Source organism: Sphaerodactylus townsendi, linkage group LG06 (assembly GCF_021028975.2).
Source record: "Sphaerodactylus townsendi isolate TG3544 linkage group LG06, MPM_Stown_v2.3, whole genome shotgun sequence".
Lineage (NCBI taxonomy): Eukaryota > Metazoa > Chordata > Lepidosauria > Squamata > Sphaerodactylidae > Sphaerodactylus > Sphaerodactylus townsendi.
Window position 1 is genome coordinate 99,660,120 of NC_059430.1, and position 128,435 is coordinate 99,788,554.

The 128,435-nt window shown below is 45.9% G+C and overlaps 1 protein-coding gene across 4 annotated transcripts; it reads left to right on the forward strand.

The window, feature by feature from the left end:
* Positions 1–4,987: 4,987 nt before the first annotated feature.
* On the forward strand, positions 4,988–114,171 carry KCNQ4 (potassium voltage-gated channel subfamily Q member 4). 4 transcript variants are annotated; one of them, XM_048501443.1, is made up of 16 exons: positions 4,988–5,731; positions 75,270–75,360; positions 79,326–79,452; positions 82,142–82,317; positions 83,487–83,612; positions 84,705–84,815; positions 86,129–86,224; positions 91,131–91,219; positions 94,242–94,397; positions 95,364–95,408; positions 99,129–99,185; positions 106,093–106,313; positions 107,448–107,550; positions 108,332–108,463; positions 109,332–109,467; positions 111,603–114,171. In XM_048501443.1, the coding sequence occupies exons 1-16, from the start codon at positions 5,442–5,444 to the stop codon at positions 111,819–111,821; spliced, it is 2,175 nt and encodes a 724-aa protein (XP_048357400.1). In that variant the 5' UTR covers positions 4,988–5,441; the 3' UTR covers positions 111,822–114,171. The 4 variants fall into 4 exon arrangements, with proteins under 4 accessions (XP_048357400.1, XP_048357402.1, XP_048357403.1 ...); XM_048501447.1 differs by lacking the exon at positions 4,988–5,731 and adding an exon at positions 6,611–6,650; XM_048501445.1 differs by lacking the exon at positions 99,129–99,185.
* Positions 114,172–128,435: the final 14,264 nt, after the last annotated feature.

Below are 128,435 nucleotides of genomic sequence, written 5' to 3' on the forward strand. Positions count from 1 at the left end.
TTCAGGCTAGTAGGCTAAGTTGGAAGAAAGTCTTTTTAGCAACTGTGTTAGCTTGCTTCTCCAGTAATACAGTTTGGTCCAGAATAACCCTGAGGCTGTTGCGTCAGCAGAGATCAGTCGAGATCCATCAAAAAGGGAGAGCACAATGTCCTTCAAGATCTCTGTCTTCCCAACCAGCATTACCTCTGTCTTTTCAAGGTCTAGTTTCAACTTGTTCCCTCTTAGTCTATTTACCAAAGCAGCCTGGAAGTTATTTAGGACCTCTACTGAATCAGCAGGAGTTTTATATTCAACTGGGGTTTATCTGCATGTTGATGACATCCAACCCCCAACCTACAAATGATTTGTCCTAAGTGCTTTTCATAGAGATTTACAAACATGGGACACAGAATTGCTCCCTGTAGGACTCCACAGGATAGGAATAATTCACTTTGAGTCTCAATGACAAAGGTAGATTGCAGATGAAATAAATAAAATAGTAGTATCTGATGGGTGCAAATACCAAATATTTGTTGACAATGCATTTTTTTGGTTATATTTCATTTATGGTCACAGGTGTATGGCATCTCACAAAAGGTGATTCTCTTGCCAATATTGTTTAACCCCTTGCCAGGCTAAGGTTTGGACTTGGATGTCATCAGTTTGTTGATGACACCCAGTTGTATTTGCTAATGGACGGCCACCGGAAGTCTTGGCCAGTTGTCTGGGGACTGTGATGGGGAATGGATGAAAGAGAGTCATTTGAAGCAGAATCCAGCAAAGACAGAGGTCATGTGGCTGGATTGGAGGGGTCTGATTGGGGAGTGCTGGTTGCCAATGCTTGATGGCGTGCAGCTAAGAGCCGCATTGACTATCAAGAGCCGCATTGACTATTCCAACTCTATTGTGCTCCCGGATGTCTCTCTGATAATGGAGGGCAAAGTAGCACATACCACTAGGGTGACATTTTTCCATCTTCACTGGGCAAAGGAGCTGGCACCCTATCTTCCCCAGGCCAATTCTGCCACTGTGATCCATGCGATGGCCACCTCTAGGCTAGACTACTGCAATTTGCTCTATGCAAGGCTACCCTTGGGTCTGCTTCAGAGGTTCCAGTCAGTCCAGAATGTAGCTGTGAGGGTTCTTAGAGGATCTTTGTGGCAGATGCAAATCCACCTGTGCTCCGCCAAATTGCACTGGCTTGGGGTGGAGAACCAAATCAGATTCAAGGTTCTTGTACTTAAGTACAAAGCCCTAAGTGGTCTGGGACTAGAACTGTCCCTCTTGGTACATCCCCCAAAGATCACTTCATTCAGCAAATACCAACTTACTGGTGGTCCCTGGCCCAAAGGAAGACCAACTTTCCTCAAACAGGGCCAGGGCTTTTTTGGCCCTGGTCCCACCTGGTGGAACATTCTGTCTGAGGAGACCAGGGCCCTGTAAAACCTTATGCAGTTCTGCAGGGCCTGTAAAAAGAAGAAGAGTTTGGATTTATATCCCACCTTATTCTCCTGTAAGGAGACTCAAGGTGATTCCTTTCCCTTCCTCTCCCCACAACACACGTTGTAAGGTTGGTGGGGCTGAGAAAGTTCCGAAGAACACCCCGCAGGAATGCAGGAGTACGGAAACACATCTGGTTCACCAGATAAGCCTCTGCCACTCAGGTGGAGGAGTGAGGAATCAAACCCAGTTCTCCAGATTAGAATCCACCTGCTCTTAACCACTACACCACGCAGGCTCTCAAGACAAGAGTTGTTCCACCAGCCATATGGTTGAGTTGTTCCAATTTTCAGTCTTTGATTTCCAACTCTATTATTAAGTCTTTTGGGACCCTTTGATGTTATTGCTGCTTCTTTGAACTATAACAATTATTGCTGCTTGGATTTATATACTATTTATTATTGAGTTTTTAGATGTCTTAAATAAATACAGTAAGCCACTCTGAGCCTGGAAGGGGAGGGGTGGCATATTAAATCCCATAGACAGACAGACAGACAGACAGACAGACAGACAGACAGACAGACAGACAGACAGACAGACAGACAGAATAAGCTGCTTTTACTGAGTCAGAGACACATGTACTGAATCAGACCATAAGACAACCAAAGTCAGTATTGTCTGCTCAGACTGGTAGTGGCTCTCCAAGGTCTTAGGCAAAAGTCTTTCGCACTCTCTTTTCAACATGATGCTGGCGGGGGATGATGGGAACTGTAGTCCATAACATCTGGAGGGCCACGAGTTTGACACCTATGAACCAGGGATTGAACCGGAGACCTTCCTTCTGCATGCCAAGTCTAGGCTCTTCCACCAAGCCTCAGTCCCTCCCTACATGACTTGGTTTACTTTGCTTGGTGTTTGCCCAACCAGCTGCAGCACTGCAAAATCTCAGGCAAGCAACTTGTGCTCCTAGAGATGCAAGTGTCTTATGAAGAAGAGTTTGGACTTATATCCCATTTTTCTCTACTTTAAGGAGTCTCGAAGGGGCTTACAAGCTCCTTTCCCTTCCTCTTCCCACAACAGACCCTTTGTGAGGTAGGTGGGGCTGAGAGTGTTCGGAGAGAACTGTAACTAGCTGAAGGTCACCCAGCAGGCTTCATGTGCAGGAGTGGGTAACCAAACCTGAATCTCCAAATTAGGTCCACTGCTCATAGCCACTATACCAACCAGAGACTTCCTGTGTGCAAAATGGGGGCTCTGCCAATAAGCCACAAAGCATCCCAAGGATAATATGTTAGGTTCCACCCCTTAATCTAAAAGTCTCCCATTCCCGCCTTATGTTGACTGACAAATCACGGAGGCAACCACTATAATATGACCTTTTGGCAGATGCATTGATGATGCTTAAGAGCAGACAACAGCCAGCCAAGAGCTATGGACCTACTGGAAATGGCCTTCCATTGAGTTGGACCACTGGCCCTTCTTTTGTGTAAAGTCCCATCAAATCACAGCTGGCTTATGGTGACCCCAGCAAGGGACTATCCAGGCAAGTGAGAAGCAGCAGTGGTTTGCCATTGCCCTCCTCTACAAAGTCTTCCTCGGGGGGGGGGGGGGGGGGCTCCCTTCCAAGTACTGACTCTGGTTAACTTCCAGGATCTGGTTATGCTATCCTGCTGCACATCCCTTGGTCCTTCTTAGCCAGCATTTACTCCAAATGGCATCAGTTCCTAGAAATTTAGAGGGATTTTTATATATATATATATATACAGCCAGATCCTTTAATCTAGAAAGCCTAGAGCTGAACTTGGGAGGGGGTGTTTTTCTTACACATTTTCTAGCACTGAGGTCTTCCTTGTATTTAGCAAATCTCCCTGTCCCTGAATTTAATTGCCCACCTACCAACTTTTTTTTCATTTTTGAAGACAATAGAGTGTATTAATAGTTTTATAAAAAATATATCCACCTATTTTGTGCATTTGTTGTTTTGAAAATGGCCATTTTTTTGGTATCTTTTGTGACAGGGGTTGAATGCTGCCGGTAAGATGGTATGCAGAACTAAACTCACTTGCTAGGTGTAAATCCCACTGAAGTCAATTAGTTTCTCCTGAGTCAGACTGCATAAGGCATGAAAGAAGGGCTAGCTTTAATTTTTTTTTTAAGTTCCCTATGACAGGACCATGCCTGATCTTCTGTCCTATCTCAGAAGCTAAGCAGAGTCGGCCCCAGTTAGTATTTCGATGGGAGACCACCAAGGAATACCAGGACTGCTATGCAGAGACAAACTATGGCAAACCACCTCCGTTCATCTCATGTCTTGAAAACCATTCGACTTGACAAGGTGTTACACACACCACAAACTGTCAGGGGGGTTGTATTTAGTGATTGAGATGCATTCCTCACCTAATGTAACTGCTACAAGATATATGCAACCAGTCTGCTATATTTAATCGCTGCTATTCTGGGACATTCCTTCCTTGATCTCTGCTTTATGGCTTCACAAGGCCTGTAGATAACTAAGCTTTCCCCTGACACTTTAGTCCCATGGGAAACACATGTTTCCACTGTCCTGTGGGGGTTGGATGCCAGGTGGCTTTATTTTGTATCTATGGTAGTCCTTGGGGCACCTCTGTTCCCAACTAACTCTCACATTCCTTGGGAAAAAGGGAGTGGGGATCAGTATTGTAATAAAATGGGTAGCAAAAGCCAGGTCCCCCAGAACTAGCTTTGCCAAACTGGGTGCTTTGCTGCCGATCAGTAAACGCTGCTGTTCAACAATGGGTTTTCCGGTTTGTGTGGCCGTGGTCTGGTAGGTCTTGTTCCTAAGGTTTCACCTGCATCTGTGGCTGGCATCTTCAGAGGTGTATAACAGAGAGCAGTCGGTTGCACACTGTGCCTAGATATAGAGTCCGTTTATTGCTTCAAGGTTCGAGACTGGCACAAACATACCAGGACTAACACAGCTTAAAACATTAAGAGGACGCCACAAAGCTTCAGCCCCACATCTCAAAGAAGGGTGTTTGTGGCCCGGCCATTGAGTCCAGGTCGGAAAACTTTTTGGTTTGCCTTCCCAATGAAGCGACTGCAACTCCCGCCGCCTTTTGCATCCCCATGTCAAACTTTGCAAAAAGCTTGATCTGCAGACTCGGATAGGTCGGTTACCCCCCCCCCCCCCCCCCGGTTTATACTTAGAAAAGTTAAGCAAGATTTCTCCCTATGCAACAGCTGCGAAAAGGTACCAGACCGGGGCGGGCTGTAGGTTTGGAGTGGGTGGGCTTTATTTTTTATCTATTTATTTTAAAGTTACTCGCTCACTGCAGCCGGAGGCGAGAGATCTCCGCGCGCCTTTCTCTGTGTGTTCGTTCATTGGGGAAAGTTGCAGTTAAAAACGCCCCGGCGGTTCGTCTCGTGGCTTCCTGGGCAGGCGGGGAGAGCGGAAACCCTGCACCCAGCCAAGCGGGTCGTTGCAAGCTTCGCGACGGCACTTTGCAAAAACTCCGCGCTGGGCGTGGCGCGCGGGCGGCCTGCGAGGGTTGCGGCGCCTTTTGCAAAGGCGAGCCGGCGGAGGGGCGGAGGAAAAGCGGCCGGGAGGGGGTGCGCGCCATGTGAGTCTGCGAAGCAAAAGGCAGGTGGCAAACCGAGCAGGATGGAGAGGGACCGAGCCCGGAGTCGCAACAGCCGCCGCTTCTGTTTGCAGCCCGGCGGTGGTTTGCCTGCAAAGCGGAGCGCCCTGGAAAGCCGCAACTCTTCCAAACTTGGGCGCTAGAGAGGGGAAGGTGCAACGACGCCCCTGCCGAGGAGGCCTGCCTGGCACGCTCCAGGTGGCCCTTCTGTCCCGGATGGGCTGAAGAAGCTGCCGGGGCGCGTCTCTCCCGGACTGGGTCTCCCGCCTGCGCCCAGGGCGCATCCCGGACCGGGGAAGCCAACTCCGAGCTTCCCGCCTCGCCGCTTTCGCCCTCGGCAGGCCATGCCGGGCTGACCGCCTCCATGCCGTGAGCGCGCCTCCCCTCACCCACCGCTTGCCAGCCATGGCCGGGGACCGCGCGAGGCTCTCTCCGACGACGGTGCCCGGCGGCGGGGAGCCCCAGGAGGGGATGGAGTTTGTCGCGCTCACCGCCGTGCAGACCGAGAAGAGCGAGGCTCCCGCAGCCGGGGGCAGTCCCAGGCGCCTGGGGCTGCTGGGGACCCCCTTGCCCATGCCCCCCGGGGGGTCCGGGGCCCGATCGGCTTCGCACAAGCGATACCGGCGCCTCCAGAACTGCCTCTACAACGTGCTGGAGAGACCCCGCGGCTGGGCGTTCATCTATCACGCCTTCATGTGAGTATGACCCTCCTCCACCGATTCCTCTCCCCCCACTCTTTCCACGGTCCTGTGAATCGGGGCCCTTCCTTAAAGTCCCTTCCCCGGCTCCGCTCCAACCTGTTTTACTCCGGTTTAGCGGTAAGGGGGGCGCACGTCGAAGATGGCAAACAGATCCCTCCCCAGGTTTCTTAGTGGGCTGCGCTGCGAATCCCCGCTTAAACCCTTTGCTTTTACTTCCGAGTAAACCCGAAGATGTCCGGATTGATAAACTGGATTTTTCTGCGGTGACTTGGCCGTTTTGCCTCCGTTTTGCGGGAATCGAACCGGTGTGTGTTTGAGAGAGAAGTGCGCGATTCTCTTATTTAAGGAAAAGTGAAGTTTTTTTCCGGGGGGAGGGCAGAAGCAGTTTGGGTCTTTTTCAAAAGGGATGTTTGGAAAGATGCTTTTAAAGGCTGGGTTGCCTCGTTTGAACATGTGGGCCCTGAGAGCGTGGTTGTTGGCAAGCTATAGGAATACGTGGGTGTATGTAGGTCTCGAGAACCGCTGGGAAATACCAAAATAAGCCAAGGAGGATGCTCTTGGGGTGAAGGAACATTTTTCCATAGAGTTCAAGGGGCCTCCAATTATCCCTTAACTATGCACCTCCTCCCTCTTTCTGAGCACAAAGGAAGGGATGCTAGCAAAGCTGCCCCCAAAGCTTATTCCCCGAAAAGTGATTTGGCTCCTGCCTGCTGGGAAGATCCATGCCGCTTCCTCCATCTCAAAGATGCCTTCTGCTCAGTTAAGATCTGTGGTTCCTCTTCTTGATGCAGCCCCATCTTACCTGGGAGCCAATTCACGGATTGGCCCCTTTTCTACTTCCTCTGCACTGGCAGCTGAACCTGAGAGGCAACTTCGTGTGGAAATGCTGTATATTTGGAGGGAACCTGTAGTGGTCAGTTTGGATTGAGCTGATCGTGAATTCACATTGCTGCTCAGCCCAGGAGCACCTGGGGAGACCCTGGGCCAATTTTGTAGTCTCAGCCTGGCCTTTCTTGCAGGATTGTTGTTCAGGACACAATGAGGCCATCCTCACGTTCCCTTCCCCAAGTCCTTTGGAGACATGTGAGAAATGAATGTATAAATGATGAAAGTTCTTCCCGTGATGATCAGTTGGCACATGTGCTTAATACTCTAGGGATTCATACGTATTGTGGATCGCATGTGCAAAACCTGACATGCTTTGTTGCTAAGTCGCAGTAGTTGCCATTTGGTATGATGAAGAGTCTTGTATAGTTTGCAAACCTGCAGGTTTCTTTCCTGATGCTTTGGTGAGAGGTCTGATCTTACCCAAGTTGCTTTTATTTTTGGGGCCTGCATGGTGCTCTCTGTGTTCCGTGGCCTGTCCCTGTAACTTCCAGCCAGGCTTTGGGAGTTGCAGGGTGGAAAGACTTGGGTGTATGTTACCCCATCTTAACTGCGGGTGTATTCCAAACTGTGCTGTCCAACAAGGAGGTTAGAGGGTTCAGTCCATTCCATCTCCGTGGATTCTGGGTGGAGGAGCAATCGTAATGCCAGAAAACGTAGCCGCATTTCTCTGTTGCGATAAAAATAAAACAGGAGTCCAGTGGTGCCTTGAGGGCGACTGAGATTTATTTCAGCGTAAGTGTTCATGAGTCAGAGTTGGCATCTGACGAAGTGAGCCCTGAAATTTATGTTGGAGTAACTTTTGGTAGTCTTCAAGGTGCCACTGGACTAATGCATAATTTACAAGCCTCATGGATTGGCAGTTGCCCTGGCTTCATAGTTACAATAACCTGACTTGCAAAGGATTCAATTGTGCTTGCTTCTAGGCAACTCTGGCATGAGTTGTGAGGTCCGGCCATTGTGGGTGTTGCATGCCCTGCTCTCAAATCTCTTTTTTCCAGGGCATCACTGAATTAACTGGCTTTCAGACGGTTGATCTGGGAACCCCTGTGTTGGCAGGATGTCTCCTTCGAATTCAGCCTGGACTGTCTTCTCAGGACCCCGAGAACCTGTTTTCAGTTATACATCCAGCTTAGAAACATGTGAAGCTGTCATAAAGCAGAAGGTGCCTCTGAGCATGTACAAAGGGTTGAAATGATTAAGTTCTAGCATTGTGTCAGAAGACCTGCTTTCCGAGTCCTGACACTTTTCAGAGAACTTGTGGAAAGTGGGGCTATTTATGGCTGTTTGTAGCAGTGGCTGTATGGAACTTCCAGAGGCAGTGTATCTCTACCAGATTGTGGGGAACAATGAGTTTTTAGGGTGGAGGGGAGGGAGTAGCCACCAAAACAGAGCAGGTGTCTAGGTGAGAAATATGTTATTTCTGCAAAAGTAGTAATGGTATGTCCAGAGGCAGAGGATTTGCATGATGATTTCCTGTCACTGTGTTTCTTAGGTCGACCTCTTATGGACTCTCTCCCAGTTCCTGTCGGTGGTATCTTCAGTCAGTTCCATAGCCAGACCAAGTGTCCTGCAGCTAGAACATGTGAGCTGGCACAGAGAGCCAGCACTGGGAGGGTCATCTTGGTCCTTTCTTGGGCTCGTATCCACCCACTCCTCTTTGCTGTGAAGATATTACCAGAATAGCTTACAAGAGAAGACTCAGTTTTTCTTCTCTGTCGCTTGTTGGGTGACCAACAAGACCATCTTAGCGCTGAGTTCCTTCCAAGCCTAGCCTTTCACACCTCCCTTTTAAAGCTGTAGTATTTTACTCCAGCATTAAGTTAGACAAGAAGATTCTTCAGCTCTCCACTATTCTAGCTGGCTATGCCTATCACTCCTTTGATTTCATGCTTCTTAAAAAAGGGTTGACAAAATATTTCATCTTTGGGGATGGGTGGGACTATAGGTGGTTCTATAGAGCTGCAGTGGTTAAGAGCAGGTGCACTCTAATCTGGAGAACCGAGTTTGATTCCCCGCTCTGCCGCTTGAGCTATGGAGGCTTATCTGGGGAATTCAGATTAGCCTGTGCACTCCCACACATGCCAGCTAGTTACAGTTCTTCTGAGCTCTCTCAGCCACACCTGCCTCACAAGGTGTTTGTTGTGGGGCGGGGGGAGGAGATTGTAAACCCCATTGAGTCTCCTTACAGGAGAGAAAGGGGGGATATAAATCCAAACTCTTCTTCTTCTAGTGGTCTCTTGCTTCTGAACTATCTGTATAAAGACCATTTCCTTGAGAGCCTTCAGATGATCTTTATATTGTGAATTTTATAACTTCCAGATAACCAGTTTTTTAAACTAGCTATTGCTACTTTGCTTTATGCAGAGCAGCAGATTTCAAGAATTCCCCACGGCAAACTAGAATTCATCTCTCAGTAAAAAGTAAACTCTTGTCATAGGTGTCTGGGATTTAGACTAATTAGTGCTGGTGTTGGCATTTAGACTAATTAGTAAGACAAATTAGTAACTTATGGGGGTGAATTGTTCTGCCTTTTGCCTTTCCAAGACCCCATCTCACGAGAAGGCTTCATCTGTTGCAGGAAAGTGCCTCTCTTTGTGGAAGGGATCTGCAGGATTCTACCTTATATCGCCATATCGTGACAGGATACCTCTTTATTTGCTGTTTTTCTGGAATCCTAAAACATTGGACTCATCTGTGGTACACTGTGAGTGACTCAGTTCAGCCAGTACAGCAAACCGTAATTTACTTTAACTTTAGTGTAGAACCCGAAGTTTGGTTTAAGTTTTGAAACCACACAAATAAAACCATAGTTCAGAACTGCTGGTCAGCTTTTGTTTTCTATCTGCTTGGCACTATGGTGTTAAGTGTCTGGAAAAGATGCGACGGGCATTAACTGAGGTTTGTCAATTCAGACAGGGCACCAAGTCACACTCAGCACAAACTGTGGTTTGCAAGCCTGCTTGACCTTGAATGCAGATTTGAGTGTGCAAGCTGATATCCTGCTTTGTCAATTCAGAGACTTCCTTACTTGCAGCTTGGCATGACCCCATAATAGAACAAGTGGATTGCTACAGTTCACATTTCCCCCCATCTCACTTCTGCACCTCTTTTAAGTTCTTTGAACTTTGTCCTGACTCTGATTTCTCAGCTTCTAGAAAATTGTCTTATTACTGTCACTGTTACTATTGTTTTTTAAAACTTTTCCATATTGCGGAAACATATTTTAGATCATTCCACGCAACCTGTTTTAGTGGTGTCATTTCACACTTGATACCATAAGGATGTTGTGGTAATGTGGAACGGGGAAGATCCAAAGCAGGCCATGCATAAGGGGTTGGAAGGTGCTCTCTACAAAGAAAGCTTCTTGGTTTATAATAGAGGTAATTTCCCTAGCCACAGTAGATGTTTCTGAAATTGTGAACACTGGAAAAATCAGATTGAGGATTCTCCAGAATGTTTCTTACTCCCAAATAAGTGTGATGGAATAGCAGACTCAGTGCAGGAAGATGCACAAAACGAGGGTGAGGTAACTTCATTGAGTTCTGTCAGCTTCAATTAGCCATGATAGCTAAGCAGAACCTCCTTGTGCAGAGGCAGTATATCTGTAAAGATAAGATACTGTGCACTGAAAGCAAATGGCAGCATTTGCTTTATGTCTTACTTGCCAGTGTCTAGAACTATCTGGCTGGCCATTGTTGGAAAATAGAGCTGTAGGCTTACTGAGCTGATCCAAAAAGCACTTTAGTGTTTGTTATTTGAAGTACATATTCTGCTTCTCTTTTCTGTCACTACACCATTTGGGTTTGCATGTCAGAGGGTTGTGTTTTATCATATGCCACTATTTAAACACTTTATACATTGTTGTTGAAATATGGCTGAAAATGTTTCCTTATTTATTCCTGTGAAACAATAATGCATGTATAACACTGTTTGGAAAAAAAATGGGCGGGGAGAAGGAGATGAATTATCAAAACTTTGGTCTTTTCTGCAGTGTTATTGATGCTGCTTTTACAATATCCCTGCCTTTTCCTTTCCCTTAAAAAATGTATTCTATTCTAGATGTAAATTTCATTTGACCAGAAATCTCAGGTGAGAGTATTCCCAGTTGTCGGCTTCCAGTTGTTTCCAAGGGAGAGGTCGTGTGTGTGTCACCTGCTTTGAATTTGAAAACTATTTTGACTGTTTCAATAAGTTGATTTGACAACCGCTTCTCCTTCCCTGGGGTTGTAAAAGAGCCACAGCCAACGCAGCAGCCGCTTTTGGGCCTCCGTTCCCTCCGCATAAAAGTTTCTCTTGGCAGTGCAAGGCTGTTAAAAACAAAACAAAAATAAAGCAGGATAAACTGCGGAAGCAATTGGAAGGGAAAAGTCCACTTTAGGAGATGCTATTAATGTTAAATGTAGGCGGTGGACTTTGGAGAGCTTCTGTTTAGTTTAACTTTCATAGGAGGAGACAAAATGTTAATTGCTTTCTCGCTTCAAGGCACGACATCCGAAGGTTTCTATTAGCTGTATGTTGGATCTGGGTTTGCACAGTTCCAACCCATCTTCTGCATGTTTACTGGGAAGTATGTTGCCCTGAGTTCAGTGGGGCTTACTCTCCAAGAAGAACATTTACATCTGCCACTTAGCATAGCCCAAAGGTGGTAAAGAGTGAAATTATGTGGGATGCCGATATTGCTTGCATTGGAATGAGGAACACAAATTATAGAATGTGTCCTTTTTGAAAGGACTATTTTGTGCTTTTTGCTTTATGAAAAGCAGAACTAATACACGACAGGGGGAAATAAATGTTCTTTGCTTCTTGTGTGAAAGGGAAAGAGCAGGATGAGCAAAGATGGAATTATTTTTGGTTGTGGTGGGTTTTCCGGGCTGTGTGGCCGTGGTCTGGTGGATCTTGTTCCTAATTATTTTTGATTGAGGCTGTGTGTAGATTGTGAAACTCACCAACAATGGAATTTTTCAGTATTTTCTGAACAACTGTAAACCACCGAGGCACAGAATTCTTCCGTAGCTTCGCCGTAATGGGTAGTTATGACAGGGAGCGCGGAACTCTCTTGGTTCTGAAACGTCTGCACTTAAGACTTGATGTGGCTGCTTCAGTTGTGCAGGCTGCTCCAGTCTGAAGGCTCAGAGCCAATTAAAAAACAAGAAGACCAACTCAAAAAAAACATGCTAAAATTCAAATGAAGGTACAACTCACAGTAACCCCCCTAACCATGTAACTGCCCGAGATCTACGGTCCGACTCCTCACTGGCATATGGTACACCATGTTGGATTTATTGACTTATTTAGATGTTTATGCCTATTTTTCCCTCTTCAGTGGAGACAAGAAGCAACTTACTGCAACATCCTCTCCCCTTTTATCATCACGGTAGCTCAGTGAGGTAGGTTGGTCTGAGAGAAAGTATCTGGCTTCAAATAACCCAGTGAGCTTCCAAGGCTGAGGGAGTCTTTAGCCGTTTCCGCACATAACGGAATAATGCACTTTCAATCTACTTTCACAATTGTTTACAAGTGGATTTTGCTATTTCGCACAGTGAAATCCCGCTGCAAAGTGCATTGAAAGTGCATTGAAAATGCATTATTCTGCATGTGCAGAAATGGCCTTTGAACCTGGGTTTCCCGTCTCCTAGTTGAACACTAACACTGTACCCGTGGGTCCGTCCAACAAATGATAGTACTTCCTCCTGGCCTGAAGCGGAAGGCTAGTTTTGCCGGGGGAGGTACTGCCACTCATAGAATGGATTCATGGCATCAAACTCCTAGTTTTTCATTGTGGAATTGGGCATATTGAGAAGCTCACTTTAAAGCAAATTCTGCGGAGGGGAGTTTGTTGGTGGTCCCGGGCCCCAGGGATGTTCGGCTGCTTTCAGCACAGGCCAGGGTTTTCCTGGCCCTGACCCCGGCCTGGTGGAACGCTCTTCTGGGTGACATCTGGGCCCTGCGGAGCCTGTTTCAGTTCTGCAGGGCCTGTAAAACAGAGTTGTTGTTCTTCCGGGCCTTCTCTGCCAAGCCAGCTGGACATCCCTTTTCTTATTAAATCATCTCCAGTCCTCATTTGGTGACGGCATGTTCGTTTCTTCCTGTGCTACCTCGTTATGCTCCATTTTTACGCCATCTATTTTGTAATTGTTGTTTTTAAACTATGTCATTTACGATGTTTTGAATGTTTTATACGTTTAGTATATTTATTATGTATGCTTGTGGTGAGCCGCCTTGAGTCTTCAGAGATATGGCGGGATACAAATGTAAACAATAAATAAATGAAATAGTCCTTAAGGCAGTAAGGTGGGTGGGTGGGTGGGTGGGGGAGTGGAAAGTTTATTGCCTTTGTTCTTGTTCTCTGCTCTTGGTCTTTGATCTATGCAAACAGGCCTTCAGAATGAGTTTGCTTGTTTACAGCTGTCGCGGTTTGCCTGTACAAATGAAAAGGCTTTGTGAATCCAAGAGTCCTACAACTTTGGTCACAGTTTTGCATTTTCCTGATGTCAGCGTAGGATTTCAGCTTGTGGACATTTTTGGCTGTGGCCAAACAAGTGGGAGGCAGCCGGGGGAAAAAACCTGAATTTTGAACTGGGATGTCACAGCCTTGAATCTTCCCTTTGCGGTGAGTTTAGATAAGCGGTAATTTCTCAGCCACAGGGTACTAATACTAGCCTACCTATCAGGGTTGTTGGGAGAATGAGGTGTGCAATGCAAAGTGCTGTACCTGCCTCAAAGAGCTGTATTGACCATCCTTTAGTCTCAGTTGTGATGCAAAAGGCTTGGCTGCTTTGTATCCTTGGGGATATCACCTATTGTCCTCCTACGCTCCCGCCCCCTCCCATTATTTGCATGGATTAAAATTTATGACTTTGCCTGAGTTCAGAAGTATACCTTCCCCTTTGACCAGGGTGTTCATTATTTTGTTGGAGTCCCTTGCCTTTTCTCGGAACCTGCTTGCCTGTTCTAGGCCACACAAGTTCTGTCCATCTCTCCCTGCTTCTGAGGCCTCATGAGAATTACTCTGTAGGATCGGACCAAGCGGTTCCTCGCGAAAGTCCAGCTTCCTGCCTTCCAAGTGACCAACCAGGTACCCCAAACATCTTGCAAATAGCACTACAAATGCCACAGGCTCTTGCAGAGGGGAGGTTGCCTTTCCCTCCACCCCTCAGTTGGTACTCAAAAGCATAAATGCCACAGATCGTGGAAGTTCCATTCATCCATCATGGCTAACCACTGTTCCTTGTTAAATCTTCTAATTCCTTTAGCCACCTTTGCTCACTACCACTACAACAACCCATAGCAACAAATTCTGCAAGTTGACAGTGCAGGGTTCGAAGAAGTAATTTCTTCCATTCTGAGGCTGCCGTTTTATCGGGTGCCCCTCGGCCCAGCCCCGCCAGGCTGCTCTTTTAGCCGGCGGAGCTTACACCGGCAGAAGGAGCAGCCTGGCAGGGCAGGGCCGAGGGGAGAGGTGTGGGGGTGATTCTCCACCCCCCTTGTGACCAGTTGGCGGGTGCCCGGGGACATGTGACTCCACATGTCCCCATGAGTGCTCCGCTTCTGGGTGCCCCAGAGTTCTAGTATTCTGGGAGAAGGAGAAAAAGTTCACTGCATCTCCTTACTTTTTCCTTCATTTGTGGTTTGGCACTAACCATACCGATCTACTTTACAGAGCTGAATGCTGAGATAACCAGCACAGCTTTTGCTACGTCCTTTGTATTCTTTAAACTGGGTCATCGATGCAAAGGCTTCCTCATCCACCTCCCTTGCAAGCGAGCGCCACACACAATGCACATCTCAATTTTGTTAATTTCATTAACACCCATCCTATTCTATGCCACAGCAGACGGGAGACAGCGCAATGCATCAAACGGTGCCTTCGGAAGAGCAGCCGCCTCAGAGCGCGTGCATGTGCTGGGAAGCCTTGGAATGAAGAGCGCTTGGGTTAGTCGGAATTGTTTGCCACGAAATTGTTTTGTAAAGCTCACAAAAGCATTAATGTTCTATGAGTTAATAGCACTGGTGGCGATGTTTTCTTCAGTTCAGCAGAAAGGGTAATTATGCAGAGGGTCACCAGACTGTTCCCAGTGCAGAAGAAATGTTCATTTCTGAAAGTTGGGAGGTGCGGAGCAACTGCCATGCAAAATTGGTGACAGTTTCCCCTTGTTTTCCACTTAATTAGATCAGCTCAAAGCAAAAAAGCGAAGCATTAACAGTGAGCTTTGGAGAAAGTAGGAAGGTTATAAATCAAAGAGCAGGTGTTACGATTCCCAGAGGTCTGTTGGATCTCCACTCTTCCCTCCTAGTCTCTGTTAACTGGGCTATTTTAGACAAGATGGATTTCTGGAGTGAAATACAAAAATGCAAAATGTGACATGCAGCACTGATTGTTCCTGGTTTTCTCTCGTCGTTTTTGCATGAGCTTGTCGGCGGACCTTGATGCCTGGGGCTACAAACAGGTACCCAAGAGGCTTGAATTCCATTCGCCCCAAGTCTCTAGCCCTCATTGGCTAGCTTTGCGTAAACAATTCTTGTAAACTTTGTGTAAACTTAATCCTTTACCATTTCCTCCGGCCGAATGGGACCAACACGTGGACGGTCTCCCGTCAAATTCCACTTGGCATTTGGGACCTGTTGGAGAACTCAAGACTTAGGGAGAACAGGGTTTTCATTGTATCCCCCCTCCCCCATTTCTCATGCTTGAGGCAGGGGATGTTTGTGGGTATACACAGACTGAGATGGATTCCCTCCCTCCCCTCCTGCTTCACAGCTAGTCTCTGCAAATGTTGGGAGCTGGTATAATACACAGCTGGCTTTCCACTTGTGCTGCTCAGGTGGAAATGTGGGACAGTTTTGTGTGAAGATGCTGTGGTAGTCTTAGTGGATAGCAGCCAGAAGGCTAAAGACGTCTTTTCACACTTAAAATAGTACCCCTTAGTCACAGCTTGCCTGGAAAGGGGGAGCAGCTTTGGGGGCTGGCCTCTTCCAAGGTGGATTCTTAGAACCCTGATCTGGATCGCCTGGGTTAGTCCTCTCTCATCAGATCTCAGAAGCTAACAGGATCAGGCTTGCTGCTTAATACTTGTGCGATACTCTTGCCTTGAAAACCCTACAGAATTGCTGTGAGGTAACTGTGATTTAAAGGCACTTTCCACCACCAGGGTCTACAAGATGGACGTTTTGCAGACCCAGTTACTTGGTGCCTTCTGCTCTGTGTTGACAGCTTTGGATCAGTCACTTTCCCAACGAGGTGCTTCATCCAACCACGTTGGAAGACTTGATTTTGCAGCAGCAGCTGGCATGGTGTAATGGTTAAGAGCAGGTGGATTCTAATCTGGAGAACCGGGTTTGATTCCCCACTCCTCCACCTGAGTGGCGGAGGCTTATCTGGTGAACCAGGTATGTTTCTGCACTCCTGCATTCCTGTTGGGTGACCTTGGGCTAGTCACAGTTCTTCAGAAGTCTCTCAGCCCCACCTACCTCACAAGGTGTCTGTTGTGGGGAGAGGAAGGGGAAGGAGCTTGTAAGCCACTTTGAGTCTCCTTACAGGAGAGAGAGGTGGGGTATAAATCCAAACTCTTCTTCAGGAGCACCAGAGGTGCTGGAAATGGCTCTTAAAGACGTGCATGTGTCTCCTGGGAATGCAATGCTAAGTATTCCCTGGAGATGGGCTGCTGAATGGTGCACTGCCTTGTACTTTCTGAAGCTGCCACATTTGCTCGAAGTGTTTTGTCTTTTGAGGGAAGTGAGAGAGCACATAGAAATAGGTGCCAAAGGGGGAACTGGACATCATGCTCCTATAAGCACAAGTATTTTGATCATCTTTCCTTGGCTCAGGAAAGGGAAACGACCCTCTTGAGCCAAATATGAGTTTGTGTTTGGGTGATCCTTACCTGGTCTGTCCTCTACCTGAAGCAACAGGATAAGAGTGAAATTTGGGAGACCCAGGTTTGAATCCCCGTTCTGCCATGGAAGAAGAAATCTTAGGAAGGGCTTAACTGTGTGTGTAGAATGAGAAAGGGATTCTTTCATGTCAAAGCACCAAGAAATCTCTCTCCAGGTCTGAGGAGCAATGACAGGTGCTGGTGCCCAGCGAGAATCCTGCCTTCCTTCTATTTTTGTGGTCCTAATAACTTTGTTTTTGGGTACCTGTGAAATGGGTTGAAAAGGGTTGCAGCCCTTTAGGAAGATTCCAGTGCAAGTGGATCCAAAGCTTTATCTGCAACTTAGCTTGAAGAGTAGACATTTTCTGCCCACCGAACTTCTTTAAGAAGTTGTTGTTATACTCTGGAGTTTTCAGGGGATTGTTAGCAAAACTCTATGAGGTTCTTCTAGAACAGTGGTGGCGAACCTACGGCACTCCAGATGTTCATGAACTACAATTCCCATCAGCCCCTGTCAGCATGGCCAATTGGGAATTGTAGTTCATGAGCATCTGGAGTGCCATAGGTTCGCCACCACGGTTCTAGAACTAGGTTATAAGGAGCGAACATAGAGGCAGAGATGACAATGTGATTAATGCAAGAAATCACAAAAGACAGGTGGGGGAAATTGGTAACGATTCCTGGAGGTTTCAGGGGAGAGTTGGAGTTTTTGAAAAGGGGGAGGGGGGTCAGCAGGGTATGTAGCATCAACACCTGATAATTTAATCTAGAGTTTGTTGATTTTTATCAAGCACCATCTTTACATTGTTTTAGATGTAATGAACTGAATTCACTTGTCGTCTTACATTTGTGTTCATTTTTAGCCTCTCTGAGCCCTGCTAGGCAGAGGGAAGGTAGAATACAAGTCTAAGCTATAGTAGCAATGAGTGGAAATGGCTTGAAATTAATGTTTAGGTGCTGTTATTATTATTATTACTATTGTTGTTATTATTTTGCTATCATGTCACAGATGATTTATGGAGACCCCCGTAGGGTTTCCAGGGCAAGAGATTAGCAAAGGTGGTTTACCATTGCCTACCTCTGTGTAGTAACCCTGGACTTCCGTGGTGGTCTCCAGTCTGAGTACTAACAAGGGCCAACCTTGCTTTACTTCTGAGATTTAATGAGATCAGGCTAGCCTGGGCTATTTTCCCCAGAGAAAAGTGATACTTAACACCACAATTATGTTGCTCTTTCTGCAGCTGTTGTGCCAGGGTGGAGGGTGTGTGACCGAATGCGCCCGTCATCACATGGTAATGGAGAAGGTTGCAGCTTGACAGCAGTTAAGGAAAGGGAGCATGAGAGAACAGCCATTATTTGTATAAAAGTGGTCTGTGTTCGTAAGGAGTTAAAATTGAAGAACAGAATTAAACCCGAAGAACCGATCAAGCTAGTGGTTCTTAGTAGTGTATGAAAGAATTGTCCAGAGTAAACTTTTGGTAATTAAAAAGTTAGAAATGGATATAAGTTTTTGTGACTAAAGTAATTTGTATAATTTGACACTGTTCAATTTTTTTTTCTGTTGCCTACTAATTTTGTTTTTGTATATATTGAGGATTGTTATTTGAGGACTAACTTGGTTAAGTGGAACTTCTCATATTTATTCTCATTGTTATTTAATAATTTAAAAAAAAAGAAAACTACAAAAGATTGGTTCATACACACAAACACACACACCCTATACTTGATAACTAACTGTAAAATGTAAACAGACCCCGTAGACAGTTTTAACTTTAGAAATGTTTTGGGAAACTTGGTCTTAATGCCAGCTGATTTGAAAGGCAAAGTGCTAAATGTGAGTTAACCAGAGGGATATAAACCTTGTTTGTAGAACAGCTGTTGAACCTATTAATTTTTTTATCCTTTCAACATTAATTAGAACAGCCTGTGATATTGGGGAGAGGGGGAATGTTATTAACTTCCTGTCCTTTCTTTTTCCTCCTAGATCTGATAAGACTTCCCCTGCTTACTGTTGATCTTAGCGTTTAAACACTTACTGAAGTATATTAATGGTAAACAAATCCTTACCATTGAACTGTTTAATAATTTGGACTCCTAGTTTACCAAAATGAATATGATATGCCTTGTTTTTCTGCAAAGGAAAAAAAACCCCAAGAGAACATGTTATTAACTTGGTGCAAAGTTTTGGTGTGCTGAGATGTTAATGTATGTCACATGTATGTGACCCATAGTTGGTGGATCAAGGGTGTGCGAGGGTCTCTGCCCAACACACTGCAGATAAGTGATCCCTTTTTCTGTTTTGGAACCTCAATAACTTTGTCTCTGAGTTCTTGTGGCTAGGCAGGGATTGCATTCAGCTGGTTCCCACAGGCATGTGCACAGTATGATTTGATTAAGGCTGATAAATGGCAGTGGAAGTGTCAGACAAATGAGTGAGTTCTACATCACATCTGACTTGAAAAGCCTGATTTCTCGGCTGGTGAGTGCTACATGCAGCAGAAACCGTTGAAAACCTGCGGTAGTTTGGAGTGCTTTTGCCCAGCTTCAGATGGTGCACCAAATGTTTCCATTTTTAGGTGTGTCAGATCTACCCACAATGATCTGTGCCTTAATTCCATGCCATCTGGACTACTGCAGTGTGCTGCACTTGGGGGTGCCCTTGAAGAGTGTTCGGAGGCTACAGCTGAGTGTAGAATGCTGCAGCTGGACTTCTGTTCAGGGCCAGCTATCGGTAGTATGTGACCCTGATATTATAGCAGTTAGACTTGCTACTATCTGCTCCTGAGCCCAATTCAAGGTGTTGGCTTTGTTTTTTAATGCTTTCCATGGCTTGGGATGAGGGTATCTGAAGGACTGTCTTCTCCAATATGTTCCTACTGGGAGTCAAGATAACAGGGAGAGGCCCTCTTGACTGTCCCATCAATCAAAGAATTGGTGGGTACATGGGAAGGGACCTTTTCAGTGGCAGCCTCACAATTATGGGACAGCCTTCCCTGGGAGCTACACCTGGATCCTTCACTTTTATTTTTATTATTTTATTATTTTTAAATTTCTACCTCACCCATCCCCGAAGGGCTCAGGGTGGTGTACAATAAAAGTTAAAACCACAACAAATAAGAACTCTAAAATGCAATAGAACCCAGCATAACAGATACAAGATGGCGACTTCAACTCCAGTTCCCCCCACAGTGATGACAGCTGTTAATCCAGCTGTTAATCCAGCTGGCCTCCTGAAAAGGCCCGGCAGAAGAGCTCCGTCTTACAGGCCCTGCGGAATTGTTTCAGATCTCGCAGGGCCCTGATCTCCTTTTGATCCTTAAGAGGCAGTTGAAAATGGCTTTGGTTAGGACCACATTTGGTTCTGTTTACTAGCAATCCTGAATTGTGATTTTCAAATTTTGGTTTTTATGTTTTCAATTTATTTTAATATTTAGACTATATTGTAAGCTGACTTGGCCCTGACCTGGATATCCCGGGGTAGCCTGATCATGTGAAACCTTGAAAGGTAAGCAGGGTTGACCCGAGTTAGTCTTTGGATAGGAGATCACCAAGGAATAGCAGGGTTGTTGTGCAGAGGCAGGCAGTGGCAAACCACCTCTTGTCTTGAAAACCCTACAGGGTCATCACAAGTCAGCTGTAACTTGATAGCAAAAAAGGAGGCAGGCGAGGGTCTGGAGCTGGCTTGAGTTCTTTAAGGAAGAAAGAGTCAGCATAGTATAGTGGTTAAGAGCAGGTGGGCTCTAATCTGGGAAACTGGGTTTGATTCCCCACTCCTCCACATGAGCAGTGAACTCTAATCTGGGGAACCAGATTTGTTTCCCCACTCCTACATTCCTGCTGGGTGACCTTGGACTACTCACAGTTCTTAGAAACTCTCAACACCACTTACCTCACAGGGTGTCTGTTGTGGGGAAAGGAGTTTGTAAACTGCCTCAAGTCTCCTTCCAGGAAAGAAAGGCAGAGTATAAATCCAAACTCTTCTTCTTCTCTTCAAAGGCAGCTAATATATTTTTCCAGTAAATAAATACAATTCTCTCTAAAAGCTAAAATGACTAAATTCAGGCTATTCTAGTTTGGTCACATCATGATAAGACAGCAACGCTGGGAAAAGTTAAAGGCAGCAAGAAAAGAGGAAGGCCCAGGATGCGAGGAAGCCACGGCTCACAATTTGCAAGACCTGACCTGAGCGAGGCTGTTAACAATAGGACTCGTGGAGATCGTTAATTCCTAGTGTTGCCGTAAGTCAGAGGCAACTTGAGAATATATAACATGCGCAGTGAATATGTAAACAGACACCGCTGAAGAGTGTTGCGGAGAAGAAGGAATCAGAAAGCGCTACTTTGGATGCAATGATCACTTGTGCATGTTGTGGCTTGATGGCTGCCGCCCAGACCAGGTCCCAAGACCTTCACTTTCAAGGGGCAGGTGCAGGTCTGAAGGATCTGCTGTGGTTGTTAAAGAGGCACAGAAGCTAACTGTCCTACTTCTTACTCAGAAGTTAGAGGTGCACTTTTAGGAACTTTGTCCTAAAGCTAGCTATCAAATGCAATTGGGAGGCAAAGATTCTCGAAGTGAGTTTGCCAGATTGAATATTCCCTATCCTGTGTTTCTGAAATGAAAACAAAAACAAAGAATGAGGAGTGTTGGGTTTAAAACGTTACTAGCATTATTTTATCTTGCCGTGGTTTTCATGGATGCAACATTAGCACTAGATCAGGACCCATGGTGAATCCCACAAAGTAGCACTGCCTTTTTCTTTTCATTCTGGGATTTTTATTTTTAAAAAGAAAAGAAAAAACCAGATTGAGATAGGAGGAAAATGCATTTTTTGCATTTGGGGCTAAAATGTGAGCCCCTTATGTAAAAAAAATGTTTAAGGCAACATATATCTAATGCATCTGTTTTGGCTCTCAAGGACAGTTGCTATCCCTGGTGGATCTCTGCCTGTCCCTGTTTTTCGTGGGTCGGTGGTTAGAGAAGCATGCCTGGTTAAAATGTTATTGGTGAACTTTGCTAGCATTCTCTAGCTAGCTAGTTTTTTCCCCTCGGAGTCTGACATCCCTTCTTTGAGAAAAAATGTACCTTGTCTCTAGTGCATATAAATGTGTGCATAGATAGATAGATCAAACCTTTTTGTTTTAAAGTTCTCTTTTAATTGAGTGCTGGGTCTCTCTCCTTCCATATTTCGGTTGGTTGGTTGCAGCCTCTTGTCTAAATATTATTGTTATTGCTGCCCTAGATTTAAAATGTATTTCACGCTTTTGTTGAATTCTTTTTTAAAAAATCAATCAGGCAGATTGGATTTTATTATTTATTCTGTTGTCCCTGTTCACTTCCATAGCTGTTAACTAGCTTGGGAAGAGAGATGGTTTAGTTATTTTAAATAAATAAGAATTGGGAACTGTGATAACAGATTGTCGGACACCGATTCTCTCCTCTCAGTTTTAGCAACATTATAGAGGGCCACATTTCTGGAACGATTCCTTGTGAGTGGAAGCCCTAAGCCACCCCTTCAAGCAAAGAGATGCTGCTATGCTAATTTTCAATTTGCAGGGCTTTTTGTTGTGGTGGTTACACGAAGGAGTGTTCTTTACTGCGTGTCGTCTGGTACACACCATTCTACCACTGCAGTATTACACCATCTGATTCCCACCTCATTTTCCTGCGTTGTTCACGGGGTTTCTTCAGAGAGTCTGGCTTGTTACAAATGCCTAACAAAATCCATGCCAGCAGTGGAATTCCGAGGGTAGACATCCTGGAAACCGCAAAGTTATGAACACTTCTTATTACTCACTTCATAATGATGAACGAGCGCAACCAAACTTGGGAGCTCATTTTGAGAAGTGTTCCCACCCCAACCCCATCAACTGTTTTGGCTCGAAAACAGGAAAGTAGTATTGAAGCCTGGTCTGTCGAGCGCCTTCCATTCAGAGCTGCAGATTAAAGACTGAAGGAATTCAGTTTTCAAATTGCATGACTGCATATCCTGTGGGTTTTGGAGGCTGGAAAATACAGCCCCCTACTCCCAATTTCCTATTGTCCCAATCCATATCCACCCCTACATCACTTCTTTTCAGTGCAAAAAAACCAAAAACATTGGGAGATCCATGCTTGTAACTTCCATCGTGGAAAGGCTGAAAATTTGTCCAGCGGTTTTTGCTCTTGTTGGATTGTTCCCTCCTCTCCCGCTTCTTGAGAGAATAACAGTTAAAAGGCAAAAAAAGGGAGCAGGCTCTTTCTCTGTGTGTCTTTGTGCCAAACAAGAAGTGTGGTACTCTTGACCTGCTGTGCGGCTCTGTTCTCTTTTCCTGGGTGGCTCCCTTTCTATAAATACTGTTGCCATTTGGGAATCGATAAAGCCAGCTGACCCCCTCCTTCCACCTCCTGTTACTCCCGTTCTTTTTGATCTCTGCCTTAGATAAGTCACTTTGGGGTTTCGTCCCTGTGGACTTTTGCATGGAAGAAGTTAACATACATTGAAGACCGGGGTATCTCTGGATAATATTTAAGCAGAAAGGTTGAAAAAGATAAATGTGAGTAGAGGGGAGTTCTTTTGACTGCCTGCAATGGAGCTAGCCAGTGGACAGTGTAGCATTAGATACTCTGCTGCTTTATAACTTGGACTTATGGACTCTCCTGGAGCGAGTAATATTCTTCCCTAGGAAACCAGGCCAAGATGGTTTTCTTTGTAATAGCTGACGCCCCCCCCCCCCCTTGAAAAAATTAGGCCCAGCTGCTTAGATGGGTTCTGTATGTATCATTCTTTGACTAAGGCAGGATAATTCCAGTTTAGAATACATAATCTGCCCCAGGGTGGAGCAAGTAGGAGTTGGCACATATCACAAGTTACAGCTTACGCCACTCCGTGTTATTTGGGAAACCTCTGTTGGAGCACTGGGGGGCATGGATGTTTCAGGCTTTTTATCTGTTTTAATTTATTTAAAGCACCTTAGGTATTTTTTAAAAGTTGGGGTGGAGGGGGGAGGGTTGACAAATTCACAGAAATGAGATTCCCCAGTGCCAGCAAGCTATTGTGACTAAGAGTCTGTATGCCCTGCTTGTTGCCCTTCCACAGCCACTGCTTGGACACAGTATAAAATAGGATTCTGAACTACATGGACACTGGTCTGATTTAGCGGAGCTCTCATTCTCCCCTGAACTGGAATCCATCTTTTGGGGAGGCAGGGAATTAATTCTTTTTCCTCTTCCTTTTGGTGTAGGTAGGATCACCCCATGCTCCTCAGTTCTTTTCCTGCCTCAAGGGGAGAAGCAGCTTAGTTAAGTTACCTGAGATAGTGTATGGCTTTTTCAACCTTATTCCTTTTATTTCTCGCTTCAAATCTATGTCTAACCTTTTTAAAATCCTTCCTCAGTCTCTTGTTATTGCTTTACCTTCTTCCTTGATATATGATCCTTGGAGAGACTATGTCACCTCTAGTAGTTTTCAGGCTGCACTGGCGGAAACATCCCCAGCCTCTCAACCAGCTCCTCCTGAGGCTAGGCAAGCCTAATCGTACACAAAGGCTCTGACTACAAGAGTTTTCTCTCAGAGGATGAGATGGACTCTCCTCTGATAGCTGGGACTTCGGTAGACCCCTTTAGTCCGCCTTTGGTGTTTGCGGCAAAGATGGCAAAAGACGTGGTGAAAAGGCACAAAACAACCAGAAGACAAAATGGCCGCTGCAAATTCATGCTTCCGTTCCTGAGGACTTGCTAAACTACAAACCAGCGCAATCTCAGTTGGGGAGACTTTTGGCCCCCCACCTCCATGCCATGCAGGCATAACAGGATGAAACCCTACCGTACCTATGCCCAGACACCCCCATCTCCCAGCTGACTTTTATTCTTTCATTAGGGAAACACTATGGGAGGTGGGTAAGTCCCTCATAAGGCAAGCCATGCCAGGGCTGGATTCTACAGCCCCAAGCTGCACCTTCTCTCTATCCAGATGAGATACCAGCCCAAGTGGGAGCAGGGGGGAGGTTGCTACTGCAGTGTGGTGGCTCACCAAAATAGCTCATAAACAACTTCATACTACTTCCCTTAGGGATCCCGTACCTTCCTTGGAGTCTGAAAAGGAGGAGGCTGAAGTGATAGCGATAGCCTCCAAGTGGTCAAGGAGACCCTAATTGTCCACTCTCCAGCAATTAGCAATTCAGCAATCCTGAGAAATACCACTTCAATGGGACTTGGTGCAACAGGGACTCATCCACCACCTAGACCCAGGCAAATGGAAGCTAGCTGCCTGGTGATTGAATGGGAAGTACTGCTGAAGGCCGGCCTCACTGAACAGGTTGCGCAGACCATCCTAGCTTCTATGAGACTAGCTACCAACGACATCTACCATGTATCATGGAAAGCCTTTGTTTGCTGGGCTAAGAGGAAGAAACTCGATCAGGTACGAACCAACGTTTCGTTCATTTTGAGGTTCCTACAGGGTGGTCTGGACTTGGGCTTGTGCTCATGAACTTTGCAGAGACAAGTGATCAACTATGATCCCCAGCTAGATAGCTGGCAAATGAGTAGATATTCCTACGTCATCCATTTCCTGAAGTGTGCTAGGACCAAGGATAAACCTCAAATTCCTCAATTTTTACCATGCTGAATGCCCTAACTAAACTACCCTTTGAACCCAATAGTCAGATCCCTTTGAAATTCCCCAGAATGAAAACCACTTTCCTTGTGGCGATAACTTTAGCACGCCGAGTTTCTGAGATCTCAGCACTTGTCAGTCCATCCAGACCTTTGCACTTTCCATGAGGACAAAGTGCTTCTGCAAATGGATCCAACATTTAGACCCAAAATCGGCACAAAGTTTCATCGGATGCAGGAGTTGTTTACTGTCCTTCTGCCCAAATTTGAAACACCCAAAGTTCATAATCTCACCAACACTGTATTTTACATTCTGCAATCTTATGTTTCTTACTATCTATCAGGTAGCCTAAAAGTTTGCCATTCACAAATACCTTTTCTTGTTGTTTTTTTCCTCTTGTTCTGATTCTTATGATACAAAGCCTTAAAAATTGTTCTGACTAAAGTTACTGTTGAGTTAACATTAGATAGTTTTCACAGCTATGTGGAGGCAACCAAACTGAGGAACAGGAGGTGATCCCACACCCACAGGAAGAGGAAAAAGAATTCATTTCCTGCATCCCTGACTGGATGGTGGGAATCATCCCACAAGATGTCCTCCTATCACTCAGAGGAGAAGAACTTTTAACGGGTAAGTACCAGTCATCATTTTCTATCTCTTTCTGTTCCAGAGATATTTCATTTTCATTTCATTTATTGGACTTGTAGCCCGCTCTCCCTTGTAGGGCTCAGAGCGGCTAACAACCAAAAAAAACCCAGAATAACAGACCAATTAATTTTTTAAAAAATTTCTATACCTCCCTCCCCCGGAGGGCTCAGGGCAGTGCGCAACAGAACAGCAATAGACATAATACAGTAGTAATAACCATAACATCAGTAACAACAATAATAACAATATCACTAAATCATATAAACAATATGACATTCCATAACACGATATAATCCATATAACAGTATCACAACCCTCCATAACATTTCAATATCATAATGTCACAGTATCAGAACACCTTCACATCATAAAAGAACCTTCAAAAGCAGTAACAAACATTATAACAATTCAGATAATAGCAACATCACAACCCCCCCCCCCCATAATAATAATACAATATAGAGAAACCAAAGATGGCAACATCCTATCAAATTCACTACAACCTATAAGGACCTAGGACAAAAAAATAACCACCCTTACTAACTACCCAATACAGTTCCTACTAAATACCTACTACAGTTCCTACTAGATATCCTGGAACCCCAAGCTCTATGAACATCAAATAATATGAACATCATACAGCAAATATGAACAATAAATAAATCTGAACAGCAGCAACAACCCCAAAACTATTGTCCCAGCTCATCAATCTTCAAACGTCTCTAAACACAGCATACCAACAACATTAACATTTCTTCACGGAATAACAAATAGCAAAAACGTATTAGCACGTAGCATAAAATACAACTGCATCATATGCACAAATAATATAATAATAAGATAACAGCTTGACATCAAAACAGCAAAATATCAGCAATCATATAGCAACAGGCATGAGACAACAGCAAGATATAACCCCACAACGTAATACAACATCTCAATATTATAGTATAGTATAGTATAGTATAGTATATATTATGTTATATTATATTATATTAATACATGACCTCGAAGATGTTTGCAATGCATGTCAAAACCTGCAGTGACATTCCCCCTTGGTTTGATGCATTAAAAAGGAGTCTTTGATTGGTTTGCCCTTAGCTGTTTTGCCCTTAGCTCTCAAGCTGCCGTATACTGAATCAGACCCCGCCAGGGATTGAACTGGGGGCCTGCTGTGTGCCATGTATGCCATGGCTCTTTCTTGTCCATTTATGGATTTTACAATTTGCTCATTTCAAAAGTCTCTTGTCAACTGCTCTATTAATGACTCTGAAGCAGGGGGGGGGGGGCTGATGACTCAGCAGAATTTCCTCTGTCTTGGAGGAATTCATTAAAAGAGCCATTTGACCAGAAGCAAATTACAAAGCAGAGTTGTGCAGTCATCGTCGCCCCCCCCCCCCATTTATTTGCAATCGAATGCTCTCCCTGCCCAGCTACAGTTGGGAGGCCTGTTTGAATTCTTGTTAACTCCTCCTTTGTTCGCTGTGTCTTTGATGCATGCTTGTTTAGAAGACCTCTTGTTAAGCGCTCACCTTTTGGACTCCCAAGCTCAGAGCCTGATGGGAGGGAGCAGGCAAATTGGAGGCCGCAAGGGAATCACCGGGCTTGATTGGGGCATCTGTTATGCTGCCTAATGAAAACCGCGGCAAGCGTTGCCCGCACTCCCGCAGGGTGAAGATATTAATTCAGCCTCATGATGCAAAAAATGGTAGATTCAGCATCTTTCTCTCCATTCTGGATTTGTTTGCCAGGGGTGTGGGGGGGGGGAGGTGTTGGGCAAGGTGGTCCCCTTGCAGAGCAGATTTTGGGCAGCTGTCTGACCCATGTAGGGGTTGCCATCTGCCTGGAGAAAAAAAATTCCCCGTTCCTTTGATAAAGTCTTAATGGAATGTTCTCTCCTGGGAGATGCCATTTATCTCTATGCTGGGAAAAGCTTCAGCAGGTCATTTTCACTCGTTAAACCTCTGTTAGAATCATAGAATCATAGAATTTGAAGAGACCCCAATGGCCATCAAGTCCAACCCCCTGCCATGCAGAAACGCACAATCAAAGCACTCCTGACACATGATCATCCAACATCTGTTTAAAAACCTCCAAAGAAGGAGGCTCCACCACGCTCCGAGGCAGTGAATTCCACTGTCGAACAGCACTGACGGTCAGGAAGTTCTTCCTAATGTTTAGGTGGAATCTCTTTTCCTGCACCTTGAATCCATTACTCTGTGTCCTACCCTCTGAGGCAGCAGAAAACAAGCTTGCTCCCTCTTCGACATGACATCCCTTCAGATATTTAAACATAGCTATCATGCCCCCCCGTTAACCTTCGCTTTTCCAGATTAAACGTCCCCAACTCCCTAAGTCTCTTTTTGTAGGGCATGGACTCCAGACCTTTTACCATTTTGGTTGCCCTCCTCTGGACACATTCCAGCTTGTCAATATCTTTCTTAAATTGCAGTGCTCAGAACTGAACACAGTACTCTAGGTGGGGTCTAACCAATGCAGAGTCAAAAGGTGAAGTTTCCCTTTCAGTCATGTTCGACCCTGGGGTACCACTGCAAGCAGTGATTTTATAGGCAAGACTCTTTGTGGGGTAGTTTGCCATTGCTTTCCCCAGCTATTCTTTACCCCCTAGCTATGAGCTAGATCAGGGGTCTGCAACCTGTGGCTCTCCAGATGTTCATGGACTACAAATTCCATCAGCCCCTGCCAGCATGGCCAATTGCAGTTGCAGACCCCTGAGCTAGGTACTCATTTACCGACCAAGAAATGGATGGATGGCTGAGTTGACCTTTAGCCAGCTGCCAGGATATCTGACCCACAGGGGGCACGAACTCCTGACCGTGTCAGTGGCAGTGCAAGCACTTAACCACTACACCACGCAGCTCCTAATCAGAGTAGAATGGTACAATTGCTTCTCTCAACCTAGACACTATACTCTTATTGATTCTTCCCAGAATTGCATTGGCTTTTTGGAGTCCATATCACACTGCTGACTCATGTTCAGTTTGTGGTCTCAGATCCTTTTCACATGTACTGTTGTCAAGCTAGGTGTCACCCATCCTATATCTTTGCATTTCATTTTTTCTGCCTAAGTGTAGAATCTTACATTTATCTCTGTTGAAATTCATTTTGTTAGTTTTGGCCCAGCTCTCTAATCTGTCCAGATAATTTTGAATCCTGCCCCTGTACTCCAAGATATTAGCTACCCCTCCTAATTTGATATCATCTGCAAATTTGATTAACATGCCCTCTATTTCATTTTCCAAGTCATTGATAAAAATACTGAACCCAGGACAGAATCCTGTGGCACTCCACTATTCACTTCTCTCCAGGATGAAGATGAGCCATTGACGAGCACTCTTTGTGTTCGGCCAGTCAACCAATTACAAATCCATCTAACAGTTGCATTGTCTAGTCCACAACTTTCCAGCTTACTGGCAAGAATATCATGGGGCACCTTGTCAAAGGCCTTGCTAAAATCAAGGTATACTACATTCACAGCAATCCCTTCGTCTACCAAGTTTGTCATTCTATCAAAAAAGGAGATAAGATTGGTCTGCCATGTCTTGTTTTTGAGAAACCCATGTTGATTTTTAGTGATTACATTATTCTCTTCCAAATGCTTACAGACTGTCTACTTAATGATCTGCTCTAGAATCTTTCCTGGTATTGATGTCAGGCTGATTGGGCAGTTGTTGTTTGGGTCCTCTTTTTCCCCTTTTTGAAGGTGGGGACAACACTAGCTCTCCTTCAGTCTGCTGGGACTTCTCTTGTTCTCCAGGAGTTCTCAAATATTATAGCAAGTGGTTCTGAGATCATTTAAGGAATAGGGTGTTTTTTCTCAACCTGTTGGCAACCCTAGAATCCACTTGGGAAGGTCTTCTACACAATCCTATTTGAAATGATCTGGAGTTACCTAGGCAGAATTCCTGATTGATTGTGGCCCAGAAGGATTATTGGGAACAGAGGGGAGCTGATCCTTCAACCAGCAAAGTCCTGGGATGATCTTGGGCTAAGGAGAATGAGGCATATTTAAGTTCCATCCCACCTTTTGTTTTTAACTTGTGAATTTATCCATCCCTTACTAGATGCCAAGGGTTAGTAGTCCCTTAAGAAAAATCCAGAATTAAGCTTCTCACATAATGATGAATGTACTTTGGGTTACAGAACAACCAGTTAACACTAATGAGAGATAAGAAACTTTGGTAAAACAGTGAAGGAACAGTGCAGTGGTTAGAGTGTTTGACAATGAGTGGGGGCAGCTTGAGTTCATGTTTATTCATCGTGGAACTTACTATATAATCTTGGGCCAGTTACTCTCACTTGATTTAAGGCCTACCTTAAAGGGTTGTTGTGAAGGCAAAGGAGGAATCAAATACACCTCTCTGTGCTTGAGGGCAGGAGGGATAAAAATCTAACCATACACCAGAACTCATTAGAGAGGCCAGTTTGCAAGTGGTGCCAAGTCCTCTTGAGACTCTTTTGAGTGCAAACTTAACATCATTTGTCATGAGCAAGGAGCTTTAGACCAGAGTGTAAAGCAGTGGATTTCAGTGGGTGAATTGGTTATCATATGTGCAAGCTAATTGTAAGTACCAAACAGGAAGTGAGAATTATTCTGTGTATGTTCATGCACATATGATACCAAAGTGGTTGTGAAAATGATCTTGGTAAGTCCATAATTCTGTCCTGAGGCTTGGGAGGTAGCTGTCGAATTTCCTAGGCTGTAAAATATTTAGCTGGCTACTTTTATGTTATCGTGTGGTGGGGGGCTGTGTGATGTGGAGCTGTGTGATGTGGAGGGTTAGAATGCTGAATTTGGACAGGGAAAAAGAAGAACTTGCTTGCAAGCCTCAACTGACTCGTGACAACCTCATCCGCAGGGCATTCCAGACAAGAGATGAGCCAAAATGGGTTGTCATAATCTTCCTCTGTGTAGAAATCCCAGTCTTCCTTAGTAGTTTCCCGTCCAAGTACTGACCATGTCCAACCTTCTTATCTTCCAACCTTCTTATCTTCCAGGATAAAACTGGATTCTTTGGGCTGCTGGACTGGGAAAACCCCAGTTCAGATCCTGACTGGCAATCTGGGCCAGTCACTCTTTCACTGCCTACCTTGCAGGGTTGCTTCTAAGCCAAGGCAGAGGACAGGGCAGGTTAAAAACACACTGCAGGATTAAAATATGTGAAATGATGCTAGAATGTGGCAGAGAAGCGTTCTCCTCCTGCTGCTCCTCCTGGGCTTTGCAGTCTATAAGGATGTGCTTGGGCCTTTTATAGGCTATTTTGGAAGCGAACGATACAAAGAAGCAAAAATGTGGTCCAAATCCCCACTCCAGTGTAATTGACTGAAGGGTCTATGCTACCCTCAAGGGATTGCATCACACAAGAAGAGGCTTAGCCGGTCAGCCTCTTTAAGGATGTTGCAATATCAGAAGGGATATTGCAACCCAGCTCTTGGCTGGTATGTGGGCCTTCTGCTCCCTGTCATTGGAAAACAGGATCTTCTGTGGAACTACATGTATCCTGGAGCACGCCCTGTTCGTTGGGTCTCATGTGGCTTGTCCCAAGCGGCTTCTTGAGTTCTTCATACCATTTGGCTGGCCTCATTGATTGGGATCCGCTTGGCAAGCAGACAGGGTGAATTATCTGATATCCCTCCAGAAGAAATTCAAGCCCTTTCGTGTCTAAGGGGGCACTTTTTGCTGACAGCCACTGTTTCCTGTGGTTCTTCAAAATCTATTATTTCCTCCTTCTGCAAAAAAATCTGCACAACTCGGTTTGCGGTTGCTTACCGTTTTTGTTCAGGCAGCCTCTGTTTTTCCTTGCGGGGTCAGGAATGGCCGATTTCCCCCTTTGCATTTAAGATGTCATACAGGTTTCTTTTGATTGGGTGTAGAGCTACCTGCCCCTAACTGCAGTTCCCAGTACATGTTCCCTCCCCTTGTTCAGACAAAGATAATTGCCAGGGGTTTGGAACCATAACTTACAATGTGTGAACCCAGTTTCAGAGGTGCAACTACTTGTTATGTTTTCTAAAGTGGCTTGGCTGCTCCATACCTCACTTTCCCCTTAAGAATACTCTTAGGAATGCTGACTGCGAGATTTTGTATCTGTGTCTTGCTTTGAGACAGTGGGAGGGGGGGCGTTTGGGGGAGTGCCTGCAAGCAGGAAAGGAAAATTCTGTTGTCTAGCAGTTGCAGCTGGTCAAAGTGTCTAGCATCACGCAGGGAATGCACTGCAGGGGGTGAACCGGCCCTTGAGCATCTGTGCGCATGTCCCCAGGAAGCTAAAATAACAGCGAGCCTTGTCAGCAGAAATGCCTCCAAAATAGAGCGGCTTTCTACCTTTCTCCAGCATCCACGGGAAGGTGCCGGCAAGTGTCTGAGAAGGATGTCAGGGCGTGGAGCAGTTTTGGGGTGGGCTGGTGCATGTTATAATAATAGCACAATGCTTAATTATGAAGAAGCACCTGGCTTGCGGGGCTGCCAGGGGGAAAAAAAGATGACAAATGGGGCTTGAAACCCCTTCTGAAACAGCTATAAAAACTCTTGTTCTCTGGTCCATTGGGGAGACGTCTCGCAAATGCAATTGTCCTGTTCTGGTAACTTAATACAGATAGCAGGGAGAGGAGGGGAGGGTGTGTGTGTGTTTTGGGCAGGGGGGGGAGGAATGTAGCTCCACGGTGGAGCTCACGCTTTCCAGGTGCAAGGTCAGCAGAAAAAGGTTCTGAGCACCAGTGCTGGGAAAGACCTCCTTCTGCCCAAGACCCTGGAGAGAACCAGGGCTGCGTGGAAGAGAAGGGAATTCTGACACTGTTTTGTCTGCTGATCAGCTCAGCATTCAACTTGGTATTCCCAGGGCGCCCCAGGCCACAAAAAGAAGAAGAGTTGAATTTATATCCCCCTTTTCTCTCCTGTAAGGAGACTCAGAGAGGCTTACAAACTCCTTTTTATCTTCCCCCCCTCACAACAAACACCCTGTGAGGTAGGTGGGGCTGAGAGAGCTCAGAAGAACTGTGACTAGCCCAAGGTCACCCAGCTGGCGTGTGTGGGAGTGTACAGGCTAATCTGAATTCCCCAGATAAGCCTCCACAACTCAAGCGGCAGCTGGGAATCAAACCCGGTTCCTCCAAATTAGATACACGAGCTCTTAACCTCCTACGCCACTGCTTCTCCAAACCAGCGCAATCCTCCAGATTAGAATACACCTGCTCTTAATCATCATGCCACAAGCCCGAACAGTTTTAAAGGGGATAGGACAGATTTGCAAAGGAGAGGTCTAGCTGCTAGCCCTGCTGACTAAAGAAAACCACCACATTGGGGAGGGCGGTATACAAGATTAATAATAATAGTAATAGTAATAATAATAATAATAAACATTCAGGCAGTAAACCTGTGAATCTCTGACCTGGAAAGGCCAGGTCAGCACAATCACATTAGGAACATAAGCAGGTTTGGCCTTGGTCAGTCTTTGGATGAGAGTGCGCCAAGGAATTCCAGGGCTGTGACGATGCAGAGGCGGTTGGTGGCAAACCATCTCTGATTGCCTCTTCCCTTGAAAACCCCACCTGGAGTTGCTAGAAGTCAGCTGTCACTTGACAGTCAAAATCAAATTAGCCTCTGAAAACCAATGTCAGGAGGCAACATCAAGGAATGCCTTACCTGCTGGCCGGAGTAACTGCACTATTCTGGTGTTGACAGGCATGGGTGGATGGTGTGTGCATTACATGATGCGAAGCATTGGAATGGCACCCTCTCAGACATCTGCTAACACATTCACACACACACACACACACACACACACACACACACACACACACACACACACACACACTCTCGTGAGATTTCAGCAGGTCTTGTCTTCATGTGGTAGAGTGTTTAGAGTGCTGGCTGAGGTCTGAGATCTGAGTTCAGATGCCGGGCAGTATTTTTCACCCTGATCTACCTCAGCAGGTTACTGTGAGGGGAAAAAAATGGGAAGGCAAGAAAGTCTATTGTTTGGACTACACTGAGCTTCTTTCTTAAAAGCACAGGATTAAAAAAAATAGCAAATTTTATCCTGTCTTTCTATTATAAATAACACCTGAGATACTATCATTTAAATAAGCAAATACCTTTGTTATCAGATAGACTAGGAAGTTGCTTCGCTTACAAGAAACCAGAGATCTCATGACGCTGAATTGTGTGGCTTTTGGATGGTGTACAAACTGCTCCGGTCCTCCCCTCCCCCAGTATGCGTAATTTTACCAAGATCCTCCACCGAATTTAAATGGCACTCCTATGCCAACTCCATACTGTTTTCTGGGCACTTAAGTAAGTGATCCTGAATAGTACATGTGAGCCGAGAGAAACCCATTAGCTTCCCAACTGCCTTCTTATTTGCAAGCTGATATCATTTTGTAGCTCAAGAGATGCGTCACCTGCACACTCAAAAGTTTTGAATGTGGCTCCAGGGTATCGCCAAAGCTCTGAGAAATCAACTGCTTTCCTCATCCTTTCTGGCAGCCAGGAATGGATTGCCCCCAGAGGGACCACTGTCACAAGGGGTGGAAAGTTCCCCGTTCAAGTCCTGCTGGCTCTTGACAGTTCAGCCCTTTATTTTTAAAGAAGAGAGGCTTAGTGGCGAACGAGCAGCTCTTCCATGGGGCTAGTGATGACCTTCAGCTTCTCCATCTGCTGCTCCGTCAAGCTGGCGTTTGGCTGATCATAACTAAATTGCGTCTGCCCTTCCTCTCCTTGCTTTATGGGTCAGGCTCTTTGATGGATGGGGCAAAGGTAAAAAACGGGAGAATTGGATAGAAATGCTCACCATGAAATATTCACATCTGGATACAGCAGGGCTGGGGACCATTATTGAGTTTTCCCAGCTCGTTTCCATCCTGGTGTCAGGGAACGTCTGCTGGATGATGAATGGACAGGATGCTTCGGGACAGTGCTGAAGGGACGGGCTAAGGTCACAAGTATGACTTGAGCCCAATGTGTGTATGCGCAGATATGTTTTCAAGCCCCATCCTGATCCCTTTGTTCCAGCTGGCACACCTGTTCTGATTCTAGTCTTGATGGGGTCTTCATCTCCTGTCCCACTGTGGCCTTCGCCATCATTGTCTTCTTGGCACAAATGCCACATCATTGCCCTGCTTCAAAAAAGTTCTAGCTCTCCTTGTTCTTCAACTTGTTTGAAGGTTGTGCGTGGCCTTGCCTTGACGTTCCTTTTGCTCTTTTGAGGTAAGACTGTGATGCAGCCCTTAAAGAACCCCCCAGAATCTTCACAGGGGGCACATGATTCCTGTGGTCCACATCTCTACCACCCATGCAGTCCTGATGTGATGGTTCAATGATGCTTAAACTGTGGTCTGCAAACCATTGGTGGTACTTGACAAGCTCTCACAGAGTCCACAAGGCCAGGAGACATGCTGTAGGACTCTACTGGTGCAAATTACGATAAAACACCAATTTTTAAAAAGCTTATCATCTGCTGAGGTTACTGAATTCAAATTACAATGGTGGGAAAGGAAAGCCCAGCTAGGTAGTAGGGTGAGGTTTCCTTGTGCCTTGCTGTTTTTCATTATTGGACCTTTAATACCTGCCTTTAATGCCAGTCATTCCACTTGGGCAACCAATGCAGGATAGAAGGTAATGTGTTGGACTAGGATCTGGGAGATCCAGGTTTGAATCCTTCTCTGCTATGGAAGCCGGGTGATCTTTGGCCAATTGCACATCCCCAGCCTAGCCTACCTCCCAATATGATTGTGAGAATAAAATGGAGAAGAATCATGTAAGCTATGTGGGGTCCCCATTGGGAGAGAAATGTAGAGTACATAAATGAAACAAAACAAAAGCTTCCCTTCAGCCAGTTCCTCTCAAAGGGGTTAACATTTAAATTGACAGCTTTTTCTCCAAGAAACGGAATCTGAGCCTTTGGGTGGGCATCCACTCCGAAAGAGAGTGAGCACATGGCAGTACCTCTTTAGGAACAAGTATCCTTCGGCTCTAGCCCAGAAAGTCCCCTGCCAAACTCCCTTGCTCATTGCTTACAGTAGATCTCTCCGGGCAATCTCTCATCCATCATGGAGAAAGCAGCTCATCAATCTGTCCGCTGCCAGGCACCTGTTGCTCCACCAGTTTTGAGCAGTTCCTACAGCCTGGGAAACTCAAAAGACCCACTTACGGGCATAACAGATGTTATAAAACAAGCCACAAAGAAAGGGCTTCCTGGGCATCCAGGACTTCTCAGGTGAATCATGTGGATAGGATTGTGGGACGTCAGACTTCTAGGACAGCAGAATATCTCACCCTGTTTCAAGAAGCCGTCAAACATGGGGAGATGATGGGACCGGAAGCCTTGTGGAAGTAAATTAGCACCAGTGGGAAGGGCCAGTTTTCTAAAATGTTCATCTCTTCATTAGAAAAATGCAAGTGTCTCGACCCCCATTTTGCAGCCAAATTGGAGAAGCAACTTAGGCTGGATTCTGTCCACGTGCTCAGTTGAGAATAGGCCATCTCATAGTTCTAGCATAGTTCACATCTCATAGTTCTAACCAAGGCTGTTTGATAAAGCATTTGGCATTTGTTTCTTTAAAGTTATTCAGGCCCAAGCTGAATTTAATCGGCTAATGTGGAAATGGTGGGTGATGTGGCTTTTTAATGTTTCATGTGTCTGTCCCTGTAGAGCTGTTCTCCATCTTCTAGCTACAGACGTATACAACTTTAGCGTTGATGTCTTTTCCTTGACAGTCACAGAAAATAGGACTCTTTTAATGAAGTGTTACATGGTTGGCATTTCTGTCCTGTCATAGTTAACTAAGAAAAGGGTATATTTTTGTGAAGCTAGGCTCTTCAGGTGGGTTTGATCGGAAGGCCGAGATTCCCAGTTGAGCGGATGGTTTTAGCGGGCATGGGTTTCCTTTGGTGTTGGTGAATGCCTGGGGCCCTTACAGACGGGAAGGTGGGGAGGCCTGGAGTTTAACACAGCAGGATAAACAATGGCAGCGGCCCCTTACCATGGAGACAAGCGAAAACAAACCCTGCTCTGCAGCAGGGGTATTTATATCCTCCTGAGCAGATCAGCCTTCTCTTGCTCTCCATAAAGGTCGGCGGAGCGAGGGATGCGGGGATTTATACGATGTGCTGTTTATACAAGAGGCAGGCGCTCCGTCAAGTCTCATGTGAGCCAGCTGGGACACACACACCCCTTTTCTGGCTTGAGGATTTAAAGAAGACCGAAGGGGAACTGCAGCCGATCTGTCAGTACGCTGAAGTCGAAATATTGACAGGGTCTAGTCTTTGAAAGAATCTTCCATGGGGGAAGGAAAGGCTTCCTTGTAATGCAGTGGCAGCCCAGTCTGTCTCATCAACTCACCTGCTGAGGAATCTCTGAGCATTTCAGAGGAGTCTGGGGCTTGGGTACAAGCAATGTGTTTGGCTGATGTGGAGCTGTGGTTTGGCCTGTGGAGCTTACCTGCCGTGAACTGAATGTAGTTCATTCTTTAAATCATGCCCACTACTCTTCTGAGGCTGTGCACAGCAGAGGAACACTGGTAGCAGGGAACATACTTAGAAAGTAATTCTTGTAGCCCAGGTTGTAACCTGAAGAAGAAGAAGAAGAAGACGACGAAGACAAGTTGGATTTATATCCCCCCTTTCTCTCCTGTAAGGAGATGCAAAGGGGCTTACAAACTCCTTCCCCCCCACACACACACAACAAACACCCTATGAGGTAGGTGGGGCTGAGAGAGCTCAAAAGAACTGCGACTAGCCCAAAGTCACCCAGCTGGCTTGTGTTGGAGTGCACAGGTTGATCTGAATTCCCCAGATAAGCCTCCACAGCTCAAGGGGCTGTGTGGGGAATCAAACCTGGTTCTTCCAGATTAGAGTGCACCTGCTCTTAACCACTACGCCACTGGTGCTGTGTGACTGTTGGTAGCTCTTCTTGGACTTTTCCTCTAGGGCAAGAACTTCTGCATTGGCTTCTCAAATTTGACTTTAGGTAAACTTGGCGGTGGCAGCACTCTAAATCCACATGTTAACTAACTGCACTGATAATTTTTCTTTGCCGTATCCGGGTTGTCAAATCGGGCAGGCCCTTTTGGTGAGAGGCAGGTGATACACAGAGCACACTAGGGAATGTCACAGCAAATTGGCTCAGTAGTCAAATGCAGCTGATGGGGGGGGGATCATCTGAGAGTTAGCTGTGATCTGCTGCCCCACCAGTGAGTGGAAGGAAATAAACACATAGCATGCAACTGTCTCTCTTGATATGCTCCCCAAAGGGTTCTTAGATTGGCAAATAACTTACTGGCAGTCCCTGGTGCAAAGGATGTTTGGCTAGCCTCCACCAGGAGAAGGGCCTTTTTGGCCCTGGCCCCAGCCTGGTGGAATGCTCTGTCCAGTGAGACCAGAGCTCTGCAGGACCTTGGGTAGTTTCACAGGGCTTGCAGGACATCTGTTCCCCCATGTGTATGGTTGAGTCAGCTATGATACCATCTGGTCTTCCCCTTCCTCTCTATTCTTCCCTCTTTCCAATGTTTTACCACTATTAATCCTTATGAGGTTGAATATCTGGAAATCACCATCTTATTATTATTATTATTATTATTAGTAGTAGTAGTAGTAGTAGTATTTATTATTATTAGTATTTATTATTACTGGTTTATATTGTTTTCAGATGTTTATATTGTTTTATCATGATGTGATCCACCCTGAGCCTGAAAGGGGTGGGTGTGTTTTTGTGGCCAGCATAGAAATCCAATAAATAACAATAATAAAATAATAAAAATAATAAAGTATCAGGAAGCAGATCCCTCTTCTGTCCAACCCCGGTTTGTGGGGTAGACATAGGTCGATTCCCCACTCACAATTATATGCATGCTCGTCACTCCAAATATCCAGGTTTCCTGCAGAACTCCCCACTTCACCAGCGCCGAACAAGCATTCATCCCGTTTCTGGCGCTGTGCCCCCCCCCCCCCCCCCCGGCACGTGTTATTTTAAAACCTGGAAGAAAGTAGATCTTTTCAAAAAATGTATGGGCAATCTGGAGCAGTGGGGAAGTTGGGGGGGTGAATCCAGATTCGAACTACCCGCCCTTGCGAGTGACATGGAGCCTCCCATCCAGTCAGGATGCAGTGGGCTGTGTGCGATGCGCGTGCAGCCTTTTAAAAAAATTTCGCGGACCAGAGATCCACGTGGATACGAAGCAACATGGGGGCGGTTTTGACTGATTGACTGAGTAGAAGGCAATACAAAACAATGCTACACGTCGTATCCACGTGGATCCGACTACATGGAGGCACGCGGAAACAGGGCTCTGTTTTAATTGCACGTTTCTTCGTTTCCACGTAGAGTTGTTCTGCGCATGCTCATGCAGACGTGGATCCGTCAGTTTGAAAGTAAAAAAAATTCCCACCGCAGCACAACACAGCAGCCAGGATAGCCCCTGAGCGGATTGCGCGTTTGATCCGCTGACAGTGGGGACTCCTGCATGGCTGCTGTGTTTCTGGGAACAAGGGGGCAGAAGCTGCAGTGGGGACCATGAAACCGTGTTCAAAAGATCCTGAATCTTACCAAACCGGTGTGTATCTACTTTCATTTTTGAAGTGGGGAATCAACCATAGGAAGACTGTTGGCAAACAATGTGGAAAGATGCAGGATACTTTCTCCTGCCTTCTGCTCCTGGATGGACGTGGGTGATCTTCTGCTATGCTTGTTTGCATGCAGGGTGATGCCAATCGCGTCTGTTCTTTCCTAAGCTGGGGTGGAGGGTGAGGATGACGGGACTTATCAGCTGGTCATCTCATAATCACGCTCAATAGGAAGATGAGAAGCTGACTACTAATATTTTCCCTCATTGAGCATCTCATGTGTCTATGCGAGGCAGAGGCTTGGGGAAAAACGGAGGGGGAAGATTGGTCAGCTGGACCTTGTCTCCCCCCTTCCTCGAGGTGTTCCTTGAGTGCCTGCAAGGCAGGGTCATGGGGAGAAGTTTCTTGTTTGTGCATGATATTATGGGGGTACTGTGTTACCGACGGTTCAGGTCCTTTCTGGGGTATTAGTCTCAGAAGATAGTGTTGGGGATTCCTGCTTGCACCAAGGCCGTTGAGCCGCAAGGTATCACAGGGTTCCATCTTATCCCCCATGCTATTTGATATCTATATGAAGCTTCTGGGAGAAGTCATCAGGAGGTCTGGGCTGTGATGTTACCCAGCTTTGCCTTTTCTTGTCCCCTTGATTCCAAGGAATCTGTTGATGTTTTGAACTGCTTCTTGGAGTCTGTAATGGACTAGATGAAAGTGAACAAACTGCAGCTTAATCCTGTCGTAGAGTTTCAGCTCTCCCCTTACGTGGGGCTACACTCCCCTTGAAAAGCCAAGTCATAGCTTGGAAAAGCTGCTGGACTCTGTGGTTACCTCAGAAAACCAGGTGGATATAGTGTCTCAAAGTGTCTTTGTCCAGCTCTGACTGATGCACTAGCTACGTCTATTCCTGGGTTGGTCAGATGTAACCATAGAGATCTATGCCTTAATTACATCTAGAATGTGCATCAAACTTGGTTGGGTTCCCTTTGAAGAATGTTCAGAAGCTGTAGCTAGCAGAATACTGCGACTAGATCCGCAGGTCAGGATCCACTATTGGGGTCATACGTCCCCAGTACTACAACAATTGTACTGATTACCAATTGATCTCGTGCCTAATTCAAGGTGTTGGGTTTGTCCTTTAAATCCCTACATGGCCTGGGACCAGGGTTTTGGAAGGACCATCTTCTCCCATATGTTCCTGTTCAGGAACTAAGATCATGGGGACTGGCTCTCCCAGCTATCCCAATTAAAGACACTTGTTTGGTGAGTACACGAGATAGGACCTTTTCTGTGGCAGCCCCAGAATGATGGAACAGCCTCCCTAAGGCAGGTGCGCCTGGCCCTTTCACTTTCAGTCTTCAGAAGGCAATTGATGGCAGTTTATTCAGGACTGTGTTTTGATTGATTTAGCTTTTATCATTGGCTGTTCTAATTGGGTTTTTTAAATTGTGACGTTTATGAGTTTTATCATTGTTCTTTTTATTGTGTTTTTATAATGTTTTTGTTTATATTGTAAACCACCTTGAGTCCCACCAGGGAGAAAAGCAGCTAATAAATGTCTTGAATAAAAGAAATAATAAACACCCAAGAAACTTTTCTATCCTTCTCAAAAACACCAGGGTTCTGACCCATCTGATGATTTCAACAGCACTTTCTGGGATGTTCAGGGAAAGTGTTCACATGTACACTAACTCTTTCTATCTTCAGGGGTGTGTGATCCAAGTAGACATATTTATTTGCTTTATAGTGCATCTTTCTTGCCGAGGCTCAAGGCAGATCAAGGCAGTATATAAGGATACCATAGAAACGGCACGAGGTATAGGATAAACATTGTTGGAAGCTTCGATTACAAAGCTAGAAAACAATGTGATGGAAACAGTCTGAGAAGCGTGGCAGAAGACACTGTAAGAACTGGAGTAGGAAAACTAGAAAAACAATTCAGTCGAAACAAGAAATGCATATGCAGTAAGCTGTGCCATAAATTGCAGCCAAAGCCCTTTTTTAGAAGTGGTCTTGCTGAACAATGTAATTCTCCTAATTCTGCCCTGTAAACCTGCTAGTCAGCATTGCCAAACTATGTTGTTTTTTTCATTGTGATCCTTCTGTAATAAAAGCAACTGGGATCTATGTTCCATTGTTTGGGGTTGGTTTTATTTTAAGGAAAGGAAATGTATTATTGCTAAAATACCTTGCTTTCAGAAGTCACTTTGGGACTGGGGTATTGCTGAGTAAATTAATGTAATGTATAGCAGGCGCGGGATGGAGGGGCTAGGATTGCCAAATCCAGGTTGTGAAACTTCTGGTGATTTGGGGATGGAGTCTGGGGAGGACAAGGCCCCCAGTTCCAGCCCCTCCCAGCCTTAAGGCCCGCCTTAAGACCAGGTGCCACCGATATGATGCTGCATACTAAACTTCAAATGTTTTTAGATGTTTTAATTAATGTAGTGGGTTTTATTGCATTGTGAACTGCCTAGAGCCCTTTGTGGATTAGGCAGTCTATAAAATATTATTATTATTAGTATTATTATTATTATTATTATTATTATTATTATTATTATTATTATTATTATTAATAGTAATAGTAGTAGTAGTAGTAGTAATAATAATAATAATAATAATAATAATAATAATAATAATAATAATACTACAGTGGTATATAGCCCGCCCTCCAAAAGCATAGGTGTCAAACTCGCGGCCCTCCAGATGTTATGGACTACAGCATCATGCTGGCAGGGGATGATGAGAACTGTAGTCCATAACATCTGGAGGGCTGTGAGTTTGACACCTGTGCTCCAAAGCATTCATTTTCTTCAGGGCAACTGATCTCTGTAGTCTAGAGATGAGTTGTAATTCTGGAAGATCCCCAGGTCCCATCTGGAGCTTGGCATTCCTAGTAGAGTTAGTGGGGCATGGGGAGCAGTTCTCCTTCTTGGAAGAAAAGTGCTGCCAATATATAAAGAGGAAGAGAAGAAGAAGAGTTTGGATTCATTTCCCCCCCTTTCTCTCCTGTAAGGAGTCTCAAAGGGTCTTACAATCTCCTTTCCCTCCCCCCCCCTCAACAAACACCCTGTGAGGTGGGTGAGGTTGAGAGAGCTCCGAAGAACTGTGACTACCCCAAAGTCACCCAGCTGGCGTGTGTTGGAATGCACAAGCCAATCTGGTTCACCAGATAAACCTCTACAGCTCAAGTGGCAGAGCGGGGAATCAGACCCAGTTCTCCAGATTAGAGTGCACCTGCTCTTAACCATTATACCAAGATGCTCTTTGGGAAGGGAATGCCTATGGTGAGGGATAGAGGCGAAAAGAGAGAGAAGCCCAGAGGCTAGGAAGTGGTTTATGTGGTTGGTCTGGTCCAGGGGCCCACCTGCTATATGTTTCTTTGCACTGCTGCAAGTTTGCAGGTCTCTTATGTAACATCCTGCCTCATCTTTTGGCTCTCCTCGCTTGCACTGTGTTTTTCTTTTCCCCCTGCCTCGGAACTCCAAGTTGATGGGGCTCTTTAAAAGAGGGCTCTCTGCCAAGCTAAATATGTCACAGCTGTCTTGCTTCCAAGCACCCAACACCTTTTGGGCTTCAAAGATCTGGGCTGCCATCGAGGAGGGTCCAAGGAAGCGGCTCAGGCAATTTGAAGTCTTGAATAATGCTTTAATCCGGGTGGGAAAAGAGAAGAAATCTGCGGCGGTTGCCAGTTGGAGAAAAAGTTGCTGGAACTTTTTAAAAGGGCTTTGTGGCCAGTTCTTCCTCGTCTACCCCAATTTTTTCATTGAGTGCAAAAGCCACAGGAGAAGGTTTCATAGAATGTAAATAACTTTCAAAGGCTGTTTCCGCACGGCCCATTAATGGCGCCCTGGGGACGGGATAAATGCCGTCCCCAGGGAGCGTATCAGCTGAGCGCTGCTTACGCAACGCAGCAGCGCCGACTCCGACTCCGCTCCCTCTCCCCCAGGGCGGCGTCAAGCGCTGCGCTGAAAAAAACAACCCTTTAAAGGGTTGTTTTCCTTCTACAGCGATGTTCCCGGCGGTGCTGCGCGCAATAACAGCACCGCGGGGAACATTATTTCCCAGCTTTCCTCGTATTCCACTCACCGTGTCCCCGTTGCCGGGCCTGCTGGCCGCCGCAGCCCTCGCCCACGCTGCCCCGAGGTCGGGAGGACAGCGTGGTAGTGGCTGCGACGGCCAGCAGGCCGACAACGGGGACACGGTGAGTGGAACGGGGAAGAGGCGGCTCCGTGCGGAGCTGCCTGCCATCTGCCGGCCTCTCTGGAGGCCGCCTGCGACATGTTTGCATCGCGAGCGACTGGCCTCACGCCTCCATCGCTGGCGTGAATTCTTTGTCACAAGTGGAGGCTGCTTAATAATCAACCGTGCAGAAACGGCCTAAGTGTCTTTCTCTTGTCATCGCCCCCCCCCCACCAATATCCTGTATTTGAAAGCTTTTTTCTTTTTGTTCTCCTTTTGCCCCTTCTAGCTTTTCTCCACCCATCTTCTCTAGCTCATGGGGAAACCCTGACCCAAGCTATAGAGCCTATTTGTGTATCTCAGGGATGAGCCCAGGTTTATGTGTTCCTCAAGTAGGGCACTTTCTTTCTTGGTGGCCTGGGTTCAAATTCCTGCTGAGCCATAACATTTTGCTTGATCTACGAGAAACTTTATTTTTCAGAGCTATTGGAAGGATTACGCAGGCCCCTTCCGCACATGCAGAATAATCCACTTTCAATCCACTTTCAGTGTACTTTGCAGCTGGATTTTACTGTGCGGAATAGCAAAATCTACTTGCAAACAATTGTGAAAGTGGACTGAAAGTGCATTATTCTGCATGTGCGGAAGGGGCCTCAGCCCATTTTATTGTGAATGCATACTGCCTTTGGCTTAGATGTTAGGAAGAGAATGTTCACAAGCATTCTAGCTTGTGAGCAGGAAGGCATTGGCAAGAGATTGACGGATGCTGCTGCGAGTGAAGCGGCCCTTGGGTTTGGTAGGAAGTCAGTGTACGTGGGACTAGTATAAAAGAGGAACTTCCACTCTCTGAGACACCAGAGAGTATCACAACTAGAAGCAAGGTCTGGGGAAAGTCAGCTTGTCTTTTTGTAAGCTTTCTTCCAGGGCATGACAGAGCTGACTGTGTGTTCATGACAGAACTAGTTACTGCTGGCTTGAATCCTGGGATTCTTTTACTTATGGTGTTCTTCCCCTCCATCCTCCCATGTGTACTGTACACCCCATAGAAATTCAAAGCCTGTTTCTTTTCCCTGCTATTCAGCAACTCCCAGACGGTGTTATTTGCCCCCTGGTATGCATAGTTATTGCTGTTGGGGTCAAATTGGCGGCCACATTTAGGGGCACAGGAAGGAAGGATGCCACTTCCGCTTCAGATGGATTGTTGCCACCATTTGTATTCCCTTTTCCTGTTGACCTCTGTTGTAACTTGGCTCAATCACTGAAGCTGGGAAACACCCCTTGGCCTGAATTCTTGTTCTGCTGTCCCTTTTCCTTTGTGATGCATGTAGAGTAGAGGCATTACCTCTCAGGCCAGCCACCTGTCGTATGAGCTCAGGCAAGATGTTGTTTTCCAGCTTCAGTTCCTCAACCCAATCTGTAGCTTTATTTATGTTGCTTCGGTTCAAGGCCACTTTCAACCACTATCTAGTCCAGTTGTCAGGATGCCATTGCTGGGAGGGGGGAATTGCTGGGGAGAGCTTTAGCATTTGCAGGTGCTGCTTTATCTGTTTCCCTGGCCTTGGAGCTTGGTGGCTGGGATGAGTCTTCAGGCTGGACTTTTCATCATTTCATTTCATTGCATTTATTTGACTTGTACCCTGTTCTCCCCCATAGGGCTCAGAGTGGCTAACAATCAACAAAACAGAATAACAGAATCAAATATGAACAATAAATAAATAAATATGAACAGCAGCAAGTACCCCAAAACCATAGTCCCAGCTTATCAATCATCAAACATCACAAAACCTAGCATATCAACAATAGTAACATTTCTTAAAGGAATAGCAAATAGCAAAAAAAAAGCATATTAGCACTTAGCATGAAATATAACTGCATCATACACATAATAATATACCACTTTTCCTAACTGACCTGGTTCACATGTGAGGGTGGCGATTTGCTGCAACATATTATCAACTGCTTTGGCGCCTTTTTGCCAGAAATGTCTTCTCCTGTCTTTCTCGTGTCTTCAATAAAATCCTTGAACCCATCAAGTGAGTTGTTGCCTGAATGGGAAAATTGACAGTAATAAACAAAAACTGTGAAGAATATTAAACATCTGTTGAGAAAAATGAAGCCTGCATCCATACAGTGGCGATTTCCTGTGTCGTTTGTACCCATCTCAAATGCTGAGGCATTATCAACACCAGAGCGTCCACACACAGCCCTCTCCCTCCCTCTGCTCCCGCCAAGTGCTTCCAAAGTGGCTTTGGGCTTTTAAAAAAAATTGACCCATTGCTACATCTGAATGCTATGGTGGCATGGCAGCCACGGGAGGAGTGGCCTAGAACAATGACACTGGTGTTTATGGGACCTGCTAAAATGTTCGCTTTCCCACCAAGGCGCTTCCGCTGAAAACTCTCACCAAAGATCAGACCAATCTGGGCTTAAGTAAGATCACAGCAGAGAAACGCAAAGTGGGAGGTAAGGGGACATCATCACAACCACCACAGTGACTTGTCACCACTTCTATTTAGAAACAGGCCCAGAGTTTGCACGAAAGCTGTCTCAGTTGCCACGAGCGGAAGATGCCAGAATCCGAAGATGGCATCAGAGTAGGCCAAGGTAGGAGAGTGACTTCAGAATTAAATAGCCCAGTTGACTAGTTAAATCAAAAGTATGTTGCTGTTTAAAAAAACACAGCAGTAACAACCCTTCTCTTGATAATTTGAATATCAGCAAATCTCTCGGGGGTGAATTGGACATGGACATGGACGCTGGCTACTTCTCTGCTCTAGTGGCGGAACCTAGGGAAAGGAATCCTGGTGATAGACTCTGTCAATCAGTAGTTAGTCCTTCAGGTACCCAAGATATGCAAAATAAAACTATGAAAAACATTGCAAAATTGAAGCAAGTGGCAGCTAAAAATGACTCCAAAAAGTCACTGAAGCCCTATGACTTTTAAAATAGAGATTTTAAAATTCTAGCATCAACAAGGGCTGGAATTATTTACTTCCTTTATACCCCATTTTTCTTCCGAATGGAGACCCAAAGTGGCTTACAGACATTTTCCCTTTCTCCATTTTATCCTTACAACCATCCTGTGAAACAGGGTAGAGTGAAAGCATGTGGCTGGTCCAAGGTCATCCAGCAAGATTTGTGGAAGAATGGGGATTTGAACTGGCTCTGACAGATGCTAGTGTGACACTCTTAACCATAGATGTCAAACTTGCAGCCCTCCAGATGTTATGGACTACAGATGTCCATAACATCTGGAGGGCTGCGAGTTTGACACCTGTGCTCTTAACCATTTCCTCAAGCTAGCTCTCCATTGTATCTCTGTAAACCTTTTCTTTTTTCCTTGAAGAAAATATTTAACTTAACAGGAAAAAAAGGGGAAGAGAAGTATACATATTTTCTTACAAAGCTGCGCAGATAACACATAGTTGAATTTTTTTTTGCCTCGAATTATTCCAAAAGACACAAAAGGGATGCCAGATTTCTGTATTTCTGATCTTTCTGGTCCTCCCTGGCGCACAAGAACATAATCTGTTTATTCATGTACATGACATCCCAAAACTTCACAAGCCTTTTCCAGTTGGCCTGGAATATTTCATAATCTCCATCACCCTCCCAAACTGTTATTCCGGGGACTTTATGGAAAGTCCATGTTAGAGAAGCATGTTCTTTATCTTCAAACAACAGTTTTAAACAGTCTTTACTTAATCTTTAAACAGACCTAGAGTTATTTCTGGCAAACAAATAGATTTGGGTCACCAGTGCCTGCTTGGAATTTCTTCCATCACCTTTTCCTAACATAAACTTTTAACAGACTAACCCAAGATGTGTTAAAAAAAGAATATCAACTTCAGGTATCTGCAACCTCCAATAACAAAGAATGATAGATTTTGCTGAGCTTGGCTGGTGCAGAGGATTACCACTGAAGCAGGATTTTTAAAATGAATCTTGTATTAATGCATGTTGACACTGATACCATTGAACATTGAACACACACTGGGTTTTTTTTTTTAACTTTTCTACTTGCTGCAACTCCTGATCCTTGGAATTACAGATAGCCCCTTTGATCCAGCTCTGATTAAAAGATTGTTTAAATTCCAGAAGGCCTTTTATATTTGAATTCCTGCCCCAGTTAAGTCTTAATTTGCTGTCTATGATTGTTCTTATCTGATTTTGTATTGGAACAGCCTTGAATAGTTTACATAGAGAAGTGGCATATAAACAAATCCTTACAATAGCCCTCTAAGGTAGAATGGCGCTATTATCCCAGTATTGTAAAGGGAGCAGTGCTGAGGCCTAAACTAACTGAGTCAGTTTGTGACAGCCAGAATTTGAACTGCTGAACAGCTGTTGAGTAGCTCAGTTTCCTGAGTAAGGTTACAACTGCTTTTGGGATAGGATCTTGTCTTGCAAAAGTAAGTGGTTTTCATCCCATCTAGTTTTTATTCCATGCCTTCTTCAAGGAGCATAGGGACACCCTTTGCATGGATCTCTCCATCTCATTCTCACAACAGCCCTGTAAGGTAGGCTAGGCCGAGAGAGAATGACTGTCCCTTGGTCACAGGCTGTTACATTCCTTTCAGGTTTGCTTCTTGGTTATGCGCATGTCCCCCTCCCCCCTTCGGCATACCCTACGCTGGGTGAGATGTCTCTGCAGTTTCACAGAGGCTGCAGAGATGCGGCTTTTCCTCTCCCTTTGCAGGGAAAGCAAAGGAGATCAGCATGTGTTTAGCTTTCTTCAGGTTTTCTCACTCCTCCCCTGCCCCCACCACAACAGTTCCTCCCACTTTTCAGGCCACCATGTCAGAAGGGCGTTCGTTCTTAGTTTAGTTTCATGCTGGTGGCCTGTCTCTAGAGTAGCAGACACAGCAAAACTGGCAAGCAATTGACATTCTCTAGCAAAGTAATGCTAGACCAAAGATGTCAAGAAAAAAACACGGTGACAGGCAATCTCCCCAGATGGAGGTTGCAAGGAAACCAATGAGGAAGCTTACCCCCAGTTCCCATCTCTGGTGTAAGGAGGATGCCCACCTTGAAGGGCTGTTGGAATGGCTGTTGAGGTGATGTAACACAAAGGGCTTCAAGTTCTCAAGAAATGAATGCTTCAGTGTCATTCATATTCAGCGTCAGTGTGGGGTAGGTAGTTAGAGGTGAATTCAGACCTGGGAGATGCAAGTTCTATTCCCTTTCAGCCCTGAAGTTCGGCGGATGACCTTAGGTGAGGTGCACGTTCTTTCAGGCTAACCAACCTCACAAGGTGGTTGTCAGACAAATAGAGGAAGGAGAAACCATCTGCATTCCTCTGAGCTCCTTGGGGCAAAGGTGGAATAAAGGGGATAAGTGGGCTGTGGTATTTGTGGCACTTATTTGCAAAAGGGGATATGCAGCTTTTGCAAGGCACACCCACCTGTCAACACATCCTGTATAATTCTTGGAAATAGTTTTTGTCATCTTGTACGTGCTTTTCAGTGGTTTTTGTTGTAGCTGTTTGGTTGTTTCAGCCATGATCACCTGAACCCTGCTTCCTCTTCAGGACGCTTATCTGCAATAGCAAAGGCATTTTTACATTTGGGGACAAAACAGCTAACCTCTTGATCTCTCTGGTTTATCTTCTTGACTTCTCCTTTGCGGTTCCAGCTCTGTTGTCTCCACCTCACCCCATTTTTAAAGCCAATTTTCCACTGGTTGCCCAGAGCCTCATGTGACTTTGCTAAGTGGTTTAGACTAACTTGTTTGTGTGGGTGTGCACATTAACACAAATTTCCAGTGAAGGTTTTAGATGCTAATGCCTAGCAGGTGACCTAGTTTAGGAGCCATTGTTCTGAAAAGTTGGTCTTCATGTGACACTTTTCTTGAACTGCTAATCCTTTCGGGGGATTACCAGGCCAAAGCAGAAAGTCGGGGCAAATGGTCACAGTTGGGGGACCCGGAGGGATGTCCTATATGCTTTGTGTGAAACAAGGGTCTGCCTTGTGTGAGACTGTGGTCTTCTGGAACAATCGTGGGTAACCTCATCCCCTGTAGCACACAAGATCGCTGGGACTGCTTCTTGTGCCCTGAAATCCCGCTGTTGAAGCACTTTTGCTAAATACTTCTAGACTAGGATGTGAGAGATGCAGGTTTGAATTCCCACTCGGCCATGTAAGCTTGCTGGGTAACTTTGGGCTTGCCACATAGCTTAATCTACCTCATAGGATGTTGTAAGGATAAAATGAAAGCAAAGAGAACAATATAAGCCACCACAGCTCCCCTATGGGGACAAAAATAGGATACAAAAGAAGGAACTAAACATTTTTTTTATTCTGTTGTTCCCCTGAGGAGTTCAGAAAAGAGTGCCTGAGTCTTCCCACTTTCACAACAACCCTATGAGGTAAGTTGATCTGAGGATTACTGTCCCATGGTGACCTGAACTATCCCATGGTGGTCTGAAGTAGTAATTTGAGCCCAGTGCTTTTCCTGTTCTAGTCATGTACATGAAGCATTCCACTCAGTTGGCTCTCACAAGTACACTAGGTGTGCTTAAAACACTTTTTCAAGTCCAGTAGCACCCGAAAGACCAATGAGATTCCATGGGTAGAAGCTTTTGAGAATCAGAGCTGCCCTTATTTCTGACCAGAGGAGCTTTGACTCTCAAAAGATGCTACCTTGGAAATCTTGTTGTGGTCTCTAAAGTGCTACTGGACTTGAATGTTGCTCTTCTACCAATGATCAGCAGGACTGTTCACTTGACACCGTGTGTTCCCCCACCCCAGTTCATAAATCCAACAACACCCATTATTGGGAATATTTAGCAGAGATTTGTACTGAACCATTCATTTTTTTGTAATCCTCCCACCCTTAAGATCTACAGATTTTCAAACTCCTGGACTTCTCAAAATCCCAATTCCATTTTAATCTCTACACAGGGAAAATCCAAGCTAGGGATTTGAGAAATTTTATTCCATTTGGTCACCCATCTTTAAGTAAGGACCACTCAGTGTGGTGTTCCCCAGTCATGGAAAACAATTTTGCTCTTGTCGTTGCAGAGGAGCAGCAACTTAATTTAGAGGAACAACAATATTTACAAAGTACCAGTACCCCCCTTTTAATTTTGCATTAATTGCAGCCTTTGTCTTTGGTATCGGAGTGAGAGTCTTTGAACTAGGACGTAGCCAGGTTTCTGGATTTTTTCCTGCCTCTTCCCGTCCCTATTTTGGTACTCTGGAATTATCACTCCTATAAACAATTCATGCATCCCTTAGTGCAGATATTAAAACAATTAAGGTTCCTGCAAGCAGCCTTCAGGTGTTTTTTAGCTGTTGTAAAAGGGTCTCCTTTGTATCTAGGCCATGTGTTTTGCCTTGAGAGAGGGTTGGGCTAGGCTCTTCCTGAGTAAGTTTCATTTCCAGGCAAGTCCTTCAGTTCTCCCGCCTGTACAATTGGGGCTATGCTCAAGGCAAGGCAAATTTAATAATTGTGAAGGGCCTTGCAAATTAAACGTTACACATAAAGGATGAGCAGATCTGCTCATTGCTACGTGAAGCGTTTCATAGCCAGGCAGAGCCAAAATCTCACCCGGCTTTTGTTCTATGTAAAAACAAGACCTTGAAATGGCTGACTTGAAAAAAACGAAAGGTAATATATATATATTTTCCCCAAGGTAAAATTTGAAACATCTTAGTAAGATTTTTGCTTCCATTTAAACTCTGATTGGGTGTGATACCAAAAAAAATATACTGTCCTCCCACTGATGTTTTTGCCGTGTTGGTGGCATAACAGTCTGATTCTGCATCAAGAAAGCTGTGCTGAAAGCCTTAGTGGAGGAAGGAAGGAATGCTTTCCGAGCCTTTTAGGCAGAGCCCCTGTGGGTGCCATGGCATATGCTCACACCTTTCTGGGCACCCATCATGTGCTTTTAGAAAGTAGGTGGGACTCAGAAGAACATTTGCCCAGCAGGTCTTCTGTCTGGTTCAGTAGATTAAACAGAGGTTCTTCCTAAAACGTTGAAGAAGTATTGTTAGCATCTTACTATATACTTGAGTAGTGTGATCCTGACAACAAATCAGAAAAATCAAAGGACTCTGGGAGATGTAGTCCAGAGGGAACCGTTCTCATGTACAGAGGGGTTGGCAGGACTACAACTCCGAGACTCCTTCTCACTGAGCTGGTAACACATTTTAAAGCTCTGGGGTCCTTCCATGGCTGTCCCATTTCTTGCCTGAGCCAACTCTCAAGTAAGTCAGCAGCGAGTCTGGCACCAGCAGCTAGCATTGAACAGGTCATCCCCCAGACTGTTCGTGAGGGAGGGGAAAAGTCTCACTCCAGGAAAGCTACCAAGGATTGGGGGGGAAGAGAGAAAGAGAGAGTAAGTGTAGGGGCATAAAGAGAATAAGTGCTGGGAAGATGCAGAAAGAGAGAGCTAGAGTAGGAGGGCAGAAAGAGAGAACAGTGGCAGAGAGTTGAGGTAAGAGAGAAAGAGCTGGAATAAGTGGGCAGGCAGAGAGATTTAAAGTAAGGGTGCCGAAAGAGAGCCAACAAGGTGTAGTGGTTAAGACCAGGTGGATTCTAATCTGGAGAACTGTGTTTGATTCCCCTCTCCTCCACCTGAGTGGCAGAGGCTTATCTGGTGAACCAGATGTGTTTCCACACTCCTACATTCCTGCTGGGTGACCTTGGGCTAGGCACAGTTCTTCTGAACTCTCTCAGCCCCACCTACCTCACAAGATGTCTGTTATGGGAGAGGAAGGAAAAGGAGCTTGTAAGCCACCTTGAGTCTCTTGACAGGAGAGAAAGGTGGGGTATAAATCCAAACTCTTCTTCTTCCTTATCCTGTTACATCAATAGGCGAGGGGCTTGAGATACAGGTAGCTTTGATAAAACGGGTGCCAGTAAATTGGCTGTTGCAGCACAAGCTGGCAGTAGGAGAATCCCAAGCACAGCCCGGAAAAAAGGGGGGCTTGGCACATCTGAAATGGAACCAAACCGGCATGCCTCCATCTAAAGCCAAGAGGTGCCGAGAAAGCAGCTGTTCTGCTGCTACCTAATCAGGGCTAAACTTTACAAGAAGGGGCTCTGTTTTCGTTCACAGCTGTCACAAAGTCCAAAGAGAACGGGATCCGCTTTAGATCTAAAAGCAGAAGAGAAATACTTCCAAGAAATAATGTCTGTATATGTGCATATTATGCAAATGAGTCTTGCAGGATTTCAGCACTTGGAACAGTGACACCTTATTCAAGGAGCTCCTTTCACGCTGGTTACACAAATGCTTTCAAACATGCCCATCCAAACAACAGTAATGGATCAAATCAGCCAAGAGTAATGATATTCTGCATTTCTATAGCACTATGCTTGAAGCTGCCCTTATACTGAGTCAGTGGCCGTTTCCCCACTCGCCTTTTGTTGCGCGCTGCTCGCTCCAGTAATGCGAGGTCCAGCGGCACTCCCCACTACCGGAGCAGCGACAACGCAGCCACCCCGATTCGGCCACCCTCGCGACCCCTCAGCACGAGTCATTTCTGCCTCTGTTCAGAATGGCACCTTTTGCAAAACCCCGCGCAGAGTGCGGGCAGTGGGGAGAATGACTGCGCGTTCAGAAACACCCGCGGTTAATGAAGCCCGGTAAGCCTCGCTTTTCTTTCCAAAGTGGGGAAACGGCCAGTATCATCAGTTCAGACCCACAGCAACTCTCCAGAGCAGGGGTGTCGAACTTGCGGCCCTCCAGATGTTCATAAACTACAATTCCCATCAGTCCCTCCCAACATGAGCATTGGCTATGAGGTGGCAGGGGCTGCGATGGGGTGTCGTTCATGAATTTATCTGGAGGGCCACAATTCCACCACCTGCAATATCATAGAGCCCCAGGTGTAAAGGTCTGGTAAATAAAGCAAACAAATAAATCTGAGTGACGGATTGAAGCTGAAAACTGCAACAGGCAAAGAATGCACTCTACCTCTGAACCAGAATCCCAAGCAACTTCACTGCATATGTTCTCCTTGCGAACAGAAGGTTGTGGCATTATTGTTCTCATATTGCAAACCTGGGTGGGGGTGGGGGGCCTGACACTAAACAACTGGGTTCAGATCACGCATTTAGCTGCTCAAACACATTGGTTCCACCAACGAAAACGTGATTTACCCTTTAAAAAGCAAGGGTCTCCAAACTTTTTCGGCTTGTGGACAACTTTGAAATTCTGACACTAAATGGCTGCCACAGGAGGCAGCGGCAACCACAGGGAGTGAGGTTATATATAACTAGCAATAAGGCAAACTGTGTGCAAAAAAATACAATGGGCTCTAGAAAACTAATCCTTACAGGGAAAGAGATGTGAATGGAGCATATCCACAGGATATGGTGCCCGGCATAAACAATTAAATTGTGCTGCCCCCCCCCCCCCCCCGCCGACATCCCAGCTTTGTCAAGGAGGGAAGTAGGGTGCTTGTGAAGATGGGGAGAGTTCTCCCCATCTCCATAGGCACCCCAACCCCTGATTACAAAGCTGGATCCTGGTTTTGCAAAGGGGAGGAGCCAGCAGGGTACCTGTGAAGATGGGGAGCCCGTTGTGAGAAAAAATACAACAGGCTCTAGCAAGTGGGAATTCGCAAGTGGGGACTCAAGATTTTTTCTTCTGTTCTCCCCCTTCTTCACTGCCTCTCACTCTCCGTCCTGCAACCACATCTCTTAATCTCTTAATCTCCTTTATTTTTGCCCCACTACCCCAGTTCTCAAGCCCTCCACAGTTCCTCCATACAACACTTCTCTTAAGCCTCACCCCTCCAGAGGTTCCCAAAGCAAAGCTCTTTCTACAGGCAAGGAGGAGGTGAATCTTAAACCATGTCACAGAAGACTTTTGTCATGTTTCTTTCCAGGGCTACAACAGTGTAAAGTTGCCATACAGGGACCAGCAGATGTGCTCCATTTCTGTGCTCCTACAAAACGCTGAAAATGTTGCAGGGACCTCTGGATAGCGGGTGAGGGCCTATCACCTGCTGGCAGGACAAGCTGACTTCATTTCTAACCCAGCTTTATCACAGGAATGGGCTTTGGAGACTCTCAACTTTTCAAGCTCTCTTTTCCTTCTGGTCTCTTGAGTAACTGTTAGACAGCCTTGCCTCTTTGCATCCACTGCTGCTAAAGAGTTGTCCACCTTGCAAAGAAAAGGCATTTTGGGGCCTAGGTAGAGACACCAACTACCCTTTGCTTTTTGTTTCCTGGGTAGGCTTCCCAGTAGGGCCTTTTAGAAATCAAGATAAATCCAGTGTGAGAGTTGTGTTTGCCTGTTTCAGCAATAACAACAACCATAAAGATTATTAAGATCAAGGACAAGATGGACAATGAAAAGACCTGGCATTGGTTAACAACTGGAACTCTGAAAAAGGAAACTGAATCACTGATTTTAGCTGCTCAAGAGGAGGCAATTAGGACAAATACAATCAAGGACAGAATTGAAAAATCCTCAGATGATGCAAAGTGCAGAATGTGTAAGGAAGCTGACAAAACTGTAGATCATGTAGTGAGCTGCCACGAAAATATTGCCCAGACTAACTACAAACAGAGGCACAACTCAGTGTCCAAGATGTTCCACTGGAATTCATGCAAGAATTACAACAATAGGACCGTGAAAAACTGGTGGGAACATTGTCCAGAGAGAGTCACAGAAAATGAGCAGGTCAAGATTTTGTGGGAGTTTCAAATCCAAATGGACAAAGTGTTGGCACATAATACACCAGACATCACAGTGATCGAGGACAAGAAAGTGACTAGACAAGAAAGTGACTGTCATTGACTTAGCAATATGTGGTGACAGCAGGTTCATTCAAAAAGAACACAAGAAGGTCACTAAACACAATTTGAAAATCGAGAGACAGTGACTATGGTGCAAACTAGCTGAGGTCGTCCCAGTGGTATTCAGCATCCTGGGCACCATTCTGAAAACACTAGGGCAACACTTCAAACATCTTCAAATTGACGTCAACATCTGTCAGATTCAGAAGGCATCCCTGCTGGGATTTGCACAAATAATATGTCGATACATTACACCCTCTGGGTGGATCTCGAATTGTAATGAAAGGCCAACAACCAGCTAAAGAACTGGCAACTGTGATATTAAACAAAATTAAATAACAACAACAATAATTTTAAAAAATAGGGAGAGTTTAGCATAAGACTCTTATCTGTCAAAAGCAGAGGAAGCAGCCCAATTGACACATCTTTTGTATTTTGTTGTTTGGTGAAAGTCCATCCACCTCCCTTCCCCTTTTCTTTTTTGCTTTCTAGTTGCTGCCAATTTACAGCTACCCTGTAGGGTTTTCAGTGCAAGAGACTTTCAGAGGTGGTTTTGCCATTGCCTGCCTCAGTGTAGCAACTCTGGTGTTCCTTGCTAATCTCACAACCACATACTGCTTAGCTTCTGAGATCTGACTGGTTCTGGCTAGCTTGGACTATCCAGGGGAGGGCTGGCCCTTTCTTTCTTTCTTTCTTTCTTTCTTTCTTTCTTTCTTTCTTTCTTTCTTTCTTTCTTTCTTTCTTTCTTTCTTTCTTTCTTTCTTTCTTTCTTTCTTTCTTTCTTTCTTTCTTTCTTTCTTTCTTTCTTTCTTTCTTTCTTTCTTTCCCAGTTTAGCAGTTTGAGGTGTTACAGTATAGAAAAAAGACAGCCAAAGGCAGGATAGGAGAAGGAGGTTTGTAAAATTGTATGTGGGGTGTACACAAATACTTTTGCTTCCAAAAATTAGAGCTCTCAGATAACCTATAAAACGTTTGGACAGTAACTTCTGGACTGGCTAATGGAAGTCCTTCACCCACTGTGTAATTTGCTTATGCAATTCACTGCTATTAGATGGCGTGAGTGGCTTGAAAAGAGAACTGGCCCAGTTCATGGGGGACAAGTCTATCAGTGATATTTAGCCACGATGCCTAAATGGACACTCCATATACAGACATCTAGGGAAGAAGATCCACAGTAAGCTTGTGGGTTCCGTGGAGGAGCTTAGTTAAGCCACTGTGGGAAACAGGATATTTGATTAGCATGACCTTTTGTCTGATCCTGCAGGGCAACCCATGGAGTCTCCCAAATTCTTGGTAGTCATGTTCTCTGTTTCAGTCATTCTCCAAAATTTCCTGTGAAGTCTGACCCTTTCTTCTTGTCCTTTTCCTTGCTGACAGCAAGAAGCATTGAGCTCATCTGATTAAATTTCTGATTTCAGATTAAATCTTTTTTCCCATTTAGATTTGACTATAAATAGTAATGTCAGGTCTTATCTTTAAATTGTTTTTTTTTTTAAATCATGGCCCGTAGTTTGGAATAGCTTTAAAAGGAGATTAAAACAAATCCCCAGCTCAGTCAACAGTTCTTATTCAGGGTAGCTAAATGGAGCCTCTGTGTTTAGAGGCAGGCTATCTCTAAAATACGAGTAGAAGGGGAAGATTGTTCTGACCAATTGACAGTGAGAAGCCTAGAAACTGCAAATTGCCTTGCTGGATCAGCCAAAATGGAAGTTCCGTTTACCTGTCATTGCATGTAGCCATCTGTCTGCTATGAACTCGGTCAGGTTTTTTTTTTCTTTTTGCAAAAACCTGTCTCGGAAAGTTGTTGCCACTCTCTCTTGAGAGCCAGCGTGGTGTAGTGGTTAAGAGCAGGTGGATTCTAATCTGAAGAACCGGGTTTGATTCCCCACTCCTCCACCTGAGTGGCAGAGGCATATCTGGTGAACCAGATGTGTTCCCTCACTCCTGTGTTCCACATTGTTCAATGTGTCATGTTTAACACATTTGTTTCCAGACCGCAGCTTTGTTTCTGCAGTTCCTAGGCCTATTGTATTACTTATTGAATCTTATGTCTGATTGCATTGATTTAAATTGTATGATCAGCCTTGAGTCTGAGTGATCTGAGCAAGGTAGACTATAAATAATCTCCCTGAACATTGTGAGAGATGCACAGCTGCCAATGAAAAACAGCAACTCTGTGTCCACTTCACTTTCCCTCTCTGCTTATTGTCTGGTACCCAGACTTCTGCATTTCTTCTCTGTCACTCCACATTATTTGCTGGCAGGATGGAGAAAAACATAGTAGGCCGTGGTAAATGATAGAGGGAGAGAGTAAATGAGACACACGGCTACCTTTTTTGGCAGCATCTCTCTGTTGTAGCTTCTGGTTCCACACTATAGTTTTGAAACTTTTAAATGCCTCTCCCAATATTTCCAGTTTTTACATTTTTAGTAATCTTGTACCACTAGCTGAGTTCAAATCTACCTTGTTTCTATTGGAGGTACATTGCACCAAGTATGTTTTGGCCTCTTCTGGACCAAGTGGTTGTGTGTCTGTGCATAAATGCACAGACCCTCACGTTCATGCTCTGGATCCTGGAATTCTTACACTGCCTGGAGTGAATCCTCCACTGTTTTTTTCCTATGGGTCAGTCTCCTGGTGGTGTTCCCCCCTTCCTGTCTCCGTCTGCCAGGCTGCCTCTGGGCTTGGAAGGAGTTAAGTGCAGAAATGCTGAATGGGAAAGAAGGAAGGGGACTGCTTAATAATTCAGGAGGGGAGAGACAGTCTCTGGTTCTTCTGCATTTCTCTCCTGGAGCTTCAGCCAAACCTCTCGAAGCAATGATGAGGGGCAATTATGGCCTCCTTTTTTCCCCTCCAGAAGTTAAGGTGCTTTGTGATTGGTCTGAGTAGGCAGATATCTTTAAAAGAGTTGAAAAATGGCTTGGGAGAGACTTCGTGCCTCTTATTTCTTTGGGCCTGCTGTTAGACCAAATAGGTTTTGCAGGTACATTAAAAACTGCTTGACCAGAGGCAACAGGGAAGTTGAATGTGCACACCACAGCCTGTGATCCTTCTTTGAAAAGACTTAGTTTCTCCCCACTGGCAAGCTTGTCCTTTCCCAATGTCTCTGTATCCCATGTACATATCTGGATTGTTTAAAATGCACACTGCCTGCTCATCCCTTTCCGGACCAGCATCCTGAAGAAGGTGAGCCTCCCTCCCTCAAAACAGCTAAGTCCATGCAATTGCTGTGGCAGAGAGAATAGTGTCTGGTTTCGGTTGAAGACACCATATGCAAGAAAAGTTCTGCTGGAAAGCTCTGCATGGTCTGACATTCTGTTCGTGAGAGCCGCCTGATAGATACTCACAGTGTCTAGCTAACCACCTTCCTCAGTTGTTTACCCTTCAGCATATGTCACCCACAGATACACTGCCTCTGAAAGAAGAGGTTCCATTTAGCTGTCATGGCCATCAGGCACTTGGAGAGTGGTCCTCCTGGACTTGGCCTCATTGGACCTTCTTCACTTAAGTTCTGGGTGGAGGTAGGGGGGCAGGGGCCACTCAGCTCAGACCTGGATTGCAGATACAACATCAGTAGGTATAGACTGGCCATTATCAATGTGGCCTAAGCCTGGGCCGAGCTGAGTGACCCTTATAGAGAAGAAGAAGAGTTTGGATTTATATCCCTTCTTTCTCTCCTGTAAGGAGACTCAAAGGGGCATACAAGCTCCTTTCCCTTCCCCCATCCCCCCCCCCAACAAACACCCTGTGAGGTGGGTGGGGCTGAGAGAGTTTCAAAGAACTGTGACTAGGCCAAGGTCACTCAGCTGGCATGTGTTGGAGTTCACAAGCTAATCTAGTTCACCAGACAAGTCTCCACCGCTCAAGTGGCAGAGCGGGGAATCAAACCCGGTTCTCCAGATTAGAGTGCACCTGCTCTTAACAACCACACCATGCTGGCACTTTTGCCATCGTAGAAGACTCTTGATTTGTCTGGCTTCCTGGGTTTACTTCCCATGTCTGTCAGCCTTAGGGGCTGTTCTCTTTGAAAGCCATCTAGACCACATCCTGTGGTATGCCATAGGTTTGTTCATATCCCTGTTTTTGCTTGGGTTGGACTGCCAGGTGCCCTAAGAGAGGCCACCTGTAGGATCAGTTGGCAGCAGTTCTCATCTCAGCTGGCATTCAGTTTCTGAATCTGTCCTTGTGGTTTGTAGACAACAATAGATCCATCCTTCATAAATTTGCCCAACCCCTTTTAAGTCAGTAGCAATCACCACAAGTGGTGGCAGTGAGTTCCATAAGCCAGCTACCCATTTATTTATATATGTATTATTCAGAATTTTTCTGTGCAGCTTCTGAAACAACTCACAGTTAAAAACCACAGTATAACTCCTCCTCAGGTCATTAAACATAAGCAGCACTATCCATAAAACAAAAACAGACTATTTTAAACCTCATTAGGTAAAACCCCCAATTAAAAGCCTGGCTAAAAAGTTGTGTTTTAGCCTGACATCTCGAAGGAAGTAAAATAGGCACCAGGTGAGCATCAGGGGGGAAGGGCATTCCAAAGATGAGATGCCACCATAAAAGGTGGGAGTCCAGGTGGTAGGGCTTCAGAAGCAGAACTTAACAGTCATGCTGGATAGCATGGGAGGAAACTGTTTTCTGAGAGCCAGCCTGGTGTGGTTAAGAGCAGGTGGATTCTAATCTGGAGAACCGGGTTTGATTCCCCACTCCTCCACCTGAGTGGCAGAAGTTTATCTGGTGAACCAGATGTGCTTCCCCACTCCTACATTCCTCCTGGGTGACCTTGAGCTAGTCACAGTTCTTCAGAACTCTCTCAGCCCTACCTACCTCACAAGGTGTCCATTGTGGGGAGGAAAGGAGCTTGTAAGCCACCTTGTGTCTCCTAACAGGAGAGAAAGGTGGGACATAAATCCAATCTCTCTCTCTCTTCTCTGTCTGTGTACCTTGGCCCTGAACCCTTAAAGGCAAGAACCAGTGCTTTGAATTGCTTCCAGAAACAGATGAGTAGTCAGTGCAGATCTTTCCGCACAGGCATGACATGAGCCCTGTAACAAACTCATTGTATGAAGTGGCACTCCCTTTCGTTTGCTGTGAATCTACTGCCAGTTCATTTAGCTGTCATGTCCCACTGTGAATAGTCGATAAGAGTGTAGAACAAGTATGTTTTTCTAGCATATTTTTAGCTTAAAAACAGATGTTGCTGGACCAGACAGGCTGTGATGGAGTGGTGCCTAAAGCATGCCCCTATCTTCATCCCCAAAATGTTGGATGGTCCTGTACTGGAACAGGCGGGCATTTAGCACAGGACTGCCATTTTTGGCAGAAGTTCTGGGTTCCTTGCAAGGTTAAGTCCTTCAGGAAATTCCTCTTGGTCATGTTTGGCTGAACAATTGTTTTTTTTGGTGGTGGGCCTTGTTTCTAGGTTTCCTTGGTATGTGTATTTCTTACCTCCCCACCTCTTTGGCTGCTTCTCCCTCCTCCCACCAATCGCGCACACTTTCCCATTACCCAGAAACACCCTCACATGCTGGTGACAGACTGGGAAGACCAAAGTTGCTTCCCCACAAAGGTTTCTCTACAAGGCTTCCGAACTGAAGCACTTTGGCCCCTTCTGCACATGCAGAACAATGCACTTTCAATCCACTTTCACAATTGGTTGCAAGTGGATTTTGTTATTCCGCACATTAAAATCCAGCTGCAAAGTGCATTGAAAGTAAATTAAAAGTGCATTATTCTGCATGTGCAGAAGGGGCCCTTGTGGTGGTGGTGGGGGGGGGGGCAGAATTGTCATTTGCCTGCTGCTGGCAGGGGATGGCACTTTCTGTCCCCCACCAGCACTCATTGGGACGGCAAGGGACAGTAGCAGTGGGAAACCATGATCCTCTGACTATGGCATCACTTCCGTCTACATAGCGTTTTGTGGTCCTAGGTTTGGCAAGATTGGAGAGGACCCCAAAGACCTGGTCAGAACTTGCTTGGAAGTGCTAAGGGGGTAGAATGGCAGTACTGGATTTATTTACATTTGTAGACTTCCTTTCCCACCGAGTCTTCAGTGGGTTACATAATATAAGTCACACACAGTCAATGGCTTGGGGCATCTGATGGAAGAATACAATAGAGTTTGGATTGCAGAAATCTGGGAAGAAGCAGAAACCTGACAGAGCTGAAGCAACCTGAAACAAAGCGTAACCATTTAAACATGACACAATGCAAAAATTACACAGTAGGAGCATGGTTACCACAACAGACAGCACATACTAGGATAGTTCACAGTCCCTATTGCTTTGCCAAAGAATCTTGCAGAATCATTTTGGCTCAGTCCTGTGGCCAGCATAAACAATCCCTGAATAATTCAGTTTGGCATAGTTTATGGAGTGGAAGCCTTCCTGCCCTCCTTGGGCAGGATTCATAAAGGGGGAACCACAGCGGAGAAATCACATGTTCATGATTTGGCCCTTCCCCTGCGAGGAGAGACTTAGGGTGCTGGGTATGTTTAGTTTGGTGATGAGGTTGAGAGGTGACATGATAGCCATGTTTGAATATTTGAAGGGATGTCATGTTGGTGAGGGAGCAAGCTTGTTTTCTGCGGCTCCAGAGACTAGGACCAGGAGTATTGGGATCAAGGTGAAGGAAAAGAGATCCCACCTAAACATCAGGAAAAACTTCCTGATAGTAAGTAAGGGCTGTTGGACAGTGGAATGGACTACCTTGGAATGTGGTTGAGTCTCCTTCTTTGGAGGTTTTTAAAGAGAGGCTGGATGGTCATCTGTCAGGAATGCTTTGACTGTGTGTTCCTGCATTGCAGGGTTTGGACTTGATGACCTTTGGGGTCTCTTCCAACTCTGTGATTTACAGGGTGGCTGTTGCAGGAGGCCTGGCTCAGATAGACGAAGGTGTTGTGACAGAGCATAGGGTGGCCCTGCATTTTTGAGAGGCTTGGGCCGTGAAGGACTTTGTATGTCATAATACCTTGAGCCCGGTAACTGCTGGGCTGATAGTTGAGAAGGCTACCTTTGCTTGGCACCATGTGGCACTGGAGTCGGTGCAGATGAGCCAAGGGAAGCAGCCGCTACTCAGGGGGGTTTTCAAGCTTTGCTTTGGCTTCTGGGGATTAGTTTCAGGTCCCAAAGACTCTTGTTACAGCTGATTCAACTGTAATCCTTCAAGTCAGCAACAAAAGACGAAAAACTCAATGACAGTCATGGGGGAGATCTCTGTGGAGGGGTGGCTGCAACCCCAGCTCTCTCCCCCTCCTGGCTCTATCTTTAGCAAGCTGATTGATCCATCTTGACGGGCCTCTTTTGTTGGGAAAGCAGTTTTGGAGCTCTGTCTCACTGGCAGGCTTGGGAAAGGGTTGTGGCTTGGAGTGGTGGTAGATCGCCTTCATAAACGGCTGTTCCTGTCCAGGTTCCCTGCAAAGACAGAGGTGGAGTGGGCCTCCGGCCCTTTGTGGTTCTGCAGCCACAGCCACCATGTCAAAGACCAGGAGTGTGGGGGTGCACACCTGCCTTATAAATCCTGGGTTCTTTTTTCCAGATACTCAAAAACCACCGAGTTTTTAAAAGATTTTATTGAAAAACAGAAAATAAGAAAAAGTTCTAATACATCAATTTCTCAGCTACTGCATCGTTCCAAACATGTTTTGTTTCAGACCTGGGCCAGGAGCTGCTTTCCCCTGCCCGGCCTGGATCAGAATTCCCTCTGTTCTCTCCCCTTAGGTAAACTCTGTTTCCTGGGTCCCTTTGTGAATCAACCTCTCTGATCTACAACCGTTTGTCCACTAGTTTCCTTTGTGTAATTTATTCAAAGCATTTAGGCTTCCTATCCAGAGATCAAAGGCCCTGGTCAGGCTAGTGTGAATCTGCCTAATACTGTAACCGGAACAACCTCTTCACATCCCCGTTGCAAAAGTCTAGGTTTAAGCTGATTCTTGGCCTCAAGTCTACTTTGACCATCTTGCCCTAAGTCAGCTGCCCAATTGACCAGCTAAGTGTGTGGCGAGGGTCAGAACAAACGAAAGGGCTTCTGAACAGAAGCGTGGATGCGTTGAAAGAAATTGAAGCATGTCTTGGTGGATTTCAAGGTTCCTTTAAAAAATGACACAACGGTGCTTTCTTTTAAATGATTCTACCCACTTCCCCTTACTGCCTGGTACTCCTAGCTTAAACACCTGCATACAGCCGTCTCCCTCTCCTCAAACTCCCTTCCCTCTTCCATGCAATCTATGAAACTGAGCTTCTTCACCCTCTCCTCCTCCCTGCTTTGAGGGAGCAGCAGTGGTGTAGCGGTTAAGAGCAGGTGCATTCTAATCTGGAGGAACCGGGTTTGATTCCCCGCTCTGCCCCTTGAGCTGTGGAGGTTTATCTGGGGAATTCAGATTAGCCTGTGCACTCCCACACATGCCAGCTGGGTGACCTTGGGCTAGTCACAGCTTTTCGGAGCTCTCTCAGCCCCACCCACCTCACAGGGTGTTTGTTGTGAGGGGGGAAGGGCAAGGAGATTGTAAGCCCCTTTGAGTCTCCTGCAGGAGAGAAAGGGGGGATATAAATCCAAACTCTTCTTCTTCTTTCCATCTCTATGGTTTCCCTCTCTGGCCTCATCTTAGTCCCAATGGTAAGCTCTGAAAATAAATAGCTATAATGTTTTATCAAAGGCTAATTGAACCCTTTACACTTGTTAAAACAGGCAAATGGTTCTTTTTCCCACCCTGGACATTCCACAGGTATATATACTCCACGTGCTGTACTACCACCAGATTCTCTGAAGATGCGAGTCAATGATGCAGGCGAAACGTCCAGAGAAAATGCTACTGGAACACGGTCTTACAACCCGGAAAACCCACAACCCCCTAAATAGCTATAATCCCATCTGAATAAATTGGGGGTGTGGTGATGAGTGTATTGGACTAGTATCTGGGAGATCTCCGTTCAAGTCCCCTTACCCTTGAAGCGTACTGGGTGACCTTGGGGCAGTTCCTCGCCTTGAGCTTAAGTCTCCTCGCAGGGTTGCTGTGAGGCCAAAATGGAGGGGGAGCAGAGAACCCGCACACTTCCCTAAGCACCTTCACAGAAGGAAGGGATGAAGATGCAGCAGGCAGCAATTTTTATTTTTTGCTTATTCATTTAGAAAATGAATATTCTACCCTTCCATGAGACCTTCTTGAAGCATCTGTTGAAGTCCCCAGTAGGTGGAGAATGAAGGGCCAAAGACTGAGGGCCAAATGAGGTGTCTGGGAACCACCATGAAAATGGCAGACTCTCCCTCTGACCCAAGAACACTTGGACTGCAGCGTCTCAATGCAAGCAAAGCTCTGCCAAGCTTCTTCAAAAGGAAAGATGAACTAGGTGTGCTTTGGGGCAGTAGTTGAATATTTAACATCATAGCTCTCTTGTGGATTTTGTATCAATCCACAGTAAAGTGGCATTGTGGTACACAGGCTGGAATTCTCCTTGACATTCCCCATGTCCCAGGTTTGAGTACTGGTAAAGGATGAAAGCAGATGGAATTTCCAAATGGATGCAATATTATTTTCAGGAGAGGCCCAGTGGCATCGTGGCAAAGTGCATTTTTGTGTATTCAGAAAATCCCAGGTCCTGTTTCCAACTCCTGGGGTAGCATGGCTGGGAAAGATCCCAGCCTGAGATCTTTGGGAACAAATAAATATTTTTGTCATTAATCTACTATCCCCAAAGCCTTCTGAAACAGCAGAGAACAATTGGATGTTATACGGAGGAGGTTTCTCCCCCCACCCCTGCCCCAGGGTTTTGTCACCTGACTCTGAATTTACCTGTGCAATTCTGTAGTTGGAAACCAATTTTATTGACCTGTGTGAGCTTGAAAGCCTCTGTCTTCCCCTCCCTTCACTTTCTTGAGGAATTGAGTGTTACCAAATTGCCACAGTCACGCATACCCTCACTGTGGGTCTTGGGGCCAGCAAGCTGCCCTGAGAGATGGATGGTCTTTTTGTGTGTGCCATTATGCAAGCTCTTGTGGTCCGGCCTTTCCATGTTCCATATTTAGAATTGCTGGATCAGGGGGAAAAAATATTTTTGCACACATCTCCATTTCCTTTGTCTTCAGAAATCTTTGTTTCCCCCCTCCTTTTTATTCTTTTCTTCGCTAATTGTGCCAAAGCCTCTTCTCCCCACTCTGTTTTAAGGACACCTGGGTACGAAAAAGTAAGAAAGCCATTTGCAGTGGCTTAGTTTAACTTTCTCTCTCTCTCTTTCTTTTAATAAGCTCGTTTTGGAAGGCATAGCTGCTTGGGCGGGAGAAAAACCTTTCCTTCCAAATTGGTGAGAGAATCGACTGGGGGAGATGCAATCCTTCTTGGACAGAATTCTGTTTGTCTTTCCATATCTCTGATTACCAGCGTATCAGAATCATGTTTGCAGTGTCAGAAACTATGTTTCGCAGTGAGCCTGGAATGTTATTCCACCACAGCATACAATATGATGGTGATCTGTTGTTCAAGCAATACTGAAGGCCGCAAAGTAGGGTAGTAAGCAGCCATTCCCAAATCCAGTTGCAGAGATTTGGGGGGTGGGGGGATTCCTGGAGTTGGCAGGGTTTGGCATCTGATATTTATACCAGACCCAGCCAGTCAGGAGGTTTCCTAGTTCCTGCCAATGAAGGGCTGGTGTTTTTATGTGGAGATAGGTGCTGGGAGAAGGATGGTCTTTGGCACGCTTGCAGCGTTTCGGACAACTGTGCACAAGGGAGCAGGGTATTGAATGTTGAAATTGATCTGAACTAAGTAGACCCCAGTCTTTGGCTCTGTGAGTCTCTACTCCCTGTGCAATCCTAAGCAGAGTTACGCTCTTAAGTCTATTCAAGTCCATTGAAGTGAACTCATTTACTCCAGTTATACCCTTCCCTTTCTCCCCAATGGGGACCCAAGCAAACTTGTATTGTTCTCCTTTCCTCCATTTTATCCACGCAGCAGCCCTGTGAAGTGTGGTGTGCTGCATGTTTGTAAGTGGTCAGAGATCACCTAGTGAGCTTTGATAGCAGAGTGAGGATTTGAATCTGGATCTCCCAGATCCTAGGCCCCTTCTGCACATGCAGAATAATGCACTTTCAATCCACTTTCGCAATTGTTTGCAAGTGGATTTTGCTATTCTGCACAGTAAAATCCAGCTGCAAAGTGCATTGAAAATGCATTATTCTGCATGTGCGGAAGGGGCCCTAGTGTAACACTCAACCACTGCACTCCCTGCCTCTCAGAACAGTTCAGATGGGCGTAACTGCGCTGTTACACTTGACAAATAATCTGTGCTATCTTTTTCCGACATGGAGTTGCTTCATCTTGAGAAGCTGACGTAGACCAGCTTCAGAATAAGGCCCCTGAGACCCGGCTGTAGATTTTTCTGTTGGAAGAGATCACACAGCCTTCCTCTGAAGCTCAGATTTGGGGCTTAATCATCCCTTTCTCTCCTTTCATTTTCCGTTTTCAAAGCCGCCTCCATCAGCGGTATCGGGATCCTGCGGGTTTCCCATTTCTGACACCCACTCCTCCTGCCTCTCGGGGCTAAGCAGTTTCAAATTCTTGTGTGGTCTGTCTTTCCAGTCCAACCCAAGACTGTTCCCCAGATAGGTGAAGATGTTTGCTTTTACTCATTCCTTTTTTTAAAAAAGCATTCTAGTTTAGAGAAACCAGCCGCTGAGTGCCCCCTCCCTTCCCCTAGGTTTGGAATCCCAATGCCAACGGGATCCATCATTAAGATCTATGGTTCCCTTATACCACCGGGACCATTACCCCCTCTTGCTAAAGGGACTAGGTCTAGATAGGACGCCATCCTGATATATTGATATACTATAATTGCTGTTTTTATTATAACTTATGGACGCTTATGATGTTTTATGTGATTTTATGATGTACACCGCCCAGAGCCCTTCGGGGATTGGGCGGTATATTAAATCAAATAAATAATAATAATAATAATAATAATAATAATGAAGTTGCCCTAAGTCAGCTGTGACGTGATGTTAAAAAAAAATCCCCTCATGGGTGTCTTTTCTGATGAAGAGAACTAATGGTCAATTTAGGGCGTTTCCCCACTTACCTTTGCTGCGCGCTACTCTCAGCGCGCGGCATCTCTGGCGCGCGCCCGGGCGTCCCCACGACCCCGCGGTCTTGCCTGGGTCATCAAAAGGCGCCGTTTAGAGGAGCGCCAGGGATGCCGCGTGCTGAGGGGGCGCGAGAGCGGCAGCGTCGGGGCAGCTGCACTGTCGCTGCCCCTGTAGTGGGGAGTGCTGGAGGACCCCGCGCTACTTGAGGAGAGTAGCGCGGGGCTTAAGGTAAGTGGGGAAAGGGCCTTAGTCTGTTTGCAGAAACCTGCGGGAAAACTTTTCAGGCAGGGTTGCCTCATTTGTCCCAGGGACTTTGGTGATGGGTAAGAAATAAGTACACAGGAAATAAATAAATGTCTGCCTGAATATGGCAGCAGGGGTGGGGAGGGCAGTGATGCATGTTTAGCTGTGATATCCTAAGCAGAATTTCACCCTTCTTAACCCAGTGACTCCAGTGGATTTAGAAGGGTGTAATTGCTTAGGACCAGAAGCGTATCACCCAGGGGAACATATGGAGTCAAATGTCCCCAGGCTGGGGCCGTTTAGTCATGTGGAGGGGTCGGAAAATTGCTGTTGTTTGGTCATGGGGGGGGGGGAGGACGGCCACTCATATGGGGGAGGGCAGACGTGCACGGAAAGCTCAGATTTTGCACCGGGCTACATTTTCCCTAGATTCGCTTCTGCTTAGGACTGTTAGTCATCTCCCACGAACATTCTTTCACATAGAAAAAACAAAAGCATGAGAAAGCTAGCTCATCTTCTCCCTGACAGACTAGCTTTTTATGTTCAGGAACTTTTGCTCACAGGCACAGATTAATCCACTGGTTTCCCTCGCAGCCTGAAGTGGAACCGTTCATGAGAATTTCTGTCCCCTTCTTCTCTTCTTTCCCTACACTTGCACCAGAATAATGATTGTTGGAATTCTCTGTTGGAATAAGTAAGGGAATGTCAGTATCCCCCCCCCACCCTTTCAACAAAAACACCTGCATTTTTTCAGATTTCCAAAGGGAGAATAATCATTGGGTGAGTGCCACTGGGGTAGCTCAATCAGCATGGCAGATGGAAGATCTGGTGCAAATCTCTTGCTCAGCCGTGGAAGCTTGCTAGGTGACCTTGAACTAGTCATTCTCTAGAAGCCTAGCCTACCTGACAGGGCTGTTGTGAGGATAAAATGGGGAAGGGAGAACTGTATATGCTGCCCCATGTTTCTTGGGAGGCGGGGAGCCAGATGTACTGGGCTGATGTCACCTTTGTTTTACTTTGCTGTCCCTATAGCCCCTGAAACCTCTGTAGCACTGTGCGGTCTAATTATGATCTAATTAAGCCTGCAATACCTTCTGGTCTCCCGTTTTTAAACTACCACAAACTGCAGACTTGGGAGTTTTTCCTTGTGCCCTGACATATTCTCTCCCTGTTCCTTTATTTTGCACTGTACATTTAGCCTTATGATCGCATTACAGTTCCAGGAACTTGAACACTCATTGAATATTTTGACAACTCGATTGTCCTAATCAAAAGATATTAATGCTGCCGGCCAGTTTAGAGGTTTTTTCCCCCCCTCACACACTCACACTGGTGCCGCCAAACTAGGTCTCTTTAGAAATGAGTCATACCACTGAAATCAGGTTCTTGGCCCTGAAATTATGTCCATACATAGCAAGCTTGTGTGTTTTTGTGCTACTGTATGTTATATGACTTGGTTCCCATTCTCCCAGTTCCCGCTTATCAACTTCCTATTGTGAGCTACTTTGGGTTCCTACTGGGAAGAAAAGTGGGGTACAAATGAACTTAAATAAATAAATGCAATAACCTTGATGGAGTAGTGGTCTGATTCAAAAGAAGGCAGTTTCCTACACTTGTTCAAGAGCACCAGCACAGGAGGTGTCCCATCCACCATTTGCCATATTGTATTTATTTACTTCATTCATTCGCTGCCTTCCCTCACCCTACCCCTAACAGCATACATAATTCTCCTCTACTCCATTTTATCCTCACAACAGTCCTATGAAGGAGATTAGGCTGAGAATGAGGTCATTTCTGCACTTGTAGTCTCTTTCTCCTTGTGTATTCATTCCATAGGGGTTGGATTCTCACATATGCACGTTTCCCCCTCTCCTGAACTCACCGCACCTCAGATGAGAGAATCTCCATGGCTTCTGAAACCTCTGAAAGTATTACTTTTCTTCTCCTTTTGCAGGGAGAGTTAAGGGAATCAACATGTATGTTGTTTAATTTGGGTTTTCTCACTCCTCCTGGCTGACTGCGCCCACACAGCAACAGTTTATCCTGCTGTTCTAGGGACCTCTTCAGAAGGCTCAAAGGATCAGAAGGGTTCGGATTTCTTCCATGCTGCGGGTCTACCACTTGAGAAATAAGCCCTTGAAACTGACCTAAGAGGAAGAAAAAGAAGAGTTTGGATGCATATCCCCCATTTCTCTCTTGTAAGGAGAATCAAAGGGGCTTACGAACTCCTTTCCCTTCCCCCTCCACAACAAACACGCTGTGAGGTGGGTGGGGCTGAAAGAGCTCCAAAGAAGGGAGGGGAGATATGGAATTTGTAATTTGCTTTTGGTTTTAACTCTGTACACCAATAAAAGTATCTGTACCTGGTTTTAGCTCAAAATGTTTTTGGAAGCCGCTGTGAACCACAAGCAGAGGGATAACGTGACTTATTAAAAATAAATAATGAAATAATTAAGTGCAGTTGCTAGATTTGCAACAGGGTTTTACCACGGTGTCTGCTGGAGTGAACATCAGGAAGCATTAGGAGCTTAAGGAAAACGGGCTGGATTGGATCAAAGCTCCAGACCTTGTCTAGTGTCCTGTCTGGTAGTTCTCTGTGGAACATGAACAAGCAAGCAACAGCCCACCACCATCACCCTCTTATTATTTGTCAGTAGAATCCATTTAGAGGTAAACTGCCTCTGAACAAGTAGGTTCCATTTTGCTCTCATAGTGGACATGCACTGATGGACCACAGGTCTGTCAAAAAATCAACCTGACTAAATGGCCTAGTCATACCTTACGACTGTGAATTAGAAAGACGAACAATTCTGTAAATGCTGCAGCAGCACATAGATTAACAGAATAACACCTTTGTTGACCAAGGGGCCCAATTTATTCTGACCCCCCCCCCCCACACACACACACACACAAGTTTCACAGAGGCTCAGAAGCAGAATTGGGAGAATGGGTTCTGTGAGCTGGAGTGGGGGTGGGGGCGATAGGGGAGAGAAATCCCACCCATGAACTTTTCTCTGCTGGCAGCAGTTTGGAACTGCCATGAATTGACCACCAATCAGTTTCGCTGAATTACCCCTAAGTTGTAGTGTTAAGAGGGAATGGGGGGCAGGCATAACCTGGTATAATTTGATAATATAATAGGATTTGTTTGCCCCAAGTTGGGTTCAACTTATTTTCTCCAGATACACTGGTGCAATCTTTGCTCTCCACCTCTTTCCCCGGCCCACTAAGCAGTGAATCTTGCAAGGAAGCAGGGAAAAAGCAAATCTTACAGACTCAGAACCAGCGCGATGTAGTGGTTAAAAGTGGTGGATTCTAATCTGGAGAACCGGTTTGATTCCCCGCTCCTCCATGTGAACGGCAGATTCTGTCTTGGAGAACCAAATTAAATTATTCCCCAGTCACCCTCGTGCAGCCTGCTGGGTGACTTTGGCCCAGTCACGGTTCTCTCAGAACTCTCTCAGCACCACCAACCTCACAAGGTATCTGTGATCCGGGAAGGGGGAGAGAAGGTGATTGTAAGCCACTTTAAGACTCCTTTCAGTAGAGGAAAGTGGGGTATGAAAAACCAGTTCTTCTTTTTAATAAACAAGAGTTTAATTATGTGAATATGCATGCTTTTCCTTAGCTTGCATTATTTTTTCTGCTTCTGCTGTGTCAAGGGGAGGGGAAAGATGCTCCACTGAACACATGAAGTCTTGTTCTGTGACCATTGCAAATTCTTCTTAATCGCCTTCTGGTTTGGAAAGTTCTTTGGAAGTGTAGACGTACAGACATAAAGGCTAGAAACTTGAAGAGGAGTGGGATATGGAAGCTGTAGTTTTCAGGATTCCAAACTCTGCTGCTGAAGCCAACTTGTATGGCTTTTCTTTTCTTTTTCTTGTATGTATTTTTGCAGCCCTGAAACTGACAAAGAGCGTTCTACCCAATCATAAAATATCCCAGGAACCGCAAAGCTTGAGCCACAATCATTCAAAATAATACTACAGTTATATATTAAGTGCAGCTGTGCTTTAAAAGAGTTAACTCTTTTAAAGGGCAGTTGTACTTAACAATGAGTATACATTCGTAATATTATTTTTAACTATTGCTACCCAACCTTCCAGGTTCCTTGTCTGCAACGGGGTCCCCAATCTTTTTGAGCCTGTGGATACAGGAGAGAGAGCCAGTCACGAAGGTGGTGACTACAGGAAGTGGAGCCGTGCACACTCTATAAGCTTAAGTTCAGGGAGAAAGGGGGCAAAAAATACACTGGAAAAGAGGAGCAAGAGAGACTAAAACCAGCACAGTGGTGGCAGCTGCCACAGAAATGTTATTTTAATCTACCCAGTGAGTTGGATCCCAGTGACCAATCAGAAGTCCTGTTGGCCCCACCTACTTTCTAACAATGCTTGGTGGGTACCAGGAAAAGGGTTTGGAGGTGCCACTTTGGGGACACCCACTCTATAAGGATATTGACTCTGATTCATCACATGTATGTTGGGGATGCAGATACTAAGCTTGTCTCGTTGTGAGCTTAGGAAAGTTGTGTCATGTGATCCCACATTAAGCAAATGTGAGATTAGCTGGTCTTTGCATATTTCGTTTTGCTTTTGTTACCTCGTGGCAGAGAAGGTGCCTCGAATGTGTCGTAAAGTATCACCCAGCCTGATCACTATTCTGTCTTTCCTCCCTTACTGGGCCAGACATTTCCAGTCCCACCTCTACAGCCACAAGGGTTAGAAACATCTTTTTTAAAGGAGTCTTCAAGCATCCAATACTTAGCCTAGGTACAGAATTCAACCCTTGCACCTTGCGATCCTTTTGGTTTTTAAAAATGAAATACAGCAATGTTTTGTAGACAGGGTGGGTCTTGATTCCAGATTAAGGAATCTTTCTATCTTTTGTGGGATTTTATAGACGCTGGTTTCCTATATTGATGCGCAAGTCCCTGCTGCTGTAGCTGACTGCAAACAAACAGATTCCTTTTTGTCCACTCTTCCACTCTTCCATGAGCCTGTTCGGCCAGTTATTAAACAGTATACATGGTGTATTCAGCAGCAGTTCACGCTTTCACATTTCCACACAGCCTGTCATTACCGTCTACGGCTCTGCAGACAGTTGCTTAAACAATGTGCAAACCAGTCAGATGATTAAACACTTAAAAAAAAACAGCCTTATTGGTGGTGTTACTCCAGTCATGGTGGTGGAAAGCGCCATCCATTAGCAGCCAATTTATGATGCTCCCATAGAGTTTCAAGGCACAAGACAAAGAAAGGTGGTTTGCCATTTCCTGCCTTTGCATCTTGACCCTGGGTTTCCTTGGTGGTCTGCCATCCAAAAACTCACCAGGACCAATCCAGCTGTTTCCAACATTTGATGAGATCAGGCTAGTGTGGTGTTCCTAATATTATCAGTTGGTCGCCTTGCACAATCTTAGGCGAGTCACAGTCTTCCCCTTCTGGATGTCTTAGTCTTCCCCCACCCTGACCTGAACGACCTAAATCTTGTTAGATCTCAGAAGCTAAGCAGGGTCATCCCTGGCGAGAAAGTGGATGGGAGACCGGAGGAAATCCAGTGTTGCTATGCAGAGATGGGCAACGGCAAGCCCCCTCTGTTTGTCTCTCGCCTCGGAAGCCCTCTGAAATTGCCTTAAGTCAGCTATGACTTGATAGCAAAAAAGTCCGCTAATGGGTGTCATTTAATTATCTGACTCTAATCATGCCTGGCCCTGGTAGAGAATTCGTTTCACCTACTATGCAGCTACAAGGTGGAAGGACATATGAAACTCTGCCAGCACAGCAAGGGGTGCTGCTGTTTGCCATGTTGCTCATGTTGAACAGTTGTGGGGTAAAGTTGTGGGGAGCAGCAGTGGCGTAGTCGTTAAGGGCAGGTGTACTTTAATCTGTAGGAACCGAGTTTGATTCCCAGCTCTGCCGCTTGAGCTGTGGAGGCTTATCTGGGGAATTCAGATTAGCCTGTACCAGGGGTCTACAACCTGCGGCTCTCCAGAAGTTCATGGACTACAATCCCCATCATTTGTAGTCCATGAACATCTGGAGAGCTGCAGGTTGCAGACCCCTGGCCTGTATACTCCAACACATGCCAGCTAGCTGACCCTGGGCTAGTCACAACTCTACAGAGGGGGGAAGGGAAAGGAGTTTGTAAGCCCCTTTGAGTCTCCTACAGAAGAGAAAGGGGGGATATAAATCCAACTATTTTTCTTCTTCTTCTAAAGACATTTGAGGTCCTGCTAGTGAGTGGCTACGGCTGTCAGAAACAATTCATTTACTTGTAGAGCTTTTCACATTTGCAGAGTCACACCATCCCTAGTTCTGTGGGGCTTGACAGAGCTAGATATCTTTTCCCTGTGGGAGAAGCAAATGTTCTAACATGGTTTATCTGATTGGCATAGATTGCAGTACTTTGGCCAGGTTCCTGTCCCCCCCCCCCTCTCCAATCTTGATGGACATTTGATTTAGATTTTCCTGTGTCAACAGTTCCCTGCATGGAGAAACCTAACACAGAAGGGAGCATGCAGAGCTATGTGTGCTCTACTTGTAGGGAGGTTTTAACTGGGGGACATTCAGAAATTGTGTTTCCCCTACCTGGGGGGAAAGGTGTATTCTGCTGAGATGCTGAAGCTTTCACTTCATGCTGAGCTTGTTTCAGGAATCTGGGAGCAGATTGGCATCACAGGGGCAAGAGGACTAATGACCCCAAAGTTTGGCATAAAGTTCTTTGCACCTGCAGGGAAGATGACCTTGGGAGGTTTCTCTGGCTTCATCTCTTGCTCTCTGCTGCCATCTACAGCCAGAGCATGCTTTTTGCATCTGAGCCGGGTGCGCATTAACAGCTCCCATCAAAGTATAAATTCTATACGCTCGTTGGCAGGACTAGCTGAAATATTTTGGTGCCTCGGGCAGAAAATCACCCTGATGACATGCATGCTGATTGAGAGAGAGTGCAGTTTCACCAGGATGTCTTTCTGACATTCCTCTTCATTTCTATTAAAGTTGGAGGTTTGGATTTGAACTTTCACCCACACGATCGTCTAGTTTTGATTGGATACCAAGACCTCCAGGAACAGGTGCAATCCGGAAAAGTATCTGTCTCAGCCTCCCCCGGCACCACAAAATCACAATCACAAAAAGCGTCCATCCTCTCTTGGTGCTTTTTTTTTTCAGTCAAGGAGGTCTTGCAAGCTGCTTTCCTTAAGACAAGATTTAATTTAATAGCAAATTCGGACACTGAACAGCCCAGCAAAACCCTTCTGTATTCATTATTAATCCATTTGAAAAAATTCGCACCCCTTCTTTCTGCCCTCGTTGAGGTCACAAAGCAGCTGTACCTAATAAAAACAATCATGAAGATCCAAACAAAAATAATACCATTTAAACCAAGTTCAAATGCATTTAAAGTACAATAAAATACACACATGTAAAAATGGCAGGCGAAACCTGGGGCTGGAAGGAGCGAACACTGCAGAAAAGGCACACAATACACAAAAGGCTTCACCGTTTAGCCGCTGCGCAATAACATTAAAAACCCCTGGAACAACTTGGCATAGGATGGGATTGAGTTGCGCATAGATTTGACGAAAGCGGTAAATGGGGTACAGTAATGAGGAAGGAATCCATTCCAGCAGTTTCCGTTTTAGAGCGGGCATCGAGGCTGCCAGCCTATGCTAATTCAATGTTCCCTTCCCTTTGTTGTTCCAGATTTCTGCTGGTCTTCAGTTGTCTGGTCCTGTCTGTGTTTTCAACCATCCCAGAACATCAAAAATTCGCCAACCAATGTCTCTTCATTCTGGTAAGAGGGGACCTCTATGGTTCCCTTCTCATCTGTCTTGTTTTCTGCTGTCTACCTGGCCCCCCATATACACACATGTCTATTTTTTCTTTCCTCCTGTAAGTCCTCCCACCTTCTCCCCTCCAGCCGGCTCCCTTTCCTCTCATGAATTAAAGCCATTTCTGCACAGCAAAATGTACCACTGTGTACCACTGTTTTTTTAAAAAACCTGGGTCTTTTTTATCTTGGGATGTCTGTCCACACGGCTGCCCATTTTTTGAAGGAATCCAGTGAAGCCCAGGAGGAAATACTCCAGCTTGTTTTGCACGAGCCCGGGACTTCTGTATTTACTTTGGAAGCATATCTGAGCATGCCTGGTGTCCCGTGTTTCACCTGCTCTCTGAATCAGCCCAAGATATTTTGGGACTGAAAGTTGCCTTCTGCAGATACATGATCTCTCAAGCTAGTCTTGTCTTCTCTGACAGGCAGCTGCTCTCCAGGAGTTCAGGTTGAGACATTGGCCTAACATGATTGGTCTTTTCTCCTCTGACTGGCAGCAGCTGTCTTAAACGGAGGTCTTCCACATCACCTCTGCCCTGATCCTTTTTCAAACTGGAGACGCCCAGGATTGAACCTGAGACTCGGTGCATGCAAAGTTGTTGCTTTTGAGCTGTTGCCTCTGAGGCACAGGTCCTCCATGAAGATGAAACAGATAGAGGTCCCTCGTGCCATAGAGTTGTCAAGCTTGGTATTGTCTGCTCTGTCCAGCAGCTGCTGTCCAGGCTCTGCTGAAGGGGCTGCAGAGGGAACTTGGAACTTCTGCATCCAAAGTGGTCATCCTGTCCCTGAGCCTCAGCCCCACCCCTGGCATGAAAGATCCAAATAGCATCCCCTCAACCTGCTGGAACCAAGAGTTTCAAATTATTTTAAAATGTTTTGATTGTAGCTGCTAAGGGTGACTTGAGTATTTTTCTCCTGTGCTGTTTTCACTACCAGAATCCCACCCACCCCTGCCCCGAACTGCAGTTTGCCCCTGTGGTTCACTAAGGTCTGTTGGTTGCATGTTGCCCAGAGGGGTTATTTGATTTCAAGGCAGAGGGCAAACTCTGAAAACTGACGAAGCAAAGAAATACTTGGTGTGAATTAGATTCTTCATATGGAGAGGCAGCACGTGTCCCAGAACATGAATGTGGGGGATAAGTTGCCCGAGCCAGGCCGTCACTACGTTGTTCACAAGTTATTTTTTATTTTATTTTTTAGATTTAATATCCCACCCATCCCCTTTCAGATTCGGGGCACCGTCCACATCTACTGAGCACACTTGATTTTTCTGTATATGTGCGCTGAGTCATTTTCACATTATGTTCATTGCATGTACAGCTGGAGGTGTGGTTTAAACCCCATGCTGGTCCCAGTTTCATTTGTTAAGTGAATGTGTGTCGACTCTTTCTTATAGTATACACACACACCTGCAGGTTATGTATATGTTCGCTGTAGTGTGTGAACAGGGCTACTGTGTGTGAAAATGCACTAGAACAGAGGTGTCCAACTCTGGGACTTCAGATGTTCATGGACTACAATTCCAATTGGCCATGCCAGCAGGGGCTGATGGGAATTGTAATCCATGAACATCTGAAGTGCCAGAGTTGGACACCCCTGCACTAGAAGCTGGCAGCTAGGTTCTAGTTGGAGGCTAAATGATGGACTTTTGTCCTGACCCAGCAAATATTTTGTTTTATAACTTCTTAACCTTCCATCTGGTGTTCCTCCACTCTGGTCATTACCTCAGTCTGTGTAAAAAATTGCAAATGACAGTGAGGGAAAGGTGTTTGGGGGGGGGGGGGGGGGGCCAAAACCAGGAGGAAAAAGAACTTTACAAAAGCAACATTTTCCTGAACTGTCAAAAATGGCTGATGCTGGATTTCTTCCGACTGAAATGGAGACTAAATTAAGAAGGGCCGTGTGACTTTCCCTTGAGTAAGCAAAATAGGGGCATGTTTGTGCAAAAAAATAAAATAAGGTGGGGGGGGAGGCGACAAGGCAGGACAAAGCTGACACGGCGGGAAAATACACCCTCATTGACTTCTGCGTGGAGGGGGCGGGAAGGCACCCGAGGGGGCGGTTTTGGATAGAGTCACAGGACGGGGCTGCGGGCGCTTCCGTTGACTTTCCCATCAAACTTTGGCAAAGGCCATCAAGCTGCAAGCATTATTTCCTCCTCCCCACCCCAGCCCCCTCAGGAGTCCCAAACTTAGGCACTGAAATAGAGTCCGTAACAGAGACATTGAAAACCAATGATGTCATCTTGCCTTGAGTGGGAGGCAGCACAATGGAATAGAAATAGTGTCTAGAAATAAAATGATGAGCTGGTTGTGAGTGGGGGTCATGGGGTGCTACAGGTCTGTTTTCGGTTCATCCATCAAGACCTGTTTTGGGTGAGAAAAACGAGCACGTGGCAGGCGACCTGCGTTGTTATTTCAGGTTGATACACGAAATTTATCAAATGTGTTCGCAGCTTCCTCCCAATTCCCCTTAATCCCTACTCTTTTGCCATCCTCTCCACAGCTTTCCTTGATCCACCTGGTGTCTGATCTGCCAGGTTCTTTATAGCTGTCCTCACATTCAGCATGGCAGCCTGCAACTCTCAGTCTGACCCCATTTTTTTAATACCCATCCCTTACCTTCATTGAAGTTTTCCCCTCAACTATACTGAGAGTATTGTGTCAACAGTCTGTTACATGAACAGTCACCCTGACCACCCAGTGCTCACGGGTCTGCCGTGCAACCTGAAGGGTGAGAGGCTCAAAGTTAGTCAGTGGGTGACAGCCGGACTTAACACAAGATTTGAGAAGATTTAGGCAGTGTCCGAAATGGCCAGTTTTGTGGGGTTCGTGCCCAGTCCATACAACCACAGTGGGTCCTTTCAGGGCCCTCTGAACTGTCTTGCTAGATTTGTGATGAGCCCCCAAAATGTCTGTTTGAAAAGTCAATTCAACGTAGCAGTGAAAACCCCTCTCCTGTTCCAAAGAGATCTCTGCGCTGTCTGAGGTCCGGCCTTTGGTTGGAAAGAGATCAATGATTTGAAATGAGGACACTTATATTTAGAAACCAGGCCCCAGTGCCGCCCAAGGTCTTTCTGAGCTCTGCTTGTGGGGTCCACAGGGGCTTGTCCAGGTGGCTTGGTCATTGCACTGCAGCAAAGGCTGGAAGAGGAAGAAGAAAAGAAGTCACTTTGCTCACAACTTGAGCTTTAGTTTGGGGCACTAGAAAAGTATAAGAGAGAGTTACCTTGTTGGATCATACCAAAGGTTTATCTGATCCAACACTCTATCTAAAAGTGGCCAGTCACCTGCCTCCCAAAAGCCTGCAAGCTGGGCAACAAAGTTATTAGCCTTACTTTGGGGTATGCTGCCACTATACATGGAGGTTCCATCGAACTGCCATGGATAAACTTTGCCTCCTCCTTGAATTTGACTTATCCCTTTCTTAAAGTTGTCCAGATTATCAGCCATCTGCCACATTGTGCGGCAGTGAATTCTGTACTTTCGGTTATGTGTTCTACAAATTTTGTTTTATTTATGTATTTACTTCACCCTACCTTTCTCCCCACTAGATATCTAGAGTATGACCTCCATTGTTCTCCTGTGCTCCATTTTCATTCTCACAACAACCCTGTGAGGTTGGATTGAGGGCATAACTGGCCCTGGTTACCCAGCAAGCTTCCACGGCAAAGTGGATTCTAGTTTGATACTCTAACCACTATACCACACTGACTTCCTTGTGCCCATATGTTCTGAATCTGCTGCAAATCAACTGCATTGAGTGGTCTCCAACCTCTTCCTGTCCATGAGACTCAAGAGGGGGGCAGGAAAATGTCTCGGGAATTGGCTTCCTTCAGACTCCTTCTCCCCACCCCTCTTGATTTCTAAATCATGTTTGGGTGCAAAATTCCACTCCTGACTTCTCTCTCCTTCTTTTGCTTGCAGGAATTTGTCATGATTGTGGTTTTTGGGATGGAATACATCATCCGGGTCTGGTCGGCGGGTTGCTGCTGCCGTTACCGGGGATGGCAGGGACGCTTTCGATTTGCCAGGAAACCCTTCTGTGTCATAGGTATGGCAGAAAGACCCCACTTTCCCCTAAAGTAGGTGGGAAATGAGGTGTCGAGAAGAGACAGGTCCAGGGATTCCTCTTTAGAGGGTCAGGAGTCACCTCTGCGTAAAGTCCAGCAACTCCAAACAGCTTGAACTGGTCAAACAAAACAAACAAATCCATTACAGAATCTTTTTAAAATCCCAAGAAGTTTTACCTGCAAGATTCATTATTTAAATTTAATCTTATTCTTATAATGTTAATCTTATTAACATTATTCAAGTTTAATCTGCAGATTCATTATTTAATCTGCAGATTCATTTTCTCTCAGGCCTACATCCCCAAAGGAAACGGCTACATTTTGGAGATATTTTTCCAGTCAGGAAATTGAGCCTTGATTTCTTAAATATTTTATCCAGCTCAAAGGTTCCTGTTTCCAGGCCTTGTTTTGGTGCTAGGGCAGATAAGGAAAGATTTGGGTGCCATTTTATCATTTGGGCACATCTCCATCCCTGTCTCATGGCACAAGTGTAAGAATTGTATCGGTATTATGGCCCTGAGCTGAAGTAAGGCCTGTATCCATTGGTTTTAGGAGCTGCAGCTGGAGTGGACACCTTCTATGGCCTGATAACCACATCTGGGTCCCCACCTGCTTATGAGGGGCTCCAGGTCAGAAATGGGCTTTTCTTGTTTCTGGCATCAGCTGGCAACAGAAATAGAAGGTGCCAGAAACGTCCAGGTCAAGAGCCATTGGAATGGGCCGTGACCTGGATATGGCGCTCTTTCCTCCCCTTAAGAGCACTGGGCCCCATGAGACAACTTGTCCTACCACCCATTTGGTTGATACTCCAGAAAATATTAAGCAACTTGCTAGTTGGGTGAAATGTTTCTGTGGGCAAGATATAATTTTCCAGTTGCTGAACTCTGGTCCTATATTTAGGACTCGAGGCACCCTAGGATTCCTGGCTTCCCTAAGCTTGGAAAATTGGACTTTAAAATGTCATGAATACAATGGAAATGGTCAGTAACAAATCCTTAACATCGGGGCATGTCTTGAACTTGGACAACCCTGAAAGGGTGGTGTGCCATTAGCCCTGCCCCACCAACTTGCATGTCATACAAAGACCCTTAACTGTGACTATGATTTTCTCTAAGTGTTGTCAGACATACACATGGAAGATGGGAAGTTTTCATGTGGAACAAGTACTCCAAGTAATCAAACAAAGATTACTCGATCATGAAAGACAGATCTTGCTGCCGAACACACCAAGCATATTCTCACCAGGTGCCTTAGGCATACCTGTAAAGTATGGCATGCGAGCAAACTACCTGTCTTCAGTCATTACACCACTACAATGAAGAGCCATTTCCCTGGCAAGATAAAACGTCTTCCCCTCTTCAGTAATAGTAGGAAGACTCCAACACATTCCTTTCCAGGAGAGACTCACTATGCCCTTGCAGTACTGGTTTGCCAGAGACAATTCTATGCATCATCTTAAATTGCCCGCTTCATGATGACATTTGTTCTCATTTAATTGGCCAAAGGAAAGTTCACTCTATTTGGCCACAGTTCTGATGGAAAGATCCCACATAGAATATCCTGGACTTAAAATAGGACAATAAAATGATGCCTTCTGGACAATGTAGTATTAGACTGGTTTGGGTGGGTTTTCCGGGCTATGTGGCCGTGGTCTGGTGGATCTTGTTCCTAACGTTTCGCCTGCATCTGTGGCCGGCATCTTCAGAGGTGTATCACAGAGGAAAGTCTGTTACACACTGTGTCCAGTGAGAAGGGAATGTTTTAGTGGGGTATAATTTTAGAAAAATAAAACATTCCCTTCTCACTTTTGCCAGGCAGCGTGCTGTTGAATCTCAGTCGTTCAGCCTAGTCTGTTCACATCTTGGGTGTGATAGTGAGTAGGTGTGCACAAATGAGGTACAAAGGTGTGAGCTCCAGACAAAACTTATGTGGATGTTTATCCTTTCATCAGCTGGGGTTGTGGAGTGCCTACTTGGGAAGGGAAAAGTTGTGGGATTTAAACTGGGAGAGATTTCGGATTTATGGATTAAGAACCAAATTCCATATCACAATTTTTCATGGATTCCCCAACCTGACTCTGATTCAAAGTTGCACAGACATGTTGGGTGGTGGAAAGTACTGACAAGTTACAACCAACTTACAGTGCCCTGTGATAAAGCTTTCAAGGCAAGAGATAATCAGAGGTGGTTTGCCATTGCCTGCCTCTGTGTAGCCACCCTGGACTTCCTTGGTGGTCTCCGATCCAAGAGCTAACCAGCACCGCCCCTGTTTAGCCTCCAGACCAGGGCACAGCCTTAATTGCCCGTGTAGAACCCAGAACAAAATCAATGTAATATCTTTTATTAGGACTGACCAAATCGAAACAAAGAAATTGTGCAAGCTTTTGAGCTCACCAGAGTTCTTCATCACTCTGGATGTTACAAAATTTAGGTGGCAGGTAGATTTTTCAGGCCAGGACAAACCCTGCCACTCCCCCCCTTTTTTTCATTTTCCTTCTCAGATGACAGATTTGTGTTTCTGTCCCAAAGTGATGCAGTAGTCAATTCTTTTGTGACTTTAGCCCCAAATCCGTGGCTCTCCTTGAGTTGCTTGGCCCCTGGGCTAAATTCAGGGAGAAGCAGCACATCTAGAGTGCTTGGCCCTGAATTGCCGTTTCTTCCTCTGTTCCAGATTTCATCGTCTGCATCGCCTCTCTGGCTGTCATTGCTGCCGGCACCCAGGGGAACATCTTTGCTACTTCGGCCTTGCGCAGCATGCGCTTCCTGCAGATCTTGCGCATGGTCCGCATGGACCGCCGTGGTGGCACATGGAAGCTTCTGGGCTCGGTGGTCTATGCACACAGCAAGGTGAGTGGCTAAGGAGCCAGGTAGTCTGCAGGGTGTTGCAAGGGAGTCCAGAACGGCAGAGGCCTGCATTTGAGAAGCAGGAAAGTCAAGGCACGGATTCTGGGGAATGATCCGGTGAGTCACCTGGGTTGTTTTTGTTCAGGAATCTTTCACCTGTACAGACAGGAGTGGTGATTGCAAGACAGTAATTCTGACCTAATAATCTCCAAATCTTAAACGCAGAACAAGCTTTCCTTCCCCACGCTGGCTTTTGACACTCCCCTCTTTTAGGTCGCCATAAATAGTCTACAGTGGCAAAAACAGTCAAGAGCCTTGTGGCACCTTAAAGGCTGCCTTGTTTCTTTTGCCCAGATCCAAGAGCTAACCAGCACCGCCCAGTGTTTTCTGTCATGCGTTTATTTTCTTCATTTGTACCACACTTTTCTCCCTAATAAGGACCCAGAGTGTCTCATAGATTGCTTCTCCATTTTGATCTTCACAACAACCCAGTGAGGTGGGTTAGGCAGATAGTATGTGACTGGCCCAAGGGCACTGAGCAAGCTTCCCTGATAGAGTAAGGATTAGAACTTGGGTGCCTAGTCCAACAGTGACCACTGCACCACACCAGCTTTCAGTCCAGGGAGGCACACTTCAGTCAACAGTAGATTTCCCTGGAGTTTCCATTCCCATTGACTGGAAATTATTCACTCAACTGATGAGGCAAAAGCCACGTTCGCATTATATTTATTAGTCTGAAAGGTAACACAACTTTCTCCAAGAACCAGCGGGTTGTAGTGGTTAACAGCAGGTGCACTCTAATCTGGAGAACCGGGTTTGATTCCCCACTCTGCCACTTGAGCTGTGGAGGCTTATCTGGTGAACCAGATTAGCTTGTGCACTCCAACACATGCCAGCTGAGTGACCTTGGGCTAGTCACAGTTCTTCAGAGCTCTCTCAGCCCCACCCACCTCACAGGGTGTTGTGAGAGGGGAAGGGAAAGGAGTTTGTAAGCCCCTTTGAGTCTCCTTGCAGGAGAGAAAGGGGGAATATAAATCCAAACTCTTCTTCTTCTTCATTGAGTTTTGCCAACTGGCCATAGGAAATGTTTAGCTTGGGAGCTACTGTGTCAGCCCAGATTGTTCTTGAGTTTACACTCTGAAGTTCACTTTTCTGCTCTCTGACGCATGCAGGAACTGATCACGGCCTGGTACATCGGTTTCCTGGTCCTGATCTTTGCTTCTTTTCTTGTCTACCTGGCGGAGAAAGATGCTAACCTGGAATTTGCAACTTATGCAGACTCTCTGTGGTGGGGTACGGTAAGTTCACTTTGTTGGTTCAGGCCTGGTTTATTTTGGAGATCTGGTGTCTTGTGGGGCAGGAGAAAAGGATGGAAAATAGGCACCTGTGTGATGTTGGTGGGAGTGGAATGATTCACTCATCAGGTGAAGTGCAGAATTGATTGTTATGCTTAGGATGCAGAGTCTGCATGTGATCAGAAAGGTGCAGGACTGGAATGAGCAACCGGATTGGACACTGAGGCAGTGGAAGGAAGCAGATGTACGGCGCAGAAGCAAATATGCGAGGCTGTTAGTAATTAGGGAGTGAAATCCTTCCCTTCTTGTGTCTGTTGTTCTGTTGTGCACATTGAAGGCACTTGGGGTCACCACAAATTGAAGTGTTTAACAGTGGCGTAGTGATTAAGAGCAGGTCACCCTAATCTGGAGAACTGGGTTTGATTCCCAACTCTGCCACTTGCGCTGTGAAGGCTTATCTGGAGAACTAGATTAGCTTGTGCACTCCAACACATGCTAGCTGGGTGACCTTGGGCTAGTCACAGCTCTTTGGAGCTCTCTCAGCTCCACCCACCTCACAGGGTGTTTGTTGTGAGGGAAAAAAGGAAAGGAGATTGTCAGCCCTTTGAATCTCCTTACAGGAGAGAAGGGGGTGGGGTATAAATCCAAACTCTTCTTCTTCTTCTAACCCAGCCTGATGGATGTACATTTCTGTGTGAACTCTGACTCATATGTTGGTGTTGGTGGAAAGTGCTGTCAAGACACAGCTGACTAATGGCAAGCCCTGGAATTTTCAAGGTGAGAGATATCCAGAAGTGGTTTGCCACTGCCCGCCTGCACAGAGCAACGATGGACTTCCTTGGTGGTCTCCCATCCAAATACTAACCAGAGCTGACCCTGTTTAGCTTATGAGATCTGAAGAGAACAGGCTAGCCTGGGCTGTCCAGCTCATATGCTGAAGTCAAACGTTGTTGGTCTTTAGGGTTGTATTGACCGCCCAACTGAATGGGAAGTTGCTGGTAATCCAGAGGTTGGCTGGTGTTCTGAAGTAGCTTCTTTTGCCGACAGTCCAGGAAAAGATGGAAGGCTGACGGCCTCTCTCCTCTGCTTTTACAGATCACGCTCACAACTATTGGCTATGGAGACAAGACACCCCATACGTGGCTGGGCCGGGTGCTGGCAGCTTGCTTTGCGCTGCTGGGCATCTCTTTCTTTGCGCTGCCTGCCGTAAGTAGTGCATGGGACAGCCCAATTTGGGAATGCTGGATAATTGGAAAGAGATCTCACAAATGGATACACGATTACTCCTCTGCCATCCTTGATCCTAGGGACTGGGGTAAATGTGCAGTCATTCCCTACCTCTTGGTTTTTTGATGGCCCTCAGTCCAGATACACATGTGTGTTGAAAGTAAAGGACTGTACGCTGTTTCCTTCCTCAAGACAGAGCGGGTCCTACCAGTAAGTCAGGTAGGGTCAAGACACTGACATCTTTTCTCTATTATACCAACATTATCCATTTGATGTGTAGATTGCTACTCTCAGGGACTTCCTTCCTTCCTGCTTCTTCCTCCTCTTCTCCTCTCCACACCGCTCTTATTTGCACTCTCCATCTTGCACCATGTGTGCAGAGGGATGCAGACTGCATCCATCACCATCTAGCCAGATAGATTATCTCTTCACTTTTCTATCCTGAATGGAGTTCACCAATAAAGACTCCTCTTATTAGTTAGAAACTGCAAAATGACTTCAACTTTTCTTGGTGCCTGTGCACACACGCATGCCTAGGGATGCTCTGCTGTGCTTAGCCTCCGTGCACTCTGCTTGTAATGCAAAGATATCTCATTCCAGAGAGATTACCAACAGTGTGGACCAGGGGCGGAGCAAGTGGGAACTGCGTCCGGGGCACACGTGCACCCTACGCCCCCGCCCGCCCTGCCCCAGCCACCCCCTCCACTCTCTCACCATGCTCCCTTGGCGATACACCACTGGTGTGCACCATAAGCCCACTTACTTGTATAGAGCAGTGAAATGGTGTTGTGCTGAGGGTGAGCAGATCCTCCCCATACCCTGTAGTCTCAAGAACTTGCAAATCTCTTTGTTTTTGCATGCATTTTACTGATTTGTGATCCCCTGCCCCCACACATACACACACATGCTCCATTCAGTTGTTCGGAATAATGGGGATAGTGAAGAAAGGAGTCAAATCCTCACAGATCTGGGATCCAACCCAGAAGCTACAATCAGAAAACTTTTCAGTTGCTCCTTCAGTCACAAGATGGAGGAGAAGGGAATGCCTCAGCCAGGCAAGGCCTCTATCTCCTACCAAGCCAAGCCTCTCAGGGCCAAGCAGGTTCCAGCAGAAGCTGCGATGTTGGGATCCACATCTGAGACTGGATAAAAGAGGACAGGTTGTTGTTTTATGAAGCATCTTTGTCCTAAAAACTCTGGGAGCCTACTGTCAGGTCAGGTTTGGGACCAAAACCCTTGTCTCCTTTCCTGCCATTGCTGAGGGGTCTGGCCCATTTCTGTTTTCCACACAGGGAATTCTGGGCTCAGGGTTTGCTCTTAAAGTCCAAGAGCAACATCGGCAGAAGCATTTTGAGAAGAGACGAACTCCAGCAGCCAATCTGATCCAGGTAAGTTTAAAGAGAGAGAGTTGAAGGGGACAAGATTTCAATTTTTGAAGAGCCAAAATCCTAGCACTTATGGTTGTGATGATAGCCACTAAGCATGTGCTGAAATTTCTGAAGCTGGACAGGAAGCTGAATAAGTTTTGCAGGGCTTTGGGGTGGACATCCAGAGCCCTGCATAGCACTTTCCTTTCCTTGACACCAGGGGCTTTTTTGTATGCTCCTGGGAGCCGATCTATAAGTATTGGAATTGGTTTGGGCATGGTTCTTTAATGCATCTGCCCTCCCCCTACATTTCCACAGCTGTGGAGTCAGTTTATTTTTTTTGTACATGCCTTAAATAGTCAGAATTTTCCCAGCTTTCAATTTTTAAGAGAAGTAAATCTTTAGTGGGGTGTTGTGTGGTTTCCGGGCTGTATGGCCATGTTCCAGTAGCATTTTCTCCTGATGTTTCACCTGCATCTGTGGCTGGCATCTTCAGAGGATCTGAAGCAGCAGTGGCGAAGTGGTTGAGAGCAGGTGCACTCTAATCTGGAGGAACCAGGTTTGATTCCCTGCTCTGCCGCTTGAGCTACGGAGGCTTATCTGGGGAATTCAGATTAGCCTGTGCACTCCCACACATGCCAGCTAGTCACAGTTCTTCTGAGCTCTCTCAGCCCCACCTACCTCACAGGGTGTGTTTGTTGTGAGGGGGAAGGGAAAGGAGTTTGTAGGCCCCGTTGAGTCTCCTTCAGGAGAGCAAGGGGTGGGATATAAATCCAACTCTTCTTCTCTTCAACTCTTCTTTAGCTTTCCCCTTGCAGAGATATACTTTTTCCTTATAACTCAGGAAGGGAGGAACTTAGAAATTTACTTTGAAAAAAATGAAAGCTGGTAATTCAGAGAACGGGCGTGACCTATCATTACAACAGTGTTTTGATATTTTAGTACCTTAAAAAATGAAACAATTCATCTGTGTGGGGGGAGGGGGAGCAGTTCAATTATGATTTCCAACCAACCATCAAAAAGTAGACCGCAGGTGTGTGGGAGGAGCTGTGACAAGAAAAGAACAAGAAGACAAAACGTTATGCATGAAGGAATAAGGCAATTCAGAATCAGCTTTCATCAAAGATCAGGGTAATAACGGTCTCCAAAGAAACAAGGATAAAAACAGAAAACAAGCAACAATAACATTGAGAAAGTGAAAAGCATGAAAATGTGTGCAGAAATCAAAGGATAAACCAAAGCAGTATGAGCCAGAACAGCCCCCCCCCCCCCCCAAAAAAAAAGGAAAGGAAACAAAACTCATGTGGAAAATCCTTTGCAGGGCCGGACTATATTGTGCCACTGTGCACCATTTATACAGGTCGCAGAACTGAATACAGAATTTCAGCCATTTCTAGTCTGGGGCATCTCGGTTGGGCTGGTGTTCTCTGGTGGTCGGCGGAAGGGTTTCCTGCACCCCCAGAAATGTCTCTCCTTGCTGTCTCCTTTTAGTCTAGCAGTGTTTGATATTACTCAGGTGTCCTTCCATTTCAGGGCTCTGAAGCAGGTTGAAATTCAGTGGGTGTGTTTTTCCCCTCCTGCTGCATCCGAGATTCTCTTGTTGGATGTTTCCTTGTCCCTCACTGCAAGGAGTGGAGGGTCAGAATGCTGAAATCAATGTGGAAGGAGTTTTGCAGCGTCAGACTTTGGGGAACCAATCAATGCCTGCCTCCTCAGCTCATCTTTGCTTTCCCCACTCATGACCTCCTTTATCGGCCCCGATTCCCTTCCCTCAAATCCCTGCCTGCACCAATTATTCTGGCTGTCCCTGTGTTAGCCTTCTATTGTGTTGGAGCCTGTTGTTGTAGGGACAGATTCTGGCTGGTCTGCTGCCGAAGAAGGGAGGTCCTGACGTATCGTCTGCATGTCTAGATTTGGTTCTCTCCTATTGTAGTCCCAAAGGTGAACCTTTGGACCCCCCTTGTTATCTCTCTGGTTCAGAGAACTTCCATGACAAAAGGAACCCCTCAAGCCCCACCCACCCCCTATCTTCTCCTGCCAGCTTGCCCACTTTCCCATGACTGAAAGTGGCTCCAAGTTGCCTTTCATCTCCCTGGTAGAAAAGCTGATGCTGAGCAGTTGGAAATGGACAGTGGAGGAAACAAAAGGGACGTGCGCCCTCGTTTCAGCTCACAAAGCAATCGCAGAGACTCAGCTTTGCCCCCAGCGTGACTGTTCTGTCCTCCCCATCTGATAACTCCAGCCAAGCGTTCTTGGAGGCAGACGAGAGGTGGGGATTCTATTCATGCTCCTCCGTGTAATTGTTTCCCTCACGGCATTCTTTGCCCGAGCCAGAATAAATTTAGGAGGGTCAGCTAGTGGCAGGGTTAGAAGGCTGAGAACTCTTAGGAGAGGAACAGAGACAAATAATAATAATAATTGGATGTACAGTGATGGCCTGAATCATTGAAGAGGTGCCCAAAATCTCCTGGCTAACTTTGCTCATTTTCTCAGATAACTCTTAGATAATCAAGAGCAGGGGGCTGTCCACTTAGAGGTGACCAAGTCTGAAGTGAGCTGTGAGGCAAAGCAGATCTTTTAGGCTTCAGACTTAAAAATGTGGGATGAATGCCCTCTGAGGTCAGTTCCAGAGAACATGAGAGCCTGGCAGCACAAGATCCCAGTCATGTGTCAGGCATGAAATACCAGGTGAAATGGTTTTCTCTGCTGGCTTTGGATTGATGTGGGTTTAATTTGAGAGTTCTGCATTCTCTGGCTGAAAAGGTAACTCTGCCTTTCTGCACTAGAAATCACCATCCCATCTGCTACCTGCCCTGCTTTTCTCCACTCCCTGGCACTAAAGATGCTGGCTTCTGGAGAGCACATTGAGGCAAACCCTGATGAGCAGAAATCATGTTTGCCCATAAATGGCTGGCCCAGGTTCACTCCCAAAATTCCTGTAGCAGAGTGAAGATTCAAGTCACGGTCTCTCAGATTCTAGTCCAACACTGTAATCGCTATGCCAGGCTGCCACCACCCAGCCCATAGTCTATGGCACAACTCACCCACCACTTTTTTAATAACTTGCATTTTGCTGCATACATATGTGAGCTATTATATAATTCTGAGCTGCCTTCCCAGATCAGACCAAAGGCTCACGTAACCTATGGATCCAGTGTGTCTCAGTACAGAGTCAAATGTGACTTTTGAGCAGAGAAAATCAAATCTTCAAATTATAATGTACTGGAGAGGTTGGCAAAACACTGGCATATCCAGTGTGTGGAAGGAATGGCAGGCAATTATTTTCATGGGATGAAATGGCTCTAGAGAAGGGGAAATGATACAAGCAAACAGTTGCTAGTAGCACATGTGTGAATCACATGCAGATTTACACCAGTGCTCTGGAGTAATCTTTCAGGGCACTCCGGTGAATATTTCTTATTTCAAGATCTTGTGTGTGCTACTTCCAAAAAGAGACAACAACCAGTATTTTGGCTGCAGAAACTTTGTAGATAATTAATCAACATTTCAATTATAATTATCACAACACAGTTTCAGTTATGCAAGTAGGCTTTTTATGCAGCTTGATCTGTTGCTCGGAATTTTGTTACAGTTCAGCTCTTTAATGACGAAAGGCGGCCAACCCTGCTGTTAGCCAAAATGCTGGGGTCTGTCCCTTTTAGAGTGCAGGAATTAGCAAGGGCAGATGTTGCTTAACAAGAGGCTGGGTAATTTTACAAGATCTTTTGCACCAGCGTTTACAAAGGTGATTTCTGCAAGAAATCCACAGGAATCTGGAGTAAAGGTTTAACAAGTTTTATTAGAAAAAATGAAAAGAAGGGTTCCATCACACAAATGGTCAAAACACACAGAAAATTTACACAGTCCTAGGGTATATGTCTGGAATAGACCAGGATTTCCAGGAATAAAGGTGATAATTACCTGATCTAGAAGTGGAATGGCCCAGTGAGCAGAGTTCAAGTGTTGGGATCAGTATTAACCAGACAAAGAGATGCCCAGGAAAATACTGAACATGCTCAGGCTACTTATACGGAGAAATGGCTATACTAAGTAACCCAATCTTCCCAGGACACAGGTGGCTCTTATTCTCCAGGGAAGAACAAAAGAGGATACTTGGGTTTAACGTTACAAGCTTGGGGAGTTTTGGGAAATGATTAGATTTGGGGGTGGAACTGATACAGTCACAGCTCCAGGACAATAGCAGTGTCAATGAAGGTAGTCTTGGAGCGGTTAGTCAGGAAGCTAGAAGATGGGATCAGTGTTTAGAAGAGTAGCTGACAGGAACTCTTGATTAAATCATTTTCGAATACCCTTTGTTTCACAGGGACAGATGAGCTGTGGTCAAGGTGGGAACTTGCTTTCCCAGGCTAGAGGCTTTGTCCTTTTCTGATTGCTTCAGGAAAAGGCACAAAGGCTATTTGCAAGTAAATGCTGGCAGAGGATCTTGGCACTGCATCACTAGGCTACCTCTAAGGTTGGCAGGACAGGTAGAGATGCTGGTGTCCTAAAAACAGGCCTCCTCCACCCAACGTGGTTCTGTCTGGTAACACTTCTGTAACCCAGCATTCTGTTTTCAACAGCAGGAAGATGAATGTAGGTGGGGCCAGGGTGTGCTTCTCCCTGCACTTGTTGTGTTAGGAAGAAGAGTTTGAGACTACTGTTCTTTCTGACTGGGTATGTTGATCTGTGCGGAGCATTTCTTCTCTCAAGTTGGAAATATTCAAAGTATTCATCCAAGCACTCTCTGATCATGGAGATGGAAATAAAGAAAGTTTTCTTACTTCGTCTTGGTAAATTGAGACTTAGGAATGCTTCAGAACTAGAACTTAGGGACACTTGAGAGGACTTGTAGGAAAACGATTATCTAAATAAACTTTCTCCCTTTTTTACTCTCCCCCAACCCCATGCTGACTCTTGACCATTGCAGGCTGCGTGGCGCCTCTACTCGACGGACGTCAGCCGGGCCTACTTGACAGCCACCTGGTGCTATTATGACAGCATCCTCCCATCGTTCAGGTAGGAGGGAAGTCGCATATTGGGCCAGGGGGAGAGTGTCCATGGCTCATACGATTCCTGTGAAATCTTAGATTTCAGGGGGCCGAGCAGCAGAGAGAGCTAGATAACAACTGTTCATTGTGGGAAGGGCAGTTGCTACTGTGCTTCCCCCTGTGTTCTTCCGGTAGAGAGGTGCACTTCATTCTTCTCTCTCCCAAAATATCCTCATGACAACCTATGAGGGGGATTAAAAATGGGACTGGTCCTGTTTGTTTCACTGCCAAATGGGGATTTGAATCAAGGTCTCCCAGATCTCGGTATGGTCCCCTCGCCACTGCATCGGACAAGGAGACTTTTTTTGGCTTGGATGAGTCCAAGCTTCTGGCAATGGTTAGACTAAATTTATTATTGAGGGTCCTGGTTCCTTTATGCTGGATTCTGTCTTTTTCATGCACACTTTCCAAAAAAGTAATAGATCTGGGGAGAAACGTCTCTCTCACCACCAATCCCTGGAGAACATGGGCCTTGTTCTCATGTTACAGCAGACGTACATGCAAGCATTGGCTTGTAAGGAAGAGCTAAAATACGTTTGCTGTACAGATGAAACTGGGAATCAGCACCTGGATAAATGTGAGGTTTGTGTCACAGCTGTCCCTACATTCAGTGTAACATGAGAACTACTCAATGCACATAGCAAAGAGCAATGAAGTGTACACAGTGCATGGATGGTATGCTTGCTCACTGTAATTTGTGAGCAGGGCAAGGATAAGGGCAGAAAGCAATTTAATTTAGCAAATAAATAAACACAACAACCCTGCCTGTCTGCTGCACTTCCCTACCGCATAATATTGCAATGATTATTTTGTCCTTCAGTCCCAATATTGACCTCCCACCCCCGGAAGTATTTAATTTCCCTCTGGAGCAAACAAACTGCAGCCATTCCTGAGCCTGGGAGAAAAGGGGTACCCTCAAAGACACAGCATGGTGGTGGTGGTGGTGTTTCTTGCGTACAAAGTTTTGTGACTGCAGCAGTGGGCTGACTCTTGAGGCCAGACAATTTGGGGAGGGTCCCCCGCTTACACTTTCCTCTGGCCCCACTGAAAACATTGGCTGTCCTTGTGCACCAATTCCTCACCGTTCCCCCACCCCATGTCAAAATGCATCCCCATTCCATCCATGTCACCCATTGCATCTCCTTCACACCCCATCCCAATCAAAATTGCAAATGTCAGTGCAAGCAGTTGTTGGAAGCTGCAGTGGAGACTGGAGCGGGGGGGGGAGCAATTCGAGGCCTGCTCGTGCTGGCTTTTCCCCCTCTGAATCTCAGGGAGGAGTCTTTCCCTTCTGAAAATGTCAAGAGTCTATCTGGGACTTCTACTTGCAATGCGTGGACTGTAGCACCGAGGCATACATCAGTCCAGAGGGAAAGGAGTTTGGTTTCCCTGTTTCCCAGCCTACCGTGGTGGAACTTCAACGGGATTTTAATTCTGGAAGAACTGCAGGCACTGCCAGGAAGGTTAGCTTTTGTAGGCTTCAGCTGTACCTCTGGTATTCAACTCAGCCCCCCTGGACAGTTGTGCGCAGTGAGTGGCACCTTCTGAACTTAATTCCCAGGTGCGCAGGGGCCCAATTTGGGTTGGGACCATAGGGAGGTAAGAAGGGGCTTATACTTTCAGCTCCTCACACCATTTTTCCAAACTGGAATCGCCCCAGTGACCTACTGTTTGTCCATATTGGTGAGATATATGTAAGCTTCCCAAGGAGGCAAATTGCATCTCCCAGAGTCAATTAAGATAAGAGAAGGGAGGGAGGGATGTAGACTCAAGGTAATTTGTCCTGATGTTAACATCAGTTAAGTTCCAAGAGTGAAACTCTTTGTGCCTGTCTGGGTGAGGGACCAAGGCAGGCATGGGGAAGATAAAAGCAATATAACATATAGTTAACCCTTAAAGTACGACCATCCCCTACCCCTAGATGCTGAACAGGCAAGCTGCTTCAAAGATACCTTAGATCTGGTTCGCTACCAGTAGCGTTCCAAGAATGGGGGCAAGTATGGATGAACTGAACTGTGTTCCTTCACTGGCTTGTAACAAGAGATTCCCTCCCACATCCTGTTAGAGGATCTATACTGCACAATTTTCAAGGCTTTGCCCTTTCAAAACTAGTTAGCAGCAGAGTTATCCGGAGATTAACAACCTTTAACTCTGATAATAGAAAAGTGTAGGGGATAGGGTTGCATTCTCTGAATTATTAACCAACAAACCAGACAGAATACCTATAAACAATTTTATCTTTCATAGGGAAAAGATCCATCTTATTGAGCAAGACAGAAAAAATATGCCTGAAAAAGTTAACCCTACAATTACTGTGAAGATAACTGTTAGAGTTATTAAAGTTCCTAGCATTGCTAAATTGTATTGTAGCAAGTAATTGTTTTAGGGGGGTTTTCCTCGGGCTTTCAGGAATTTTCAGAAAAGCCCAAATTATCCAAAAATCTTATCCAGAGATCTCACCTATTCCTCTCCTGAGACTTCCAGCCAGAGAAAATAGATTTACTTGTCACAGGAGTATTTATTTATATGTATGCCATCTGATTTGCCAATGAAGATCTCAATGGCTATGCAGATTAAAGTAAAGCTGTTTCAGTGGCAGCTGTCACCACAGTATTTACTTCCTGTTCTCCCCTGCACTTGGACTTCCTCTGTGTGGTTCCACCTCTTGTGGAAGCCATTTTGTTGTTATGTCCACCACCCTGTATTCGAATTCCAAAGGTGCTCCTTGGCTGATAAAGGTTGGGGCTCCCTGACTTATCACCCAGAAGTTGGAATACCACACCCCAACGTCTCAGTTCACAAAATCCCACCAGCCAGTTCACAATTCAGAAAGACCAGCTGGCCAACTGAAAGAATGTCAAAATATTATATGTGTCCCCCTTTTTTTGCTCCTTGTGTTATTTTGGGTTTCTGCTTTCGTTTCCTCCTCCTCCCCCTCCCTTTTTTGAAAGGTTTAATTTCTCCGTGTTTTTATTTGAACCCACCCCTAGAGAACTGGTTCTTATGTTTGAGAACATGCACCGAGCTCGCAACGGAGGGCTCAGGAATTCAGAGGTGAGGAAATTCCCCAATGGAGCTCCACCGCCGTATCACTCCTTCACCTCTGGCATGAAAACCGCCAATCCTCATTTTTGCCCAGGGGAAAGGTAGGGTTGAAGCCGCCTCTTGGCAATGTTGTGTCCTTGGTGTGTGCTTCCTCTCTCTTTGGTGTGTTGGCTCTCTGTACCTCTCTTGTGGTGGCCGTTTCTTTAAGTGTGGTGTGGTTTTCTTTCGCAGCCTTTCACCCCCCTCTAGTGGTTGCTGCTGACCTTTTGAGCAAGCACCTTTCGGATTTGGTCTCTCTGTGAACGGTTCCACCCACATGCAGGATGTGGAGTTCTGGCACTGAGAATGGAAACTGGTTTTATAGTACCATCTTCAGGTTCTCCAGACCAGTGTTCCCAGGGCAAGTTTCTAGCTCTCATGGACCAGCAGTAGCACCCAGATGATTTGGTGTTGCAGTCCCAATGGGAAGCGACAGTTCTTCGTTCTACTTTTCTGTAGTTGCAAAACATATCAGAAGCACGAGGGACTTCCATTTTCTCCTGCCCCGCCCCAGTGGCATATTGCCTAGAACCATTCTGAATAAAGGGGGGGGGGGGACCAGGAGAGCACAGGGTTTTTGCTATCTAAACAAGCAGCAATCAGATCAGAGGCCAGGGACTTAAGTGGCAGGTGAAGAAAGGAACACGTGGATCTTGAAATCTCTGGTGAAGGGGCAGGATTGGACTGTCTGGGCCTATGAAGCAGAATGCCAGGCTAGGCCACAAAGCCTGAATTTCAGCGTGAGCCAAATCAGTCATGTGTCTGTCCCATCATAACAAACAGGAGTCAGATCGGTTCTGAGAGGTCAAAAGTCTGCTAGTCTCGGGGTCAGCCTCAGTGGCAGCTGAGGTTGTCTTTGGAATTCCTTTCCAGGCGAGAGGGCCTACATTGCTGCATCTGTCAAGTTTCCCTGTCAAGTCTCCTTTTCAGGCTCCGCCGCTCATTTCATCATCTGTTTTCTCTTTCCTCCTCTTTGCTCCCCTCCCTCCTCCACCTTCCATCACCATTTCCTTATTTATTCCTGGAAGCTGGAAAGAAGAAGAAACTCAACCCCACAAGTGTTTACGCCTAAGGTAACATTTCTCTTAAAGCTGCAGTGTCTGCTATTGTCTCCTTTCACCCCCCAAAAGAGAGACCCCCCCACCCACCCGAGAACGGTAGGTCTTCCGCCAAAAGTACAAACAGGGCTGTGGGAGAAATGTTCAAAGCTGGGGGAAGCTTATGTTTTGGGGGTAGGAGGGAAAGAGAGCATGAGGAAAGGCAATAGGCTCACCCCAGAGCTGGCTGAATCTGCTTTGTGTGTTCAGAAGGACTAGTGTTACAAAATGCAAACTGGTTCCATTTGCAGGGAATCTTTTTTAAGATTTGAAAGATGTTTTAAAAGTTCCATAATCCTCAAATGAATTATCTCTATATAGTCTTTCCTTTTTTTGTTGCATAGTTTGCAGGATTTTAAATTGAAAGATAGAAAATGAGAGAGGAAGAAGGAAACGAGGGGTCCAAAGTATAAGTCAGGCTTACAGATATGACTGTTTAGCTGTCAGTATTTTAGCTGAGGTCTTTTATTTATTGGGCAGAAGAAGCTCTATTTCTAGTCTGTGCAGATCTCGTTTGTTGGTACAGAGTGTCACAGCCATTCTAAATATAGGAGGCTCCATCCAAAGCCGGGGGGGAAGGGGGCGCTAAATCCACCATTGGGAGCAGTGCAAGACCACACCAGTGGATTTGTTCTTCCTGGGGCACTTGCCCTGGCAAAGGAGCAAACTTGGCTGCACTTGTCTGCCGTGACCCTCCCCAGTGGTGGGATGCAGCGCTAAACTGGGAGCAGCAGTAGTGTAGTGGTTAATAGCAGATGCATTCTAATCTGGAGGAACTGGGTTTGATTCCCTGCTCTGCCGTTTGAGCTTTGGAGGCTTATCTGGGGAATTCAGATCGCCCTGCGCACTCCAACACATGCCAGCTGGGTGACCTTGGGCTAGTCACAGTTCTTCTGAGCTCTCTCAGCCCCACCTACTCACAGGGTGTTTGTTGTGAGGGGGGAAGGGAAAGGAGATTGTAAGCCCCTGGGAGTCTCCTACAGGAGAGAAAGGGGGGATATAAATCCAAACTCTTCTTCTTCTCTTCTAAACGCTGCACCAGCATCCCTTTGCCCCACTGCTGCTGCTGGCGTAGCAGGGGCAGTCCATGGTCATGGTTGGGGAAGGAGCCAGTACCCACCTGGCCATTGTGCCAGTAGCGCCAGCAGCCAGGGCTTAGGACTTAATGCCACTTTTTGGTAACATAAGTCCATTAAGCCCAGTGTGGACTTCCCAGCATCCTCCTTGGGAGCAACGGGCCAGTGCAACCGTGTCATCAAAGCCATGAGCCCAGCCCATTAGATGGGACCGGGAGGGGGGCTTTTTTGCTTCATTTTTTTGGGATCTATTTTCCATTACTGTTGAGCTTGTAGATTATTAACCGTGAAAGACCCTACCCAAAAAGCAGTGGGTTTTGGTCCTTGGAAGGGGTTTATTTTGGCGTAATGTAGCTCAAGATTAGGTCCTGCTGCAGCTTCTGAGGCAGGTTTGTACAAGTCCCTCTTGTTGGAGAACACTACATTAGTAACAGCTAGGACTGGGTGAGTAGACATGGATATCAGTACCATTTTTCAGAAGTTAACAGAGAAAGCCACATAAATTTTTTGTTGGCAAAAGTGAAAGATTTATCTTTGAAGAATTTTTTTAAACTCTCTCCATTTTGAAAAAAAATACTTGAACAAGCTGACAGATTTTACAACAAGCCAGGTAAGCCTCTTAATGTTAGACAAGAAGAATGCAGAATGTCTTGAGATTCCTCATCAGAGAAGTGGCGACTCAAGGAAGTGAGCTTGCATTCAGTCATCAGGACAGTATGAGATGAGTGGATTGGATGCTTATTTATGATCTAGTATATTACAGTATACTCTGCTCCTTCAATAAATTACTACAGACTGATCAATTTAAAGATGCTAAACAGGTTTGAAGCATTAAAGGAGCAGCAGTGGTGTGGTGGTTAAGAGCTGGTGCATTCTAATCTGGAGGAACTGGGTTTGATTCCCGCTCTGCCGTCTGAGCTGTGGAGGCTTATCTGGGGAATTCAGAGTAGCCTGTACACTCCCACACACGCCAGCAGGGTGACCTTGGGCTAGTCGCAGCTTTTCGGAGCTCTCTCAGCCCTACCCACCTCACAGGATGTTGGTTGTGAGGGGGGAAGGGCAAGGAGATTGCAAGCCCCTTTGAGTCTCCTACAGGAGAGAAAGGGGGGATATAAATCCAAACTCCTCCTCTTCTTCTAAAGTCCCTTACTGCAGCAAGAATAGATATCACATCCCAAGTTGTTTCAGGTCCAGCTATAGTACCAGTTTCCATGTACCTGCATGTTCCTCATATTTTCCCTAAAGCCAGCACTGTAGATATTGAAGAGGATCCAGATTCTGTTGTACATATTGAGGGAAAGGATCTCCTGCCTCAGAGGCCAGCAAATCCCCTAGAATCGCATATTATAGTTGAGAAGAAAGCCGTTCATTTTACTCAACTTGCTGATCAAACTCAAGCCGGATTAGATTTGAAAATCCTTTCACGGAATTTAGCTGGCTGGTTTCCTCACTTTCCCTCTCCTGAAGTTGCGGAGTTTATTTATGATACTATTTTTGCTCCAGGAAACTTTGCGTAAAGGACGTCAGGACAAGATAGGGTTGCAGTGCAGCGGTGCATCTTATTTGCTGTGCTTGCATATGAGCCTGCTCCCTACCCCCACTGTGCCAAGGGCCCAGATGACTGACCCAAGGCCACCTGGTAAGATTCCATGGCAGAGTAAAGATTCAAACCTGAGTCGCCCAAATCCTAGTCTAGCACTCTAGCCACTATTCCACACAGGCAGATGAACAACATGGTGCTAGAGCCTTGGTCTATACCCCTCCCTCCACCTTTCCCCGTTTGCTGTCCAGTAACATAATATTTCTTGGTAGCACTGCAGATTTGCCTGGACTTGTTTCTTGGCTTATCAGATATACAACTGAATAGAGGGCACTATGAGCGTTTCCTACCTACTAAGAGATTCCTATGTCACAGACTACTTCCAAGAAGGCAAGGGTCATTTCTGCACGGGGTCATCAAAAGGCACCGTTTTGAAGAGCGCCAGGAATGACATGCGCTGAGGGGGCACGACAGCGGCAGCTTCGGGGCGGCTGAGTTGTTGCCACCCCTGTAGTGGGGAGTGCCGGGGGACCCTGCGCTAATTGGCTACTGTAGCGCGCAGCAGAAGGTAAGTGGGAAAACGCCCTATGTTGTTCAGTAGGGTGTGGGTACAGGCCCTACAGTTATTCTGGGAGTACCTCTGCAAGGCTGTTTCCTTGCAGACATTGACAGGAAGCCCTTGTAAGTGCTCCTTTTCCGTATGGAGAGGGAAACTGAACCAACTGTGTGTTTGGTGTATCCATTCATGACACCTGGGTCCGGCTCAGAAAAACACTTGGCCTTGTAAAACAGGAGTTTGGCCAGCTTGTTCTTCATCCACTGTGGTGGTGAATAAATGGCTCCCTGTTAGTTTGTGTTACTTAGAAGCAAGATTGAAGGGAAATTCTTGTTCTTCTGCACATGGTGGTATCCACACACGTGTCCTTAATCGATAGCCTCAGCATGGCTTTACACTACCCACACCATTCTTTGAATGTTTGGTTTCTACCCTCTCACCCCTTACTAACGTTTCCCTTCTTTTTTTCCCTTCCCGTCTCCCTTTTCTGTTTTTGTTTGTTCGTTTGTTTCCCATCTCTGTAGCCAGCTCTTTAGTAGTAAGCGGAATTTCTTTCGGATTCACACCGGCTGGAAACAGAGGTACCGAAGGCTTTGGATCTACTACCTAGGAGATGTTTTGGGGCTAAATCGATTTAATTCTAGCTGCATTTTTATCCTACTTCTTTTTTCTTTGAAAGCCTGGGGGGGGGGCATGCATCCCAAATGCAGGGTGGAGGTGTGCATGGGACCCATACGTTAATCTTGCAGAGATGTCCTTCCTTGGTGGGGAGATACGTTTGTTCTCCTGTGACCAGATGGTTTATTATTATTATTTATTCGATTCGATATTTATATCCAGTACAGCTTTATGGAGGAGAGTTGTTACATTCATTTGGCTGGCAAAATGGTGTCCCAAACTGGAACCACGAGTAGGGAAGATTTCAAGCAGAGCTCCTCAAACTTTATTTTTAATTGCTCTGCCCCCTTCTTTCTGACTCTGCTTTTCCCACTGACAACTATTGCGTTCATAGCTGCCTGAAATTGCAAAGATCTTCCTAGGTGGCACACAAGAAGCTCTATGCATCTTTTTGTTCTGTGCAGGAAGAGGGGATTTTCCACCTGGGAAAATCTCAAATTACAGAGAGGGAGGTGGCACTGATGGAGGAAGGGCTTTCAGGATCTACTCCCTCCTCAGAGCCTCATTCCCCACCCTCCATAGGCTGGGGTTGACTCTAGGGCCAAGCCTCACCTGACAAAGCTTGGAAGGTTCTGCCCCCTCCCGCTCCAGATCTGTACCAACTTGGAACTTAAACTTTGCTCTTCCCTTCAACAATATCCAGTGCTTTCCTCAAGGGACAGCTGTCCCAGTGCATTAAAAGTTACATCTTTTAATAATGATAGCACACTGCAAGAAAGGAAAGCCACAATCCATCAGGAAGTATCTCCTCTCCCCCTGCCCCTACCATGAGCTCAAGGGCAACACTTTGACTTGTCTTTCCAACAGTTAACAAATTTGGAATCCAAACTATTTTTCGGGGAGCTGCTTAGGGTTTTCCTTTTTTGGAAAAAAAAAAAGCACCCAAAACTGGAATGTTTCAATTTAAATAGGAGCACAACTGGATTTCCCAAGCTTCAACACATCCTGACTCTCATAAAGCTGTGCTGGAGATCTTCCTTCGCGTAGGCATGAAGTGGCAGTCTGGTTCTGGAATAACTCTTGGGGCCAGTAGTGACTTTGTGGTTCTCCTGGGAAGGTGGTTGTGTCCACATGGAGATGATGGCTACATTCGGTGGAGCTGGAAATCCCAGTCATCGAGGCTGGGATTTTTTTACTTCTGATTTCCCTTCCACATCTGCATCAGCAGAGTAATGCAGGACACCTCCAAAGTATGGGGAGGCCTTCGGTGTTCTTCTGATGACCCTACTGATGTGAAAGACCTCAAAAGGATCCCATGCGAGGGCAATTTCGCAGACCTGGCCCTGGGTTTCTCTAGCCCCACACCTGCAAAGTTCAACATTTCCAATGCTCAGACAAACCCAGTTTGTGCATGCAGGCTCTGGCATGCAGGAAATGTTAACCAAAGACTGGTCCTAAAGTTATTTGCAGTGGCTGAGATGCATGGGGGCAGGGTGGAGGAGCAGGGGCAGGCAAGGGGCTTGAAGACCATCCTGTCAAGGCAACCCAAGAAACAGGTCTGCAAATCCGTTTGCCCTGAACTTGTCATAGGTCATGACTTGCAAACACTGCCAAGGATTTGGAAGGTTATGGAGGAGTGTGTGTGTTCGTGGCCAGCAAATCTGCAGCGGCAAATGAGCAGGGCCCTAAGTCAGCTGTAGTGGAAATACAAAAGTCAAGTGATCCATGCTTTCCTCACTTGAAAAGTAAATACTAATCATTTACCCAGGAGTGAGGCTATGCCTGCTGTGAAAAAAGTGTGCTGCACAGAATGATACCCAGAAATGTATCAGCAGCCCAAAGCCACTGTAGCTTACTGAAACACACGCTGTTTCCGCACGGATGGAATACAGCACCCCAGGGATGCTAAAAACTGTGTCCCAGCGGAGGGGTTCACACAGCTGGCTCGCCACCCCCAAGCGGCACGAAGACGCTGCTTCTGAACCTCGCTCCCTAAGCGAGGTTTTTCAGAAGCAGCATCTTCCAACCGCTGCCGTGCGAACGGCAGCAGCTGGAAGGTGCCATCCCCCCCCCCCCGGTCCCTGAATGCCGTACTTCGTCTCTTGGGTTCTGGTGCGTTGCAGAGGCCAGGGGACACGCCCCCCTGGCCTGCAACTCCAGAGTCACCGCTCCAGCCTGCAGGGGGGGGGTCCCCTGGCCTCTGCAACACGCCGGAAGCCAGGAGACAAGGTATGGCGTTCAGCAATGGCGCAGCCTGTGCAAAGGCTGCGCCGCTGCCAGCAGCCCTACCGGGACCGTCCATGCGAATGGTCCCGGGGGGTGCGTTGGCATTGTTAATCCCGACGCACCCCCGCACAGCGCTCGTGCAGAAAGGGTCACAGAGAATAATGTGCAGAATAATGCACTTTCAATCCACTTTCAGTGCACTTTGCAGCTGGATTTTACTGTGTGAAATAGCAAAACCCACTTGAAAACAATCGCGAAAGTGGATTGAAAGTTCATTATTCTTGCAGGTGCGAAAGTGCCCTTGTAGAGGCTGTGGATCTAAGTAGCAATGGAAATCCCAATCTCCGCTTCCTTAAGCAATCGCGTACAGACTGCTCTGTACAGAAGCCATTTGGGACAGTGGATTGCCCTGGGAGTCTGACTATCACTGTCCCACATCAACATCACAACTCCTCTATGAATTTGTGCAGGGGGAAAAAAATCACTGGATCCCCAACTGGTTGCATGCCATTGCCTTTTAAGCGCCTCTGTTTTGAAAAGTGGTCTGGACGTCTCCTGTGATGGGTTCCCCCCTCCTGTCCAAGGATCTGAAATCCCCTTTGGATTCATGGGTTGCTGTACAACCCAAATCCTGCTTTTTTGTTTATTGAACGTCTCAACCTGTTGATTTGATTGACACATGTCTGTAATCTGCTTTGAGTCCCAGTGAGGAAAGCCGACTATAAATAACGTAAATAAGTATCATCTGACATGTTTTTAAGGGTCCAGAGCTGTAAGCTGTACATGTGCTCTGGAACCAAGATGTTGAAATATCATTATAAGGGTGTGCGTGGAGCAGTCCTTTCTGCCATCATGAAGCCACCAGCCCTGCAACATGGCTTGTTAGGTTATGGTAGATGGCAGGTCTGCAAGGCTGTATCCTTACAACCCAACTTTGCCCAGGAAATCCAATAGCAGACTCTTGAATTTTGGAGCATCTGACAACAGATTTCTATTCATTTGCTAAACCATATTTCCTTTAATTCGCTATGACTAGTGATTTTGATGTTGTACGTAAGCGGCAGAATCATCAACTGGAGAGATCCACTACCTGAGGGCTAGAAACTTGCCTTGTTCTTTGCAAAAATAGTAAAAATTGGCATTCCCTGGCAGCCAAATTCTATGCAATTACTGTGTGTCTGTGTGTGTAATGCCAAAAATATCTGCCCATCAGACTTGGGTCCATTGGGCTGATAAGGTGCAGATGATTGGGTCCCTATCATCTTGAAACAGGGCCTTAGATTGGTTCTTTCTTATTTGTCTTCCAGCTCTGGATTGGTCACAGCAAGTGATTCCTTCAAAGCTGCTTGCTGTGGGGGGTGGGTGGATGCAGGGTTTTCATTGGTTTTCAGCCTGTGCTGTGGGGAACCACAGGACCAAACTGTACATTATGCTTTTTGACAAGCTAGATCCAGGTTCCCCAATCTGATTTACCCTTTTCATCTTGTGCCCTTTTCATCTTGGAACTGTGGTTTTGGGGGACACCTGGCCCCCTCACTTGCTTTTCAGAGTTGAAGCAGCTCCAATAGGGAGTTGACATAACTTTGGAGCATCATATAGCATCATATAGCATCATATAGACACACAGGTGTCAAACTTGTGGGCCCCCAGATGTTCTGGACTACAGTTCCTATGGTGCTGGCAGGGGATGATGGGAACTATAGTCCAGAACATCTGGAGGGGCATGAGTTTGACACTTGTGATGTAGAGTATTCTGGGCACAAGTGGCTCCAAAATTATCTGAAGGACTCCCTGTCGGAGGTATTGCAGCTTCTGAAAACAGTGTTCCGTTTCAAGCCAAAATGGGCTCCCTCAAAATGATATTCTCTGCATCTGCCATTTGTCTCCAGGGAAGGCAAGTTGGGTTGGGGGTGCCTCAGCCTGATTCACCAGAAAGCAGAACATGCAGTTTGGCACTCAGTGAGAAGTTCAGGAAGTGCAGGAAAGCAAAGTCCACCTTGCACTGTCTGCTGTCCTTGCAGGAGAGCGCAAACGGGTGTTTCTAGGGCACACTCTTGACTCAGGGAATAAGACTCATTTGGCGCTCTGCACCCTTAGCATCCCTTCCCCCTGCAGCCCACAGCTACATGCTGGGCTTCCTTGGTAGATGGCCAGGCTTCCTGGCAATGGCAGAATGTTTGCTGAGCAGGTAATATTGCTCTTGTATCTGATGCTGGGATCCAGCAGTGAGCTCTGCTGAGTAATCCGTTGCCAGGAAAACATGTCGTGTGGTTTGGCCCTTTTGATAGATGTGGCATGCTAGGCTGCCAGTTTCCCAAGTATTTTACAAGCAACCAGGGTCAATTCTCAGCATTTGTGGGGAATGTGAACAATGAAATCTGGAAAATTCTTCAAGGCAGGCAGTCTGTTCCTTCTAAGAATAAAACAGCTAAATTTCCTGCAAAAGGTAACGATCTAATCATTATGCGGGTGGTGCTGTTGGGGCCAAAAATCCAGATGGAGGCTGTCTTGTGCAATCAAATCACAGACTGTGAAAAAAAGTGACATAATGAGTTACGAAGATGCAAGTGGCAAGGGTCTGCTGTACAATTTAAGGGTTTGGTTGCCCCCCCATGACGCTTGATGGAATAAGCCAACCCATACTCATTGTTCTAAGATGTTCACAATTCTACCCCTAGCAGAATCTGCTATTTGACAGCTTTTCTAAACTGGCTTTAGGAGACGTGCAAAGCTTCTCATGGGTAGAAGTGTTGCCAGTGGAAGTGCGAAGGTTCTCGTTCTCTTCCTCCTGCCCCTGGCCTTGCTTGGATTGTCAGTCTCGGTGTCCCTCCAAGGGAGATGTTCCTTGGCCCCAAAGCCGGAACATCGGACAACTAAGTAAGGCTCTCTTATTTTAGTTGGCTCCTGTGCAGATTCATTCAAAACCTCCGGGGCATCCAAACATCTCCTTTCCAGGCATCCTTGGTCCAGCGGTGTCTTGTTTTTCAGTGTCTCTGTTGGTTGCTCGTTCTAACGTTTTGGTATCTTTTGTTTGCAGCCTTTTACTGTAAGTATATTAGGAGTCTTCCGCACCCTGACTCTGACCTGAGTTTGCAGCATGACTTAATGTTTTCCCTCCATCCCTCCCTTGTATCTCATTCATCCATTGTCAGGAAACATAAAAAAGGTTCATTTCAGTCAGGACTGTATGTATCAAAATTCTGCACGTAAAATTAGTGAACCTCAACAACAGCTGGGTTCTACAGTGTATTTATGTATGTTTTGCAAATATGCACGTGATCTGTTTTGCACAGTTTCTTCAGTTTGTCATAGGGGAAAGGGCAAGTTAATTCTCACTAAAGGCCCCTCCCCTTGGTACTTAACCTCCAAACACTGTAGGGCCCCTTTCGCACATGCAGAACAATTCACTTTCAATCCACTTTCAGTGCACTTTGGAGCTGGATTTTATTGTGCGGAATAGCAAAATCCACTTGCAAATAATTGTGGAAGTGGATTGACAGTGCATTATTCTGCATGTGCGGAAGGGGCATAGCAGTCATAGGGGCTAGAATCTTGCTTTTTTATTATTTATAGACAAAAGCTGAGATTGTTAGGCCCTCTTTCTATAAAAATGCTCATGGGCGCTCACAGCATCATTAAATACATCAGTTGAAAATCAGTTTTGAATCTATAAAAATGACAGTTATTAAAGCAGCAGCCACTGTAGAATGAGAGCACGTGCAAAGGAAGGAAAGAAACCAAGCAAACTGCCTGAGCAAGTGAGAAGAAATTCAGTGGGTAGCAAAATGTAACAGGAAGCTCTGTGGAAAAGGCATTCTGCAATAAAGCCACCGCTGCAGAAAAGGCCCTTTCTCTAGTAACCTGACTTTTGCAGGTGGTTGCACACTGAACAAGACCCCTGTTGCTGACCTGAAATGGCAGGCTGGCTTTCTCCTGGGAAACTAAATGTCAGCGAGGAGTGTTCTAGCCTTGCTTTCTTTTGGGCATGCTACAATTCTAGGTGTGTGAAACAAAATCCACTTTGACTCATGAAAGCTTATATTCTGGGAAACATTGGTCTTTAAAGTTCAAGTGGACCTGATTTTGTTCTACAGACTTGACACAACCATCTGTTTGAAACAGGGTGGCTTTTATTTTTGCACAGACATGCATTTGATTCTGTGAGCCCCGCTTGCTGTCTTGTTTGCTTTCTAAATCGAGGTAGGCCTCAGACGAAAAGGTTCGGGATCGAACTATTGTCATAGTGAGATTAAGTGAGTGTAGCCGCTGTGCTGTGTTTTTCAGTAGATGTCACAACAAGGTAATTGCTGAGTCAGTTGTGCCTTTCAGATACTAGTTTCAGAACCTTGCAAAAGTGCAAGATTTTCCCATGCTGTGATTGGGCCATAGTGGAATGCGGGAACACAAGGATTTTCTCATTAACCGGCCTGGAGTTGTTGTTAGATTCCAGATCAGCTGGGGTGACAATGACCAGGCTAGCTTCAGTCTTGCATAAGATCTGGTAATGGTTCCGATTCCTGTAAATATGAGGTAGGCTCTTTAGCTCTCCCTTTGAGTGACTGTGCTCATCCTTCCCAGCATAAGAACTTTTTGCTGCCCTGTTAACTCACTACCTTTTCCCTCCTGCTCCCATGCCCTTTGCAGCAATAAAATGGGCATCAAGGACCGCATCCGCTTGAACAACTCCCAAAGGCAAGGCAGCCGAGGGAAGCATCAGCACCTGGCCCCACCTCTTCATCGCTCTCCCAGCACCGAGAACGTCCACGAGGCCGTTAGCCCTACCAAGGTGCAGAAGAGCTGGAGCTTCAATGACAGGACAAGGTTCCGGGCCTCATTGAGGCTGAAACCCCGCACCACAGTGGAGGGTAACTTAGAACCAACTACGGAATTGAGGTTGAATGTTTTTGGCTGTGGTAGGGGGTGTCTTCTAGCAGGTGGCAGGGAAACATTTCTAGCATGCCCTTCTCAATTCAAGGCATGGAGTTTGCATTGGAAGTGTGATCTGTTTGGGGTTGTTCGTAAAATATTGAAGAAAAGTAGAAAATTGGTTCTTTATTCAGCCGTTCAACCTTCAAAATAGCTTTGGCTTACGGTTCTTTCAGTCACATCCACAGAGTACAGAGCTGGAGTTATATGTTAGCACAGAGAGAAATACACTGTGCATTTATGCTCAGAGGTAATTTCCTGCCTGAGAAGTCACAGAGGATGTTAGTGCCACTACTGGCTTGGTGAACTGGGAATGAATGTGGTTATTTACAGTGGGGAAGGAAGGCAGCATGACATAGTTTGATCTCATCAGATCTCAGAAGCTCAGCAGGGTCTATTTGGCAGGGAGACCACCAAGGAAGATTCTGCAGAGGAAGGCAATGGCAAACTCTGCTTCTCATGTGCCCTGAAAGCCCCTTGTTGTGGTCACCATCAGTCAGCTACAACTTGACAACGCTTTACACATACACACAAATGTACCAAGGGTGGGAAATGCATCCATACGTAACACACAAGGAAAATGCACATGTGTTATAGTGGTGTATGCAGATAAAGAGGGTATGCCTTAACATGTACGCACTCTATCTCCACAGCCCTGTGGAGTTCTGATTTTTTCCTGGAAGTGACAGAAAGGGCAAATAACTGAACAAAAAGTACAATCCTGCACTCTTCCAACTGTTTGGAGCTTTCTTGTCCAAATGAGGTGCTCAGAAATTGCCCATGAAGTACACCTCTTCCAGTCTCCCAACTGCCAGGCATCCCAATGTATAATAGGGCTTGTCTAAAGTACCTAGCATTCTTTAGGGGGCAACAGAGCCTTCAGTAAACAGTCTGAAGGAGCACCAAAACTAAGCGTGGCACAAGAAAGAGAAGAAATTCTGAAGGCCTTGGGGAAAAAATAAATAGGAGAGAAATGGTCAGGATTGGGACTAGGCAGAGAGGCATGCCTAGTACTCAGCAAACAGTGGAGAGGTGCTGTATGAAGTCTCTTCCTTTCCTGTTTCTTCCAACAGTTGATGGCCCCACAGAGGATAGCAATGAGGAGAAGGGCTATCAGTGCGACTTGACTTTTGAGGACATCATGCCTGCCGTGAAGACCCTGATCAGGGCTGTCAGGTGAGCCCAGGAGGTGCTGGGTGCCAGGGAACCAGGGCTGTCAGGTTTGGACCCATTTTTGTCTGGCTTAGAAGACTTTGCTCATTGGCAAACCCTACTCATTACACACAAAAACCACGCAAGGAGAAAAACGCCAGTGCTCTGTTCATATGCGAAGGTGCCACAAAAACATACAAACTTCAGAGACTACAAACACTGATTGCTGTAATGTGCATCCTATTATTGCAATGAACACACCTTTCTTAGGGATTTAAGTCCTGTATGCATCAAATTTCTAAGAGGATCAATATTCCAGATCAGCATCAGTCCATGAACATTTCTCAGTATGTGACAATATTCCAAACCAAAACCCTATTCGTGGTAGTGCAGGGTTTTCATTTCTTCATCAGTGGTACTGGACATTCCTTTTTCAGCTTGCTGGGAGTCACTCGAAGGGACAGCTTTTTGATATTATGTCTGCTGTGTCCCCTTACCAACAGCATCATCAAGGGTGGCCTTGGCTATTCACCCTGAACTAGCTGCTTGTTAATTGGCTTTCAAGCAGACTTCCACCTACAAAAGTGGTAGAATCGTGGCTGTGTGGGGGACCAACCAGAAGGAGATCTTAGCTTCAGGCCTCCAGTTAAAGGGCCCCATGTGTCAGAGCTAGAAACATTAAATGGCCTAGACCCTTGGAGAACTATCACCAGCTGTGATTCAGTAGACTGGTAGTCTGAGTCAGCTTCACGTTTCCAGTAGTTTCCTTCAGGCCTCTGAAGCGTCACTTCATGGTTTTTTGCAGGATTCTCAAGTTCTTGGTGGCCAAAAGGAAGTTCAAGGAGACGCTGCGGCCGTACGACGTCAAGGATGTCATCGAGCAGTATTCAGCCGGCCACTTGGACATGCTCGGTAGGATCAAGAGTCTCCAGACACGGTGAGCTGATCTTCTGGTACCTGTTGACACTTCTCCATTGTTCCTGTAACTGTATCAGGCTGTGCCTATGAGGCCAGGACTGGAGAAAATTACCACTGTGGAGCCATGGGCCCTGGAGATAGATCAGATACTGCCAACCACTGGAGAACTACCAGATGCTAGCCAAAGAGTGTTTCTTAGCTAGCTCAACGTATATACTTATTTTGTGTATACTAACAGTATGTTCATTTAAAAAAAAACCACATTATTTTAAACAGAGGTTCTCCCTGAGATACTGAAGAGCTATGGTCAAGGTTCTGCATAACCTCACTCTGTCATTCTGTGGTTGCCTCTGCTTCTTGTGGCAACCATTTTGTGTTGTTTTCAACACCCTGTGTCAATTCCACAGATGCTTGCCGGCTCAAAAAGGTTGGGAACCCTGCTATAGGTGTCTTCCCTGTGTCTAATGGTAGGACACACATGTGGTGTGGAGAAAGTCCCACATACAGCCTTTGCTTGCTCCTGTTAAAAAGGGATCTCCAATAGCTGGGCTAGGAATGGCCTCCCTGTGCCGGATGACTGGGAAAGCTAGTGGAGTTGAGAGTAGATGGAATTGAGCCAGGTTGACCCCATGGATTGAGTGGATTGACCCCGTGGATAAAGCAGCTTTGTACATTTCTCTGACTATGGGCATTTGTAAAACCCTGTGGACATAGTGGGTTGCCACTTTCTGGACACAAAAGACCAGAGCCGAACTGAAGCGCCTCTGGGATCAGGGCCTACACTGGTATACCAGTCACTCCTGGGCTACTATTGGTGCTCAACATGACTAACTTGTGAACTGCTCCATCTGTTGCCTTTTGTCTCTTCTTTCCCCACCCTTCAATAGCGTGGATCAGATTGTGGGGCGGGGCGCCATTGCAGTTGAAAAGAAGACACGTGAGAAAGGGGAGAAGGCATCAATGGAGGTCGAACTGGTGGACGAACTCAGTATGATGGGCCGGGTTGTCAAAGTGGAGAAGCAGGTATGCTGATTGAGGGAGGCAGGAAGGATCCACGTTCGGTTTGTTTCTTCTGCCCTGCTGTACTCATAAGCAGCAAATAGGTTCCCTCTCTGTTCAGCACTTGCAAAAAGGTGAGAACCAGGTTTCACCGACAGACCTGGAGAAAAATGTCCTGTCCCTCTGATAGAGGCTTTCCTGTGTAGAAATGGGCTGCTAAATCATTTATTTTAGTTAATTAATTAATCTTATTTATAGTCTGCCTTTCTCACTGGAACTCCAGGCAGATTACTGAGTGAGACAATACAATTAACAAGATGGGTAAGTCAGTAGACAGTGAAATAGGATTTGGGCTGTAGATCCAGCTAGAAGTCTAAAAAACAGACCTGAATCAAAGCATAACTGGTAACACGGCGCATTAAATGATGCAAAATTACACAATAGGGGCCCACCCACAGCCAACTATACACAGCAATGCAGACCACAGTTGCCAATAATTTATCCAAGTAACTTTGTAAAGCTTTTTATAACAGTGATACCGTATTGCATTCATAGAAAGGCCTTCTTGAATCATTCAGCTTAGCATAATTTGCAGATAGCCCGGAGAATGGAAGTCAGCCACAATGGAGAAGGCACTGGTACGGGCAATTGTTGACTTTATCCATTTGCATGTTGACACCTGCAGAAGGTCTTGAAACTGTAGTGGTGGAGCACAGGTGAAGGATGGTCTTGCAGGTATGAGGGTCCAAGGTCATGAAGGACTTTGTGATAGCCAGAAGTTTAAATTGGACCCTAGCAATGTATCGGCAGCCAGTGAAGTGCTTGTAAGATGGAAATAATATGCATGCTCATCTGGTTCTCAATAATAGTCGAGCTGTGGCATTGTGGCATGGATCCAGGTGGCCACACCAATTGTACCCTATGAAGCTTTTTTTCTTGTATTCTTTGTTCTTCTGACTGCACTTCCAAACCTTATTTATTGGTGCAGTCCATCACACAGACAGTGGCAAACCACCTCTCTCGTCACTTCTCTTGAAAAGCCTTTGGGGCCAACTGCGACTTGACGACACTTTCTACCAGCACTTTGTCTGGATTGCTACTACTTTAGTCAGAACTTACTGGAAGTCAGAACTTACTGGCATTCTTAAGATCCAATTGCAGGCTTTTGCTGTGCCATGCACAAGAGGATTATAGCACATACATTATTATCACCAAGGTGAGCAGCATCACCCTTTGAAAAATGTGTTCCATGCACCTTAGCTGAGGTTAGAACAAGGTCGTGTTTCATGGTGGGGTGGTAGCAGCCTGATTGATTTGTTGCACAGGAAACTCCACTCGAGATTCCTCTAGCGTGTGATCATTCTATTTCCCCTGGTGGAAGTGGCTCCAAGACTCTTCCAAGGTTGGTCTCTTTGATGGCACTCCTTTGTGTCCCGAAGGCACCAGCTCACGTTTATTCAACCCCATCTTTATGCCACCTTTCAGCCCAGTCAGGGCCACCTACCTGTTAAAACATTCTCAAAGCATACCATGAAAATACTGAAAACCAAAACTAAAATACATACTGAAGCTTACAAAACAGTAAACTAAACAGAGGATGGGAAGAGATGAATCATTGAGGGAATACCAGACGAAACCAAACAAAAACTATCTTCACCCACTGGTGGAAGAGAGATGACAGAAGAGCAAGATCTGAGTCTAGTAACACCTTAAAGCAGGGGTGTCAAACTTGTGGCCCTCCAGATGTTCATGAACTACAATTCCCATCAGTCCCTCCCAACATGAGTATTGGCTATACTGGCAAGGGCTGATGGGAATTGTAGTTCATGAACATCTGGAGGGCCACAAGTTTGACACCCCTGCCTTAAAGAGTTCCTGTTTACAAGTTTTTGAGCATCTGACGAAGGGAGCTTTGATTCATGAAAGCTTGTGCTGGAAATCCTGTTGGTTTTTGAGGTGCTACCATATTTGAATCTTGCTCCCAAAGGCATCTGGTGGGCCACTGTGAGTAACAGAGTGCTGGACTAGATGGACTCTCGTCTGATCCAGCAGGCTCTTTCTTATGTTCTTGCTCTTCTGCTGCAGTCCAACATAGTTGTTCATCTGAAACAGATGATGTAAGGGAACAGACGACAATCCTGAGCTCTCTTTTTCCGCAGGTACAGTCTATTGAGCATAAACTGGATTTACTACTGGGTGTTTACTCACAGTGCTTGCGGAAGGGCTCCATGAACTCCTTCAGCTTGGCTTCCATGACAATCCCTGCCGGTGAACCTGACATCACATCTGACTACCACAGCCCTGCGGACCACGAGGACATCTCTGTTTCCGCTCAGACCCTGAACATCTCCCGGTCGGCTAGTGCCAACATGGACTAAGGCACAGCACCCAGTCCAGGCTTTTAGTAATCAAACACCCACCAAAGTGGGGAGGGTAAGACAGAGAGGAGATAACCTGTCTGCTTCCCAGACAGTAAGGAAGGGAGGCAGACTTCTGACGACCCCTCATAACAGGTGATGTCTTCTGGCATGCCCAGTCCTCCTCCAGACTTGAATGGAGACACTTCTCCTGACACCTCAACGTTGGTCTCAACTTTACTTGAAGTCTTCCAGCTGTGGGCAAAGCCGCAAGCACTGGATGTCCCAAAGAATGCCGTGGCTTTTAAACCGAACTCTTCAAGGTGGCATCCCCTGGTTGTAGCAAAGAAACCCTTTGGATGGGCTAACCTTAGGTTGACCTTGAAGGCAGTCCTCTCTGCAGTGAAAAAGCCATGCTAGCCTGAAGCAAATTGCAGAGGGGAGTCCATCTGCTCCTCCTTGGCCTTCCACGAGCATCAGTTCCTGTTCTCGGCAAGTGTCTCCAGATAGAGTGGAAGCATCAAGTTTTTTAGGGGTTCAGCAAAGAGCTTCCAGAGCTTATGGGGTGGCTTGGCCCCAGAATATGAGCAACAATTCTCTCTAAGCAAATGGTACAGGTGGTCACACCTGTTTAACCACCTGACCGCTACTGACTTTGGATTTCTACCTTCTAGGAAACCAGGTTGGGGACTCTCTATTAACAGCTATGCAAAAGCTTAGGTAACCCTTTTTTCTCCAGGGGCAATGCAACTTGAACTGAATGTGGTCTCTCGTCTAGCAGAAAATAACTGGCAATGCCTGACCCTGCTCCCTGCACCCTTTAAGGACCTTTGCAATTCCTCAATAATCTCTTCCCAGGTAGAGGGCATGGCTCTTTGGCCCATATATTGTAAGCACAATGGTGCCTCCTACACAGTAGATGTGATTTCCAAGGCAGGGGCAACACTTATATGCAACAAACTTGAATTTACAACCTGAAACAGCCAATCCTTATGGACCAGGGGCCTGGGGGGGGGGGGGCAGGGGGGAGGGGTCCATGGTACTTTCAGCTTGTTGGAGAGACTGAGTTCCATTGGGCTGATTGTAGAAAAATTGCCAACAATCTGAGCAGGGAACCAGGCTTAACTAGGGGGAGGGGGAAGCCAAGCTTAGCTTTGACTCAGCTGAGCTGGGGTGCCTGCCTTATTCCCAGTGGCACTGGAGTCTGGTTCTGTCGTGGGTGCCTTGATTGAGAAATTTTAGAGTGCTTTATTGCCTGGCTTTTAGATCCTTTCTCTCCTCAGACCGATTACATGATTTCCCCTTCCTTTGTCCGCAGATGAGGGCTTGGTGGATCTTGTCCTTTGTTTTTCTGGAGACCCCTCCCCTCCTGCTACCCTTTTTTTTTTTGTGGAAAACTTTTTTCATAGCCCCATTGATCCTGCCCCAGTGCTGCCTCCTGACAGCTGGCTTTCATCCTAAACCGTTCCTCTTCCGCAGTTTCATGTCCTCCGTTGGCGCAGGCTTTGCTGCAGGCTACACCCGTGCGCTTTCCCAGGAAAGGCTTGTGGGGTTCACACATCAGACTGACATCTGAGGTTTTCGGTTTTTTAAGTGAACATCCAGCAGTAATGTGTGAAGGACATAGACTGTGTTGGGAACCCTTACGTCACACTTACCAGCGAGCCAGCCCCTTGCTGAGCAGGTGTCCCATCTGTCTTCCCCCGTGTCCCATCTGTCATGGTTCTTTGAGTTCCCAGTTTGGAGTTCAGCAGTGGTTCTCTGAACTGGATTCTGATTTCTGCCGCTGAGCACCACAAAAGGAATGTGGTGCCTCTACTGGAGGTGTTGCAGCTATGCCCCACAGCGGCTCTGGGTCATAGCTGCAACACCTCCCAGAAGCACAGCTACTGAACGGATCGCAGAACCTGGGGCTGGCAAGGGATGCTTTGGCATGAGTCTCCATCCATACTTTGGTGCCTCAATTGCTGCCTCCTGATGTCCCCCAATTGGGATGCACAGCCCCTTCCCCTTCAGTAGCCTCCAGTGACAGGAGTTCCCCACCTTGCCCACTTTTGATTTCCTTGATGTGCTTTTTTGTTAGACAAACCTACAAGCTCAAAAGACTTTTTCTACTCCTCTTCCCCACAGACCCTATATTTGCCAGATTCAGAGCTGCCTGACTCCCGTTTTCTTTTTATTGCCCTCTGATTGGATATCTGTTCTTTTTTAAACAAGCGAGTCCTTCCCCCCAATTGTATCCTCTCCATCATCCCAGAGGCGGAGCTATCAGGGGGCCGGTGTGTGTGCGTTGCACCGGGCGCACGCCAGGGGGCATGGAACACCCCCCCCCCCATACTTACCTTTGTCAAACAGTGCAGGCTGGAGAAATGGCCTGTTCCCTTCAGGCTGAAAACAGCCTGGTGGGAACTACACTTCCCAGGAGACCTTGCGACCCCCAGGGTCTCCTGGGAAGTGTAGTTCCCGCAAGGTCGTTTTCAGCCTGAAGGAAACAGGCCGCTTCTCCAGCCTGCACTAAGGTAAGTGGGGGGCAGCGGGGACGGAAAACACAGAGTGCTCACCAGGCACACACTGGCCCAACTACATCTCTGCATCATCCACCCCCACTGCTTCTCAGCAGAAAATGGAGAGGGCTTCCCTTTCTTGCTTCTTGCAGATAGCTCTGTCCCATTGAGGGGGGGAGTTTCCTTTCTTTTAATAATTCAGAATCAGGTTCGAGGAAAAGACCCTGCTTCCATTCCACTTTTCTGTAGGGTGCATGCCACTTGCTGCTCTCCCCCCGACACGCATCCCTCCCTGCGCATGATCATGCATGTGTCTTGAGGAAAATGGCTACAGCGGTTCCCGAACTTTCCCTGAGCACATGACTCTCCCCCCCCCCTCAATGCACTAAACACAGCGTCTTTGGAGAGCCCACCCCGTCTTCCATCCAAGACACGTCTCCAAAAGGAGGGGGGAGAGTATGGGAGGGGGAAGGAGGGAGCAGGGAATGGCTTTGACCAACCAAGCAAAATGAAGTGGGCTGGTGGATTTCCAAATAAACCTTGTTCTGAGACAATGAATAGTTACCTCACTTGATTTAACTTATTAACTTATTTGTTTCATTAAAGTTTTCAGTAGACCGCTGCCTGTCTGCCTCATTACTTCTCTTCTTGCTGGAGGAACTGATTGGGGCAAAGGTCCTAACCAGGGATGCTTCTTTGACCAAGGGGAGAGCTTGAAAGGCAACTGCACACCTCAAGGGAATTGGTCAGTGCCATCAGTGGCCCTGAAGGTGACTGGCATCTACTCTTGAGGCCTGGCCTATGAGGATTGGATAGTGGCAGCGCCTGCTGTGGTGAAGTCGTGGCTCAGTGGTAGACCATCTGCTTTGCATACAGAGCATTCAAACCCGGGTTCATTCCTGGCATCTTTGATTACAAGGATCAGATAGAAACACTACTGAAGGAAGCTTTAACTCTCAAGAGCTCATCTCCTGAGATGCTAGTGGACTGGACTCTTGTCCTTCTACTGCAAACCAGCACACCTGCCCATCTGAAAGGATCAGGTAGGAGGTGAGGAGAAAAGGCCTCCACCTGAGATTCTGGGGAGCTGCTGCCAGTCAAAGAAAATCTTTAAGCCTACTGGTCTGATTCATTATAAGGGAACATCATACATGTCTACAAGCAAGCCCAGAAGAGTTGGTGTATCTTGCTTCAGGTGACAAAATATCTTAAATCTGCTGAGCTGCGAACGGATTGGTCTTTGGGTTGGGTGTGGCTCAGCAGATATTGGAGCAGAACCCAGCAGCTGTGGGCACCCCCTGAGGAAGCAGGTTTCCAAAGCTATTAAAGCCAACAGCTGGAAATACTGGGAGTAGAGGAGATAAAGGGCCAAGGGAAGCGAGCAGAGGATGAGATTTACAATTTCTTTACCAATGCAGGATAGTGGCTTATGGTCAAACGATGCATTCCTTTGACTAAGACAATCAGATATCAGCTAAGAGGTCATTCATCCCTCAAGTGTGCTGGTTTCTGATTTGGATCAGGACCACTGTGTGGAGAGAAGAGGGTTTTCAATCTCGTCCTCACACCATTTTATGAACCTGAAATGACCCTGAAGTGTTATTTGCTCCATTAGAGGGCTTGCTTCCTGCATGGAAGAAAAGAGTTGGATTTATATCCCCCCTTTCTGTCCTGTAAGGAGACCCAAAGGGGCTGACAATCTCCTTCCCCCCGCCCCAACAAACACTCTGTGAGGTGGGTGGGGCTGAGAGAGCTCCGAAGAACTGTGACTAGCCCAAGGTCACCCAGCTGGCATGTGTGGGAGGCACAAGCTAATCTAGTTCACCAGATAAGCCTCCTCAGTCTTTGAGACCCCAATGAAATGCAGCTTTTTTTAACAAGCGGCGTCCAAGAAACTTGACTGGCTTTCCCGAAAGCTGCACAATAGCCACACAAAACTGCTTCTTAAAGCCCTTTGGGGCCCTGATTTGGTTTGGTACTTCATCTGGGGGCAGGTGGGGGGTGCTCCTGCCATCCTTTCCTGATCTGACACTCATGGGGTAGCATCATTTGCCCCAATTGGGAACTGCCAAAGTGGGAGATGAATGTAGGTTCCTTTTCTTAGTGTTTCTCTCGTTCTCCAGTAAGCGGTGCTATAGATTCATTCTCGAGTCTCAGGCTAGTTACAGGAGTTCTTCCTCTTTTAGGACCTCACAGGTGCCTGAAGCAGAGCAGTCTGATGGTTAACCCTCCTGTCCTCCTCCACCTCAATATCCAAAGTAAGGTTGTCCTGGGGAGGGGAATTTCTTTTCCAGAAGTTCACCTTTTTAAAGATTTAGCCATTGAGTCTTCTTTTTTCTTTTAAAAGAGGGATTTCTTTTCATTTACTTTTAAAGAGAAATCTATGGACCTTTTTTGTAACTTCAGTTATTTTATGATGATGCTGTGGTAGGAGGATAGCTGTGGTAGGAGGATAGCTGTGGTAGGAGGATAGTACGGTTTGGGAAGACATTGTCTGCCTTTGAGCACCTACAGAGTAAAACTGTGTGTGTGTGTTCAGAACCTCCCTTCCTGCCCCTCCTCCTTTTGAATTTCTCTTTGATCAAAATTAATTTGATTAGAAGCTGACTCCACATTTCCTTAAATGACATAAAGGGAAATACTTTCTAAGGGAAAATTTGGTAAAGAGGATTTAAGAGAAGGGATGGAGAGAGCCCCTTGCAATCTTTCCCAGGGCTGCTTTGGATTTTGCAGCAAACTTGCAGAAGAAACCAACTCCGGGTGGTTTAAACCGGAGTCCTAGATGTTTCATGGCATCCTCTAAATGTGCAGGCTGCAGGGACAGTCTTCCTAGTATCTGCAACTTGCAACATGAATTAGGGAGGGAAGATCCCGACTCACATTGGAGCAGGTGAGCAGGCTTGCTTTAGACTAGTATATCCTAACTTTTCATAGCGCCCGCCCTTTTTAATTAAGACTAATTAAGATAATTAAGATAACTTTATTTTTCTACCCTGGTCTTCCGTTGAGTATCTCAGCATGGTATAAACGCCCTCCCGTTTTATACTCACAACAATCCTTTCAGGTCTTCCGTGGAAAGGATGCAGCTAAATGGTACAGGATCCGCTTGGCATGCAAAAGGTCCCAGGTTCAATTCTTGGCATCTCCAGATCAGGTAGGAGATCACCTAGTAACTCAGCTTGCTATACCCCTCAATTAGAAACCTTAGGTAAAAGAATTCGTTGGTCCCCAACACTGGATCTTAAGATAAAAGAAGTTCTCTCTAGTGAAGTAGGGGAAGAACTGATACAACAAATGAATGGTAATTCTCCTATCCAAGACCCTTTAGAAATGTACGAGAATCTTATAAAGAAGCTAAGATCAATTCTTACAATAACAAATAATAACAAAATGGCTCAGATACCTAGATATTCAAAACCTTGGTTTGATAGTGAGTGTGTAAAAGCAAAAAAAGATCTTATTGCCGCTTTCTCATACACAACTATGTGCAATTATGAAAATAAAGTAAGGGCCCATGCACTATTATTAACACAGAAAAAAAAGCTTACAAAGAGATAATACTAAAGAAGAAAAAGCAAGTACGCATTAAGAAATCTTGGCAAGAACTTATATTTGCAACTACTCAAAGGAATTCTAGCCAAGTTTTGGAAGATGATTGCAGCCTGGTAAACAAGGAACCCCATCAGTTTGGGACACCTGTATTCCCCCTGACAAATGGGTGTTATCTTTTTTTCAGGGGCTTTATGAAGGTGATAAACAGGGAGACCTTCAAACCAAGAATTAGCCTCTCTAAATCAATGGCCACCGGTTACAACACAAGAAATAAAATCTTGCATAAACCGCCTTTAAATTTAGGAAAGCCCCAGGATTAGATGGAATCCGCACTTGAAGTACTGAAAGAGAATGATATAGACTGGTGGAGCTCCTTTCCTGCAGCAACCTTATTTACATATATAGACAAAACAGGTTGCATACCCAAGAGTCGTGGAACACAGCAGTTGGTTGTTGTCCCTATCTATAAAAAAAAGGGAGTAAAAATGAACCGAGGGAATTATATAGACCCATCCAGTCTTCTGAATGTCATAAGCAAATTGTATGCAAGACATCTAACAGAAAAAGTTTGAACAATGGCTAAAGGGGACGAAGACACGTATCGGCTCTAGAACTAGCGAGGTGCAGGTTTTTTTAGGGAAGGTAGATCAATAGATTTGTAACTATCACGTTAACACTACAACATCTAATTGAAAAAATATATACAACTGGCAAGAGTAACATCATTATATATTGCCCTTTATTGATCTTTTAAATCTGCACAGACTCAATTTCTAGAGGGAAAACTATAGCCAGAAACTAGAAGGAGACTAACATAGATAGAAGATTGTACTCTAATCCGTCTTCTATATGAACAATCTGCCTTGAGAGTTTGTTGCAACTTACACACAAGGATACCTTACATTGACCAAATATGGACCTATAGGAGGGAGTCAGACAGGGGTTGTATATTATCTCCAGCTTTATTTAATTTCTATATAAATGGTGTAATAGCACATATGAAAACTGTAGACTCACATCCGGCCTAAATTAAATACACGCATCCCTCCCAATTCTATTATTATACACGCAGATGATGCTGTTCTAGTATCGAGAACTCCAGTTGGGATGCTGGAGGGCATTAGCTGCATTCTCAACTTATTGTAGAAAAGGAAGAACTGATAATGCTAACACAACATAAAACAAAAGTGGGATGACACGTGGAAAGCCTCCCAAAAAGATCTTGGTCAATAAACGGAAACAGACTAGAACAAGTTGGAGCAAATTTAAGTATTTAGGTGTGCGTGGTTCAAGCTTCAGGGAGCCATGTTACTCACTGTAACTATTGATAACTGAGTGTGTAGAAAAGACAATATATGCAGTGTTGAAGTTCTTCCGTACTAAAGGGGGTTTCTATGTACCAGCAGCACTAAAATTATACCAAGCTAAAATATTGACACAACTTCTATACGGTGTCTATTTGGGGATTGCACAATTGAGTATGACACAGCTAGAAAGGCTACAGTCCAAATTTTTAAGAGCAATCCTTCAGCTCCCTCCAGGAGTCCCAAATACATTTATTAGGCTTGAAACAGGAGTAATGAGCCTGAAGGACAAGATAATAATAACAACAGCATATAAATGGATAAAGTTACACACTGATTCAAATGGTCTCTGGCCCTTTCTAGCAAAAAGATCCTTATAAACCTAGGTGGGCTCAAGAGATGGAGAAGTGCCTTAATAAATGTGGCCTTCCATATAACATCCATATGATCAAAAATTGGGATCAATTTAAAGTGAACTTACCCAAAGAATCAAAGATGTATCCGACAGTCTGATCTGGCAAGATATTCAGATTTTCCTCTATGCTATACACAGAAATATATCACTGCCCCTGCTCCTTATTTAACTTATCTGGATAACAAAGATCTAAGGAGAGCTTTTACTCTTGCAAGAAGTGTACATTTACCTTCTGCTGTTTTAGAAGGGAAATATCAAAAGATACCTTATGCTGCAAGGTTATGTTCTTGCTCTCTGAAGTCTGTAGAAACTATAGAGCATATGTTATTAAAGTGTCCCCTTTATGAGGAGGCAAGGAAAAAATGCCTGTCACATCTACTACACAAAATGACATATTGTTCTGATAAAGTTTGTTGTCAAAAACTATTACAAGATAAGAAGGAGAATATTACTAAATGGGTAGCAAAATTCTGTCTATTCATTATGAAAAAGAAAAAATGATCTGAATATGGTATCCCCCTTAGATATTTTTATTTTGTTTAGTATTCTTATGCTGTTTGGTGTGTTTACTAAGTATAATGATATATAGAGGGATAGTGCTGGAATACGGGAGAGAGATCTGTATTCTTGTTTTGTTTGTTTGTAGACATTTTGGAGTCTTTGTAATACATCTGGTCATTGACTGTAAATAAAGTCTTCTTCTTCTTCTTCTTCTAGTAACTCAGTTGAGTTTACAGCAGGAAAACGGGCCAAGAGGAAAGGGTTAAACATTCCCCTCTTCCTCTGCAGTCTCCCAGTCTGCACTCTCACAACTATTTTTTGATGTATAAAACAAAATGTAGAAGATGGGAAACTCAAGCTCGGCTTGGTTTTCTATGGAAGATATGATTGTACCCAGAGGCAGGCAAAAGGCCTCCACTCCTTCAAAGGTTGGTTGGGAAAAGACAAGATTAGAACTGTTAATCTTGCAGTGAAGCAGCGGGAAGATTCCTGTGAGGATATGTACCTTCTAGCTCACAGGAATGTGTTTATAAGATGCATTTCTGGCCCCATAGTATGATGCCCTGACAAAGAGTATTAACCCTAACCCTAACTTATTATTTTTATTTAATTTATTCAATCTTAAATTGTTCCCAAAATTGGAACAAAAACCCGAAACCTAAAACTGACCATAGCCCTATTCTCGGACTGCGCCCAAGAACTCAACATAACACTAAGGCAAGCCTGAGCCCCTGCCCTTGCCTTAACCCTAACACTAATTTATTATTTTTATTTAATTTATTCGGTCATAAATTGTTCCCAAAATTGTAACAAAAACCCAAAACTTAAAACTGACCATAGCCCTATTCTCGGATTGCATCCTAGAACTCAATGTAACACTAAGGCAAGCCTGAGCCCCTGCCCTTGCCTTAACCCTAACCCTAATTTATTATTTTTATTTAATTTATTCAGTCATAAATTGTTCCCAAAATTGTAACAAAAACCCGAAACCTAAAACTGACCATAGCCCTATTCTCGGACTGCGCCCTAGAACTCAACGTAACACTAAGGCAAGCCTGAGCCCCTGCCCTTGCCTTAACCCTAACCCTAACTTATTATTTTTATTTAATTTATTTCTGACTGAATAAATTTGTGACTGAATAAATTAAATAAAAATAATAAATTAGGGTTAAGGCATGGGCAGAGGCTCAGGCTTGCCTTAGTGTTTCGGGGTTTTGCCTTAACCCTAACCCTAATTTATTATTTTTATTCAATTTATTCAGTCAAAAATTGTTCCCAAAATTGTAACAAAAACCTGAAACCTAAAACTGACCATAGCCCTATTCTTGGACTGCGCCCTAGAACTCAAAGTAACACTAAGGCAAGCCTGAGCCCCTGCCCTTGCCTTAATCCTAACCTTAACTTATTATTTTTATTTAATTAAAATTTTGTTACAATTTTGGGAACAATTTGTGACTGAATAAATTAAATAAAATTCCAAAATTCCTCACTGCCCCCTTTGATACTTCCACTTCCCCCAAAGGTAGCGCCCACTTTTGGAATCCTTAGTTTACAGCAAGATGCCAGTCAAGGAGACTGACACAGAAGTAAAAAGAAGATAACAATAATTAGCTATAACAGGATGAAAATGGATCCTCATCCTCTGAACTGACATGATGCTGTGCAAGACCTGAGATTTCTAGGAGAAAAGAGTGTCACAGAATGCTCCATTGCCTCCCAAAACATCCCTGTCCTCAAGCATCCTCCATGGATTCATAGGCGTTTCCCAAGCCAGTGTTGACAACCCTACAGGAGAAGCTATGGTCCCTTTCGCACATGCAAAATAATGCGTTTTCAAACCACTTTCGCAACTGTTTGCAAGTGGATTTTGCCATTCCGCACAGCAAAGAGCACTGAAAGCAGTTTGAAAGTGCATTATTCTGCATGTGCGGAATGAGCCTATGTGTTGCAGAAGGGCTTGGAAGGCAAAATGGCAAGGAAATCGGGCATAGTAAAAAACTTTGCAGAGAGCTGAGGGAGGGAGGGAGAGGAGAGTAGTATTCACGAGGGCAGATAGCCATAAGGACGTGGGGGTGGCTGCAGGCCGGAGGGGAAAGGGGGCTATGTTTTGCTAGCAGGAAGGGATAAGGACAGGATGTGGGGCACCCGTTCCAGGCTAATAAATAATCAGTTTTTTTGGTTACAGGGCTGCAGTACACTTCAATAAAGGGGCAAGCATTGGGACATGTCCCTACATCTCTTATTTTTCTATAACTCCATACGTCAGATCCTTGCAATGCTTCCAAGTGACCTAGGGCCTCCTTTTGCAAAAGAAAAATCTTGGCACTCGGAGAGCAAAGTTCACTGGCTTGTGGCCAGTCCAAGATAGGGATCAGAAAATACCCAGAGCGAGAGTCCAGCATCGCACATACTTGCTCCGGCTGTGTTTGGCCTGAGCACGCCTGACTGCCTCGAGCAAGTCCTGCTCTGGACTGGTGAAGGATCCTCACCTGGGCTCTTTGGCAGCACAAGGAAGACACCTGCAAAGGGTTCACACAGAAGGTGTCTGCTCTGCCTAGACTGGATGAAGACGTTCTGCTACAGAGGCCTTTCCATATATGGAGGCTCGGAAGCCTCTAAGCCTAAAGCAGAAGTTCATACTCAGAAGAAGAAGAGGAGGAGAAGGAGTTTAGATGCACTCTGCCTGTCTGTCCTGTAAGGAATCTCAAAATGGCTAACAAACTCCTTCCCTTTCTCTCCCCACAACAGACACCTTGGTAGGTAGATAGGACTGAGAGTTCATGTGTAGGAGCGGAGAAACAAATTCAGTTCACTAAATAAAAGTCTGCTGCTCATGTGGAGGAGTGGGGAATCAAACCCAGTTCACTAGATTTGAGTCCACCATACTTAACAACTATACCATACTGGCTCTAGCCGGTAGGTAAGGGACCATGATGTAACACCCCCAGTTCTTGCACCAAGGATGCCTGCCACCCACCTCATTGTTCCCCTTATTTTTGTGAATGATGACTGGATCGGTCTCCATCTTCTGCAGCCTGCTTAATTTCCATCCATTTTAAATCCAGGAGAGGGTGTATTCATGTTATTTAAAAGAGACTTACAATATCATTGTCTGACAATAGTTATATCAGCCATTTCAAATGTACTTTCCAAAGAATTTAGATCCTGCTCTTCTCCCTAATTGGGGATGCAAAGTGGCTTTTTGTGTGGTTTCCCCCTCCACTTAATCCTCACAATTACCCCCTTGCAGGGGCGTACCAGTCACTGGGACATGTGGTGTCACATGTCCCAGGCGCAGGCCGGTCAGTCATGTGGGGGGCACAAAATCACCCCCACACCCCCTCCTTCCTCCCTGCGCCCACTGAGCAGCTGGGCTGGGAACAGCCAAGCCAGGAGCCTGTTGTGGGCTGCCCCTCAGCCGGGCCCCGCCAGGCTGCTCCTTCAGAAAGCACCCTGGTGGGGCAGGGCTGAGGAGTGGCCCATGGCAGATCTGGCTCTACCAGGCTGCCCGGGACAGCTGCTAAGGTAAGTGGGGTGTGGGAGGGGGCACAGTGGGGGAGCACCCGGAGCAGGTGTTGCCCCAGGTGCCATTTCCCCCCAGTTACACCTCTGCCACCTTGTGAAGGTGGGCTAGGCTGAGAGATGGTGATGGGCCCAGGATCAGCTGGTGGCCTTCAACAGTTGAGTGAGAGATTCAAGCCTGCTCATCCCAGGTCCTAGTCTGACTCTCTAAACACCAGGCCACACCATCCCATTCGTGACCATATTTTGACCTTAAAGATTATGCAGCTGCTCTGATATTGAATTCTTGAGACCCCTGGGGAGGGAGCTAAGCATTAATGAATGACAACTGTAAGAATGCACAGTAAAAGACAAAACAAAAGAAGGGACCAAGCAAGGACAGTGATTGAACAGTGACAGGGAGCAGGCAAGGACTATCAAAGCTCTCTGAAGTCTGTTCATTCCTTGCCCCCTTTCAGGAATAATTCCTCCATAACTAGACCCTCCCAAACTGGGACCCACATTTGGGTTGTAGAAGATTTTAATGCCATTCTTCTTCTTTTAACAGCAGACCTGGAGTTGCAGCACACTCATGTAAGTGCTGTCAAATTGCAACCGACTTATGATGACTCCAGCAAGGGGCTTCAAGGCAACTGAGAAGCAAAAATGGTTTGCCGTTGCCTTTTTCTGCAGTGCTTTCCTTGGCTGTCTCCCATCCAAGAACTGATGCTACTTAGCTTCTGAAATCTGAGAAAATCAGGCCGTACTGTGCTGCCATCCCTCTGGAATGAGAGCAGCGGTAGGCAAATTCTGCCCCAAAGGCCACATCTGGGCCATGGGATCTTTTCATCTGGCCCTTAATATCTTTTGTTGGATGTATCAAGAAGAAGAAGAAGAGTTTGGATTTATATCCCCCCTTTCTCTCCTTCAGGAGACTCAAAGGGGCTTACAATCTCCTTGCCCTTCCCCCCTCACAACAAACACCCTGTGAGGTAGGTGGGGCTGAGAGAGCTCCGAGAAGCTGTGACTAGCCCAAGGTCACCCAGCTGGCGTGTGTGGGAGTGTACAGGCTAATCTGAATTCCCCAGATAAGCCTCCACAGCTCAGGTGGCAGAGCTGGGAATCAAACCCGGTTCCTCCAGATTAGATACATGAGCTCTTAACCTCCTACGCCACTGCTGCTCAACCTGTTAGGCTTTGGACTGGTTACCTGTGAGCGGACTGACATTCCCCAAAAATTGGTTGAAAAGCTCAGGAGCCCTTTAGAGTAGCAGAGCAGAGCTACATCTGGCTCTCTGCCCATGATGGAAAACTCTGTGTTGGATGGCGTTATGTCCTGCCATCCTCTAACACAGAGGCCTCACATACAGAGAACCAGATGTGGTCCTCTGGCCCCCAAAATGCTCACCTTTGCACTAGACATATGCAGATACACTTCACAGCCGCTTTCAGAGGTCCTTCGAAGTGACTCTGGCATTTATGTTCCCGAATGTATCATGAATGGGGTGTGTGTGTGTGTGTGTGTGTGTGTGTGTGTGTGTGTGTTGCAGAGCTCTCAAACAGATGTTCTGAGTGCTGGTAAACAACAGCCCTTTTCTCTTCCTGGATACCCAGCAAAAATTCAACTTTCCATAGAATATTCAGACAAACCCCACCATTGTCCACCCATGATGTACATTTTGTCGGGTTGTTCCTAAGGGCAGAGGGTGCGTGGGTGGATGATGGGCATGGAAGGTTTCAGCAAGCAAAGGAAAGAACAGTCCTGGAAAGAACTTCACGATAGCACAGAGATGTGGGGGATTACCTACCTGTTTTATTTCTTTTGCTCCCTCTGTTTACGTCCAGTAATTTTAAAAAAATGTAGAAATGGGCAGTGGGAATGCAGGAGGTTAGTCACAGGTGATTTGCTTTGTCCAGAAGTCAATCTTGCATTCCTTTAATCTTTTGGTTGGGGTTCCGACCAAGCGGGCTGCATTTTGTAAAGTTACTGTTCTGTATAAATTCTATTTATTTATTTATTTATTATTGGGGTGATAACACCACCTCAAGGGCCTCCCATGAACATAAATCACATACAAAAACCCTAAATACATTGTGCTTAAAACGCAGCGCATCAGTAAAACAGTCCCAATAACCCTCTACAACCCTCCCAAAAGTAAAGAAAACGGGTCCCATAGATGGTAGGGAGACCCAAAAAATAAAAGAAGAAGAGAAGGAGGAGGAAGCAGGGGGCACCTGTCAGCAACTGACACCCAAAAGCTCCTCATGAACAACTCAGTTTTACAGGCTCCCGCGTGAACTCACCAAGATCCGCAGGGCCCGGACAGTTGGAGGGAAGTGTTCCACCAGGTGGCCAGGCTGAAGGCCCTGGCCCGCGTGGAGGCTGTGGCCAAGATCATTGAGGCCAGGGACTACCAGCAAATTTATTTATTTATTTATTTATTATTGGGGGGTTTTATACCGCCCTACCCCCGAGAGACTCACAGGCTGATGAACAACATAAATCTACATGTACAAGTAACCCTTAAATACATTAAAAGTTTAAAAGCATAGCGTCCAGAGTAAAACAATGTCACTTAATAACCCTCATTAAAAGGCCTCCCAAAAGCTTGGTCCCCATAGATGGTAGGAGACCCAAAAAAAATAAAGAAGAAGAGAAGGAGGAGGAAGCAGGGGGCACCTGTCAGCAACTGGACACTCCAAAGCCCGGCGGAACAACTCCGTCTTACAGGCCCTGCGGAACTCACCAAGATCCCATGAGACAGGACCTGGAGGAAAGAGTGTTCCACCAGGCAGGGGCCAGGGCTGTAAAGGCCCTGGCCTGCGTGGAGGCCAGCCGCATCATTGAGGGGCCAGGGACTACCAGCAAATTGGCCTCTGCTGAACGCGTATGTGGTAGGACTGGACCTGCTCGTACTCATGTTTGGTAGAACTTGTGAATGCAAACTGCTCTCGTAGGTTTTCGCCACGCAGCTGGAGAGCCCTGGAAATATGGAGTGCAGTTTGCATGTCTCGAGTGCTCAACAACCCACAACACACATTCTGAACCATGGCCTGCCAGAACCTTTTGGTTGGTGCACAGAATTCTGCACCCAAATAACAACAAGGTGGCAGCTCTCCTGGAAACAGTTGTGTGGAAGGCAGTGAGAGGGACCTGGCTTATGTCTGTCGTGGCCTCCAAGACTTGTATAGTTATCAACCAGGTCTGAGCTGAGCTCTTCAGGTAAGCCGGCATAATTGGAACTCGGCTTTCAGTCAGCCCGTCTGCCCCAGTACAATCCTCATCTCTTCTCCCTTTTGTTTTCTGGCACTGTTACCCTGAGCAGCCCTCTTCAACCAGTTGGAGGATTAGCTGGAAACCGAGAGCGAGGATCGATAACCCCTGTATACCAGGATCATGCCAGGTGAGAACTCTTAAATGAACAGACGATTGTCTAACTGAAACAGGTTTTATTAAGGAATAAAAGTAATAAAAACAAGAAATCTATTTCAAGCAATGAACATTCACACAAAGCATACAAGAGATGGCTGAGAGAAAAAAAGGAGCAGGTTGAATATGGTTTCAGTGGACACAGTGTGTAACAGACTTCCCTCTGTGATACACCTCTGAAGATGCCAGCCACAGACGCAGGCGAAACATTAGGAACAAGATCTACCAGACCACAGCCACACAGCCCGGAAAACCCACCACAACCAGCAAAATGAACAGAATTTCCAGAAGCAAAGAAGGAAAGGCTACAGGCAAGTGATGGATCCAAGACACACTCACACACACACACAATGAATGGCCAAAATACAAATATTTATACCCCAAAATGGGGTCCTGGGGTGTTATGAGGTAAACTAGCAGGAAAGTCAGAGAATAAAGAATTGATTGCTTTTCTGAGGCTCAGATTAAAGATGGGTCGATAGGTCCCAAGAAAATGCCTGGGATCTTTCCTTGAATACTAATTGATTGGAGAGATCGGGGCAGATAGGCTGAGTAATGGTCTCCTTGGAGTGCTGATTAAATTACCTCAGGGTGACACAATTAACTAGCCCCATTGTCCAACCAGGGGAAAAGTTCAGCTGCCAAACTCCTTCCTGCCCAAGCTTGACAAATGAAGTAGATCCCCAAGCTCCCTGAGGGACATCCAGTTTGGGGAGAACAGTGCCCTGCTTTGCTGCTAGTCTTTGGCACCTGTGTTTCCATGGCACTCTTTAACAGAAGAAGGGGATCTGACGGCTCACAGCACATCATCTGGGAGACCTGGGTTCAAATGCGCACTCTGCCACGTAGCTTGGTAGGTGATCTTTGGCCAGTCATCCTCTCAGCCAAAACTACCCAACAAGATTGTTTTGAGGGTAAAAATGGAGGAGAGAGGAACTATGCACATTGCCCTGATATCCTTAGAAGAAAAGCATGATAAAATGTATTAACAGGAAAACATGGGGTTTTTTCCTAGTAGTTGTAGCAAAAAAGGTTAATTATCCCTGATCGATGCCATTATTCCAGTCATATTTTCATCCTGCCCTTCTACCAAAAGAAGAGTTGTATTTATATCCCCCCTTTCTCTCCTGTAAGGAGACTCAAAGGGGCTTACAAACTCCTTTCCCTTCCCCCCTCACAACACCCTGAGAGGTAGGTGGGACTGAGAGAGCTCCAAAGAACTGTGACTAGTCCAAGGTCACCAGCTGGCATGTGCTGGAGTGCACAAGCTAATCTAGTTCACCAGATAAGCCTCCACAACTCAAGTGGCAGAGCGGGGAATCCAACCCAGTTCTCAAGATTAGAGTGCACCTGCTCTTAACCACTACACCACGCTGGCTCTCATGCTTGTATGTTTCTCCCTTAATCCAAGTTATCCTCACAACAACT

Excerpts from the sequence above, each read along its gene's own strand:
- KCNQ4 (XM_048501443.1), top strand. The coding sequence starts at position 5,442 with ATGGCCGGGGACCGCGCGAGGCTCTCTCCGACGACGGTGCCCGGCGGC. Across the intron at positions 83,613-84,704 it reads ACTCTCTGTGGTGGGGTACG|ATCACGCTCACAACTATTGG; the intron begins GTAAGTTCACTT and ends CTGCTTTTACAG. Across the intron at positions 86,225-91,130 it reads CAGCAGCCAATCTGATCCAG|GCTGCGTGGCGCCTCTACTC; the intron begins GTAAGTTTAAAG and ends TGACCATTGCAG.